This window comes from Gossypium arboreum, chromosome 12 (genome assembly GCF_025698485.1).
Source record: "Gossypium arboreum isolate Shixiya-1 chromosome 12, ASM2569848v2, whole genome shotgun sequence".
NCBI classification, from domain to species: domain Eukaryota; kingdom Viridiplantae; phylum Streptophyta; class Magnoliopsida; order Malvales; family Malvaceae; genus Gossypium; species Gossypium arboreum.
Genome location: NC_069081.1, coordinates 510458 through 653975, shown reverse-complemented (window position 1 = coordinate 653975; position 143518 = coordinate 510458). Strand labels below are relative to the sequence as shown.

General features: G+C 33.0%; 13 protein-coding genes and 1 long non-coding RNA gene across 18 annotated transcripts; 5 read left to right on the top strand and 9 right to left on the bottom strand.

Annotated features, from left to right (window-relative positions):
* Positions 1–3039: 3039 nt before the first annotated feature.
* On the bottom strand, positions 3040–7844 carry LOC108459433 (ARM REPEAT PROTEIN INTERACTING WITH ABF2-like). Its single transcript, XM_017758799.2, has 19 exons — positions 7430–7844; positions 7191–7345; positions 6937–7109; positions 6730–6850; positions 6577–6651; positions 6384–6478; positions 6216–6291; positions 5927–6034; positions 5557–5685; positions 5397–5465; positions 5196–5255; positions 4958–5081; positions 4677–4816; positions 4426–4489; positions 4214–4293; positions 3955–4019; positions 3740–3857; positions 3471–3595; positions 3040–3364 (listed from the first exon to the last, which is right to left on the bottom strand). The coding sequence occupies exons 1-19, from the start codon at positions 7671–7673 to the stop codon at positions 3253–3255; spliced, it is 2133 nt and encodes a 710-aa protein (XP_017614288.1). The 5' UTR covers positions 7674–7844; the 3' UTR covers positions 3040–3252.
* A 22230-nt stretch (positions 7845–30074) lies between these two features.
* On the bottom strand, positions 30075–31914 carry LOC108457787 (probable inactive patatin-like protein 9). The gene is made up of 2 exons (XM_017756929.2): positions 30724–31914; positions 30075–30524 (listed from the first exon to the last, which is right to left on the bottom strand). Exons 1-2 carry the CDS (start codon positions 31651–31653, stop codon positions 30309–30311), a joined length of 1146 nt encoding a protein of 381 aa, XP_017612418.1. The 5' UTR covers positions 31654–31914; the 3' UTR covers positions 30075–30308.
* A 28847-nt stretch (positions 31915–60761) lies between these two features.
* Positions 60762–66523, top strand: LOC108460264 (protein TIME FOR COFFEE-like). Its single transcript, XM_017759701.2, has 12 exons — positions 60762–61230; positions 61344–61679; positions 61782–61939; positions 62050–62332; positions 62411–62744; positions 62837–62888; positions 62989–63075; positions 63159–63378; positions 63514–63559; positions 63668–63734; positions 63830–64195; positions 64328–66523. The coding sequence occupies exons 1-12, from the start codon at positions 61146–61148 to the stop codon at positions 65804–65806; spliced, it is 3513 nt and encodes a 1170-aa protein (XP_017615190.1). The 5' UTR covers positions 60762–61145; the 3' UTR covers positions 65807–66523.
* A 1984-nt stretch (positions 66524–68507) lies between these two features.
* Positions 68508–69490, top strand: LOC108460396 (photosystem I reaction center subunit II, chloroplastic-like). The gene has a single exon (XM_017759875.2). It carries the CDS (start codon positions 68744–68746, stop codon positions 69374–69376), a length of 633 nt encoding a protein of 210 aa, XP_017615364.1. The 5' UTR covers positions 68508–68743; the 3' UTR covers positions 69377–69490.
* An 87-nt stretch (positions 69491–69577) lies between these two features.
* On the bottom strand, positions 69578–72964 carry LOC108460395 (uncharacterized). Its single transcript, XM_017759874.2, has 2 exons — positions 71081–72964; positions 69578–69864 (listed from the first exon to the last, which is right to left on the bottom strand). The coding sequence occupies exon 1, from the start codon at positions 72861–72863 to the stop codon at positions 71088–71090; it is 1776 nt and encodes a 591-aa protein (XP_017615363.1). The 5' UTR covers positions 72864–72964; the 3' UTR covers positions 69578–69864; positions 71081–71087.
* Positions 72965–74348: 1384 nt separating this feature from the next.
* Positions 74349–76123, bottom strand: LOC108459557 (FCS-Like Zinc finger 8-like). 2 transcript variants are annotated; one of them, XM_017758945.2, is made up of 2 exons: positions 74741–76123; positions 74349–74619 (listed from the first exon to the last, which is right to left on the bottom strand). In XM_017758945.2, coding segments are annotated over exons 1-2 (615 nt in total). In that variant the 5' UTR covers positions 75354–76123; the 3' UTR covers positions 74349–74617. The 2 variants fall into 2 exon arrangements, with proteins under 2 accessions (XP_017614434.1, XP_017614433.1); XM_017758944.2 differs by having other exon boundaries at positions 74698–76118.
* A 2199-nt stretch (positions 76124–78322) lies between these two features.
* On the bottom strand, positions 78323–83428 carry LOC108457620 (uncharacterized). The gene is made up of 10 exons (XM_017756666.2): positions 83160–83428; positions 82649–82813; positions 82382–82562; positions 82209–82265; positions 80217–80287; positions 79858–79936; positions 79687–79746; positions 79295–79392; positions 79139–79199; positions 78323–78914 (listed from the first exon to the last, which is right to left on the bottom strand). The coding sequence occupies exons 1-10, from the start codon at positions 83354–83356 to the stop codon at positions 78525–78527; spliced, it is 1359 nt and encodes a 452-aa protein (XP_017612155.1). The 5' UTR covers positions 83357–83428; the 3' UTR covers positions 78323–78524.
* A 777-nt stretch (positions 83429–84205) lies between these two features.
* LOC108457621 (non-specific lipid transfer protein GPI-anchored 5-like) lies at positions 84206–85099 on the bottom strand. 2 transcript variants are annotated; one of them, XM_017756667.2, is made up of 3 exons: positions 84738–85099; positions 84544–84654; positions 84206–84446 (listed from the first exon to the last, which is right to left on the bottom strand). In XM_017756667.2, the coding sequence occupies exons 1-3, from the start codon at positions 85060–85062 to the stop codon at positions 84316–84318; spliced, it is 567 nt and encodes a 188-aa protein (XP_017612156.1). In that variant the 5' UTR covers positions 85063–85099; the 3' UTR covers positions 84206–84315. The 2 variants fall into 2 exon arrangements, with proteins under 2 accessions (XP_017612156.1, XP_017612157.1); XM_017756668.2 differs by having other exon boundaries at positions 84544–84651.
* A 2453-nt stretch (positions 85100–87552) lies between these two features.
* On the bottom strand, positions 87553–88600 carry LOC108460090 (non-specific lipid transfer protein GPI-anchored 15-like). Of its 2 annotated transcripts, none has more exons than XM_017759464.2 (3): positions 88101–88600; positions 87925–88029; positions 87553–87808 (listed from the first exon to the last, which is right to left on the bottom strand). In XM_017759464.2, exons 1-3 carry the CDS (start codon positions 88411–88413, stop codon positions 87687–87689), a joined length of 540 nt encoding a protein of 179 aa, XP_017614953.1. In that variant the 5' UTR covers positions 88414–88600; the 3' UTR covers positions 87553–87686. The 2 variants fall into 2 exon arrangements, with proteins under 2 accessions (XP_017614953.1, XP_052879605.1); XM_053023645.1 differs by having other exon boundaries at positions 87553–87802.
* Positions 88601–89055: 455 nt separating this feature from the next.
* On the top strand, positions 89056–91049 carry LOC108460026 (non-specific lipid transfer protein GPI-anchored 16). The gene is made up of 4 exons (XM_017759411.2): positions 89056–89712; positions 89838–89864; positions 90570–90635; positions 90735–91049. Exons 1-4 carry the CDS (start codon positions 89382–89384, stop codon positions 90926–90928), a joined length of 618 nt encoding a protein of 205 aa, XP_017614900.1. The 5' UTR covers positions 89056–89381; the 3' UTR covers positions 90929–91049.
* A 9664-nt stretch (positions 91050–100713) lies between these two features.
* Positions 100714–103410, top strand: LOC108458211 (uncharacterized). Of its 2 annotated transcripts, none has more exons than XM_017757517.2 (6): positions 100714–100990; positions 101074–101139; positions 101228–101323; positions 101413–101516; positions 101603–101739; positions 103024–103410. In XM_017757517.2, exons 2-6 carry the CDS (start codon positions 101080–101082, stop codon positions 103104–103106), a joined length of 480 nt encoding a protein of 159 aa, XP_017613006.1. In that variant the 5' UTR covers positions 100714–100990; positions 101074–101079; the 3' UTR covers positions 103107–103410. The 2 variants fall into 2 exon arrangements, with proteins under 2 accessions (XP_017613006.1, XP_052878497.1); XM_053022537.1 differs by having other exon boundaries at positions 100878–100990; positions 101060–101139.
* A 963-nt stretch (positions 103411–104373) lies between these two features.
* Positions 104374–106687, top strand: LOC108460602 (vicilin Pis v 3.0101-like). The gene is made up of 6 exons (XM_017760163.2): positions 104374–105061; positions 105157–105332; positions 105406–105486; positions 105579–105866; positions 105946–106243; positions 106322–106687. The coding sequence occupies exons 1-6, from the start codon at positions 104428–104430 to the stop codon at positions 106471–106473; spliced, it is 1629 nt and encodes a 542-aa protein (XP_017615652.1). The 5' UTR covers positions 104374–104427; the 3' UTR covers positions 106474–106687.
* Positions 106688–120769: 14082 nt separating this feature from the next.
* LOC108459446 (type I inositol polyphosphate 5-phosphatase 4) lies at positions 120770–124887 on the bottom strand. The gene is made up of 12 exons (XM_017758813.2): positions 124361–124887; positions 124171–124258; positions 123730–123798; positions 123498–123585; positions 123291–123395; positions 122547–123174; positions 122264–122457; positions 122058–122166; positions 121786–121934; positions 121335–121637; positions 121178–121250; positions 120770–121100 (listed from the first exon to the last, which is right to left on the bottom strand). Exons 1-10 carry the CDS (start codon positions 124388–124390, stop codon positions 121412–121414), a joined length of 1686 nt encoding a protein of 561 aa, XP_017614302.1. The 5' UTR covers positions 124391–124887; the 3' UTR covers positions 120770–121100; positions 121178–121250; positions 121335–121411.
* An 11762-nt stretch (positions 124888–136649) lies between these two features.
* LOC128285279 (uncharacterized) lies at positions 136650–137566 on the bottom strand. Its single transcript, XR_008275747.1, has 2 exons — positions 137491–137566; positions 136650–136802 (listed from the first exon to the last, which is right to left on the bottom strand). It is a non-coding gene; the product is annotated as an uncharacterized LOC128285279 (long non-coding RNA).
* Between the last annotated feature and the right edge of the window lie 5952 nt (positions 137567–143518).

Genomic DNA, 143518 nt, shown 5'->3' with positions numbered 1-143518 from the left:
AGGATAATAAGGGACAGATCTAGCCTTTTTTCTTCCCCTATAGTCATAATAAAGAAAAAATATGGATCATGGAAGCTTTTTGTTTATTACAGACATCTTAACCAATTGACAATCAAAGATCACTTTCCTATTCCTATCATCTAAGAGTTACTAGATGAGTTTAAACAATCTAGAATCCTCTCTAAACTGGATTTGAAATCGGGATATCACCATATTAGAATGCATGAAGCTGACATTCCAAAGATTGCTTACAAAACACATGAGGGCCACTATAAGTTCTTGGTAATGCCATTTAGGCTCATTAATACCCTATTTACCTTTCAAGGGTTAATGAATAGCATTTTCAAACCACTGTTGAAGAAAGACAGTATTAGTGTTTTTTGATGATATTCTTGTATATTTATCATACTTGGTTAGAGCACTTGAGTCACCTAAGAGAAGTTTTTGAGCTGTTAAGACAACACTAGCTCTTTGTTAAGAAGAGCAAATGCTAATTTGGGGGACTGAACAAGTGGAGTATTTGGGGCACATCATCACCAAGGGTATTGCTTCTATAGACAAGACAAAGGTAGAAAGTGTAGCAACTTGGTTTATTCCTACTTCCATCAAGGAGTTAAAAGGGCTTCCTTGGGACTTTCGGGGTACTACAGAAGGTTTATTAGAAATTATGCTGTCATTGCAAGACCCCTCACCAACTTACTTAAGAAAGATGCTTAGGGATGGTATGAGCAAGCCACTGTTGCTTTTGAACAATTGAAACAGGCCCTATGCTCGAATTTGGCCTGGAATTCTATCTTGACTCTTCCTGACTTTGGCCTGAAATTCTATGTAGATATTGATGCCTCAAAATATGTGGTGAAGGCAGTCCTTCAACAACAAGGAAGATCTGTAGCCTACTTTAGCAAAGGATTGGAAATAAGGCATCAAGCCCTTTCTACATATAAAAAAGAAATGGTTGTTGTACCATTGGCTATGAGGAAATAACATTCATACCTAGTGGGAAAGTACTTTAAAATCAAGATTGACCATCAAAGCTTAAGGTTTTTGGCTGACCAAATGGCAGTCATTCTCTTCCAACAAAAGTGGGTAGCAAAAATTGCTTGGGTATGACTATGAAATGGTCTACAAAAAGGGGTCTGATAATCTAGCAACAGATGCTTTATTAAAGAAGCAAGACTTAAAGGAAGGGCAGTATCTACAGCTTACTGGAAGCACCATCAACTCTGATCTCCTAGCCAAGGTGCAAGCATCTTACTTAAAGGATCCTAATGTTCAAAAACTCTGTTCAGAAGTTCAACAGCAAGGCTCTAACCACCCTAAGCATTCATAAGATGGTAGATTTCTTAGAAGAAAGGAAAAGATTGTGGTAGGGAATGTTGTTGGTCTCAAACAAGAACTATTTCAACTCTTTCATGCAAATACCTTAGGATGACATTCAGGGGGACATGCTACTAGAAAGAGGCTGATAAGCCTTTTGTACTGGAAAGACTTAACCACTGATATCAAGAAATGGGTGACGGAGTGTCCTACATGTTAAAAATGCAAAGAGAAATAGTAACATCTCCTAGCCTTTTACAACCACTTACAATCCCAGATCGAGCTTGGTCTTCCATCTCCATGGGCTTTATTATAGGACTTCCAAACTCGAAAGGTAAAACTGTCATTTTTGTAGTGGTTGATCGTCTCACCAAATATGCTCATTTTGTAGCAATGGCACACCCCTTTACTACTGTGGTAGTAGCTCAAAAGTTCATGGATAATGTGTATAAGTTGCATAAGATGCCAAATTCAATAATTTATGACAGGGATAAAGTCTTTGTTAATAACTTTTAGCAAGATCTTTCCAAAAGGGTAAACACCAAGGTACATGTATCCACTATCTATCACCCAGAGACAAATGGACAAACTGAGGCGGTGAACAAATGCCTTGAAGGATACTTAAGGTGCATGACAAGAGAGAGGCCGCAAGACTAGCAAAGGTGGCTCTCTTTGGTTTAGTGGTGGTACAACACCTCTTTGAAGAGATGGGCAAAACTCTTCCTTCCATTTACCATACTTGGCTAGAACATCCCTAATAGCTATTGTAGATAAAAAAAAACTACAACAAAAAGAAGCTATTAAAAAGTTGGTATAGTTTCACTTGAAGAGAGCCCTGGATCAGATGAAACAACAAGCAGACAAGCACCAAACAAAGAGGCAGTTTGAGGTAGGGAACCTTGTTTATCTAAAACTCCAACCTTATAAACAACATTTAGTGAGGAGAATCTTAAATCAAAAGCTAGCTCCCAAGTTTTTTGGACTTTTCAAAATGGAAGACAAGGTTGGAAAGGTTACATGCTCAAACTTCTTCAAGGGTCTCGTGTGCACCCCACCTTCCATGTTTCACAAATTAAAAAGCATGTTGGTGCAACTCCTGTTTAGGCTCACTTACTAGTTATTGATGAACAAAGAACTTGGGCAAAAAAACCTGCTAAGATCTTAGGAAGAAGAATGGTGAAAAAAGCCAATGTTACAGTCACAGAAGTTTTGGTAAAATGAGCACACTCGTTTCCAAAAGATACCACATGAGAGCCCCTCCAACAACTCAAAAAGAACTTCCCACACCTTGATCCTTGTGGTCAAAGATCCTTTCAAGCAAAAGGTATTTGTCACAGGCTAAAATTAAACCATAACAAAACGATGTGTTTTGGAAGAAAAAATTTATGAAACAATACATAAAAAAGTTTAATTAAATAGGGCATTTAGCTTCACTAAATGTTCGTTAATTTACCGTTTATTTTAACCAACTTTTAAAGTTATGCAAAAAAAAGGAATGCTATTAAACTAAATTTCTCCCTTCAATTTCTCTCAATTCTCTCCATCTTTTCTCTCTATCGTCTCTTCTCTCTCTCTTCTGTCAACAATCGTACCAAGTTGATGCCCAAAAGCTGACCTATTCATCGTTTCAGTCATTCATGGTCAATTACTGCCGACTCGGTCTAGAGATTTGAATGCTATAACAATTACACTGCTGGAATGGAGACAAATAAAAGGGTACTGTGGAGCTTAAATGATTATATTGGTTTAATCATTTTATTATGTTAAAAAATCACAATATGAAAATATAAAAATTTGGGCCTACAATTAAATTATAAAAAATATTAAAACAACCAAATCATGTACAATACCTAATAACAAGCCGATGGTGTAACCTAATTCCTACCAATTCCTAAGCTATCTGTACAATACCTAATAACAAAATGATGGTGTAACCTAATCCAACGGCCATAAAGGCGAGCTTACATTAGAATCATAACACTTTACAAGTGCACTTACGAAGAAATTCCTTAAATCTGGAATGACGCGTTGAATCAAACGGCTACACCTGCAAGTTTTACAAACCATGGAGATCATCAGATTCAATTCCCATAAATTTCATCCTTCATGACAAGACTTTTCAACAATCAAAACACAGTTTAGGAATTACATACCATGGTTTGGTACTTATTCTTTCAAATTGTTCTAATATGAAGAGTAAGCATGTTTCTCGGAGTGTGGTGGCATTGAAGGCCTCGGCTAGTTCGTACATTAGCATAACATCCTCCACAGAAATATCCTTAAAGACAATTAGAACAAATAAGCATGTGTATCTGTCGTGTAATTAAAAGCTATGGTACTCGAGATTCGGGTTTGAGTGACTCAAGTATCATTTATCTTTTTTAAGTTTTTTCGCGTATCATTATCAGTAAAACATACACACCTGTGCTATGGCATATTCACAAAGACGCTTAAGGCCTTCAAGAAGATATTGGTCGGCAGCTCTAAGAAGTTCTTGAGCATGATCAATCTCGACAGTTACTGATCCTGTGTATATATACCTAGCAGCATGGACCAGGACACCATACATGTAAGAACTTTTTCGAAAACACTTGGTGTATTTACATGCAAAGGCAAATTCAGGTTTGTCGTTTGTACCTCATCATTAACACAAAAACATCCCATCTGATATTTGGAATCTCTACATCTTTGGCATCCCTCTCCTGCAAATCAATTTTCATATTATTCATCGTTCTATCAACTCCCCTCGGATCTATGGTATAAATCATTCTGTTCTATTATCTAGCAATGTGCTCCTCAAATTTATGATAATTGAAGAAGTCCACGGGATGGTGATGACAAAGTAACATAAGAAAAACAGATGACAAGAGCAAAATACTTGAACTGTCTGACTAACCCGGTAACCACCATCAAACATGGCCCGAAATGCATCCGAAGAAGCAAGAAGACAAATTCTGTGAGCATAGAATCGTTTACCTGAAAGAAGAATGTGGAAATTGAAAGTTAGTACATTACTAAACTTGTGGAAAAGTCCATTGCACATAGGTAAGGATGTTTCAACTAGCACATGGGTAAGTAGCACAATCATTCCAAAGAAAGGATCCGTACCTTCAACCAAAAATGTAACATCAGAAAGTGTAGGATTATTTACATACTGCTCGCCCAGGTACACCTACAGTTGTGGATGGGAAAAGAACATCCAAATTTATCAATCTCAAAAGACATTTTGCTAGATATATAAATAAGAAATTGGTAAAATATGCCTAAGCATCCAGCACTCCTATCATCCTATGTTACTAAAGGATTTCCAAAGCAAATGTAAGAACCTTCTCCCTGTAAACCAGCAGATATAAACAGACCTGTGGGGTTGGAGATACCGGGGCAGCATCCACAGATGAGAGTGAAGTACCCTTTGTAGCCAGCTTATACAAGGCCTCTGAACCATCTTTTTGCTGCTTGAAACTTTTAGACTCAAGAAGGCCCAGTAGTAGCTCCAGCCCTGGAATAATTTGACAAGAACCCAGAGAGCAGTTAAAAATTGCAACCGGGAGAGGGAGAAAAAACAGAAAGAACTGCTCACGGTAATCAATGTGCAAGAATAAAAAGGAATGATGACAGTTGAAATAGAAAACTGCTATACCATTGTTGTCAACAAAAATAGTTTTCCGATCATTAGGAGCACAAAGATGAGCAAGAGCCAAAGCAACTCGTTTTTGAACAGCCTTGGCTGCTGTCCGCATAAGGTACAACAGATGATTCAATGCCTGTTAAGAGGACGTATCAAATAAATGCCACTTTCTAACTCTAAAAGCTACTGGCTTAACCTTACTGTAAATGCAAGTAGGAAAGGGTCTAAAGTTAGGAAAAAATAAACTCACTCGTCCATGAATTTTTTCCTCCAATCTCTTCAATGTCTTTGCTACACAATCTTTTGTTGGCTGCAGTTTTACAAGATAAATTCATGAATAACAAACTGGAAAAATTCGTACAAGTCTTCTGACAATATATTCTAAGGGTATGTAAAAACAAATTAACTTGAAACGGTAGCATCCAAAAAGCAGAAGAATTCTAAAGCACACCTGAGCAATGAACTCCCCTTCCAGAAGTTTCTGAACACCTCCAGTCTTGATAAGATCTACAACATTATCCTATAGAACAGACTAATTAATCGTCAATAGGCTCACCATGTAAAAACTGCAGTTCAAGTTGAAACTATTACGGTAAACCAGTGCCCTTTACCTCATTCTCGGCAAGGCCGTATAGGGCAAATGCAGAGTTATGCTGCAATGGTCCACCTTTTGAGTCAAGAAGACTAAGCAACGGTACTATTCCACCACTCTGTACAATTCCAACTTGATTGTGTGTGTCCTGCAAGAAGAAAATCGTTAATTGACAAACAAAGTAAGATTTCAAAAAATAAAAAAAGAAAAGAAAAACTATAAAGCATTTGGGACAGTTTAAAGCGAGAATTTAGCATGAATTCATATAGTATAAGATATCAAATAACTGATGTTATTCTTCAAGTCCTGCCAGAGGAATGATGCTTGCAGTTCCAAATACAATCTAGACAAGCAATTTTAACCCAGAAAGGCAGCAAATAAATACAAACCTGGGCTAACCGCCCAAGCGCAAATGCAGACATTTCCTTGAGCTGTACATCTGAAGATGTGAGCATTTCTATTAAGGGTGGAACAGCACCTCTTTGGACAATGTGTACCTGTAGAATCCCCAATTTCGTAACTTTTTAACAGAGAGACGCATTTGCATAAACACAGAATCATATGCAGAATTATACCTAAAATCTAAGCGTCTAAAACAGTATTTTGTTTCAGATGCTTTGATTAGTGATCACAACATCACAATTTAAGTGCCAAATTAGAATTAAGATGTCAGCCTACCTTGCAATCAGAATCAGCAGCAGCAAATTGACCTATGAGCAAAGCCGCTTCCCTCTGGCTCTCCAAACAACTAGAACTGTTGGCAAAATCATAAACATGGACATCATATTATTAAAACTGAAATCATCCCGAGCAAAAGTGAAAACCGAATGTATAACTCGGCATTACCTAAGTAACCTAATCACGGGCTGCAGCGCTCCAGCAAGAAGAACGTCTTTCTTTATGTTTGGAGAGGAGTGGACAAGGTTCCCAATCACGCCAACCTGAACATCCTTTGATGTCAGCTTATAAGGGAACGGTAACTCTCCAGAATGTGTATTAAGATGACCGACAGAAGATAAAAGTTAAGAAGAGAACTAACTGCTTCATAATGTACTGTAACGTCCTCAGAGGAAAGCATTAGTACGAGGGTTGGTAGAGCATTGCATTCAACAATCTGCAAATACACAAACTATATTAAAACCCGCAAAAGAGCACCAGGTAATGCTACCGCAAAGTGCAAAAACAACCTTACCTGATTTTTGTTCTCGTCGTTCTTAAACGCTAGGGTCCTTAAGGCCCCAGCAGCTGACCTCTGCACCTTTATGTCGTGATACTCCAGCAACTGAACTAGAGGAGGAATTCCACCCTCAGTCCTAATATTTGTAGATCAAAAAACAACCTATAAGGGTGTGAAAATTAATGCTAACAAAATAAAAAATAGATATCCAAAAAAGCCAACCTGATACGGGTTTTAATGCGGGCATTTTCGTGAGCAAGATTAGTTATAGCATCAGCAGCTTTCCTTATAACACCATTCATTTCCCGAGAATTACAACCATCCTTGTGCATTTTCAACAAATTCACTAGACAGGGAAGAGCCCCGGCGTCAACCACTAGCTGTTGATGCTCTGCCTATTTTAACATAAATTCAACATATTACCTAAAAAAATTGAAGTAATCCAAAACCAAGTCAATGAAAGTCTACACAATTACCTTGACCGCGATTAGTCCAAGCGCAAACGCGCATGCTTTCTCTACTTCATACTCGAATGGTATCGGATCGGATTCTGCCAATAGAGGCGGCGTTTGAATTTGCTTTACCAGAGCAGGAACGGCCCCGCACTCCACGATCAAATCCACGACATCCTCTAAAAACAGCAAAATAATAAACAAATAAACACCGAAATCCATACCGCTACAAATAATCGAAAATTTAAAGATCCGAAACGTACCGTTCATGGCGATTTCCGAAAGTAACTGAGCGGAACATTTGGCAGCGGCGCGATGGGCTTCTGTAAAAGAGATGCAGGTATTGAGAACGTCGACGTGAATTCGAACATCGCGGATGATATCTTCGTGAGTACGGTGGGATTCGACGACGGCCGCCTTGCACCGACCTGATTTATCTTCTTCGAATTCCTGTTCCAGTTTCCGCTTCAAACTTCTCCTTGTTTGGGGCTTGTTCTGGTGATCCATTGGAGGAATGAGGGAAATGGAATTTATGAGAGAGAGAGATCTTTATTTTGCTCTGAAATAAATTCAAGGTATTTTAGTTTTTAGCTTTTGGTTTTTATATCGGAGGGTTTCAGTTGCTTAGTCTGAGCGGAAAGAAAACGCGCCAATTTAATTTCGAATTTAATTTACTTTAATGAATGCCTCCCTCCGCTCGCGCCTTTTTTTGGCCTTTGCTATTTATCTCCTTAAGAGTGCGGGTGTGAATATATTTTTAAAGGTATAATATCAAAATTTATCCCTCAATGTTTGTATCTTTTATTAATTTTACCTATATTTCTTAAAAAGTAAATTTCACTTCAACCTTTTAAAAAAAATCAAATCTAATTTGATTTTTAACATTTCAAAAGATTTCAACAGAAATGCTTATTATTTAAATATGGTTGCCCGCATTGCAATTTACATGCATTTCATGCAATTTTTTAAAAAATTTATCTTTTTTTTTTTGTTTTTAAATTTTTTGTTGGTGTGGCGCCATATAAAATAAATAGTGCAATGTTAACATAAAATACATGTGGACTACCATATGGGTTGTCACACCAATATCGTTAAAAAATTAATGTTTTAATTAATATTTCTGTTAAAAAATAATTTGACTCTTTTTTAAAGGATTAATAACTAAATTGACCAAAAAATTGAAACATCGAAACTAATTTTGATATTATGCCTTTTAAAAATAAAAATTAAAGGGACAATAATTTGGATATATCAAGTTGTTATACAATAAATTAAAGCTAAGATTTTCAAAGCTACCAAAATTTGTCGAATCATTGGTTCTTGGGTTTAATTAAATAAATTCTTAAAAATTTCATAAAAATATTAAAAACTAGAGAAAACCAATTGAATCCGTTTTTTAACACAGATCAATAGGTTTCGACCAATTCGCTAGTCATTTTCTCTAACCACTCTCTTCGGACCGATACCCCGATGTGTTTCAAGTCCAACCAATTGATTCATTCCAGTTTAAATATCATTTATTAAAATAAATTTAACTAATGTTATCTTATGATACTTGTGTGAATAGTTATTAAAATATCAGTATTTGCAATATCCAAATTTAAAAATAAAAATTCAAATATTTATAAATATTACATCAACTCGGTTAAAAATTAAAATGTTGTATAAATAGAAAGATTAAATGATGCTGAAAATTTAAACGGGAGCGATGAGTTCTGTATGAGGTGGTATTGCTATCAGAGAATTGGGCCTTTTAGACTAAACCAGAGCAAAATCCAACTCGTGTTGAAGCAAACAGCCCAGGCCCAATATAAAGTTCCATAAAACCTTTATTCATTTAATTATGTGTGTATATATTTTTTATAAAACAATATCAATTTTGGATGGATATGTAGGTGGAAAGGATTATGTTTTTTTTTTTTCAAAAAATATATTAAGTTATTTGGTGCTCTAATTTTTTTTTATAAAAATAAATTTATTTTAGTCATTCATTTAATTTTTTTTAATCCTTAATTTTATATTTTTTTATTAAAAGTCGTGGAAGAACTTTTCACTTTCCAATTTATTAAAGTTTGGCCTTAAGGGTTGGTTAGAGTCATTTGTAAAGCTTGTTTTAGATCGTTCTTCAAAAGGTTTCATAGGATGTCGTCTTTTTCGCCACTTTTCATCTTTCTTGAATCTATGTCTATATTGATTTCGTTCAAACTAATTATTTTTCAAAGGCTCGACATTCTTTTGAAATTTCAAGTTTCAAGATCAAAGGATTTCCTTGCAAGATACGCAATTTAAACATCAAGAGTATGATATTTCTCAATCAGTTTGGAGTTTTTTTTCATTTTATTTTTCTTTAATTTTGTTTTTTTTTTAAATCTTTTTGGTTTCTTCTTTTCAGGTTAGATTCAAATCCCCTCTTGTCGAACAACTTGAATATGATATTGGTCTGCTGTCTCTTATCACATAGATTGTCACGTTAGAAATTAATTAAAATTTTAAATGTAAATTTTCAAAAAACATTTAAAAAAGTGTAAAATTTATTAAAATATATATATAGACATTATTAAAAATATTTGTTACATTTTTTTTAATTAATTAATTGCAGGAAAGTTATTGACATTACTTTTTCTCAATTTTGGAGTGATTTGATAAATAATGCAAGTTCAATGGCTTAAAGAGGCAAGAAATTAAAAGAATGGCTAAAATAACTTCCTTTTGTAAATTTGGAAAGTCAAATAAGTCATTATACATTTTCAAAATAATACGTATAAATTGGTCGATAGTTTTCCGACTATGTAATCCAATTTACAGGTATCATGAAAAATTCTTAAGAGATGTTAGTTTGATTAAGCTAAAAATTTATCATTTGATTAGTTTGACCACCAGTTTAGTTATTAAAACTTTGTGTTAGCCTTAAACACAACACACGGTAAAAGTACTATGTAAGCCTTTGTACTACGAATTAAATTAGGGATGGCAAAATCCGAACCACCTGATGGATTATAAATCAATTAACTCCAAATGAAGCTTTGGTTGAGTGGTAAACTCAATGTTTGATCAACTCATTTGGTGTGAGTTCAAATCTCGTCATATGTTTATTTTTATTGGTTTTTCTTAAAATAAAAAAGATGAAAGTGCCCTAAGTTAATATACCTTATTTTAAATATGAAAGGACATTTTTTTTTATAATTTTGTTAATTGAATTAGTGTCCTATTGACTCGTGACACTAACCCAATTAAAGTATTGATACAACATTCAAATAAATCATTTCGTAATCGAGGATGAAATATTATATAAAAATTAAAACATAAACCAATTTGGTTCCTTCCAATTACGTAAATCAATAGTTCAAACTGCACTCAAAGGTAAGACATTTCCCATTTTTATAGGAACTTCTGTACTAGAAACAATAGTATCTCCAATTATAGTCCCTCTAGGATGTAAAATTTATCTCTTCTCAGCATCCCCATAGTGTACGAGACAAATGTATGCTTTTAAATTAGGGTTGTATTCTATGGTTACGACACTCGTTTTCCATTGCTGCTTGTTAGGTCAACATCAATTGATTGGATCGGGAATCAGTTAAAGTATTGGTTTGAAATAAAGGGTTAGAGTAATTGACTTATGAATTGATTGAATCAGTCTGAAAAATTGAATGAATCAAATTTCTTATTTTTTAATACATCTAAATAGTTACTAATTTTAATAAATTATTTAATTAAGCAAAATAGATTAATTAAACTAAAATCTATAATTTTATTGGTTCGACTACTGATCTACTTATAAAAATCACCATGGAGGCTCCTATACAGAGAGTTAAATTAAATTTTGTTATTTGTATAGATCAAAGATCAAACCGATCATTTCATTAAATAATTTATTTATTTATACTCACGATCAATAAATTAATAAAATTATTATATATAATATATTATTTTGATAATATTAAAATTTGATACGATTTCAATAGAATAACTAAATTATACCTTGATCTAATTCATTTTAAATAAAAAATAAAATGTTTTCCTATTTTTAATACAAATTATTTTGTCTGAAGGAGGCTTGGGCATGGGTGTCGGCGAGGAAAAGTAAAGAAATAAATTGTGGAATACAAAGAAAATACGCATAACAATTAAGAAGCTTCCACGTCCCCTAGTGTTTGGTCGGCTCCAATTCTGTTTCTTTTTATGCCCAAAACCGACAACAAAAAAAGTCAAATCGATGAAGACATTGCCAGGTGTTTTTCTCTTGGAAATCATGAAAATGACCCTTTCCCACTCATTTACTGTTTGCCACGTGACTCTCCTACTGTCTACTGTCATCTACCCACTACTATAACTATTGCTCTAGTGCTTAAGATCAGATCATATGGGGGGTTAGATGGATAATAAGTTTATTTGTGATTAATATAAAAAATAATAAAAATAAATATCATAATAATATTATTAAAAATAATCATGGGGTTGATTCTGCTCTATGATGCATTAATTGCTTTAGTTTTAACAGCCAATATCATTTTGAATCTTGTTTGACTTAATGCCATTTGAGAGTTGACTTGTTAGACCCAATCAAACTTCAAACTCATTCACATGGTTTTGGATTTTACGTCTAAAGTTTTCTTTATTAAATTTGGATTTAAGTGGAGAGGAATTTATTTAAAAATTCATATATTTTTAGATATCGATGTTTTAAAGACACGTTATTTAAAAAATATAAAATTACAAATAACATGTTATTGCTTGATTCATTGGTTGAAATTTAAGATTTAGTATAGATTTAATTGATTATGGTATGGAAATTAAAGAAAAACTTGGAATTTGGTGTTTGAATTGTCCGATTGATGACTAAAATTAAAAAAAATAAAAATCCAGCATCGATTGTATGTGATTGCACAGGAGGTCTATGGAGCCACGATCCGATGCTCCCGCATGGTTGCCAAGTGTTTTCCCGTGTGGTGAACTTGGGAGATTGTGAGGACCATAAACTAAGGATCAAATACATGTTATTCACCACACAAAATCTGTTCCTTCTTCGAAGATTCTCACACTATTCTGCAAATTCTTTTTAAGCAATCTCAAGATTCCATGAAGGAATTAACGTGTTTGGCATTGTAGTTATGACCTGATTTATTAACATAACATGTTTGGCATGCGGGAAGCCTAAAAGGAAATAAGGAAGTAGCCGTCTCTTGGAAAGTGAGATGCATTGTCATTCTATAAGCTCTTGTTGGCATGAGCCATGTGGTGTAGTTGGCACCTGTGTTAGGATTTCCTGGACCGAATGTCATCTTTAGTTTGCATGATGATTCGTGGGCATACGAGATGATGTATGGCAGGGTTCCAGTCACGAATTAAGAGATGAGTATAAATGGAGTGGACATCTAAGTAGAAACATGATATCTGTTGAGTGTTTTTTTTTTTCTGTTTTTTCAAATAATAGCATGTTTATGTTTATATGATAAGAGTACTGTTTATTAACATGACATATTAATTAGGTAAGCTTCATGTATATATATATATGTATTATACTCTAGATTTAACACGTGTTTATAACATTTTATATGAGCTTAGCCTGTTTATAATCGGACTTTGGGCTGATAATGGTAATTATCTTTAACAGTATCATTTTTAGTTATAGCTTTGTTTCTCGACCCACGAACATTAGTTCACGTGCTTTTCTTTTTGCAACTTGAGAAATTAAGGTGATTGAAAGAAGTGGGAAAAGGGGGTAATAAAAGAAGTGATTTTAAGTGGTTCTTATATTACATTCTGTAATACATCTCAAAGGTGGTGTTTTTTGGTGGAATCTCGTGACAGTCCCAACAAATCCAGCAAATGAATCCCCGTATCTGACTAGCTTTTTACACAACTTTGGATCCCACTTTCCACCCTTAACCCATCGACAAAGGAAACAATCAAAAGATTTCCAGCATCTAATTTTTATGCTTACTATTGATTTTCATTTGGTGACTAGTCACTTTCTCCTCTTTATAGTTTTAGGGTTTTCCTTTACTTCGAGTCTTCAAACAGTTAACTCCAAAATTTTCCATTAATTGGTGAGAAGCCAAAATGGGTTATTAAAAGATCCAAAGAGCATGCTTTGCTTATGAAATGAATCCCACCATCAGAAATTAATGTCATCCATCATTGGATAGGAAGAAAATGGAAGTATCTTGGGGAAACTAAAAGGAATAATCAGCCATTTGGTTGTATTAACTTAAAAAAAATCATTTTAACCCTTTATTTAATTTTTATTTTTTTTAGTTTTTAAATTTACATTGTTTATCAAATCACTCCGAAATGAATGAAAAAATTAATGTCTGTTAACTTTGTTGACGTGGCATCCATGTGGCAGTCCACTTGTATCTCTCATCAACAATTACTTAATTTTTAAAGTTAAAAAAATTATTTTTAATTTTTAAATTAAAAAAAAGTAATTACTTGCTGCCATGGTATCTATGTGGCAACCCACGTATATTCCATATCAGCAAAATTAACAGACATTAAATTTTCTATCTATTTTGGGGTGATTTGTCAAATAATGCAAGTTCAATGGCTAAAAGAGATGAAAAATTAAATGGAGGACTAAAATAATTTTTTTGTAAAGTTGAAGAGCAAAATAAAAGTACATGCAGTTAATATATGAACGGTAATTCAATTAAGGTAAAATATGCTATCCATTTTTGCATTTTGATAACATTTTTATTCTTTAAAAGTTAAAAATTAAATCTTTTTCTTTTTTTTTTTATTTGAAAATCTTTGTGCAATCATTAACATTATTAGTGGTTACCCTAAAAAAATTGTCAACTTGGCACATCTATTTTCTATAAATCATATGCCACCAATTTTCTAAGAAGAGGATTGGAAGTCGAACTGATTGAACCTCATGTGTTAATCACTTAAAAAATATATAAAAATTGTTCAATCGATTTCAAAAAGAGAGAAAATATGTGTATTCTTTTCTACAATCGCAATCGATCTCTTTCTCTCTCTCTGATCAATGGTGGCTTGGTGTTGCTTTTTCGCGTTCTTAATTTCAACTATAGGTTTATAATGGATTTCATAGTAATCCACTATAATAGATCTTTGTATATATTTCACCCAAAATAAAATAAAATAAAATGTAACACCCTAAACCTGGCCTAGACGTTATGGTCGAATATGAAGAAATTACATTGATTTGTTAAAAAACCATAAATCAAAATCTAATTTTAGAATTAAAAAATATTACTTTTGACAATACTCTTACATGTTATTTATTTACGAAAAGAACTTAATTTTGTAGCAAAAATTTCAGAGTTGATATTTGAAACTCGTGATCTCGAAAAGTGAAAACATATAATTTTGCTAAATGTGCATATTCTCAAACTTATGTAATTTAACTTTCGTAAAACCTATTATATTTGCAATGGAAAAACCTTAATTTGCTTAATTTTGGAAACCAAACATTTATATTTAATTGGCAGAAGTCATGCGAAAATTTATAAGGAAATAACAAAAACCATCACAAAACCCAAAATCAAAATTTAAATCCGAAAATTAGTCTAAAACTAGAAGTGTAGAAAATTCAATTATTAAAAAAACAAACCATTTTATGTGAGAAGCCAACTTGAGTTCCCAGACACCGCCCAATTCTAATTTGTCGGAGTGAGCTATATAGCTTAGTGTGTAACTAAACTCAAACAGTGACACAAATAAATAATAACAAAGCAAAACATTTTCGAAAAAATAAAATGCAAATTTTTTAGAAAATTTTCTACCCAACTCCATTACACACCAATGAAGAGTTCCCTAAAACTCGTCCATCCAAAAATACACCAATTAAGTCATCATGGGTTGCTTGAAAATGATGACCTATCAATTTGAAGTTAAACTATTAGATCAGATATATGTGGTCAAGCCACTATATTACAGTCAAGCTACCAGAAAAGAAATGTTGTTATACCACCAGATAGTGCAGATTATTAAACTACTAGATCTTCCTCCTTACCATATTAACCCAACCCCATGCAATGTGACATGACATGCAAACACAGAATCAAAACAATAAGCATGTTGAACATGCAATTGTATATTTATAAAAAATCAGTAGGCATGAGGTTTCATGCTTTCCAGAACAAATATATCAGATTTTAGTATTTACAAATCACTTAAATAAGAAATACCACAATGTCACATGCAATGGGAATTGAACAAAAACATACCTTATTAGTACTCGTATATACTTAACTAATCAGAATATAAATCATGCATTTAAAGATTGCATAAATAGTAGCAGATTATTAGTTTTCATACTCATATCACAAATATATAGCACTATAGAACCTACAAGGTGACTAATCTTGAATTGCACTTCAAATACGGCCCTAACCAAAATTTGGGAAAAACGGGCCCACACACCCCAATTGGCTCAGCTTGTATGGCCTACACATTCTGGCACACGACCTAACACATGCATGTATGACCCACACGACCCAAATAATCCAGCCCGTGTGGCCCACACGGTCTGGCACACGACTGTGTGACTCATACGGTTTGACACATGGTTGTGTGAAATTGACAATGGATTTTTCAGCTTTCTACTGTTTGGTGTATTTACGAGATCGAGTCACACACTTAATCATTTTCTGATGCAATCATAACAGCGAGGATTCCCACACTAAATCAACAATCAAAACAAGCAATTTTAGCAACAGAACACTAAATCTAAGCCGCTAATTCGACCCGAAACACTAAACATTAGGCCTCAACGACAATAAACAACGACTAACACAACATATTAATTCACTTACCCAATCAGAATAGCAACCTTACGAGTCCCATAATTTGTCATCGATAATCCGTGCTTCTCACAAACTTCCCCTAACAGAACCAAATCAATTAGATTAAAACCTACCTTATTGCAACGAAATAATGGCATACTAACAAGGAAATATACAAGACTTACCAAATCTTTACAATACACACCACCAACACCAAATATAGAACCACGACAAGACAAAATCACAAAATGGAAAAAGAAAGTCTTTAGATGAAATAAAGAAAATGAGCATAGTTGCTAATTTACTGTAGCCACGATGAAGAAACAATAGACAGTGGGTTTTTCGACTTTCTATTGTTCGTCGTTTTTACGAGATCGAGTCACACACCTGATCATTTTTTTATGCAATCATAACTGCGAGGATTCTCACACCTAAATCAACAATCAAAACAAGCAATTTCAGTAATGGAACACTAAATTTAAGCCACTAATTCGACCCCAAACATTGAACGTTCCCATTTACACGCATAGGGACTCATTATGTTATTACTTGAGTGAAAATAATATATAAGCTATAAGTTTGAAGAAAGGGAAAAGATTTGAATCTAAAACCACTCATATATAAGCAACATACTTAACCACTAAACCAAATTAAATCACTTGACAAAATTTTTACAACTTTAATACAAAAACAAGATGTGACAACTCCTAATTTTACTAACTTAATTTCTACTAATCTGGTTTTTGGGATGTGACACAAAATTTTGCTAATAATAACAAAATCTTTTTTTTAAACGATTTTTCTTGTTTTCAATTTTTGATTTTTTACCAACTCAAAAAGGTTAAGTTAATTCCGGTTTATATGTCACTAGTTGAACTTTTAATTTTTAGTTCAATCAACTGATTTAGTTTTATTTTGACAATTTTGTAAGCTACGCCATATATGAATAACCTGATCAATATATTCAATTGATAAATTTTAACAAAAATACTAACAACAATAACAATTGAACTGATGAAAAGTACAGATATTTTTAATATGTTTTTCAAGTACAAAGTATAAAAATTAGTTCATATTTTAACCAAATTAATTTTGTCGTTATTGTGTAGGAAGAAGAAGACAAAAATGAGAAGTAAAGCCAAGGAGACAAGATCTTATCATGATCTATATGTATAATCGTTTATTACAAAGTACATTAAGACTCACACATCTCATGGAGTAACACACGTGTGCTTAAGAGATGTGGGTGCAATGGGGGCATTGTGTTTCCCCTCTATTTATCTCCTTCAAAAGAGTGTTACAAAAAACTTGGCTTCTTATTTTACATAATTTGTTTTGTTTGCATATGTTGACTATTCAACAATAGCCAGCTACCCAGCTGATCTTTCTTTTTGTCATCGTCTCCCAAGTGTGCCCATTGCGTTCAAGTCTCAACATGTTGCTTTGTCTCACTCACTCACTCATCCTAGTTGTTGCATCTGATATGAATAGAGAATCTGTATGCTATCTGCTAAAACACAGTGAGATGATGTTTTGGGAGTAATGCAAGCAGTGGGCAAAGATGTTGTTGCCCAATGTTTGAATCTAAATATTGAGAATGATATTCAAATAAAACTCTCGTTCGAATAAAGTTTGTTTGCAGACTGAAACTGATATGAAACTACAAAGCATTTCAGACATTGATAATTAAATGTATTGCACTGTCATTTCAGAAAACATGTAATTCACTCTGTTAATTGTCATCTTACTTCTGTACTAAATTAATTAATGGAAGGTGTTATATTTATTCTTGCAAGGCTGCAACACAGTAACTACAAACAAACTATTTATTAATGTAGAGCTGCTGGTGTACCATAATTGTACAGCAATAATCAAAAGATGAAAAAAAATGTGAGCTAGTAGAAATGAGAAATTAATTTAATGTATTTATTTGTGGACCGCAGTGACTGTGGGAGCCCTTTGCATCTATCACCTTCTCTCTCTCTCTCTTTCTTCTTTTTGGCAGTGATGGTTGTTGAATATGTTGAAGTGAATGTTGGTCACGGAATTTATTACCTTGATTAAATTGGATTGTACTTACTATGTGGCCTTAAGCAAAGAGTTCGCTTCTAATTTTTTGTCTAACTTAGACTAAACACTCTTTACCTGAGTAAACTTTGTGAATCTTATGCTAATAATTTGCTTCAAATTGCTTACCTAAGTCAAGCTTTTAATTAGAGTAAGCAGTGTGGTCTTAAAATGCTTTAAATTATTTGTTTAAGTCAATCTGAACCCTCAAAGTTAAGAATCTCAAAGAAATGTAATGTGCCTTATCCTCAAGAAAACGATGTAGCTTTAGGTAGAGAATTCGCTTAAAAAAATCAGCATTATAGAGCAAATTGTAAATCCTCATATGGAGAATTCGCTTCAAACACCTCAATTTATTTACTTAGATTGAATTACATCAACAGTTCATATTTAAACTCAGATAAAGTTCTAAGCAATTTTAAACTCTTTATTATCTTATATTTATAATTCAAGTTGACCTATTAAATTATAATATATTGAACTATTTACCGAATCACTATGCTTCAGAGTAGATAGCTTTTTTAGAATATTCAAAGAATTGAGTCAATATTAATGTAAGCTAAATTTACTCAAATAATCGTAATTAGATTATATCTAGTAATTAATTCATCGCATTCTATAGATTCATTAAGGGATAAGTGTTGGTACGATGTATAAGTTTTTCATCCACCATTTTTTATCATTATTTGAAGCCTAAACTTGATTACTTTTTTTCATATTGGGGTTTGAATTTTTCTTCTGTCTAAGTTAAGCAATGAACTTTGCATTTGTTCCCACATTGGGATTTGGACTAGGCAATTATTCGGCTTGAACTTTTTTTTTGTTCATGTTAGTCTCTGAACTTGGTGATTATTCCCATATTGAGGCCTAAATTTTAGGGTTTTTAAGAATTAACTTGAACAAGAAAAGTTCAAACCCTAATTTGAGAACAATCGTCAAGTTCAATGCCTAACTTTGATAAAAAAAATTCAAACCCCAATATAATAAAAATTACTAAGTTAAGACCAAAAAATTTGATTTAACCATTTTTTGTCATGTTGATGAGTAATAAATTTGATATCTGGTAATAAAATTTCTGGTTTAAATTTTATAAAAATGATTGAGAAAATTTTATATTTCATTTAAGAATTCCACCTAATCAATTTTAAATTTAATTGAAATTGAATGTATTTTAAATAGGGAATAAATTATATTCGGATGATCTTAAAAGTATAATTTTTATGCACCAATAAAATAGTGCCACATCATTAAAATTTAAAGGAATAAATTCTATTAGGATTATCCTAAAAAAATATTTTTACGAACCAATAAAATAATGCCACATCATTAAAATTTAAAGATAAAAAATATTATTATACACTCATCTATATCTAATATCTTCTCCAACTTAATTTAACTTTAATTAAATTACTTAAAATAATTAATTTTAAATTATAAACAAACATCTTTTATTCTTTTACAAATTCTAATCATTTTGTTTTTTTTTCTCTTCATAACTTAATATTTTTTACTTTTGTGCAACAATTTTTAAAAAATTAGTAATTTTGTGCAATTTTTTCCATGTCATTGGTACATAATTTTGGTAATTATTTTACATTGAATCATAAAAATTAAATCTTGAACCCTGAATCTCGAGGTTTAGGGTTTGGGATCGAGATATAAGATTCAAAGTTTAAGGTTTAGATTCAGGGTTCGAGGTTACAAGTTTAAGGTTCTAGGTTTTGAGTTTAGAATTTGAGATTCTAAATTCAGGGTTTAAGTATTGGATTCGGGATAATTGAAAAGGACTATGGATAATGCGGTAGAAAGGGTGCATAAAATAATTTCTCTATGTACGAATATATAATAACATCTTCGTATATTTAAAATTTGGCAATGGGAAAAATTGCGACTAAAATTATTCCTTTTTAAATAAGATAAAGTTGAAACCGACCTATGTATCGGTAAGGAGGCTGGATTTAAGATGGCGTGTAACCCAAATCAGGTCGAATCTATGGCTGATCACGACAGCACACTTTTTGTGCAAAATCTATATGCATGAATGGCTTTGGAAGTCCATTAATTAACTTAGGTTAATTTTGGTAAAAGAATTAGAATTTCTTACGACTCTAATACATTAAAGTTGGTCTATGATATCAACTAAACAATAAATGTGCACTGAAAAAAATATTAATATGGACTTTTGTTTTTGCTTAAATATATGAGAAAAATCGAAAAATTAGTAATTGTATCATATGCGTATATCAGGAGAGATAGAGGTAAGTAGTGACTTTGGGCTTCCTCAAAAATAGTAAAATTTGTTTTGTACTCCTTTTAAAATTTTAAAAAATATAATCTAATATAATGGTAAATTTGCATCTTGCTTCTCCAAAATTTATGATTCATCTTTGTCCCTAAAGCAATTTTTTGACTTCGCCTTTGATGTATATTTGTGGGAACCGTATATTTAAAATATAGATGTGTGTTTAAAAGTAATATTTGATGAACAATAAAAGGTTTATTTAACAATTAAGTCATAAGTTGAGTAGTAACGATAGTAAAGCTTTTATCAATCCTTGGTTGGTATTGAGTTGAAGTTTTTTTATGTAAAAATATTGAATTTTATAAGGAAAAAATCAAATTAAAGTCTTTGTTAAAGTGATAAAATTGAGATTTTAAAGAAGTTGATGTCACGGGTTCAAATATCATCTTATGTGAGCTTTTTATCGAATATATTAGAAAAAAATCTATAATTTATTTGGTGTATAAAAATATTTTTAAATAATTTCTTCAACTTAATTAATGTTTAATTAACTCATGATATATATCAATTCAATCAAAATCCAATCTATTTCTATAAATACAAAAAAAAAAAACATGTCTAGAAAGCGATATTTGTAAAAAGGCATTAAAAAATCAACCCATAACTCCTCCCTAATCCATAAATAGGAGAATAATGTGCTTCAGCGTACTCAAACTCAAGTCCTCCTACATTGACAACAGTACTCATACCAATCGAATTAAGACTCAATTAACTATATAAAGTAATCTTAAAAAGTATTTGGTGAACATTGACATAATAATGACAAAATGGCATGCTGATCCCAACAAACAATCGTTTAAATACATCGAGTTAAGTTAAAGTGATGGAGATCGAGTGATTACCAAACTTCACAACCAATAAAAAAGTTGAACCAATAAATTTAATTTTTGTTTATACTCTTAGCATTATTTTCATTGAACTCCATTACCTTTTTTGGGTAACAATGAGGTAAAAATACATTTTGTCATTCATTATCCACCTAATTGAGTGATTTCCAATAGCACCCAAAAGGAAAGAGAGATGGGCATGTATGGTCCTCACCTTTTGAGTGTGTACCCTACCTAGGCAAATGAATGGTATTCACAAGCTTTTAGTAACAATTATGATTGAACCAATACTTTAATAGGCAAATTCCCTAAATAAAGGGATAAGAATGTATGTATATTATCAACTAATTATAAGCCAATTAGGGTAGTTAGCTTGAAGCATTTTGCAAGCATTTTCTAATATCATTATCTTTTAATAACCTTTTTGGCTTCGTCTACTATTGGGTGCTTGGGAGGGGCACTTATTAAAATGTTCTTTTTATTGCTTTGGTCATTATATAGCAAAAGTGTGTACATGAAAGAAACATTTTTTGTTTTGAGTTGGAAATGGACAAATATTCCTAATGAACACTATATAATTTGAGTCTTAATGTGGGGTAGTCTTTGATTGTCTCCCCACACACACAAAAAAAAAAAAAATGCATCACTTGAACCTTACACCACTCTTCCTCTCCTTCATATTCTACACTTGAAAATAGCTTTTCTCTTAATCATATTGGAATTTCTTATATTATGTGGTTTTCATCACTTGAATAGGATTGCTCACCAACCATTTTCTTCCACTTTATGATAAGAAAAAAAAAAAAACAACAACATCGTAGATGGTATAGTTTAAACCCAAACTTATAAAATGTCATATTTTATAAATAGTTGTATAATCAACCAATGTTAAACATAATGATAAGTTACGTTATATCCTTTTCTTGAAAGTAACATTATTGAGAAAAATAATTATAAATATCAAAATGATTCTATAAAATAAACACTTCATTGTTATTTCTTTGTTTTTTTATAAGGTGGTCGAACTACGAATTATTATATAAATAATTGTTGCTTAGCAAGCCAAGGCTAGAAACCTAACACCCGTGATTCCCTTATCCTTTTTCATGATGTTATGTACCTTCCACTAAATCTCTCTTTTGGTAGAAGAAAACTAGTTTATTAAGCTTATCTTTATAGAGAAATAAAAAGGGTGGTGGAATCTTGCTTTACTAAAAGAATAAAACAAACTCTTAAGTGCCCCTTAAAATAAGCACCCCATGCCCATTGGATAAACCAAATAATTTAAGTGTGTGATGAAAAAGCCTACTAACAATAAAAGAGATGCTAGCTACTCAAAAGCTTTTTCAACCTTAATTTATAGCCATAACCATACTGTTAACAATTGTCCAAGAAAAAAAAATCTCAACAAGATTAATACATGTCAATCTTAAGTGGAGCTTCCCTAGGGTGGAATCTACTCTTTCTTTTCACATAGTTCTTAGTGGCCTCTTGTTTGTTTTGGTTTTCATTTTTAAATTGGGTTAGTTTGGAGGTTTTCTTGTATATATAAAAGCTAAAAGCAAACACTTTCATATGTGTTTTAGTACAAATACTTGATATTTTTCTTTGCTTCAATCCTAATCATTAGCATTTCACATGCACTAATGGTAATGCTTGGAAATTCTTTCTTTCCTTTTTCTTCTTTTAGAAAGTTTGATAGCTATCTTTTCAATATTGAATTAAGAGTTTTCAAAGAATATTTAGCTTAATGATAAGTTGAGATTTCGAGAATTTTGATATGAGTTTTATATTGTGTAAATCAAGTTTGATATTGCAATAAATTTGTTAATTAGTGACAAATTTTTAGTATAATGCTTAAAATAATGTCATAAAATATACTACAAATGTGACGAAAATAAATAATCTTAACGTTTAATGATTGATTGTATATCTTAGATGAAAAATTCAAAAAAGGTCTTAAGTTTTCGTCACTATATGTTTGGAGCCAAAATTTAACTCAAAAAAATTGGTGGAAAATATATTTGTGATAATTTGATTCGTTATATTTATAATACATAGAAAGTGACACATTACTTTTGTCACAAAAAAAAAAAGTTTAACATGACAAACACAATAAATTGTCACTCTTTGTTGTTATTTTTTTATAATTTACATAACTATGTTATGAAACATCACGGGATTGTGTCACTTTGTCACATCCCAAAAATTAAGTTAGTAGAAATTAAGTTGGTGAAACCAAAAGAGGGCACGTCTTGTGTTTGGTTTAAGGATTGTGAAATTTTTGTAAGGTGAATTGATTTGGTTCAATGGTAAAGTGTTATATATGAGTGTTTAAGGTCTTGTATTCAAATCATTTCCCTTGAATTTTTATTATTTTTGTCTCTATCTTTAAATTTGAACGTTTGACTTAAATTTAATTTTCGCTCAAGTTTAACAAGAATGTGCTAGTTGGCTCAATGGTAAGGCTTTAGCTTATCCTTAGTATTGTGTTCAAGTCCTTATGTATGCAAAGTGGAAATATATTTTTAGTCTCATGCATTGTGCTGCTTTGATAAGTTATCAAAATCAACTAGTTGATTGGATATTACCATTTATTATTATTATTGGTGTGTAACACCCAAAACTCGGCCCAAATGTTATGACCGGATTTTGAGGAATTACATTGACTTATATGAGGTTAGCTAAAGTTTAAGATTTATATGAGGTTAGCTAAAGTTTAAGATTTTTGATCACGTGATTTCTAAGTTGGATTTTAAATTGGTTTTTCAAACATGTCGAGGTAACTTCTTTATATTCGGCCATAACGTCTAAACCGGATTTAAGATATTACACACTTAATGTTAGTGCAAGAATTATCACAAAAAAAGATTAAAAAAAAATTGTTTGTGTTGCTAATTCAAAAATTTATTAGTAAGGAATGATGAAATGTGTTGTTTTACTAATAATTTTTTAATGTCATTCTCATTATCGTAAGTACATTTATGTCACAAAAAATTTTGTAGCTCATGACATAAATTTATATGACATTATAAGTAGCATTGTAACATAAATGGAAACATAATAAAAATGAGGTGTTCTAACTTCAGGCACCCATTGTTCTTTTTTTCATACTCAGAATGATTATTTTTACCTTTTAATTTTTGCGTAGTTAAACCCTAAAAATCTTTAAAAATTGAGATAAATCGATAAGAATAATCTTTCTCGATTCATTTAATAAGCATGAAATACATGTAAAATGATTTTGAATAATATATATTTCACTTTAATTAAAATAATATAAATTACTAATATATATATATAATTAATTTCCATATAACCTTTAATAAGAAATTATGAACTATATAAGATTTTAAATATCAGAAATAAAAATACCAAATGAAATAGAAAAGGATTTATGATTCAATAAAAAAATGAGTTTATTTATTTAAAAATAGAATTGGTCAATGGCAACCCAATAAATTTACATTCATGTGGATGGTCAAAATGCCTAAGATTTCAATCAAATTTATAAATTTGATCTTATTGTTTGATAAAATGTCTGAGAGAGTTAGTGGTTTTGACATTGGAAAGTGTTTATTTATCTATTTATTTATTTTAGTTGAAGAGCTTTGCAGTAAGTACTGGGATTAAAGGCGGGTTTGATAGGTGGTGCATTTATTTGTGATTAGTGTAAAAATAACGGTAACGATGAAATTATATACTTTAATGATACTGTAGCGTGAGACAAAATGTAAGGCAAACGCACCCCACCACTCATCCAAATCCACCTTAACTAAAATACTTTGTAACCTTCTCAAAATAATGGAAAAGAATATTACGAGAAGCAATTTAATGAGTATGTACAAGAGTTTTGAAAGAAGTGTCTATTTTTATACAATTGTTTGATTAACTAAAAGGTAAACTATCAAAATAATCACTTTTGTTTACCTGTGGTTATATTTTAGTCACTTATGTTTGAAATGTTACGTTTTAGTAACTTACGTTAACGTGTTTTGTAACATTTTAGTTATTGAGCCATTAATTGTTGTTAACGATGTAATAATAAGCTGATGTGACACGTTAAATCATAATTTCAAACAAAATTTTTATGTTAAATTATACATATTGGTCCCCATATTTTTTTTTTGTTTTGGGCAATTTAACATTTTTCTTTTATGTAACTATTTTTCATTCTCTTCTACTTCTTCCTCTGCTTTCTCCCCTTATTCATCTATTTTAATGTAGCTTTTTTATGTTTTCCATTTGCTAAAACTAAAGGGAAAGAAGAAAAGGAAAATAAAAGAACAAATTAAATTATTTTTAAAAAATAAAAGTATATGGACTAATTTTAACAAATAGAAAACAAAAAAACTAGGTTAAAAGATATGGAGAAGGGAAGAAAGCAAAGGGAGAAGTAGAACATAATGGAAAATAAAGAAAAAAATTAAAATAACATAAAAGAAAAAAATAATTGCTCAAAATGAAAAAATATGAAGACCAATTGTATAATTTAACCTAAATTTTTTGTTTAAAATAATTATTTAACGTACCATGTCAGCTTACCGTTACACCGTTAACGACCCATTGACTAAAATGTTATAACACATTAACATAAGTGACTAAAACATAACATTTCAAATATAAGTAGCTAAAATATAATTCGAGATAAATAAAAATGACTATTTTGATAGTTTACCCTTAACTAAAAGAATAAGCTTGCTAATGATTATATTTTTCTTTTACAAGAAGCATTTCATACCCTTGATTCATTATTGACGTGACATCCATGTGGCGATTCTTGTGTATGCCACGTTAACAATTAATTACTTAAAAAATATCTTTTAAAATTATACTTTTAAAATAATGTTAATAATTTTTAAAATTTTTAAATGAATAGTTAAAATGATTTTTTTCGTAAAGTTGAAGGATCAACTAAATTATTACGTTACATTTGCGATGAAGCCCCATCACAATAAAAAAAATACCAAAATAATCAATCAGAATTTAAAAGAGAGTAATGAATCAAAGATTTTTTAGATTTTAATAGGCGGAGAGAGATCAATATTTTTATATCTAAATCAATTTATCTTACATAAACTATTTTTTCAAATTTTATGTGATCAATTGACATCGCAATCATGCATGTATTTTTGTGAATGTGTGCAAATATATTGTGTGTATTAGATGTTGAATATTAAATGTGTTATTGATAACACTCATATTTAGAGTTGTTTTAGTATAGTTTTTGTAGTGTTTTTAGCATTTAGATTAGTTTCTAGTGTATTTTTATATTTTTTCGATTAATTATATTTTGTTTAATTTTTATCATTTTTAGAGTTTGTTTGGATTTACTTGCTATTTTCCTTTCTACATTGCAAGTTTCGAATAAAGAATGGAATACTTGAAGCATAGAGTAAAAAATAATGAAGAGAAGTCTTCCACTTCATTGGATTTCAATGTGGTGGAGCACAATCTTCAATTTAGAATTTTCAAACAATAAGCAGTCTGCTCCACTGCAATTATGCATCCGGTGGAGTGGAAGGTAAAAATCGTAAAAATAAGGGGTGGCGTGATTTAAGAAGAAAAGAGAGGGAAAAAATGAGAAATCAACTTGGAGGCTAAGAAACAATTCTCTCACAGGAAAATAGAACTTCAAGCTTGCAAAAGACAAAAAGGAAAAGAGATCTGAAGTGCTCGACATTAATTGGATAATTATTTTTCTTTCTAGATTATTTATTTTTACTTTTTACCAATGCATGTTTGTTTTGAATTTCTTCTTGTGATGTTTTCTCAACTCAACGTGAACTAAACTCTATTTTATTGGAGCGATGATGGATCATACTTTTAGTTAATTAATTTATTTTCTCTTCAATTGTTTCGATTCTTGTCAATTATTTATTCAGTCTCGTGCTTATTTAATATGCTTGTTTGACCACCAAGTTGCATTAATTTGATAATCTTGATTTGTCTTCAAAGAGAAAATTAAGGTTTAGATTTAGACTAAATAGATTAAGATTAAGATTAACTTTAGTAACGTCGACGAACAAGTTAACTTGCCGTTAGTATAGGAATATACTTAATGTCCTAATCATGTCCTAATCAACCCAATAGGTTTGATCGTAGTAACTTTGTCTAACTTGTCTAACATAAGAATATAGCTAGTGGAGAAGGGGGATTAACTTAACTAGATACAGGAAGAGTTTAGTTAATGCCACTGAATCCTAGGTTAATAATTATATAGATTGAACAATTGAATGATAGATAATTGATTAACTAGATTAGGTGAAATTACAGTTCCAAGATTTTAAAATCGAAGGAGAAACTTATAGATTTTCATTATTTTAGTTTAATAGAATTTTCATAATTTCCTTAGTTTAATTTTAGCAGTAATTAAAATTTATTTTCTAAATTCGGATTATATTTTAAGTTATAAATATATGATTTTTAAATGATGACAATACACAATCTCATAGTAATATGACTTTAAATTTATATATCAAAATAAACAAAAATAAAAAACTTAAAAGGTCAAAATTACATAATGGTTTCAATTGAAACATATCAATATAGAAGGCGAGTTGCCGTTTGATCTATTGACCGTACTCATTCACCGCATAATTCATGTTGTGGGTTTGTGGCATAATGAATACTAGCTTGTAGTATATGATTGATATCGATTTATTTTCATTGAATATGTGTGAATTGTATCTCAAAATATGCATGTAATTGTACATAAAACCAAAACAAGACCTCCAATGAAATGATAATCGTAAATATAACAACTGGACTTATAATTGTACTTATCCAATCCAATCAAACTATGAATTCTTAATTCCATCCTTGTAGAATATTGTAATATAAGTGAGTGAATAGTGGGATTGTCTCATCTCATCTAATGCCAACGCATGCAACGCAAGTGGGGGAGAAGGGAGAGAGAAAGAGAGAGAGAGAGAGAGTAGATGCCTGCAAATCATCACCCACCAAACTTACCTACCAAAAGTAGAACAAGAAAATTTTCAGAGGAACATGCTATAAATGAAATGATTCAGTGAAAAAATTGCCCCCTTTTTGTTAATGATTTTACAGTGTATGAAAGATATTATGTAACAGTAAGAGGATTTGATTCCTTTTCAAGGTCTATTCTTGTGTTTGCATCCACAACTACAGAAAAGAAAAGGGTTGAGATTTGGGAAATAATGGATTGGTTAAAAGGGAAAACAGAAGTTTTTGTATTTAATGCTGGACCCATTTGGCATCCCAATTGGGTTTTGTTTGCCAGTTCGTCCTCGTCCTTTCTGCTTCAACTTCCAACCTATTTTTCCATAGTTGTGATGAAATTTGGTAGCTCAGCTGTATGCATCTGGATTCTAGCTAAAATTTTCAATTCCTTTATTTACTTATTTCAACCTTTTAGCTAAATTGCTGAAATTTTAGTAGACCACTTGCTCTAGCCAATTGTATGTATATGTTGGTCAAGGCATGTCATTAATGTCATAGAGGGCCAAATATTTCCTACGTACAAGTCAATCACTAAACAGTATTATTCATCTTTTGCTAGTTTTCGATTCAAATCAGAATGAAGTTTTTTCATACAAGGAGTTGTTCAATAAGTTTTTTATTTGTCTTCGACACTTCGTTTTTTGTGTTACCATCATCCTTACTTAGAGGTAAAGTCGAAATTAGAAATTATAAATTTTTAAATTATAATATTTTGTGAAATTACAGGAAAATTCTGTTTAAGAGAGTAGGTTTTAAGTGAAATCGTTTGTGATCCTTCTAACTTTTTTTTGGGAATTAAACTTAGTGTGGAATTTCGTCAGTTTTCTTCCTATTCATTTTCTAATCAGATTTCCAATCAACTATTTTTGTTGTTCGGTTTCCATTCCTTTTGAGAAGAGCAATGTCAATAGTGTTCCACATTCTTTATTCGGGTGTATGAATATTAAAGTACTGTGTTAACTTTAAGGGGCAATGTCCATTACATGATTATACCGATAATGACAAATTTTGTTTTGCAGTAGTATATTTCCACCAGTTTTACTATTAGACTATCTTATAATTTTAGAAATATCCTTTGACACCGTCCTCAAAGGTCTATTCTCAATTCGTATTCCTTTCGTCCTAATACTCAACCAAATCAATTACAATAACAAAAGTTATGACATTCCTAACAAAACCATTTCTTAATTTATCAAAATATTAATGAATACTCAATAAACCGAATCAACCCGTATTGAGATATATATATAAGAATTTTCGGGTAGACTTATTAATATTATTATTAATTCATGATTTGTTGTTTAGCCATTAGAGAAAGATATGGGGTGGTCCTTAATTTGGAACTTGTTTATAACTTGAATGTAGGGATGTGATGGAATAACACTCATTTTTAACTTCTTATGGACTCCCTCCTAAACTAATAACTATGAATCCATCTTGCCTAGAGGACCACCTCATAATTCTCATCATTTGCACTTCACATTTGGTTCATTTTTTAAATGGCTATTTGGCTACATGAAAACTATCTTATAGTGACTATTTTTATATATCATTTATATTATTATATTGTGAATGTGATATTTTGTTCATAACACATAAATTCTTCAACAATGTGTGAGTGTTTTTCTTTTCAAGAAAATAATGTAAAAATTAAATTACACCAACTAATAGTAATGATTTTAATATATATGTAATAAATAAGTTTTTTCCTTATTATACGAGTAACGATTAAAATTAATTATATACAATATTTTGAAATCGAATTGGTAGTTAAACTAATTAGATCATTGATTTTCAATCGATCAGTTCAAAGTAAATAAATAAATATTAAATATAATTATAAAATTATATACAATATCAACTGATTTTTTCACTCTTGAATCAATACCTCGGTAAGACTTTGAATTGAGTCAATGAATTAATTAGTATTTATAATTATATATTTTGAAATTTATAGTATTTAAAGGAAAGAAACTTTAAATTGGTAATATAGTGACGTGTCATTCATTTAAATCATCATTAACTCAATACTTCAGTACATTTGACTAAGTAGCAGCTATTTTTTTCTCCAAAGTAGGGCAGTTTAAAAGTAGATCTTGAGGAGGTTTGGTCCATATTACAACTTACAAAAGGAGGGTTAAAAGAGGAAAACCAAAAGGAGTGGGTGAAAAGAAGAAAACAGAGGAGAACAAATATTTAAAATGAGTAGCTAACGGCCGTTTGCTAGTGGGCTGACGGCTGATTCCTTGCAGGGACTTGGGGGGAGGCTGGTTTTCCCGGAAGCAACAAGGCGTTGCACAAAGCTGTCAATTCTATTTCCGTTAGTCTCCGTCAGTAATCTCTTCCCGCCAAACGGTAACGACTCGACCCCTCTTTCCTTCAGTACCTCCTCCATTCTCGTCCTTCCACTCCCCAGTCCGTTTGCCTGCACGTTACAAACCGTCAAATGTGGTGTGGTGAGTCAAATATTAAATCCAAAATTAAAAAAAAAAATCGTTTAAATCTGTTTGGCTACCGAGAAACCTGAGGAAAATTTACGTTGTTTAACAATGGATTAAAAACTTTCATTAAGAACCAAACAGAGCATCGAAGGGAGTAGAGGAAGAAAAGGTTGATATGTATACCTGAATTCGAACATAGTTAGTACGGTTCCAACAGAAAGCGTTCCCCAACATCTGGTCCACTGTCTCCGAGACACCGTCAAGCACAATGTCAACGACGGAAGAAGTGGAGCATTCGCCGTTACTACCGACCTTCGACCTTCCGCACGACGGACCGTTGCCTAAAGACAAAACCATCAAATCCTCAACGCCGTTAACGGAAGGGAAATCTCTCTTGTTATGGAGCACGTGCGTTACCGCGGCGGCGGTAGGGTTGTTCATGACCAGACCGCCGTCCACGGAGTAGCACGATGTCTTGCCGTCGATGGATGACAATCGGAAAGGTTTGAAGAGGCTTGGAGTGGCTGACGTGGCGCGGCACACTTTCCAAAGCTCGAAGTTGAAGCTAGGTGATTCGGAAGCGTCGGCGCGAGAGAAAACAAAGGGTGCTGAACTGTTGAGGTCAAAGCAAGGAACCAGGAGAGGCTTACACGTGTCCTTCAGTGTCAAAACCGTTCCGTCTTCTCTCCTAAACATTTCCTTCAGCACCTTATCCATGCTCTTACCGGAGAATTTTTTCCGACGGTGAAGAACTCCGGCGAGCTTATTGACTCTAAAGAGCCGAGAGTTGTTCAGCGTGATAAACTTAACAGCTTCTCTAGCAGTGAAAAGTGGATGGCCAGTTCCATCGTCGGCAGAAAGCATAGCAGCAAGGATAGCACCGACGCCAGTGCCGGCGATCATATCGAAGAAATCAGCAATTTGAGCATAAGGATCACTGGTTTTGAGTCGGATCTGGTCTTCAAGATGGATAAGAGCAGCAGCAGCGACAATGCCAGTCGTTCCACCACCATCGATACTAAGGATTCGAATCTTCTTAGTAGGTTCACAGTGAGATAGCCATTTCTGCTCCAGTTTCGTGAAGATCTCGAAAGTTGCCTTACTTTGCTCCATTTTAGAACAAATTAGTTTTCCTTTCGGTCACCAATTAGCATTAATGGTGACGATAAGCAAGAAATACAATGTTTCACTATCTCTCTGACTCCAAACAGTGATTTATCAGTTATGTGTGTGAGCACTGAGTTGAGTTAGAAACGGGGGTGAGCGAAGGGACGACTGAGGAGGATATATGAATAGGGGAAATAGGACTGTTTGTTTGGGCTTTAGCTCTGTGCTGCTGGTTCTCTTTATATATGCTGAGTGCTGCACGGCTTCTTCGATTGTTCTTTCCATTTTTGTCGTTTTATTTATTTATTTAATTATTTTGTGTATGTTTTACTGAGAGTTTACTTTCCCAGTGGTGGTGAGAGAGTCGTACGTGTTTGGACTGTCCTCGCACGTGTTCTTATCGGGTTAAGCGAAGCGCCAACTTCGGCTCGGCTTCCGCTTCCCTCCTTTCTTTAATGCTTTTGTCAAATCTCTTTTACCTTTTTCCTTTTTTATTAATTTATTAAAATCTTATCACATGCCCATGATAGTAGAAACAACAAATATGGAAGTATGCATTTAAAAATAATATACAATAAAAATAAACCGTACGGTTTGAAACTAACAGTAACATACAATAGGTATGAAATTAAATGAAAATTTGGTTTAAATTGTGAGTGAAAAAAATTAAATAGATAAATATATACTACTAATGAATAATAATTGTGTTTTGTTTATCATGATGTTGTCGTTTTTCTATAGCACGTCACAAAGTTATCACGTTAGTGAAAGTAAAATTTAATATTAAAATCTAAATATAAAAAAATTAATATTAAGTTAACTTGTGACACTATTTCAATCAATAACATTGTCTAATACTAAAAATTTTATCACACGTGCACACGTATGTTTAAAAACAACATACAATAATTAATGAAATGTAAGGTTTGAAATTAATAACAGTAACACGTATGCAATGTGTCAAAAATAAAATAAAAATGGATTAAATTGTGAGTAAAATAAATTTCAGTAGGTAAATAAATCAAATTTAAAATAGTAAATACGCTATGATATTTATTATAGTATTTAGGGGCAAATCTAGGGGGGCTAGTAACAGTCCGGTCCCCTAAAATGGAAAATTTTTTATTTTGACTATTTAAAATTTTAAATTAGTAAAGGTAAAACTATACCTTGACCCCCTAAAAATGATAAAAATTCGATTTAATTCTTTAAAATTTACATTTTACGATCGTAAAAATTACAATTTAATTTTGACCTCCTAAAAAAATTTCTGACTTCGCTCCTGATGGTATTGCCATTTTTCTTGAGCTGGTATCGGAGTTTACTTATGACACTAGCTCAATAAATATACAAACAATGTGGGTGAAACAATTTATATAATAACATTGGAAAGCATCGAGATATCAAAATAAAGCTTTGTTAAAGCGGTAAAATAAATTGTGTAGATGTCAATGACATGAGTTTAAATATCAACGTTTACGTTTTTTTCATTAATTTCTTTTAATATGAAAAATATAAAAATACTATCATAACGATAATTTAATAATTTCATTAATTGAGCTGATATTGAATGAATTTATTAATGTCGAGTTGATTATTGTAGGAAATATTTAATAATATTAGACCGTAAATATATATTGATTTTAAACTATTTACCTTTGATATTATCCCATGTGAAACAAACAGAATTTTCTTAATTTTTAATTTTAAAATCGAATCAATGTAGAAACACAGTTGAAGCAGCTCATTAATATATTTTTTTTTTTAAGAGTTTAATGGCTTGGATTTAATGCTATCGGTATCATCGCCATTTCAGTTTCAAATTTTGTTTGTTTTGAATTTTCAAAACTTTAATTTTTGATTATTATTTAAGAAAAATATAATTACTCTTAATCATTTTTTTTTAAAATTCTTTTTTTTATTTACATTGTTATTCCTTGCTAATGGTGAGATGTCTATCCTCGATTTTAGCTTTGAATTTTTGTCTTTTACTTTGAAGAGAGCTTAAAAGGGTTCATAGAGGAGGGAGATAAAATTCGACTATAAACACCCTTCATATAATACTTTCATTGTTTGAAGATCCAATCAAAGATTTCTCTAAAAAAACCTGACTCAATAGGTTGGAATTTTGTTTGTCGAGATTGGATTGAAGTTAAACTATGCTAATCAAACCATTTATAATAATAATAATTACCTAAAATGAGGAAATAGACAAAATTACATGTAAGTAACCTGTTTAGTTAAATGCTTTACTAACTTCTAATTGAATTAATCACTCTTAACATTGACTTGAATAACTATTTGAAGTTGCAATATTTTTAATAGGGCTAATTATTATAATCATTGAATTTAATAGTTAATTCAGTTTTAACTAATTAATTATTAAGGGGAGGTTGACTCTTTCGATCAAGTTTGTTCTATCGAACTTGATCAGAACTCAAATGCTTGAAATTGTTACAAGAGGTAGTGAGTTTATCAAAGTAGAAGCATATTGTCAAGATAAATTATGCGTGGCATATGATCATCTATCAAGAAAATGTAAGCATTTGTGTTTGGCAAAGTTTGAGCTCGTGCCTTATAACATATAAGACATTTACAACACGTTTGGATTGGGAAAAAATGAGGGAAAGCTAAGTAAAGTAAGCGAAAGGGGATTGCTTTATAACGGAAGGGAGTTGAAAATCCTCACTTTCTTTTCCCCAATTTAACAGAAGAAAGGATTTCCTTTATAAATTTTGACTATCCAAACATAGGCTTACGGGTAACTATGTGCCACTTAGTATTTAGTAGGTAATTGTTCATCGCACACAGTCAATCTAGATAAACCATCGCCTTAACCAATCTCTCAAAGCACTTTGACTCCTTCAAAGAATCGGGAGACAAAACTTCAATCGGGGATAATATTAACAGGTTTAAGTATTCGTCGGCTTCAAGCATACGACATTTCAAAGACTTGTTCTGAAAAATTCTCTCTCTTCAACCTTGTGGTTATAATTATATGTATAAATGAAAAGCAGAGATTTGGGCAGTGCATTGATGTGGAATACATATTAACAAACAAACATATTTATGTAGCAAGTAGTTATTATAAGAAAAGGAGGTTTCCAACATTTTCCCATGGAATATGTAGCTGAGCTTGGGGAAGCCAAAACACTTCCCTCACCATTGCCTGCAAATTTTAGAATATGCAATTTCAAAGGGGCCATCAATACAATATCAATGAATTGTTTCATGCTTTGTACAGGAAGAATCTGCAATGATTTTGTTGGTAATATTGGGCCAAAAACATAAAAGGGGGCCTTTTTCAATTGTCATGATTAAATCATGGAATCATTCCATATATATATACTAATCTTCATGTAGGCCTGAAATGTAAGTTTTAAATTTCAACCAAATTTGTTTATATTTATAAATAGCTCATTTAAATCCATTTAAAATTGACAATTGTTCTTTGGGTTTGAACTTTTTTTGGCTCAGACCCTAAACTTGACAATTGTTCCCACATTGGGGTTGAACTTTAGGATATTCAAGAACTCACTCGAATAAAAAAAAAGTTCAAGTCCTAATGTAGGAACATTTGTCAATTTCAGGGCCTAACTTGGACAAAAGAAAAACCAAACCCCAATATGAGAAACCTTGAAGTTAAGTGACCAAAACAAAAACACGTTAATAATTGGGGTGATATTGGTTGAATTTACCCAGAATAAATGAATATTTAACCTTTTCTTTAAATTCTCTATAAGTCCCTGTACTTTTCACAAATTTGGAATTTAGTTATTCTTATTTTCAAGAATCTAATCTTTTATTTTTAAGATTTCAATACTTAGGTTCAATTGTTAATACTATTTTAAAAATTTATTAAATTTTTTGGCGTGATGTTTTGAAATTAAAAAAAGTAAACACTTGTTAGCCATATAAAAAAAATTGGTGTTATAATGAACCTAAAATTAATAAAATAATATTAACAATGTTAACAATTAAACTTAAATTTCTAAATTTAAAAAAGTATAAGGACTAAAATTTTAAAATACAAAAATATAGAAACTCAATTCCTAATTTACGAAGAGTACAACAACTTATATCGAAAAAATAAGAAGATATTAAAGGGATTATCAAAATCAAGAAAGGATGGAATCCTTGTGGGTTAAGAGAGCTGGACCCAACTCGCTCCAACAGTCAATATTAATTAGTTGTTGCCCACGGGCTACCCATTTGGATTCTAAACTTCAGCCCTTTGGTAGTACCTCTCAACAAAACTCATTTTCAATTTAGTCCCTATATTATTAAAAAGAATTAATTAAGTCCAAATTGTAATAGAATTAAATATTTATTGTATAAAAATAATTTTAAATTTATCTTTATCAACTGTAATTTAATTTCAGATAAAATATTTCATTTACAAAATCATAAAAACTTTAAAAATATTAAATCTAAGTAAATGATAATTTTTAAACATTAATGTCTCGTTTGGTTATTAGTGTAAAAACACTAGGAAAATATTTATTTATTATATATGTAATAAAAACTCTTGGAAAAATAAGACATCTTCAAAATAAATGAAATTTATTTTTATAATTTATATGGTTTTTAGATTATATATATTTTATTTTTTATATATTTATTTTCAAATTTGTATTTTCTTAAATGTGTATATACATTTACTATAAAAGAAAATATTTGTTTTTTTTACATAAAAACATCACGTGGCACTTTGTGATTGGGTGTAAAATAATTGTTAACGTTTGTAAAAAACGGGTTAAAAAATATATCGAACAATACTTTAGGTACCAAATTGAGAATTTGAGTGTACTTTAGGTACCAATAGGACCAATTGAAAATATAGTACAACATTTTTTAAATATAATTATATATTTAATATTTATTAATTATATCTATTGTTGTTATATTTTTGTGTTAAATTTATAAACTGGACATATTCTTTTAATATTTATATTATAATATTATATATTTAATTTTCATAGGATGTAAATTACATGATGTATAAAAGAAAATAAGAATATATTAAGGTTGGGCCGGACAAAGACAAATGGGACCCCAAAAATGGTAAAATTTCCATTTAGTCCCTTAATTTTTTTTTTTGAAATTATATGTTGGAATAATAATAAAATTGTAATTTAATCCCAATTGTTTTTTGATTCATCTCCAACCCTTTAAAGCAATTTTTTAAGTTCATCCTTAGGTTGGGCCAAGTCCAATCGGTCTCAGGCTTTGAATATTGAAGCCTCATCTCTATCTATATTTTGGAACAAATATATTAGCAAGGAAAAGCTTGGAGGTAGTGGTCCCAGTCCAGTCTGAGCTGGGCCTCATACGAACATTTCTAAAGGTGGGATGGGTTGGGACATGTTGGTTCGAAAACTCTTTTCTTTTTTTTAATAGTTTTATTATATGTTCTGATCGTATCTTTTTTTTTCGAATATAATATTTTGAATTATCCATTATCTTTTTCTAAGGCATAAATATTAGGATAATGCGCTTCAGCTCACTCGAACTCACGTTCTCCTGTATTTCTAATAATACCCATATCAATTGAATTAAAGACTCAATTAACAAACAAACATAGACCCTGCAATAAAAGCCACAGAAATGAGAAAACCTCATCACAAACGACTGTGTGGGATGCGGTGTAAAACTAGCCAAATATTCCATACCTTTGTTCTGCGTTTGACGTGTAAAGGAGGAAATATGTGGACCATCCTACATAACCCAGTTTGACAATGCTACATGTTGCTTCATAAAATAATTCAGATGTCAAATAGATAGGAGTTGCAGCCCTACTTGACTTTCCTTCTCAAAGAGAGCGATGGTGCATTTCCCCTACTCACTTTTCTTCTTCTATCACCACCTGGTCTTATACCATATTAAAAAGCCACCTAATTTTCTTTTTAATTAAAATTAATATTTTAAGATGTTAATATCGTATCAATTATATTGTTCTGTCAATCTACTTACGATTTATCAAATATTTTCGCATATTACATGTCATAAGGATCTCAAAAGGTTTTTTGTCCCTAGCATGTTCTAACAATCAAAGTTGAAGCAGCTACTTGGATGAACAATTCATGGAAACTTCCGACGAGTAGTGAAGATGGGAACTTTTTCCCTTTAAAAAATAAACCAGTAAGTATTAGTATCTATCCCATTGCATGGACCCACTAGCATAGGTTCCTTTTAATCCAAGATAGTTTCTTTCTGTATTTCTTTATTCATTACATGGTCCAACTAGATCGGATTCCCTCCCCCCCCCCCACAAAAAAAAAACCCCTAAAAAGAAGATTACTTGCTTTTCTTTACTACATATTTTGCAAAATCATATCCCCTTTTCCTCTTTTCTTGTTTTAAATCATTTAATATCATAGTATTCACATTGGGTATATATCAAATTTGCAATTTAAATTGATTCAAATGGAAAACCCGAATCACCGATTGAGTTTTAACTCGATTAACATAAATATTGTTATAAATGTAAGAGGACGTAAGTTCGAGTGGACTGGGAAGAGGTTATTTATGTAAAACTCAAATACATATGCTTTTGAATTTGTATCCAACAAATTTGTGCTTTATTTTTCTTTTTCATAAAAAGAAAAAGAAAAAGAGTGATGTTTTAAATGGCATCATCACTCGTTGCTTTTAAGTGATGTTCATATAGAAAGTGGACTTGGACTTAATAAGGTCCCTGGGGCTGGTCGGCTGATCCTATGGCCTACCATCCAACGGTTTACACCTACCCTTATCAATGTATAAATGATTTCTTAAGTTAAAACCAAATCAGTTCTTTCAAAACTTACAAAGCAATTTTTAAGTTTTCCCAATAATTAATACTCGGTTGCCAATTCTTATTTTCTAACTCCATCCCAATGGGTTAATTTCACTAAACGTACTCGGGTGAATAAAATTCGATTTGATTCGAAAAAAGTTCGAATTTTAAGTATTTCAAGTTAACTTGAATAAATAATTCGAGTTTCTAGTTTAAGTCGAGTTGAATTTTACAATTCGAATAACAGATTAGTGTAAATACCCCTTTGGTCCCTCTCAACAAAAATTACGAAAAATTCTAAATATTTATGAAAATTCTAAAATTTATTTATTTTTAAATAATTATTTTGAAGACTTAAATAAGTTAATTAATTATTTAAGTTTATCATAATAAAGTATCTTAGTTGTTTTTTTTTTGCATTGAATTTTTTCAAATATATATGGTTTCAAATTTACGTGATTCAACATCGAATTAGTTATACTATAATAATATTTTAATTTGACATGTTTGATTTTTTAATTTAACTCGAACAATTTCACTCGACTCAACTCAATCAAACGCTCACCCTTACTCAAACTATGACTTGGATCCTAAACCAATCCTTAAAATTTATAACATTCTGATTATGTTCTAGAAATATCTGTATTATATCAATCAAATCCTTCTGTTTTTAGGTGTTAAATACTAGTTCAAATATGATGTATAGTATCTTTAAAATATGTGTGTTGTTACTATATGGATAATTTGGATTATAATGTGTTAAATAACAAGTAATGTCATTAAATTTTAGAAGGGCTGCTTCTTCTTTTTTTTTTTTATACGTTAGATTCAAAAAGTTTGCGTGATAAGTACACACATGTTTCATACATACTACATGGCGCGAAACTATTTGATTAACAGATTGATGTGTTGATACTTTGAGGGCATAATCAGAATGTTTTGAAGTTTGAAAACCATTTTAGAATCTATTTGGTACCTATATTTGGTTTGAATGTTCAATTTGGTACACAATTTTTTTTTTCGAATTTGTTTGACCCATACAAATACTTAAGTTTAACTTCAATGTTCGATTTGGTACTTGAGTTTTTCTTGTCCCGATTAAGTACCCGAACAATATACATCAAATACACTAATTTATTAAAAGTTGTTTGTTGTAAATAATTAAATAGAAAAATGGTCATTGGAATCAGTATATATATTTTTAAAAAATGGGTTGGGACCCAAATTAAAAAATAAGAAACATAGAAAAAGACATTGACTTGTTTACTTTGCCAAAACCATTAGGTCATGTTTGCCGGTTCAAACATCGTTTCTCTTCCCACAATTAAATTAAACATTTCCCTTTTAATTCAGATACTAATATTCTATTCGATTTTATTTAATTCGATTCAGTTATTACTTAAATCTGATATTAATTCAGTTCGATTTTCGTTTAATATTACTTAAAATAAATATAAATTCAAATAATACGAACTAAAATACGAGACTAAAACCTAAAACCTCAAACTCGTAATTTTTTTTTTTAAATTTAAAAATTAGAGACCCACTAAAAGAAAACACTATTTGAAGTAGCAATCCAAAAGAATAGAATAGGGTAGGGTTTAATAATAATAAATTAATGTAAGATGATTAGTTTAGAAATTGGTTGTTTGACCATGTTATGTACCTTCCCGAAACCTCCCTTTGAGGGCCACTTTATTATGGAACACCGTATTAACAAAATAAAATTTATGTTTTCCACTTTTGTCTGTTTACCCACTTTCAATATTTTATTCTTTTTTTTTTTGAATAATGAGTTTTATATTTAAACAAATTTAGTTTTCAATTTAATAAATAATTGCAAAAAAAAAAGTGAGGAAATTTTCATCCCTAAATACCCGAATTTGTTATAGTCTCCCTGTAATACTCTAATCGCCCCATGAATTAGTTATTCCTAAACGAGTCATGAAGGGTATAATAAACATACCTTGTCAACCCAACCAACAATCAGCAACCAGAGCCGTATGCATTATATGAACAGAAAGCGAGCGACCAGTATGAACACGATACCAAGGCAAACTTGATACGAACCGCCTCGGAAGAGTCGAGTCGTATTAGTGTGCCCGATCGTCAACAAGAAGTTACGTTAGGGTTAATTGAAAAGGTCAGATGAAGGAAAGAAGGGTATTGGTTTTGGGTTCGGATTAGAATAGGTAAGAAGAGTTTGAAAATTCGGGTTTGGAGTCCGAATAGGTATGGATGAAGGAATTGGTTCAATTAGGTAAATGGAGAATGGGGTTGAACAAAAGTGCAAACAAGAACCAATACCGATTTGGTATCGACCGTTGTTTATAAGCTCTTTTAGTTCGGTTTGGAATTGGTAAAGGAAAACCTCGACCCACTATCTAACAAGATAGGAACCTCGGTATGTTTGAACGCCACACTACGAGTAGTGATAAGTTCGGTTTCGACAAAAGAGCAACGACGACACACTAGAACGCTAGGAAGCCAATCGAATCTTTGAACGAAATTTGAGAAAAGTTTTTGCCTAACAAATTTGGCAGCATAACATTAACAAAAGTCCAAAAAGTTCTTTACAAAGTAACACAAGCCACAATTTATAGTGAATGCAAGGGATAGCCGAATAGGCTCTTGAGGTAGCTAAATGGTTTCGAAAATTCCGAATTTTGATGAAGCTTCCTTGAAGTTTCTTGTGCATGGAGAACGGTAAGGGGCAGCTTCTAGATGCCTTGATTCAATAGAAAAATTGAATGAATTGTTTGGGAGCTGAAATGCCATCAATAGGTTCGGCCAAATGCTTGAATTTGGAATTAATGTCACGCTTGATTCAAATTAATGTTCATGTGATTAAGGAGCTGTCTAGAGCACTTCAATAGTCTTAGAATGTGAACAAACCGATTTGAACAGCCACACATGTGTGAACAAACAAAACCGAACAGCCCTTGGTGTGAAAGGAATAATCAGTGGGTATGAATGATTTTAATTTGTCTTGGGCACCAATCGGTCTTCTTGAAGAGTTGTAAGGTTTGGCTGAATGGTCACTTAGGGAACACCAAAGATCAGCACACCAATTTTAAATCATCCATGCACCTATGTCGTCCAAGGGGTAATGTACCTACAACATTTAATTCAGCAAATTAAATCCTTTTAGACACATTAAATTGACAACATAAATAAAACTTGCACCATAAATTAGGCTAGACATAATTAATCTTTGTAATAGTTAAGACATATTTAATTGGTCCTAATTAATTAAGTACTTAATTTAGAACATAATTAAAACATGTCCAGATTATGACAAATTAATTATTAAAACAAATAACTAATAAAACTAACAAGAACTTAAATGATTTATTCCAAGATAATAAACGCAATAATGAAATGAGTGAAACGAGCTCGTTGAGCTAAGTTAAGTTGAAGTTGAGCTGATTTGAGCTTGAAGGAGTATGCATGGTTTGCTTGGCTTGCTGGTCCAAGAGCTTTCAAGAAGTCCAAAGAACGGTTTCACCCCAAACTCTATCAACTAAGGTTGTTGTTGCATCTTTGAATCTCTTTGCTCGAGCTCGGGTGATCGGTCCTACGGGCAATTCGAGAGGATCTTCATTGGCGGCCGACAACTCGGGAGGTGTGGTTGTATCATTCCCCTCTCTTCAAGCGATTTGCCCCAAATCGTCACCTATATCATAGAAAGAGAGATCAGCTACATTAAAGGTAGCACTTACATTGTACTCACCAGGAGATCAAGTTTATAAGAATTATCGTTTATTTGTTCCAAAACTTGAAACGCCCATCTCCTCTCGGCAATAACTTCGACTTTCATTGAGTAGGAAACCTTTCTTTTCGCATATGAACCCACACCCAATCTCCGTGTTCAAAACTACTGCGTTTTGGCCTTTGTTTAGCATTACGCACATAGGACTCGATCCTAGCCTCGATATTGGCCCGCACCTTCTTGTGTAAATCCTTGACAAAATCTGCTTTTTCTTCGCATCTACATGGACAAACCGATCAAGAGGTAAAGGCAATAGATCTAAAGGAGTCAAGGGATTAAAACCGTAAACAATTTCAAATGGGGAGAATTTAGTCGCAGAATGGATGAACGATTATCGCAAACTCAATATGGGGTAGACAGTCCTCCCACGTCTTCAAATTCTTCCGAACGATGGCCCAAGTAAAGTAGATAGAACTCTATTGACAACTTCCGTTTGGCCATCGGTTTGGGGGTGGCGGTGGTCGAAAATGTAAGTTTGGTCCCTAATTTACCCCACAAAGACCTCCAAAAGTGACTTAAAATTTTGCATCTCGGTCCGACACGATCGTACGAGGAATGCCATGTAGTCTAACAATATCCCTAAAAACAAGTTCGCAACATGAACGGCATCGTCGGCCTTAGTACGAGCAATAAAATGAGACATTTTGAAAATCTATCAACAACAACAAAATAGAATCCTTCCCCGCTTTTGTGCGCGGAAGTCCGAGAACAAAATCCATGGAGATGTCAATCCACGGTGCTTCAGGAATGGGCAATAGTGTGTACAAGCCATGGGGTTGAACCTTTGATTTAGCCTTTTTGCAGGCTATACACCTTTCGCAAACTCGCTCCACATCTTTTCGCATCCGCGGCCAATAAAAATGTTCATGGAGAGTGGCTAGTGTCTTATTGACTCCGAAGTGTCCCATAAGCCTGCCACTATGCGCCTCATGCACTAATAGGTCTCGAATAGATCCACAAGGAATGCATAATTTACCTTCTCGGAAAAGATAGCCCTCGTACCTATAAAAATTTTCAAAAGGACCTTTCTCAAAAAACAAATATCTCTCCAAAATCGGAATCATTTACATAGGAATCTTTTAATAATGTAAAACCAAGAATCTTAGAATCCAAATATGATAACAGAGTATACCTTCTTGAAAGCGCATTAGCAACAATATTATCTTTACCTTTCTTATATTTGATGACATACGGAAACGACTCAAGGTATTCAACCCACTTGCGTGGCGTCGGTTCAACTTATCTTTGGCTCGTGATGTGCTTCAAGGCTTCATGATCGGAATGAATAACGAATTCCTTAGGCCACAAGTAATGTTGCCATGTCTCAAGGGCTCGTATGAGCGCGTACATCTCTTTATCATACACCGGATAGTTGAGTACGGCTCCATTGAGTTTTTCACTAAAGTAAGCCACGGGACGTCCGTCTTGTGTCAACACTACCCGATTCCAATATCCAAGCATCGCACTCGATCTCAAAAGTCTTCGAGAAATCTGGAAGGGCAAGCAAAGGGCGTTAGTGAGACAATCTTTGATTTTTATAAATGATTTCTCTTGTTCATCGCTCCAAATAAAAGAAGAATTTTTCTTAATAACACTTGTAAGTGGAGCAAAGAATTGTGCTAAAATTCAAACGAATCGTCGGTAGAAACTTGCTAGGCCATGGAAACTTCAAACTTTGTGAACGCTTCAGAGGCCTTGGCCAATCTTGTATGGCCTTAATCTTCTCTTGGTCTACCTCAAGACCATCCGCACTAACTACAAATCCTAGAAAAACAGTTTTGTTAGAACAAAAGAACATTTCTTTAAATTAGCATATAAGGTCTCTTTTCGCAAAACTTCTAAAACAGATTTGAGATGACTTACATGTTCTTCCATAGATTTGTTGTAAATCAATATATCGTCGAAATATACCACACAAAACTTATCGATGAAAGGCCTTAAGACATGGTTCATTAGTCTCATGAACGTACTTTGAGCATTGGTAAGGCCAAAAGGCATAACCAGCATTCAGATAGTCCGTGCTTGGTCTTGAATGTTGTTTTCCATTCGTCTCCTTCTCGCATCCGAATTTGGTTGTAGCCACTCTTCAAATCAATTTTGAGAACACTTTGGCCCCACTAAGCTCATCTAACATGTCATCTAAGCGAGGAATGGGATGACGGTATTTGATTGTTATCTTGTTAACGGCTCGGCAATCCACGCACACGCGCCATGTTCCGCCTTTTTCGGTACCAATAATACGGAACAAAGACAGAACTTAGGCTCTCGCGAATGTAGCCTTTTTCCATTAGCTCATTGACTTGTCTTTGCAACTCATTGGTCTCCTCCGGATTGGCTCGAAGGTGTCGATTTGGAATAACCGCCCGGCATGAAATCAATTTGATGCTCGATTCCACGAAGTGGTGGAAGACCACTCGGGGTTTCTTCCAAAAAAACGTCTTGGAAATCCTGCAACAAAGACAAAATAGGAGGGGGTAGGTATCGGGTAAATCGTTAGTAGAAATTAATGCTTCCTTGTACAAAAGTACAAGAACAGTTCGATTCATCACCAAAGCCTTCCTCACATCACTAACTCTTGCAAAAACACTCATTTTCTCGATTTTCTTTTCTTTTTCTTCTTTTTCTTGGATATTTTTCTTGTCACTCTCTTTTGTTTTCTTTTTCTTATTTTTCTCTTCTTTTATTTTTTTACAACTTTCTTTTTCTTTTTCTCTCATTTGCTCAATAGAAGCTTTTAGCTTGATTTGGTCTTCATACACTTGTTTGGGAGTCAATGGCGCCAACGTCACATTCTTTCCCATGAATTTGAATGTATACCGGTTGGCATACCCGTCGTGTTGAACTCATCTATCAAAGCGCCACGATCGGCCAAGTAGCAAATGCCCGCATGCATCGGCACGACGTCACAAAGAACTTCATCCGAATACTTGCCGGTGTTGAAAGAGACAAGTACTTGCTTTGTTACCTTAAGCTCTCCTCCGTCATTGAGCCATTGTAGTTTGTAGGGGCTCGGATGCTTGGTAGTAGGTAAACCAAGTCTTTCAACCATCATGGTACTTGCTACATTGGTACAGCTGCCTCCGTCGATAATGACGCTACAGACTTTGCCTCCGACTTGGCACTGAGTGTGGAAGATATTCTCTCGTTGGAGATCATTCTCCGTGCCTTGGAGACTTAGACTTCATTTTACAACAAGTAGTTCTCCTTCCATGGGTTGTTCCACGTCCTCCTCGACTTTAGAAGCTGATTCAGATTCTTTCTCCTCCTCATCCTCCGTTTCGATCTCGCCATCGGCTCGCAATACCATGGTCCTTCGATTTGGGCATTGGCTTGCTATGTGGCCTCTTCCGAGACACTTAAAACACTTAATATCCCGATTTCGATTGTATGACGATTCGGGTGCCTTGCCTTTGTTCATTTCGGCGATGGGCTTGTTGGTTTTGGAGGTACCGTGGTCTCCTTCCTCGAGGATTGGCGGTCCTTTGCTTGATCCTTGGCTCCACCTTGAAGGGTTGGAAATAGGAAACCCTCGACTTGGGCCTTTTCTCTTGAGTTGTCTTTCCACCTTGATGGCCATATGGACCATATCAACCACTTCAATGTAGTGTTGTAATTCCACCACGTTTGCTATATCTCGATTTAGACCACCAGAATCTCGCCATCGTTGCTTGGGATCTTCTTGGACATCCGTCGAATCATCGCGATTTCCATCTCTTTGTAGTAATCCTCAACACTTTTGGACCCTTGTGTGAGATTTTGAGTTTTGGTGCAACTCCGGTGGTAGTACGCAGGATAAATCGTCGCCTCATCACCGCCTTCATTTCAGTCCATGTAGAGATAGGACGTTCACCGTTACGCCTCCGACTAGTGGTTAGTTGTTCCCACCAAATCATGGCGTAGTCCGAAAACTCTATTGCGGCTAGTTTCACCTTTTTATTCTCGGAGTAATTGTGACAATCGAACACCAACTCTATCTTTTTTTCCCACTCAAGATAGGCCTCCGGATCCGATCTACCTTGAAACGGTGGAATAGTCAGTTTAATGTTCTTGAGATCATCATCTTCGCGTCTTCAATCTCGTTGTCGGTGTTACCTACATCGATCACTAGCATTAGACTCTTGTTCACTTTCAAGATCACTAAGGTCATTTGCTTCATCGTCTTGGACCTTTCGTCTTCCCCGGTTCTGATTTGGTCTCTCCCATCTTGGTCTAACCCCCTCGGGTGCTCTTTCATGTTGGCCATTCACTTCAACTTGGAACAAACGATCTTCGATGGGATTGAGCCTTCGGTCTAGGAGTCGCTCCATTTCTCGTAATAAGGCTTGCATGTTTAAGTCGTGGACGTTATGAATGGGTTGTCTTGCGGACGATCTTCCACGCTATGATCGACTCTTGTGACATTAAAACGTTATTAAAGTAAACCTCACCACAAAAGCTCACAATCTCGAAAAGGAAAAGAAGTTGTTTCTCTCACACTCGTGTTTGCACTCGAAATTAGGCTTTTACCTCCACTCTATTGCACTTACAACTCTCGTGCCTTTTACCTCTCTTAACCTTTTCTCGTGATTTCGTAAGCAGATTCGTTAAGGCTTAATCCTTGGTCTAGGTGGTCGGTTCAAAAGGGTAACAAGTGATTGATGTATTCGGTTTGGTAGGTGAAAGAATAGGAATTGGGTTAAAAGTGTGGCGTATTAGGAAGAGTAGGATAGAAGATGGATCGAAACTATATCAACTCAAAGCTTGACGATCAACTAACAATTGAATTGCATAAATCACTTTTTTTTTCAATTTTTTGTTTGAATTTTTTTTCAAACTTGTATAACTTCTTTTTTGTACTATATCAGCAAACTAAATACAATAGAAGCACTTTTGTACACGATTTTTTTTTTCTCCCATTGCGTGAATTTTTGTTTTTATAATAACAAAGAACAAACCAATCAAAATGAGAAAACTTGATATCTGAAATTTTTTTTCTATACTTTTTTTTTCTCGACCCTACCTCGGAATGCTCCGCTTCAAACGCCTAAGCTTCTCGCTTTAAGTAGCTCGATACAGATGATACTGAACCGCCTCGGAAGAGTCGAGTCAGATTAGTGTGCCCGATCGTCAACAAGAAGTTACGTTAGGGTTAATTGAAAAGGTCGATGAAGGAAAGAAGGGTATTGGTTTTGGGTTGATTAGAATAGGTAAGAAGAGTTTGAAAATTCGGGTTTGGAGTCCGAATAGGTATGGATGAAGGAATTGGTTCAATTAGGTAAATGGAGAATGGGGTTGAACAAAAAGTGCAAACAAGAACCAATACCGATTTGGTATCGACCCGTTGTTTATAAGCTCTTTTAGTTCGGTTTGGAATTGGTAAAGGAAAAACCTCGACCCACTATCTAACAAGATAGGAACCTCGGTATGTTTGAACGTCACACTACGAGTAGTGATAAGTTCGGTTTCGACAAAAGAGCAACGGTGACACACTAGAACGCTAGGAAGCCAATCGAATCTTTGAACGAAATTTGAGAAAAGTTTTTGCCTAACAAATTTGGCAGCATAACATTAACAAAAGTCCAAAAAGTTCTTTACAAAGTAACACAAGCCACAATTTATAGTGAATGCAAGGGATAGCCGAATAGGCTCTTGAGGTAGCTAAATGGTTTCGAAAATTCGAATTTTTGATGAAGCTTCCTTGAAGTTTCTTGTGCATGGAGAACGGTAAGGGCAGCTTCTAGATGCCTTGATTCAATAGAAAAATTGAATGAATTGTTTAGGAGCTGAAATGCCATCAATAGGTTCGGCCAAATGCTTGAATTTGGAATTAATGTCCGCTTGATTCAAATTAATGTTCATGTGATTAAGGAGCTGTCTAGAGCACTTCAATAGTCTTAGAATGTGAACAAACCGATTTGAACACCACACATGTGTGAACAAACAAAACCGAACAGCCCTTGGTGTGAAAGGAATAATCGTGGGTGTGAACAGCCTTAATTTGTCTTGGGCGACCAATCGGTCTTCTTGAAGAGTTGTAAGGTTTGGCTGAATGGTCACTTAGGGAACACCAAAGATCAAGACACCAATTTTAAATCATCCATGCACCTATGCCGTCAAGGGGTAATGTACCTACAACATTTAATTCAGCAAAATAAATCCCTTTTAGACACATTAAATTCGCAACATAAATAAAACTTGCACCATAAATTAGGGTGGACATAATTAATCTTTGTAATAGTTAAGACATATTTAATTGGTCCTAATTAATTAAGTACTTAATTTAGAACATAATTAAAACATGTCCAGATTATGACAAATTAATTATTAAAACAAATAACTAATAAAACTAATAGCAACTTAAATGATTTATTCCAAGATAATAAACGCATAATAATGAAATGAGTGAAACGAGCTCGTTAAGCTAAGTTAAGTTGAAGTTGAGTGATTTGAGCTTGAAGGAGTATGCATGGTTTGCTTGGCTTCTGGTCCAAGAGCTTTCAAGAAGTCCAAGAACGGTTTCACCCCAAACTCTATCAACTAAGGTTGTTGTTGCATCTTTAAATCTCTTTGCTCGAGCTCGGGTGATCGGTCTTACAGGCAATTCGAGAGGATCTTCATTGGCAGCCGACAACTCGGAAGGTGTGGTTGTATCAAAACCCATGGAAATACCCTTTTATCAGCGAAAAATAGACGCTATGTAACTTTATTGCATTGGAATACCTCCTATTTTCGGTGGATTCTTTTGGAGAAAGGATTAATATTTGTTCTATTCCATTAGCAATTAAGAGAATTAAGGCTATTGAAACTGAATCAAACTGGTCGATTAGATTAGTTAGACTAAAAATTAACTAGTAAGTACGTCGATTTAGAACAACAAAAAAGAATAAGTTATAACCAATCAAATCAAATCGAAAATCAATGATCTGACTAATTTAACTAATTTTAATCGTGATATATAAAAAATAATAATAATTAGAATTTTAAAATGGATTCAAAAGCACTTGTCTCTATCAAGCAATGTTTTTATTATATTTAATTGTGCATGTAGATAAAATATGAGAAAAAAGCAAGGTTTAAGTCAAAATTAGAATAGTAATCACATGGGATTAAAGGTTAATTAAAAAAGTAGCTACAAGGTTAAGGATGAGACATAAACTTGGTTTAATTAATGTTGGGGGTAGTGGAAAGAAGATGGATATCTTTATCTAGGGTTTAGTATTAGTTTTAGAAACACAAAGTATTGGAAAAAGCCAAAGAAACATGCTTTTATTGTTTTTTTATTACTAATAAAATAAACTTAAAATTAAAAGGTGGGAATAGTTTAAACAAGGCTAGCGTGCAAACCCATATAGAATAAAGGATTCTGGTGTACTAAGATTGCTTTTTATTTTATTATTATATCATGCTTTTTTTTTCTTCTTTTTTTTCGTATTTATTTTATTTAATAAAATAAACAAAGCTGCATTATGTCTCATCCTTTTTATTTATCAACCTACTTCTCTACCTTCATTTTTTTACATTTTGGTCCTTGTATTTTCTGGAACTTAAGAAATTAATCTAGAAAATCGGTTGGACAAGTCATCGATAGCCTCTGAGCAAACAAAATTTGGATTTAAACGGTTTTTTTTTTGTCTAAACCCAAACATTCCTATTTTTCGAACTAACACCCATGAGTAAGTCTAGTTTGAAGGAATAAAATGGGCATAAAGTAGATTATATGTTAAAATTTGTATATTTAGTAAACATAAAGTAATGGAGTATTTATTTCCTTAAATATTCCATATGCAAGTTGGTAAGTGTTGGTGGCATTAAAATTATTAAAAAAACACATAGCTTTTTAATAAATTTTAAATATTTTAAATATTGAATTAGTATTTAATAAATTATAATATTAATTTTTAATAATAATTTTACTATATATATTTGAGCTCGAAACTATTCTTCTAATAATATAAAGCCTTTTAGGCTTTATATTATTAATTTAAAGCTGATGTGGCAATAACGAGATCCGAGGCCAGTAGCGGTTTGGAACCAAAGAACAACGAGGCAATCACAGCCCCCACGCTCACTGTCGTGATTGCTTTTTTCGGATCCTGCCCTATTTACACGTGTATTTTCCCATCCAATTGTCCCACTCGCTTCCTTTTCTATACTCGCCATGTTACACACACACTTCTTCCTACCTTAACAATCCTGCCTGTCACAACGCGAGTACAGTGCACATCACTTTCGACATTAATTGGATTCGCTAGATTCATTTGAAAACATGGCGAAGAGTGACATGCAGGTAATTTTTTTTTTTTTATAAAATTTGAATTCAAATTAACTGTAGACAAAGAAATTTCTTTGGATGAATTACAGTATAAGTCAAAATTACCATGGGTTAAAGTCAAAATTATCATGATAAAAATAGATAAATATTAAAATTATACATAAATTATAGTTTAATGTATAATTGTATACATAAAATTTTGATTTAATCAATTTTTTTGTAAATTATTAATAAAATTATTGATATAATATCGTTTTATGTTTATATATTTCATACATAAATAATTATATTTATTCAATATAAAAATAATTCGATATATTTATTTTTTAAACGTGTATGATTAAATTAAAATTAAAGTTCCAAGTATACATTTGAACCATAATTAAAGTTTCAAATATATAATTGCACCAAATTAAAATTCATGTGTATAATTGCACATTAAATCAAAGTTCATGTATAATTTTGAGATTTATCCTAGTAAAAATGATGATATTTTATTTGGGTTATATTTTTCTCTAATTAATTTAAATTAATTGAGAGATAAATAATAAAAATATAATATCACTAATTAAAAATAAAATAATTAAATAATAATATGAAAGGATTATTTTATGTTTAATTGATTAAGTTAATAAGAAATAAATAATAAATTAATTAATTTGATTTATAGTAAAACAATCAAATGAAGCAGTTATCTTTTACAATAACTTTCTCTTGTTCATCAAATTAGATCAAATGAAGCAATTAACTTTTACAAGAATTTTCTTTTATTCATATATTTTGCACTATAAAAAGAGGTTTCTAAGTCAGTCGACACATTCACAAGTTCAATAACAACATACAAGTTCTAAAGAAAAGGCTTATTTTGATTCAGTTCAACTGTAAAAAAGAAGACAAAAGTCGGTTTTAAAGAAAATCTCTTATCAATATGTGTCAACTAAAGAAATGAGGTCCAAACCCATTTCAAGAGCAAGTCAATGTGACATTTGATATAATCTATATCCATTCAATATCAACTTACACGACCCTTAGATCAAAATCAAATGAGAGAGAAAAATCAAAAAATATTTTTCTTTGCATTCAATAAAATTCCAAAGACTGTAAACTTTTTTTTTTCTAAGTTACCAATAAAATTTAACTCCAAATTTTCAAGTCAATTTTTGACTTGAAATTTGTGTGTACATTAATAATTCTGTTTTAAAACCTTAAACAATTTATTATGACCAGTAATTTTGGTATTTGGTTTATGCTATCTTAGATGATTGTATGTTATCTCACATTTCGAATCGATATTTTATTTGTTTGGATTTTCAATATTTTTTGGTGATTTTAGTATCTCGCTTTCTCAAATAGTATCAAGATATTGTAATATATGCTATAATTTCAATATCATCAATTCTTTGAGTAATCTTAGATTACAAGCGAATCTTAAATTTTGAATCAATTTACTACTTATTTTTATTATTTTAATTAAAATTATAATTTTTTAAAGCTTAGTTTAAAAAGAGTTAATAATGAAACAATATATGCTATAATTTAAAGTTATAATTATCATATCCACTGTAAAGAGTTATTTATTATTATTTTAATTATGATTTATAAATTGATTTTATATTACTTATCAATATATAAATTGTAATAAAATAAAAAAATATCATAATTTAGGTAAATTAAGATTAAAAATATGAAAGAAGCTAATTTTATTAGAAAAATTACACAACAAGGACAATTTAATAAATATGTGTTTTTAGGTAATTTTACATTTAGTCAACTGAACACTAAAATCTTATATTCTAGTCAAGTGAATTAAATCTGTAACATCCCAAAATTGGGCTTAATCGGAATAGTAGTTTTGAGACCACAAATCCGATGTAAAAATATATGTTTTATGATTGTTATGAGGTTTAGAATATGAAAATAAGCATGTTTTATAGTTTCATGAAGAAATTCTAAGTATAAGGTGTCCAATCGGGAATTAAAGACCAAATTGAATAAATTGCAAAACTTGGGCTCTAGAAGTAATTAGTGTGAAAATGCAATGGATTATTAATTAATAGTCCTTAGATAGCAATTTTCTTAATTCTAAGTTTTTAGACAAAAATGGGCATATATGAAAAATTTTGAAAAGTTAGTAAGGAAGTGCATTTTGGTCATTTGGTAATAAAATTAATAAAAAGGGAAAAATGAAGCAAAATTCAACCATGTTCTTCTTCATGACTGCCGAAAATTGAAGGGTCTACATAGTTAGGGTTTTCAACATTTTTAAGCTCAATAGTAAGTGCTCTTTAGCCTCGTTTTTAACATTCTTCGTATTTTTGAGATCCTCGTAACACGTTCTCTCTATTTCTGCCCCTATTTGTAACAGCCTAATTTTCAGTGGTGTCGGAACAGTGATTCGAGATCACTAAATCCGACAAATGAGTAGGAAATATTATTAATTTAGTGAGTATAAATTAAATGTGAAGCTAGAAAAAATTTTGAAATAGTGAATAGTGTACTAAAAATAAATATTAAAATAATTAGAATCGAAAACGAGGTATCGAGACCTCGGGAATTTTAAATCGAGCCATAAATATTTTTATAAATATTTATGGAGTGTTAATATGTTAGTACTAAAGTTTCGTCAAGAAATTTTAAAGTTCTAATAGTTAATTGAACAAAAAAGACTAAATTGTATCAAATGCAAAATTGTGGGAAATGATTAAATAGCCTAATTGATAAAAGAAAGAGGGTTTAAAAGGAAAATAGACCCAAGGTCTATTTGGGCTGGACGGCAAGGGCATGAAATCAACAAGAAAATAAGGAGAATTAAGGGCAAAATTGGAAAATTGCAAATATTTACTTAATAAAGCTAGGACTAAAGTGGAATTATCCAGATTTTTCTTTATTTTTCTGCATTATCATCAAAAAAATGCCATGGAGGAGTTCTATTAAGCTGGGTTTTCATATTTTTACTCCAAGTAAGTTCAATTCTTGATTATTTCTTGCAATTTTTGTATTTTTGTGACTTTTACAACTAGGTGCACTTGTTGAATTCAATAGTTTTTGATTCTATGAAAGAAATTGAAAGTTTCTATACATATGTGCTGGAAGTATATGATGATTTGGCATGGAATTAGAGCTTGAAATTGTTTATATGTTGATTTTATTGTAAGAATTGAATAGAAAGTTAATGTTTGGGACCTAATTATAAAAGAGTTTGAAGTTAGAGTTTTATGTAAAAATTCTGAATTTCAATAGTTATGAAATAACTTATAATGTTTAGGAAAAGTATTAATCGAGAAAATTATCTTAATTGAGTGGTTAATTGAGCAATGACTGAATTGTATGAATTGTGAAATTTTGGGTAAAATGGAAATCAACATTTTGCACTAAAACTGTTTTGGACAGCAACAGTAGTCTAACTTTGAAAAATCACCAAAAATTGTAGAAATGGAATTAGAGGATGAATAAAATATGAAATTAAAGCTTATTGAGTCTAGTTTCTTATAGAACAAATAATGTTAGCAATGGAATTGTAAATCATGAGGTATGATAAATTTTGTGAGACAAGGTCAGAATGATTTTGGGTTCCCCTGTTCTGACTTTGTAAAATCATCAAAAATTGGATAAAAATAATTAGGGGCTTAAATTTATATGTTTAAAATCCTGAATAAGTCCATTTTCAAGAGAAACAAATGAGAACATCATTCGAATCCTGTACGAGGAGATAATTAATTTTTAGTGAAGAAGGGTCGGAACTGTCAGATAGCAGAACAGGGGAGACTTCAATGAATAAACTGTATTAATTGGCCCAACCAAAAATATATGAATGAGTCGCGTATAAATTGATCACATGCCCGATTATAATCGATAAGTTTTGAATTAGAAACGATATAATGTTTTATTTGGAATATTTATTATGAAATTATGATTATCGCCATAATACAAAAATCGAACTTGTAATATCCTGATTTTGGGCCTAGTCGGAATAGTGGTTTCGTGACCACAAAATCTGAGATAGAAATAATTATTTTATGATTATTTTAAGGTCTATGATATGATTGCATGATTGTGTGAAAATTTCGTGAAGAAATTTTATGCATAAAGTGCCTAATTTGAAATTTGGGACTAAATTGAATAAATTGCAAAACTTGTGTTCTAGAAGTATTTTGCATAAAATTGAATTAGATTATTAATTAGAGGTCCTTAAAGAGTAATTTTACCAATTTCTAAGTCTATGGACAAAAATTGGACATGGATGGAATTTTGGAAAGTTTAGTAGTAAGGGCATTTTGGTCATTTAGGGTAAAATGAATTAAAATACAAAATTAAAGCCAATTTTGCTCATCTTCAACCCCATGGCCGAATATAGCAAGGAGAAACCATGGCTAGGGTTTTCAAGCTTCCAAGCTCGATTGTAAGTTCGTTCTAGCCTCGTTTTAATGATTTTTACGTTTTGGAGTCCCCTAGCTCGATTTAGCTTATGCTAGCAATAATTTAACCTAGGGTTTATATTTGGAAAAATACCCATAGGTGAAATTTGTGTATTTTGGTGTTTTATGATAGAATATGAGGTTTTAAATTATGTTAGACAACTTGTGCTACTCGGTTTTAAGTGAAAACAAGCAAAAGGGCTTAATCAAGAAAATACCTAATAGTCATAAGTACATGTTAGAGTGAGAATTTGATGTTGCCATAGAAGGAAAAATGATCAGCATGTCATAAAACATAAGAAAATAGGCTGAATTTTAATTTACGAGCTTTGGGGCAAAAGTGTAAATATGCAAAAGTTTAGGGGCAAATTGTAATTTTTCCAAAATATGATTTTGGGTCAATTTGAATAATGTGAGTCCTAATTAGACTATATTTTAAATGATAGATCAAGAAAAACTGAAATTGGGCTAAAATGGGGAAAATACCAAGTTGTGGATGAAATGGTAAAATAGACATTTTCGCATACGAGGTAAGTTCATATGTAAATGTTGGTAACATAGTTATTATTTTAAATGTTTTAATGTTTTTAAATGATATGATAATTATTATGAAATATTATACTTGTGATAATTGTTTGATAATATGTCAAATTATGTGATATACTTGGAAAATATGAAATACTACCGAGTATCGATATCGGCATTCCGTAGAAGATGGTTGAGACACATGATTGGGAAAAGGTCCGTTGAACCTTAGGAATGGATTAGGATACAAGTGACATGTCACTGGGATATTTGGGCATCCGAACTCGTTGAGTTGAGTCCGAGTTCACTTATGGATGCGAGCGTCCGAACTCGTTGAGTTGAGTCCGAGTTCGTGAGATGTAACTAGGCATCCGAACTCGTTGAGTTGAGTCCGAGTTCACTTATGGATGCGAACGCCCGAGCTCGTTGAGTTGAGTCCGAGTTCACTTATGGGCGGGTTACATGGTAGCTTGGCTACATATGTGGCACTTATGTGCAAGTTATCCATGTATCCAATTATATTCGATGTGTTCAACGGGTAAAGTTCTACTCAAATGGAGGAATACTCAAGATGAAAGGGACGATTGGTAAGTGTTGTGAAATGGATAATTTGAACAGGTATGTACTTAACCCTCGGGTTGAAAACTCGATATAACAACAATATGGTAAGATGATAAATGAAAAGGTGATATGAATGTCTTGGTGATGATTATGCAAATGATGTTTTATGTTTGCTTATATGGTTATGTTACTTGCTATTTGCATGTGAGCTTACTAAGCATTTATGCTTACTCCTCCTTTTCATTCCTTGTAGTGTTGACAAGCCAGCTCGAAATCGGAAACGGTCGGAGGCACGCTCACACTATCCGTATACCATCTTGGCATAATGGCTTGTATATTTTGAGTATGGCATGTATAGCATTATAATCATTTTGTATATATGGTCTTATGATATGGTTATTGAGTGGTATGGAAATAGAAATGCTTGGTAATGATTAGCCATTGGAATGGCTAATCATGATCATATTTGGTATTATGTATGTCAAATTGCTAGCTAATCCATGGAAACCATGAAATAGGTAAAATTTACCATAAAATAGATTCAGACAACAGCAGTGACGTAAGTTTGAAAAATCACTAAAAATAGTAGAAATGAAATTAAATAATGAATAAGTTATGGAATCGAAGCTTGATGAGTCTATTTTCATATGGAATAAGCGAAACAGGTATATGAGCTATATTTTATGAGATGTTTAAATTTTTGTGAAACAGGGCCAGAGCGATTTCTGGATCCCCTGTTCTGACTTTGGAAATTCACCATAAATTTTACAAAGATAATTAGAAGTCACGCTTTATATGTACAGATTCCTTATTGAGTCTAGTTTTATTAGAGACAAACGGCATAGTCATTGAAGCTCTGTACAGGAGATATCTGATTCGTAATACACAGAGGTTAGAGTAGTTGAACCCTGAAACAGGGAGACTTTAACTAATAAACTGTACTAATTGGCCCAACCAAAAATTCTAGAAAAAAATTAGTAGATATATATATGAGTCTAGTTTCAGGAAAAATTTACGGAATTGGATTTCGAGTTTCGTAACTCGAGATATGATTTTTAAAGCGATGTGATGCAGTTAGCCAGCTTGTCTGGAAATTTTAAAATGAATTGTATGAGCTGTTTAATTAATGAATTAAGTCCGTTAACACCTCGTGTTCAACTCCGGAAATGGTATCGGGTATGGGGTGTTACAGAACTTGTGAGTTTATATAACTAAATTTAGTGACCATTTGTTAATATTATTAAATTTCAATATTATTTTATGAATGGTGATTAATATTTATGTATGTTAATTGTTGAAAATAAGTAAATTATGTACAAAAGTTATGAAATTGAACTGAGAATTTCGAAGGAACGGAACGCAGGAAATAAGTACAATCTTTCAGTGAAAAAGATGAATTGACGGTAAATTACCCAAGTAAACCGAGATTCAGCATTTGTTGCAAATTCTCGTGTTTGCTTTCTGTTTAGCTCTTACGACCTTCCGTTAACTCATATGAGTTTCGATTAACCCTTTTGGGGTTTCAGTTCACTCTGTGTGCTTGATTAGCCTTCTAAGCTTCCGCTTAGCACTTATGTGCTTTAGTTAGCCTTCGGGCTTCCGTTTAGCACTTATGTGCTTCAGTTAGACTTCGGGCTTCAGATCACAATGTAGTCAAATTCGTAAGCTGTTCCTTGAATGGACAAGTTGCTAAGTCGTAAATGTAACATGTGGAAAAAGAAATGTAAGCAATGTTATCATTATTATTATTAAGCTCAATTATGTGATTTTTTCATTCAGAGATCGTGTTTGATAGAATATGTTAGTAAATAATGAGTATGCGAATCAAAGTGACAGAATTTAAACACCTAATGAGGTTGAGCTCATTCACACGAATTTGTCATTTGAAATTGTGATTGACAGAGAGAAACAGTGAATTGCATGCTTATCAATGGTTACATATAATTATCTGAAAAACAAGAAAAATGACGGTTATTGATATATGGAAATGTGAGACATTGATATATGAATGTGGAATATGTTTGATAAATGTGTTCATTCATAATTATGGAATTATGTACCTCATGTGTGCTATTTGCATAAAGATGATATTTCAAATGCTTTAGTAAAGCTTAAATATGAAATAGTATGAAATCGAGACAAGTTGTTATAAAAATATATTTAAATTATCTGTAAGTGTTTTTGTACTCCTCAGTAATGCCTCGTACTCTATTCTGGCGACGGATACGGGTAGGGGGTGTTACACTATTTCAAGTTATGGTTCATGTTAGAAATTTGACCCGTGCATGAAATGGTTGTTTTTTTGATGATTTATCGAGGGTTATGAAAAAATCTGATACCAATACTCTACCCATAATTTTACATTCCACATTTATTGCCGAAAAGATAATTTTATTAAATTAGAAAGGAATAAATGAATAATCAAACACATAAAAGGTTAAACACACACATTTAAAAGTATAAAATTAAAAAAATCATGTTTATTTTGCAAGTAAAATAAATGGTTGATTCAACCGAGTCCCAACTCAATCGTTAAATTATTAAAAGTTCATTATTTTAACAAAACAGTAAACATTATTCAAGGATATTTTTATCATTTACATAAAATCTAAAAAAATAAATGCATATGATAAGGGGCGGATATAAGGGGTAAGTAGGGGACCTAGCTTCCAAAATTGAAAAATTGTAATTCTATAACAGACTCGTATATATTAATTTCCATATGTAACATTTCTTTTATATATTAATTTTTAATATTTTACTATATATTATAACAGACTTGGCTCCATCCTAACTTTATTTATAGACTTTAAAAACTTTACTAACAATGTATCAAATATTTTCTTTCAAATAAATACATATTCACTATATATTAATTATTATAAAATATATTTATTAAATAATTATGTTTTTACCTCTACCATAAATGTAATAGAATTTAGTGATAATATATAATTTATCTCGTGAACTTGTCCATTTATACCTAATTGATCTTTAAATTTTGTTGGACTTAGTTGATCCATTAACTTGTATTTCGTCAACCAATTTGGTCACTTCACACTAGCACTATTAGTTTGTATTGGCATAGCATTTCTAGTCAATCTGGTGGTGCCATGTAATGGTTTCTTAAAATGCCACGTGGTGAGCATAATTTATATTTTTATATTTGTCATGTGATTCATTGAGAGGCTACCACGTGGTACATTGAATTGGTTAATAGTATCACATCAGCACAATTAAAGGTGCTAGTGTGAAGATATCAATTTAGTTGGAGAAATACAAGTTTAGAGACCAATTAAATAAAAAAAGAAAAAATTTAAAGACTTAATAAGTACAAATGCACAAGTTGGAGGGCCAAATTATATATTAAGCCAAAATACTTCCATCCGAAAAAGCATATTCAAATATATGTAAATATCTAAATTCCTGGTATCTGTTATTACCGCTTTATTTTTGGTAACGTCATGCATATATGCCACGTCAGTAAAAAGCCCCTCGGGGACCCGCCATTCTCGCACGATTTCAGCCCTCTCTGCTGCCAAAACATTATTGACCGTCGGATTCGACGGTGGTTGTTGAATCTCGGTTCCAGGTCTGACTCGCTTTATTTTCTAATAATAAATCTAGTTCGTGACAACCAAGTTAACGCCACGTCGGATTCCGATCCAATGGATGACATTTCCCTATCGGCGTCGGACAATAAATCTCCATCCTCAATTTCCTTGTAGGTCCCATTAGAAAAAGAATTTGTCCGACCGAGCGGTCATTTCGGACCCCACCAATTACCACGTGACTAATCTACTACTTTTTATTTCCCTCCACTGTACGGTAGGGGAAAAAGAACGATATTTCATTTAAGTGGATCAGCGAATGGGAAGTTGACAAGTGTACTTTCTGAAGTGGGATCCACCTGGTTAAAATGCGAATCCTTTTTTCCTTCACATGTGTTTACTCACGCGCCAAACGAATGCGTGGCGTAGAGAGTGATTGAGAAAATTGAAGAAGGTGACTAGGTGAGCCCCCCCGCTTGTTCCGGCCCCACAAAAAGATAAAAAAGAGAGATAGATTGGTTACGTAGAAACGCCAAACTAAATTAATGATTATTTGTTTATTAACAACATTATTTTTTATATTTTATTGAATTTAATTATTAATTAAAACTGACACATAGGTGTAAAATGAAAAAACTTTTGGTTAAATTTTACTAGTATTAGCAGAGTCAGAAATTTTTTTGAGATCTAAAATTAAATTATAAAATATAATTTTATTATTTTAATAATTTTAAATAATTAAATTAAATTTTTATTATCTTTGAGTGATAAAATATAAATTTATAATTATTAATTTAAAATTTATAAATTATAAAATATTAATAAAATTTTTTATTTTAAGAGGATATAAGCCCTTGCTAAACTCCTGGCTCTGTTAATAGAAAAATAAAAAATAAATTTTGAATAGCATGTATCTAAAAGTCACATGTATAATTACGTATAATTGTGCATAAATAATCTCGTGAAATATTTATGAATAGGTTTTTTAAATAAAAATATTTATGATATTTTGTGGAATATAAATTGAATTTATAACGCCTGAAACGTGGCAAGTTAGTGGTCATTTACCATATTCCATCAGGAAAGTGACGTATCTGTCACGTAGGCATCTAGAATGCCACATCTGTCCAAATATCGAACGGTGAAGATCAAGCCATTTCTGAGAAGTAAAAATCTGGAGCGTCACAATTCAATACCGGCTCCTGAAGTAGGTTTCCACTTTGACGAGAGTGAAATGACCAACAACATTAAAAAAGGGGTACAAATTGGTTCACAGCTGGCCGTTTAAAGTTAGTTAATAATATTTTTCATAAAGTTTGAAATTAAATAAATAATATTTAACTTTTTTAAAAAGTAAAATATCAGTGTCTGGTTAATATTTCCCATTAAAAAAAGAGAGATAAGTTCAAAGGAAGAGAGAGAGAGAGATTTTTTAAGCTATCGCAGAGGAGGAAATAAAGACGAAAAGAGAAAACGGTGAACTCTTTTTTATGTATTCATTTCTTTTTACTTTAAAAGAAGTTTGAAGCTTGAGGTTTTGAAACAGTTGTTTTTCGCCGGAAATTATGGCGGATTGTTTAACGGCGGGGTATTGTCGTTGGAATATTGTTTGTTTTTGAGGTTTAATTGAAATAGAAGTTCTATAATGGAGAGAAATAGAGAAGGAAGAAGATCGAACATAGCTCAGTCAAACGGGTTGCATAAACGTCGTCAACGGAATAATAATATCCGTCAGTCACCTGATTTCAGACTTTTTTATTTCATTTTATCTCTGTGTGAAGGTTTTTTTTTTTTTTTTGGAGTTTGATTGATTGATATATATTTTTTTGGTTGGGTTTTGCAGAAGATGGAGAGATGGAGATGCAAGAAACGGCGAGGTTAAGAGAGAGAACGAGTAAGAGAGATAGAGAGCGAGATTTGTCGAATCGGAGCAAGCGTAGGCGGTCGAATAAGGTGGTTTTACGTGAAAGCGATAAGAGAGAAGACGGAGAAGAAAGTACGGAGGAGAGTTCAGGTGGTGAAGAAGAAGAAGAAGAAGAAAACGAAACCGAGCAGCAGCAGAAGCAGCTCAGTAGCCGTAAAATCTCACCTTCTGCTAGAATTTCTGGGCAGGCGACTCATTTGAAGGCCACCGATGAAATGATGATGAGTTTTCCGGTTCCCAGAAAAGCTCGCTCAGGTATCAAAATTGTTGGTTATTTAATTATTTATGTTTTTATATATAAAAGATGGAGCTGATTTCCCTTTTTTCTTTACTCTTGGTATTCTTTTTCTTTTTCAGCTTCAGTGAAAAGGTCACATGAGAATTGGGTGGCTGGAAATGGTGGTTTCGTCGATGAACATAACCATCTGCGAGGTTCGGTGTCACCGGCTCGTCGGAGCGTTGAGTCTGACCGTGTTTCACCGTCTTCATCAAATGGTTCAGTCAGGAAGAAGATGGTCAGCTTATGGGCCTTTTCTACCCTCTTTTCTCCTTTTTTTAATGTTTGACGAAATTGAGAGGATTTAGCTGTTTTTGGGTCTTTTGTTTTTCCCACGAAATGTTGCAGAAGACGAATCGACCCAAGACTCGGCTTCCAAAGGCGACCAAGTCTTCGAGCTCAGCTCAAGAGGATATTGAGATTGAAATTGCAGAGGTTCTTTACGGATTGATGAAGCAATCGCATAGCTCCAAGAAGGAAGATAGCGCTGGAAACCCTTCTTCAAAGCTTGAATCTGAAGATGCGAATGTTTTCTCTACGGATATTAAGACCTCTTCTTCTCCTCAGATTGCAAGCTCTGCACTCAGCCAATCCCAGACAACAGTTTTAAAGGATCCATTAACTGGCCTTGGTAACTACTTTTATCATTAAATCCTTTTGCCATATGGTATTCTTTTTCTTTATTTGTTTTCATTATTGGCATTTGTAGCCTCAAACAAGAGCAAAATTGAAGTTGTGGGTTCTCCAACTCCACTGAAAGTTGAGAATGAACAGCAGGCAGAAATGGGAATTTGTTCACCAAAAAAGGGTCAAATTTTGGGACTTAATGCTGCAATTTCTGATAATGGCGTTGCAAAAACTGCACCAGTGGTAATGGAGTCATGGGAGAATGCAATGTTGATTAAGCAAGGAGATCCGAAACCATCTGCTGTAGAAGAACCGAATTCTGTAGATAGAGCTGTGACCAAGGAAAAATCAGTTACGACCAAAAAGGAATCTGCTAATTTGGGTGTTGATTATCTGAATCCCACCGCGACTGAACCGTAAGTATCAAAGAATCTTGCTTTCTTTCTATCTCCTTTAATTAATGCTCTCAAGATATCTTATTTCTTTTAAATGGCGGGGACATCGATAGAGTATCAGCAATGACAATTGTGGAAAGCCAGCTTGAAGAGATCGATTTGATGGTGAGAATCTCCTTCTGTCAAAATTAGATTACTTGGGTTGGTATTTTGCTGTCCAAATTACTGAAGAAGGAATAATGAGTAGTGCCACCTTTTCCAACAGGCTTCTCCTATGGCATCATCTCCAGTAAAGGATGGCTGTGCGGATATAATGTCCAATCCTAATTACAAGTTTCAGGATGCAGAATGGGTGAGTGCATTTCGGCTCTACTGATTTCTCCTCCTGATTTTTGTTCATGGATTAAACATATTATTTTTCTCATTTTCATGCAGAAGGTGGAGACCTTGGTCAAGGATGAAGCAAAGGTTGTGGAGAAAGAAATGAAAGCAGAAGATAGTAAAGGCAAGAAGATGGATACAACTAATGAGAAACGAGAGTTGTTGAACCTTAATTTGGAGAAGCCGGATCAAGCTGCTAGTGATTGTTGTACATTTGAGCTAGGTCAAAAGCCACAGCTATCTAAAGTTGGCATTTCTAAAGTGATGCAAACAGGTAAATTTTGAATATGTTTCAGGTTTTGACTCTCTGTGCTGCTTAATGAGTTTTATTTGTTAACTTTAGCTCTCTTGGTTTGCTTGAACTATGAATTGATGAAGTTTACTAACTGATTCTCTTCTCTTAACTCAGCTTCATCTAGTTCAGTGCCTGTGCCAAATGGTCTGCCACCACTGGGGTAAGCTACCAAGACTTTGTTCCGGACCTGCATTTTTTTTTGTTAAATGGGGTTGCGGAATTATATCATATTGTTTCTAAGGAGTTTGACTTTTACTTTTTATAACAGGTATATGCCTCCCTTCCAGACATTTCTGCCTATGGATGCAAGTGTCGGATCATCCATGGCATTGCAGGTATGAATTACTGATTTCCTTTCTAGGTCTAAGGTTCAAATGGCTCTGGATTTTTCTTGGCTTTTAATTAACTATTTTCTATTGAAAATATGCAGCCCTTTCGTTTCTTGCTTTCCCAACCTCGGCCTAAAAGATGTGTCATGCATCACTACATTGCTCAAAACATACAATCACACCAGCAGTATGCAAAAATGAACCATTTTTTGCCACCACAGAGTGGTTCTGTTTCTCTTTCTGGGGGCAAGCCCAGCAATCTCAATGTGGCACCACCTGCAGAAACTTTGATTCTTGGAAATCCATTAGTGAGTCTAAGCCCTACCTTGGAGAAAAGTAAGGTTGCAGCAAGCTTTCCTAGTCTTACCAGGAAAGATAAAATCTCTGAATGCTCAAAGGACGCGACAAAGAAGAAGCAGGTTGTGGTTCAACAGGCTTCCCAACCGGTATCTACTGGTACCTTGAAGGTATGTTTATGCTTTTTAAAGTTAATGAAGCTTTCTTGCTACTTCATTTTTTTTTGTTTCTTTTATTCATTTTCAATCATTTTGTTTCAGAAGTTTTTTTTTTTCTAAGTCTTGTTTTCTGTGATGTTGCAGCATGGCCCTGCTTTCATATTCCCTTTGAGTCAGTATCAAACAACTGCAAATCCATCTGGCCCTTCTCATTCTGCTACCTCAACTGGCAAAGCATCCTTGACTGATAATTCAACACTTGGAATTTCGACTAGCTCTACAGTGTTACAAGGAGTAGCAGGAGCTGTGAGCTTTAATTACCCAAATTTGGCTGCTAACCAGGCTCCGTACTTGACTATATTACAGAACAATGGTTATCCTTTTTCTATCTCTGCACCGGTCGGAAACCCATCAGCAATTAGAGGAGGAACCCCCAGTCAGTCGTTGCCTTTCTTTAATGGGCCTTTCCATTCTTCTCAGATGTTCCATCCTCAACTTCAACAGCAGCAAGCTCGCTCTCAGCCTCTGGTTCAACCAGCTTATCAAAATACAGTCCCATCAAGTGGTTCATCGTCATCCCACAAGCAACCAGAAAGTCAGCAACCACGGGGTGGACAAGTTTGTGGCAACAATTTTTTGAGCTCAACAAGCATGCATTCGCAGCAGCTTCAGGAGCATAATGTTCTTTCATCCAATCAATCTCGTAAAATGGAGCAGGAGATGAGTGCAGAGCGTCCAATTGCGAACTCCCAGAAAAAAGTTCATTCCCAGAACCCACCTCTTCCTCATCAGCCGCTCAACTTTGCCTTCGTACCCTCTGCATCAGTTGGTGGAGGCGGAGTTGATCTTGTCCCTACTCAAGCATTTGCCATGTCATTTGCGTCCACTGGAAACAACAAAGCTTCAAATCTTAACTTCTCATCTATGGCACAAAACCCTGCAATTTTGCATAGCCTACCTGAGTTGGCTCGGCAAGGATACCAAGTTGCACCTGCACCACAAGTTGCACAGCAGAAGAATCACCAAATATCTGATGGGAAGAGTGGATCTAGTTCGACCAGTAAGGATGATGGAAAAAAGGCAAGTTCAGGGAAGTCGCATACAACAAATGGTCAGACATATTTTTTTGACAATTCAGCTAGATCTTTGAATTTTGTATCCTCTACCGTCACGGGAAACTGGACTCCGTGCTCCATTACCTCCACTACAGTAGCCATAAGTCCTCCCGTTGTTGCTAATACATCAAATTCCCATCAACAGCTGCTTCAACTTCAGAAGCAGCACATGGTGCAACAACATCATCAGCAACCTGCTACAGCTTCTCGAAGCAAAATTCAGACAACCAACACCATGCCTGCATCTTCGATTGCTGCTAAATTTTCTAGCAATGCTACCATATACACGCAAACTGTTCCCCAAAGCAACCCTGCTGCACAATCAACCCCATGGAAAAACTCAGCTAGAACCCCAGCTTCCCCTGCTACCAATGTTAAAACTTTTCCCCAGCAACCATTGAGGCCTCCACAAGGCCAAACACAAATATCGTTTGGGGTAAATACCAAGTCCGTGTTATCGCCTAAGGCACAAGAAATACCTACAGCAGCCAGTCTGCATCGCCTATGATTGTTTGGTTTCACGTAGCTGTGGCAACTCGAGAACAAGCTCAACAAGCAACACAGTTGGTTTCATCAGTTCCTACACTGCCATCACAACGGGACACAGATTTCTTCTGCTCGTAATGGCCAAAAATCGTCTCTGGTTTGTGGAAGAAACGTGCCTTCAATCTTTGAGCACATGCGCCAGCCACCTTTTCTACAGCAGATGCCTTGTTATTACAGGAGACCCCCATGGAATTTTCAAGGGACAAGGTTTTTGAGGGGACCAGAGCTCTTCATGTATGCCTGAGGAACTAAAGATATTAATTGTCTGACAGATTCAGCAGAGGTGTAAAACCAAAGGAGCTTATGAATTGAATAAAGATTAGAAGATAAGATTTGGGTACAACTCCTGCTGGTACCAAGCATCACAATCACATTGGCTTAAAGGCCTGGGGGGTCATAGCTCTTAAAGAAGAGAGGATACTATTAGAAAAGGGCTGTTATTAAACCATGCCATTTTGAAGTAAGAACCAAAGTAGGGGACCAACCAATACCATGTTTTGGATAATTTTTTTGCTTTGGGTTGCCCTATTAAAAGTATGGTTTGTGGGGGTGTTAAAATGGGGTCAAATTTATTTGATTGGTTAAAGGTGATGCTGACAGTGTAAATAGCTTAATCATTTGCTGAGAAAAACGATGTTCTTAATTTGGTTACTATTTTATTTGAAAAACATTAACCTTATGCTTTGTTCAATTTGCCATTGATTTTGTTGTTATTGATTGTGGGTGGAGTTGTGGGGATGTGCCTGAAGTTCAAAAAAAAGCAGAACCAAAAAATTCTCAAAGGTAAGAAGTGGAAGCAACTGAATATTATTTGGCCCTTTTTTTTTTGTATTCTTTTGTTGCTTTACAATTACACTACCTCTTTAGAATTATTTGGACATGATAGTTCATTTTCAGGAAAGGTTCCTTAAATAATTGGGAAAAGCAGGGTATACTGTCATATAGGGTTAGTTTGTTGTAGTATCTGCCAATAGTTCATTGTTAAGGACAGAAAAAGAAAGGAGGAAGGTATCCAATAATTAAAGGTTCCCACAGTATGTACCATTTTTTGGACACTGAGGAATATGATCCTGCCAAATGTTTCAGTCTCTTTTAAGACTATTGGTAAAATTAAGCCTTAATATGAAAATAATTACCTAGTTCAAGAACAATTATCAAGTTCAAGATTCATTTGGACAAAAGAAGTTCATACCTCAATGTGAGAATAATTTCTAGTTTAGGCCTTAATATGGGAACAAATAGCAAGTTCATGGGCTAATTTGAACAAAACAAAGTTGAGATTTCAATGTGGGAACAATTGTAAGTTTAAGAACTAACTAGGATAAAAGAGTTTAGTCCCTAATGTGTGAATAACCGCCAAGTTCAAAGATTAACTTGAATAAAAAAAAATTCAGGTCCCAACGTGAGAATAAGTTTCCAAATTTACACCTAAAAAATAATTTAACCCTGAGAATAAATTTTAGTTGGAAGATGTGGAAAATTGCAATAAAAAGAAAAAAAAATCCTGTTATTATATATATTTTTTGAATTTTAAAATTTTAGTTTTGATCCAATAGTACAAATTAAATTTGATATGTCAATTTTTGCTATCAATCATAAAATAGAGATATTATTTTATAGACCATTTTCACCACATCATCCATAGGCCCTTTCCAATTATCTAATGACATTTCAATAATTCTTTTCCTGTCATTGATACATAATTTTGATAAATTTTTTCCTCTAAAAATTTAACCTTGAACCTCCAACCCAAACCCAAACATGTCGGATTCGGGGTTGAAGGCTCAAGGTCTATGTTTGGATTCAATTTGAGTTTAGGGTTACGAGTTCAGGGTTCTAAACTCTAACATAAAACCCTAGACCCAAAACTTAGAATCTCGAACACCAAACCTTGAACCCCAAACCCGAACATGAACCTTTCGGATTCGGGATTCAAAGTTCAATTCAAATTTGAGTTTTAGGGTCTAAAGTTCGAGTTTGAGATCTATGATTCTGGGTTTTGGGTTCTAAGTTTGAGGTAAAAAAATTGCCAAAATTATGTATCAATGACATGAAAAAATTTGCTCAAGCGTTATTAAATAATTGAAAAGAAAAGGACCATAGATGATGTGGTGGGAAGGGTCCATAAGTAATTTCTTCATGTATTATGCATAAATTGTGGATTTAATTTTTGCTCTCCAATTTAATCAATATTAGTCTAAACTTTTTTAAAATTTATAATTATCTAACTTTTTTGTGAGTATTATGTGAAAATAGTTGGTTAACGTGACATTACAAAATAATTATATGTTTGCCACATAAGAATTTTGAAATGATAAAATTTAACTAAGCGGATTTAATAATTACTATTTGGGTCAAAATTGAATTCATATTAAAATATAAAGATTAAATCCATAACTTACCTATAATACAATAACTAATAGCAAAATCTGAAGTGATTTCCATGGATGCTGATGCCAAGGCTCACCCTGCCCCTAAACAAATTTACCCATAACTGCAAAATGGAGCATTAGATTAAGTTGGGTATTGGTAAATGCATGAATGTTTAGCTTGGCAAATGGTAACTTATGGGGAACTTCCTAGGTTCAGTGCACGTTCCGAAAGAGACCTTGTTAATGTTTTGCCTATAAAATGTGTTGTATTTAGGAATTCCTTTAGAAGATTATGAGATATCCAAATAAATGTAGAGGATATTAGGAGAAGAGAGAACTAGGCTTGGGTGAGAGCAAGCATCAAAATCAATCATCCTATTGGTCCAAGTAAATATCATCTTATCCAAACACCATCCACCCATTAAAATTCATTTTCTTTTTTATCATCAATCACATAAATCTCTAATCCCCCCCTAAAAATCAACAAAAAGAACTCATCAACTGCAGCTCTAACATCAATCATCTACATGGCCATGGCAACTCAAGCAGGTCTCTTCACCCCCACAATCACCACCTCAAAATCTTTGGCCCCATGGAAACCAGCCTCATCATTTTCCTTTGCTACCTCTTCCAAGTCCCTCAACTTCTCCGTGGCTCAAAGAACCATTAGAGCTGCAGCTGCTGATGAGGAAGCATCATCTGCTGCCGCCACAAAGGAAGCTCCGGTTGGTTTCACCCCTCCGGAATTGGACCCCAACACCCCATCACCCATCTTCGGAGGAAGCACTGGAGGACTGCTTAGAAAGGCTCAAGTCGAAGAATTCTACGTCATCACATGGGATTCACCCAAAGAACAAATATTTGAGATGCCGACTGGTGGGGCGGCCATCATGAGGCAAGGACCTAACTTGCTCAAGTTGGCGAGGAAAGAGCAGTGTTTGGCACTGGGTACTAGGCTGAGGTCTAAGTACAAGATCAAGTACCAATTTTACAGGGTTTTCCCTAATGGTGAGGTTCAATACCTTCACCCCAAAGATGGGGTTTACCCTGAGAAAGTGAACCCAGGTCGTCAAGGAGTGGGCCAGAATTTCAGGTCTATTGGGAAGAATGTCAGTCCAATTGAAGTTAAGTTCACTGGGAAACAAGTTTATGATTTGTAAGATGGAAGATGAAATGATGTAACCATGATTTTATGTGATTATATCTACTTTTCTCCCTCCTGTATTTTTTGTACTGCATTTATGTAAACCGTTCATCAACTTTTTAGGTAACAAGTGAATTACGTAAGACATAGATGCCTAACAACTGAACAAAGAGACCCAAGCAAAACAGATGCAGACCAAAGAGAAAAAAAGAGAGGCTTTTAAGTACATTTTCTACTCAAATGATTTCTTTAATAATCGTATTGACATCATATTTTGCAATAAAAGTTGTTCACAAAAACAAGCAAATAACAGTCTAGTTTTCACTGTTGGTGCCTGCTATGCCATTCATCAGCTACATGCATACAATACATAGATTCAAACATCCGGGGACGGATGCCTGGATGAACTTGTCCATTGATCCGTGTACGGTCACAATCTCCATTATTGACTCCAGCGCCTCAGATGACGCGGTTTGGCCAAATTCAGATGGCAAGCTCAAGAATCTGCATGAGCAAGTAATATGTTTAACGTCAAGTCTCCTTTTTCAATAGAACATAAACTAATAATCTTAGAAACTCTTTTCAAATGCTATCAGAACCATTTCCTTTTATGTGGAGCATGTTCTACTGTAGTTCGAAGTCCCTTCATTAAAAAAAAAAAACTCCCTAAACAGGCTGAAGATCATGCTACAAGCTCTCGTTCTTCTTGTTACCTCTAAAAACATTCCTAAAAATTATTCTTAAGGTTATTGCACTCAATCTTTCTCCAATGTTCAACAAGTTCAGCAGAAACCACAAACCATAGTAACAACAACCAGAGCTGGGATTCCATAAACACTACATGAATGTATCAGTAAGTACTAAAAGAGAACACATTCTAGACATCCTATGGACATGACGAGCAGAAGCAAGATGCCTATTCTGCTTCCAAAACTACCACAATGCACATCATTAATCATCAACTATAACTTAATCACTGGGTCAGATATAAGTCAGATCTAACGTATGAAATCTTTAAAATAAACTAGATATAGATTTTAACCAAGCTATTGGATTAAGAGGAGAGTTAACCTAATTAACCTGTTAAAATCCTCAAAAGCCAACTCAACCAAGCCTATCCATCTATTAACATTGAAAAACTTGATATGCTCCAATGAGTTCCAAGACATGGCAAACAATTTAAGTTCCCATAACAAAATCCAAGCTTTTATCCCCTAAAGCTTAGACACTTGAAAGATGTCCATCATTGGGACCTGAAGTTGAATCTATGACAAGCTTCAATCAAAACTTTAAATATACAACCAAGAACCTTTTTCCAGCTTCTGGAAATGTCGGGATAAGAGGTAACTTGGGATTTTGTTGTCCATGTATATTATTATCGTAAACTGAACAGTCAATCACCATGAAGTCCAGGATACCATAAATCGATCCATTAAGTGTTTCTCTTTGCACTTTAGGCCTCCACCGAGACCAACTTACAATAAAATTCTCAATTTATGTACCGCTAATTAACACCAAATAAGGGAAAGGAAGTTGATAACAATGCAAATTGTGCCAACATACCACAATTTTTCTTCTATTCCATATTTGAAAGACAATATAAAAAATGCTGCCTCTTTAACACACACACCCAAAATCAAGATAATGCTTTCATTGCAAATACACAAACAAATTAGCAATAAATTAATCGTGCAAACAGCATATAAATAATTGAACATACATGAGATTCAAGCATCAGCCCCATCCTTTCCAGCAAAAGGGTTGTGAGTAGGACCAACATCCTGCCCAATATGACGCTGCACCAGTCGTTGCAAATCAGCCATAACCTTGTGCTCACGTTTTGCTTTCTCTTCATAGTTAAACATAGCCAATGCCCTCTTGTCCTCTGCACTGTAAACCTGGTTTTCTTTCCTAATACGAATGGCATTCATTCTCTGATGTCTGCTACCACTCATCACAAACCCAAGGCTCTCGAACTTCTGAATCTCCTCAGCAGAAAGACCGACTTCACCTCTTCGTGGGATACGCTTACCCTGTTGAACATATTGTGCAATGGCATCACCTTCACCAGGCCTCAAAGCACCACCATAACTTATATGTCCCTCAGCTCTTGGCAATGGTGCTGGGCCAACCATAGGCTCATTATCCAATGCAGGTTTCTTCTGAGCCTCTATCATTTCTTTAAACATAAGAGCCTCAGCAGCATTAATTTCAGCTATCTTAGGCTCATCTACCATTGTTTTACTCTTGGCATCAACTCCAGAATCCGAGCTCTTATCAGAATCTGAAGCTTGGCTATCAGTTTCTGATCCTCTCCTTTTCTTACTCTTCCTAGACCTCGAATTTGAAGAGCTTTTCCGCTTCTTTGACTTGACACGATCATCAGAAGATTTACTCACATCAGATTCATCAGTTTCCCTTTCACTTGCGCTCTCATTGGAATCACTATACCTACTCTTCTTCCTGCTTCTTTTCCTTGTACTGCTTTTCTTGCTATTCCTATTTCGCCTACTCCCCTTTCTCCTCGACTTCCTTCTCTGCTTGCTATCTTCCTCATCATCAGATTCACACTCGCTCTCATCAGATTCGCTATCACTGTACGACGATGTTTTCCTACTCCTACGTTTGCTTTTCCTACTTTTAGTTTTAGAACTCGACCCCTTCTTCCTCCTCCGAGACCTTGAATCATCTGATTCAGTTTCTGACTCGCTCTCTGATTCGCTACTTCCAGAATTTTCAGACTCAGACTTGGATTTGACTCTCTTATTGCTTGTCTTCTCCCTTTCTTTATCTGAGTCGCTCTTCCCATCCCCGTTATCCTCACCGTACTTCTCCGAAATTTCATCACCTTTATCCTCCAAATCATCGCCATCATTCCTCGGCGGACTCGGCGTATTCTCCCAAATACAGAATCTCAAGGCCTTTCTCATCTTCTGTCTCTTCAGCCTCCTATACTCTTCAAAGTTCAATCCTTTCAACTCCTCGTCCGATTCGGACTCTGAATGTTTTCCGTTCCGATAATCCCGGTCCAGATAGCTGCGATTCTTGCCGAATTTCTTGGGCAGAGAGTTTAGGGTTCCGTCATGTGCAGGGTTCCGCCTTCTAGGATTTTCGTCTCCAGGCGACTCCGAACGGTGGCGGTTTCGAGGTTGGTCGCGGTCGTAGACGTCGTAACTGGGACTGCGGCGACGACGGCGGTAATCAACAGAATCATCCGATTCGGATGCGTAGCGACCATTTTGGCCGTCAAAACGCCGTCTTCTTTCAGGACTTTCGACAGGGCTTCGTCTTCTAGGGTTCCTGTATTCAGATGAACCAGAAGGGTTACGCTGTTGGCTACCTTTGCGGCTCTGGTGGTCGCGTTCATAGGCTTCGTAGCTAGGGCTACGGCGACGGCGGCGGTAGTCGGGGGAACCATCGGATTCAGATGTGTACCGGCCGTTTTCCCGATCAGATTGGCGTCTCCGTTCCGGAATTTCGACCGTGGATGTCAGGCGGCCCATCAGAATTCGTTTTTTCGCAAATTTTTCGAAAGAGATCAGATCATCGTATAATAATGTTCATTCAAAAATTTATAATTAACCTAAAATAAAGAATATATAATAGTAGGCCAAGCCTATTAGCCTAACCGACCTTGTAAATGAGCCGAACATCTGAACTGGAAGCAACCCAAAGAAAGCAGACTAGCCCAATTCTTATAAAAGCAGGCTCGATATGGGCCCATAGCCCCATTAATGAACCCTTCTTTATTAGTATTCAAAAGGAGCTACTAACCAGGATTACCACATATTTTAAATAAAAAATAGACTATTAAAATAGTCATTTTTGTTTGTCTCTGGTTATATTTTAGTCACTTATATTTAAAATATTATGCTATTGTATTATAATATTTTAGTCACTGAGCCGTTAATTACCGTTAACGGTGTAACGGTAAATTGACGTGGCATGTTAAATTGCCATTTCAAACAAAAATTTTAGGTTTAATTCTACAATTGGTCCCTATACTTTTTTTTTGAGCAATTTAATTGTTTTCTTTTATATTCTTTTAACTTTCTTTTTTTTTTCTCTTTATTTTTCGTTCTCTTCTGTTTCTCTCTCTGTTTTCCTCTCTTCTTCATTTCTTTTAGTCTAGTTTTTTTATGTTTTCCATTTGTTAAAGCTAATCCACAAGTTTGCCTCACTCGAAAAAATTAAATTGTTCAAAAAATTAAGTATAGGTGATAATTTTAACAAATGACAAATATAGAAAAATTACGTTAAAAGAAATGGAGAAAAGAAGAAAACAATAGAATAATCATAAGAGAATAGAAAATAAAGAAAAAAAAATGAAAGTTAAAAGAATATAAAAGAAAAAAATTAAATTGCTCAAAACGAAAAAAATATGGAGATTGGTTGTAAAATTAACCTAAAATTTTTGTTTGAAATGATGATTTAACGTGCCACGTCAGCTTATCGTTACACCGTTAACGATAATTAACGGCTCATTGACTAAAATGTTACAATGCGATAATGTAAGTGACTAAAATATAACCTGAGATAAATAAAAGTGATTATTTTAGTAGTTTATCCGATATGAAAAGCACAAATTTTTTTTTGTCTTTCGGGATTACGGTTTCTTTGGAGTAATGTCATGTTTAGGGTGAAATAAATGATGCTTGAATCGAATCGGATTGGTTGTTTATGATATTTGCTTGGAGATAGACATCAAACTAGTTGAATCAAATTAAAAATTTTATTGAATTAGTTGAATCATATTAAAATTAAGCTAAATGCATAACACGGCCTATCCAAACCCGAAAAAATATCTTTGAACGTGTTTCTTTTTCAATCTAGCAATCTTCATAGATCAATAAATCATAAGTGAAAGAATTAGCCTACCCTTTTTCAAATTATGTGATTTTTTTTTTAATAATTAAATAAATTTCATTCATATTTATGAAGAATGATTGAGGTAGATGATAAAGAAAAAAGAGAGATAAAAGGCAAGATTTTCAATCATTTATCATCAACAAAATTAATATTTAATTAAGTCTACATTATCTCATCCTCTCTTATGTCTCTATCTGCAGGGCTGTGAGGATTAAAAACAAAACCCTGAAAACTACAAAGAAAACAAGAACAGGGCAATGTTTGGTTTATGAAATTCAATCATTTTTGTAATTGAAAAATAATTTATCAAATGAAAATCCTCAATTCTCTTCTCCATCTGAAACCATTTCTTGGTATCGACACTCTTGACTGCAAAATGCTTTGTCACCTCTGCATTAACAAAGTAGATACAACAATGACCCAATTATTTATGCATTAAATCAAAGTTGGATTTCAAGGAAAACGAACCTGTAAATGTAAATGTCGATTTTCTGTCGAAGATTCTTCTTACATGTGTGACAAAAGCTGAGGAAATTATTACTCTCTGATGGTGCAGACTTGTGCTGAGTATTCGATATACTACAACAGCACTCCACGACGCAGTCATGGAAAATATGGGTGGTCTTGGGGTTAGGACCGTGAGATATCACGCATGTATAATCCTCTGATAGCTCCATAATTTCTTTAACTGGAAAACACCCATTGAAGACCATAGGAGGATCCTTCATATGAACACTAGTTTTGGGAGAGGTAAATGGTGGAGATAGTGTATGAAGATTCTTGGTTTTGGTCCCAAAATCTGGTGGGATTAGTGGAATCTGAACCCTGAGTTCTGTCCCAAACAAAACCTTACAACTCTTGTGTGTGTCGACGACGGCAAGGCCGATACCTTTTGGTTCTATATTTTTTACAGCTGAGGAATGTTTTGGGGATTTTGGTTGGTTTATATTGTACTGAAAGGATGATTTGTTATCGAGGGTAGAACTGGGGCTGTTGAGAGCTTCGGTTTCATTGAGCTTTTTTGCAATGAAAGATGGGATTTGGGCAATGAAATTCTTTTGGGAAGGTGATGTTGCCATTAAAGCTTGCTTGCTGGTCACTGATTTGGACCTATTCCTCAGCATAACTATCACTTATAAGGAAAAAGTCAAGAAAAAAATTTAACTGGAAATGATGAATGACACACACACCCCACCATGAGTTGCAAATTCCTCTCTGTTCCTTTTTTTTTTTTCTTTTTCTTTTTTCTGGTGAAAACTTTACTGCAAATCCCTTTCAAGCCTTACACACAAATCTATGCAAGTTATTTTTAAGTTTCGAATTATGGGAAATTGAAATGCTTCCTAAATCTTTGTAGCCTCCATGACAGAACTGTAAGAAAAGAAAAGACTTGGTTTTCCTATTTTTATTTTTTCCTCAGTTTCTTCGATCAAACTGCCTTCAACAATGACAAGAATCAATACCCATCATAATAATACCCCAACGTGCAAAGCACATGGTTAAGAACAGGCACGATCAACTGTTCACTGCTCTGCCATTTTACTATATATATATATCATGAAACCATAAGTGGTTTTACCTTATTTATAATCTAATATTTATATTGAATAATTTAAAATTTATTTCAAATGAGAAACTTTTTGCAATTCCTATGAAATGGAAGCCATCACCAAGTAAATGGAAAGATTATAAGCATCTCTCTCTTTCTCTCCCTTATTTCTGAACTTTTAGTTTCAGTTAGTGGCAATGGGGCTGTCTCTCATTCTTGACATGGATTTAACCCTGCAAAACCGGCACGAAAATATGCAGAACTTTGCAAAAGAGAGAGAAAAGGTGAGAAAGGAGGAGGAAAAAGCCTTTAGCTTAAAAGGGTAAGGGTTTTGTCCTTGCGTAGAGCCTTTTTAAAAGAGAAAGAAGGAGAGGTGAATGCAACTATGCATGATAATTAATGGCCTTCTTTGCAGTAAAAGCCTGCAACAATTTCCTTTTTCTTTTGTCTCTCTGTGTTGTATATAAAAAGAACTGCAGTGGTTCTTGTCGTTTCCTGATTCAAATTCTAAGTGCAGGTTTTTAAGGATTAATTACATCAAATACGTCTCTAAATTCTAATTTAGTTTTCAAAGTATTATATCATTTAGGTCCTCATTTGGTCGGCTTAGATTTTCAAATTGCTAATTTGAGTACCACCTGGAACATATTTGTAAATACACGCTAATTTCATTTTGGCCCCGTACAAAAAAATTTTGGGCTTTATGACCTTTCCGAAGAATAGAATCTCAATCTCATCTCTCTTAAGCCCTCCCCAGCGTTAGCTTTATGACATAAAGCGATAGGGGTTGTGGCGAAACGAAACTCCTTTAGGGTTCCCGGTTGGTGCCTTGACGGCGTAACCAATCATTGAGTTCAGAGCTAAGTTTCTGGATGAAGACTTAATGGCTATTCTACCAGATGACGCTGGGCGGACATATCGAATAGTCGCCTACCCAGGTGGAAAGATAAATAGCCATACATAATATATGCATTTTCGTTCTTACTCGTTAAAACTAAAATCCCAAATGGAGTATTAGAAAGCTTTGAAATTTAAAAATCAATTTAAAATTTAGTCCATAATTTGAGGACTTATAATGAAATTAAACCCGGATATTAATAGTATTTTTTTAATTAAAAATACCTTTCAAATAGAATTTTTATTTGAATTTTATGAGAAAGAAATTAAAAATTCTTTCCATCTAATTTAAATCAAGGGGTTTTAGAGTACCATGTTGAAAGCATTCATTTGATTGGTGATCCAAGAAATGTTGAATAGGAGTGTGACTAATTTATTACATGCCTTTGTTTTTGCCTATGTTTATGCATTTATTTTTAAAGTAACTTTCTTAAATCTTAATCCCTCTCTATTATTGGGATATAAATGTGGTTATTATTTAAATTATTACAAAACTTAAAAGGAGTTAATTAATGTCTCGTTATAATTGAATTTACGTAAAGATTTTAGATTCTTGTATATGTTTTTCTATCGTTGTAAGTTATTAATAAATGCAGTTTTGAAATTTAGTAACACGTGTCAAGTTTCATTCTAAGAACATGAGTTTTACATTTATATTGATAAGAATTTTCTAAGAAAAGGGGGAGTTGTTTGAAAACAACATTGCTAACTTGTTTTGGAATTGATTAGGAATCTTTATTGTTGAGTTAAAACTAAGGATCAAAGTTCATGCAGAAGATTGTTTCATATTTCAAATAAGTATTATGGACTTGCATGTTGATTTCTGATAGAGTAAGACGGGGAAGTAAGGTGTTGTATACATATTTTGATATATTCAAATATTTATATTATTTAAGGTTTTTTTTTAAAAATATTATCAGTCCCCAAATTGCACTTCACATCAAAACACACAAAATGAAAAGCAAAAGCAAAAGCATGAAATGTCCAGAGAACAAGACAAGCAGAGGCCCACAATCTCATCAAACATCATCCAAGAAAATAATTCGGTCTTTTGTCTAATGGGGCCCATTTCTGTAGGAGGTGGGCCCTTTGAAAATTATCCGTTAGGAATCCCTATTATCTATAAGCTGGGGTTTTATGTAATTTTCTGTAAAATTAACTCTAGGGATGAACGTTAAATCGAATCAAGTAAAATTTTTTGAATAAATCAAGTCAAAGAGTCCTATTTTATCATACTAACTCGATTTTATTTTTTTTGAATCGATTCGAGTGAAATGAAATTCGAGTTGAGTAGAATCGAGTGAAATTGTTCAAGTTAACTTCAAAAAATTAAACATATCAAATTAAAATCTTGTTACAATATAACTAATTACATATTGGAATACATAAATTTGAAACAATATATATTTAAAAACTTTTTCAAAGCAAAATAAATATAAAAAGATACTGTAGTATGAATAGCTTGAATAACTAGTGATGACTATTTTGTTATTTTTTAAAAATTAAGCAACTGAATTAAAACCTGAGTGATTGTTTTGTCGATTAACTGAGTGATTGTTTTGTCACCTAACTCAAAGTTGAATGACTGTTAGTGTAAACCCTTTAATTAAAAATAAATGTCACATGCGAACGAAACAAACTGGTAAATGTAAAAAACACATCAATTTTGCATTTAAGCCATAAAATAACTATATGTCCCTACTTATTACTAAAATGTATATTTGTTAGATTAGACATCCATCAACCAAAAAAAGCTATAATGGAAAGTTTTTGCAATGCCTTAAATAGATTGGGAGATTCCCATAAAACTAATGTTACATGTACCAACATCGTCAATCAATACACTGAATCACTGCTTGCTTTTCCTATCATTTCTTGTTCGCTTTCTGAACTCTCGTTTCTCATCAGAATATTGCTTCTTAATTAACAAATTGCACATTGCTGTTTTTACAGCATCCGCCGCTGCCAAGAACACCTTTTCATCAACTGAAATGCTTCCCTGCAACTTCTCTAGCAGTTTAGCTCCACCGGGTATTTCACTATCCACCAACACAGCTGGTTCCTGCTCTGAAGCGTCGGGACTGCTTTTCTCAAAACCAGAGATGACTTTCACTCGAGACAAAGATGAAACGTCAGAACCTCGCAACTTGGAGGCACCTGTTACCATCCATAATAATCCTCCAGATATACTACTACCAAGGCTTGTAGGAACGAAATTCTCCCCAATGATCGAGACCACCTGCCAAAATTGGAAGTAATCCAGGAAATAATTGTTAGCTGTGCATTTCACTAAACCAGAAAGTTCGGATACATTCAGAGAATATCCGTATCATATTATAACAAAGCTGAGATGGATAAGAAAAATGCGTGCTAGTATGATGTCAAGCAAAAGTAATGAAACTGGTCTTCCGAGGCATGCAAGTTTTCTTTTGTGTATATTGTTGTTAAAGTTGCAGTCTCTACCCTCATAACAGAAAGAGTCCGAGATGAAAGGTCGCAGTTCAACAACATTATTCCTCGCAGACTACAAAGAACAGAATGACTGTTATGATAATTAACTGAATGTTTGGACCATTGAAGGAGAAGACTAACAAGCATATAGGATACTCAGAACCTGACCTTTGAATGGCTACTGCAATAAGGGTACAACCGGGAATTGTGCATATGTCAGTAACAGTTGAACAGTTTCCTTCTGTAGTATCAGACTCAAACTGAGCCTTCAGTAAAGAAGTAAAAAAACAAAGATAAAGGGGTTAACAGCAAAACTAAAATTAGAAACAGTATTCTCAAACTTTCAAAAAAACATTTTTCCTTCTAATGAATGGCACCCCAAAACTGTGAAACCAGACAATTTTTGATATATTTTGGAAGATGGAAAAGCATTAAGTTAATGCAAACATTAAATGTTATTTTTTGTGCAAGAGAAAAGGAAAGAGAGGCCAAGGGATCTATGAACAACAGAGGTGAATGATATTTTCCTTCCCCGAAACATCATGAGTAATGAGAGATACCTTTGCACCAACTGCACAAGTATCAAGGAGGGATCCAGATATAATATCCCACATGCGAACCTGAAGAAGAATACAAGTTGATTGTTTGCTGAAATTTCAACTTGAAAACTTAGAAGAAGACAAAGAAAAAACAACTTCACAGATAACTCAAACAGCATTCTTAATACTCACAGTGGAATCACCGCCACCAGACACAAGACTACCCTGCGGAGAATCTGGAGTGCAAATGAAGGCAAGGCAGGAAACAAATCTGTACGCAATCAAGTTAAATAGAGATTTATATATTCTCAGATAAAAAAATGGACATTTAAGTAAATCGTGATTACTCAAAAGAGTAAATAGGTAGAAAATCAACCTACGAGTCCTTGACTAGGAATCAAGTAAATGCAAGCATACTATTGCTTCTTAATTCCGCACAAGTTTTTCTTCAAAGATAGTGTTTTAAACCAAGTAATGGTATATAGTACCGTTTAATATGTACAATATCAAAGCTATGCAACAGAAACATGTAATCGTAAAAACTCACTCACTCCGTATGACCAAGACAAAAGCTTTGAACCTCATGAGCTCCATCTAATGGCTTCTTGGGAAACACTGTAACCTGCCGATAACAAAGTGAACATGTAACATTGTGTTATGCGCCTTCGCGTAGGATCTAGTCACAGGTCTAGACGAGAAAGAATTCTTGCTTCAACCTATGGTTACTCAAAAGGCAAATTCGTCCTTGACTGAACCCCCTCTCAAAATAACGTTTCTTTTGATAAAATAATTGCTTACCTCTTTATTTCATATTGGCAGCCTTTTATAGACTGTTAATGACAAAGGGAAGAGTCCTAATTGACATAAAATAGAATTAATAACTTAGAGTTTATGAAGGAAATAAAAACCTAATATAATAGATAAAATAAGTAAAACTAAAACTATTAGTAAAACCTAATATAATAAATAAATAAAACTAAAAACTCCTATTGCAATTAAAGTGTCCATATCATTACTCCCCTTCTCGAAGTTGAGCTTGTCCTCAAGCTCAAATTCAGAATAAACTTCAGAACTTATCCAAAATCATCTATCTCATCATCATCTTGCTTGCCTTCAACATCTGGCACTTCTATCCAAAATAACCTTTTACATTTGTGTCCCATGGAATAAGACTTGTCAGAATTATAACACAGCCCTTTAGCCTTTCTGTCCGCCATTTCTATCCGTGTCAATCTCTTAATTAATGGTGCGGAAGAACCTATTTTGCCGTTGTTCCCTATTGGTTCTATTGTTTGTCCCCCTCCCTTTGCAATGTTCTTAGTTGTTGGAATGATTGAATTGCTATCAGTGTTTTGGGAAGTTGGCCAATTTAGGATGGCTCGAGATGACAGTTTGGAAGAGACATTTTGTTTACGTTCCAATGTTCGAGCCATATTCATTGCAACTCCAAGGTTTTCTGGTTGTTGCATCTCAATATCAATTCTAAGTTCCTCTATCAACCCGGCAGTAAAGAGGTTTACTTGTTGTTGAGGTTTAAGATCAGTAGTCCTAGCCAATAGTGATTGAAATTGACGTTGATATTCCTCTACAGTCCCAGTTTGTTTCAAGTTGGCAAGTTCTCCCAAGGGATTATTACTCATAGGTGGACCAAACCTTACATGACAACACTCTTTGAAGCGCCTCCAATCAAGATTTGCCTCCTCTTCTTCCATTTGATCAAACCACAATTGTGCCTCTCCTAAAAGATGGAATGATGCTAAGCTTACTTTGTCTTCTTCGTTGGTTCATTGATTGCCAAAAAAAATTTCGCATCTTTTCAACCACCCTAAAGGATCTCCAACACCATCATAAGTGGAAAATTCCATCTTAGAGTATCGTGGCACCATGCACCCACCGTGTTGCAAGTCTAAATTCCTTTTCCTGCCTCCGCTACTGCCCTATTCTTCATTATTCTTCTTTGAATCTACTTTCATTATCTTCTGGACCGAAAGAGATAATATCGCCATCTGCTCCTCTAATACTTGTTGCCTTGTAGCCATTTGTTCCATGAAAGCCTCCAGCTTGGCTGTCAAAGTCTTTTCGTCACCCACGATAGCTGGCTCTGATACGAAGTTGTTATGCGCCTTGGCGCAGGATCTAGTCACAAGTCTAGACGAGAAAGAATTCTTGCTTTGACCTATGGTTACTCAAAAGGTAGATTCGTCCTTGACTGAACCCCCTCTCAAAATAACGTTTCTTCTGATAAAATAATTGCTTACCTCTTTATTTCTTATTGGCAGCCTTTTATAGACTGTTAATGGCAAAGGAAAGAGTCCTAATTGACATAAAATAGAATCACTAACTTAGAGTTTATGAAGGAAATAAAAACCTAATATAATAGATAAAATAAGTAAAACTAAAACTATTAGTAAAACCTGATATAATAAATAAATAAAACTAAAAACTCCTATTGCAATTGAAGCGTCCATATCACATTGGTGCTTTATCAAGCGAACAACTATCATGGTTATAGAAACTAGAAAGGTTAAGGCATGATGGCTTACACGAATTTTAAAATCTCTGTCAGCACTGACAATAAAATGTCCATCAGGTGAAAACTCCTGCAAATAAGACAGGATAATAATTTGGTAACTAACAAGCAAAACATGCTAAAGCCAGTTAAAGGGGAAAGAACGAAAAACGGTGGATATCAAGAATAAGATTGCTAATCAATTACCAGGCTAGTAATGATACTACAATAATGAGCAAGCAATGGCACTGCCTTCTTGTTAAGAGGAGCTTGAGTTTCATCAACCCCTGGAAGATCCACTACCCAAACCACTCCAAATTTGTCAGCAAAACAAACATGAAGACCATCATTGCTTATAGCAACTGCACTCACTCTCTTCTCAGAACACCTGTCATACATCATATTCATAATGCCTCACTAAAATGAAGCAAAAATTTCCCCCAAAAAAGGAAAGTTAAGTGTTTATGAACTTACACAGTAGCAATACAGCGCCAAGACTCGGTAGACCAAACCTTGACAAGCTTGTCATCTCCAGCAGATACAAAGAGTTTCCCATTTGCTCCATATTTAATACCTCTAATTGAATCATTATGTGAAGCCCCGCCTGCCTCATCCACCAAAATCACAGCACAATCTTCTCTGCCAACGCTCAATATTTTCTTTTAAAACTACAATATTCATTTCTTTATGTTCCTTTTGGAAACATAGGTTTTAAAATTTGGATTTGGATTTCATTTTATTATAGAAATAGCAAGAGTGTAATGCATATATTATAGAGAAATTAGTTGAGATTCAATATATTACATATTTGAGAAATTATGGTGAATATTATATTGCTAACTATTCTGCCGCTCAATTTACACTATTTTGAAATTAAATTCTAAATTCTAAAATTCAACTTTTCGAGCGCTACCTATTTGAGTGAGCAAAAAGTCAACTGAATATGAAAGCAGGAAGATAAGAGAAGGGAAGATGAAAGGCTTACAGGAGATTGAAGACACGAAGGTCCGACCCGACAGCGACTGCAACTGAGTTCCGGGTCGGGTGGACGGAAATAACGGCGGGTGCGACCTCCATGTGTTTATTGTTTTGCTCAGATTCTTCCATTTGAGAATCTTCGTGTGTATTGTTGTCATTTTCACACTCTTCGATCCGAAAATCCTCCATTTGTGCTCCTTCCATTGAAAGGTTTCTTGTTTTTTTTAGGGTTTTAGTTAATGCCGGCTAAACGGTTTAAGGTTCCCAGTGGCATTTCAAGTTATTGGGCTTTTTGGTTCTTCTTGGGCCCGACTGTGACCAAAGTTTTCAAATTTCGGAGATTTTTACAATATTAATATTTTAAAATATTAAATTTCAAACTATTTTTAGAATTAAGTTTTAAGAGAATGAATCTTGAAATTTCTTCTTTGGATGTGTCATTTAGAGAAATAATTTTTTATTTCTTCATCATATAAATTGTTTTTCAATTTTTTTATAGAATATAGTTTACAAAGTTTATTTTAAAAATATTTATAGCCATGTAAGAAAGTAAAATATATATATGTGGAAAAAATTAAAATATCTTTCATCAAATTAAAAGGTCTAATTTTTTTAAAATTCTAAAAACGTGTAACAGGAATGACCAAAATGATAGAATTATGTAACGTGAAACTTAAATTGGAAATTTTTATTTTGGGTGCCTAAATTGAAAAATTTTTATAGTTGGATGACTATCTGTATATTTTATCCAAACTTAAAACAAAAAAAATACATAAAAATTAATATTTAAACTAGTAATAAAAAAAACTTAAAATTACCCTAAAATAATATATTTTCTAATAAATAGCATTAATAAACATAAAAGAATAAAAGAATTACAAAAGGTACAAAATTTTTTATTGAAAACTGTATTGATGGAAAGAGGTGGAAGGCTACAGGTTTCAGAATCCATAAATCGTTTGTGAATGTGATGTTGTCATGTTGATTAGGGTTGGGTTTCATTTTATATCATTCATGAATGATTTCTTTTAGTGAATGGGAACAAAACTGTAGTCATATAGCAATGGAGTCTCATATTTCCATTAAGCATACATCAGAAAGCAGGAATACAAATGGCTACTGTCTACTAGTAGGTAAAGAAGCTCCTGGTTCACATAAAATGCTTAATATAAGACGATAATCGATACGTATGAAGCAATTAACAGAGTGAAAAGAGTAAGAGCAAGCGGCTTGTCCATGATACTTCCATTTGATATGCTGCCTTCTGTTGTAGGGACTGTTTTAGACCCAGTTCCTGCATATTTTTTCATGTGTTCATAGGATACCATTACCACCAAAGCATAGAGATTAAGCGGATGAATATAATGTAACAGGCTTTAAGTTCTATCTACCTGAAGGAATGCTCGATGATGTAACCGATGTGTCAGGCGTCTCATCAGAACTATCAGCTGAAGGACTTACTGCAGAGCTCACAGGGGGAGATGCTGGACCGTTGGCAGCTGCTAAACAACCGAAATTTACTTATGTCAAAGATATTTTATGTTATCTTTCTTCGGGAATCCTTTTATGTTAAACTTGACCTTACCGTTACAACTGCTAACTGGTGGTGTTTGCACATTGCAAGCACCAGGGAGTGACAGGGCTCGAGTCTGGTTGATGGTAACACCAAGCGATGAGGCCCCACCATTGAGCACCGAGCAAAGACACTGAGGCTGCGATTGAACTACGCTCGAAAGCTGAGAGCAGCAAGTCGATGATGGGGTCGTCGTCGAGTTCGACGTAATGTAGTTTAAACACGGGGCTAAACCCAAGAGCACGCTGGTACAACCTGACTGAGCCATGGCTTTATAACCACAAAGCATGGTCACAAAAACCAGGGCAAGACCCAACTCGACATTTTTTAAAGCCATTTGGAGGTTCAGTATGTAGCAAGGAGATGTTTGTGTCTTCCCAAAAGGGAATGGTAGCACATATATAGCACCTTTCATGGCAAAAGATCATACTATTAGTTGCATTTCGGGTGGCCAACTTTTTCTAAATAGGGGTGATTTGGTTTAACAGTTTTAAGAACCTCAACCATACTTACATGGCAAGTCTTTAGACTAGGAATATATTTACACTGCTACTTAAACAGCTAAGCTTTAGTTTCTTAAACAGAAGGGGAAATCATGGTAGCCCAAGTCTTGAATCAGTTGGCCAGAATGGTTGACGTTAAAAATTTTTCCACTTTCCAGGGAAAAGTGATGTCTTCAGAACCATATCACTTTTAAAGGAAATGTTTAGAAGAGTGCCTATTGACACCTTGTTAAGATCATCCCTTAATCCTCAATCCCATTCCCCAGTTACCCAACATATCAAATAGAAGAAAAAACTCATGGTTTTTATGTGACTCATATTTAAAAGCTTTCTTCTTAGATGAATGTAAATTTTACACTTTTGAAAAAGTTAAATAAAAAAGAGAGTTACAATGTTTTAACCTCGGATTGATTAATTCAATTGATTAAATTGATCCAAAGAAAAAAAGATTAAATTAATTGATCCCTAAATCACTTGAAACCGAATTAAAGAAATCAATTGAATTAATTTTTTAATTTTTAATAATTTATTTAATTAATAGGAGGTAAAGCTCTCACAATAGTTTTTTCATCTCAAAATCTTACTTCTTAATATTAAATTCAACTGGAGTTGGTAATCTGTAACACTTTTGATGCTTAATTACAAATGTGTTAAAATTATTAATTAAAAATAATTTTTTTAAAAATAATACAAATATGTTAATATCTAATTACAAATATTTAATGATTATATTTAATTATTTAATATAGTTTATATATTCTAATTAAATTTTATAAATAATTTAAAATAAGCTCGTTGAGATTCCAAAAACTCCAATGCAATAAATTTTTAAGTTTGATAATTTAAAATTAAAATAATTTGATAATTTTTTAAAATAAAACTATAGAAAATAATAAGTAAATAAGAGTTACTTATCACTTAATAAAAATATATTAATTTAATTTAATTTAATATTATATTATCCTATAAAATTACATTTAAATTTTGATTTTTGTTTAAAATAAAGTGAAATATTTAAAATTAAGAATAAAATGTAGAATTTTTTTATAATTTAAAATCTATATTTATCCAATAGTCTAATTAATTTTAAGGAATATATCAAATAAATTTTAAAACTTAAATTCATTACCTCAATTTTCAATACTTACTTTTTTAACATTTAATTTTTCATTTTATCAAATAGCACCTAAATATTTAGGTTTTTTTATTACTTAAAATTTCAAATAACTTTATTAATTTAATACATTATCATATTATCAAATTCAATATGTATTTTATTTTTACAACTAAAATTTTTAAATTTTAATTTTTTAATTTTAATATTTTGAATAAATGTTTTTAATATTTTCATTTCCTTTAATAATAAAAAATTTATATAATTATATATTAATTAATCAACATATTTAAATATATATATGAATAACGTACATATATTTTAGTAATTTTAATATTTTTAATTATTTTTAAATTTCCAAATATGTTATAAATTCCATTACATACAAACATTATTCTAATGTTTTCAATGGTCAATTTATTCTTCTCATTATAATTTATCTCATCGCTATCATTGCGGTTAAATCCAAACACATATCATATTATTAATTTTAATCTTACTGTTATAGTAATTAATCTCACTGTTATCATTATTTTCAATATCATTGAAACTAATTTCACTGCCATACAAATTAACCCTAAGTTTTCAAATATACTTTCAAAGGTTTCATTATTAGGTCAATATGGTAATATAATCATGTTTTTGTGAAATGTTGTTGGGTTTTTTTCACAGGCGAAGAAAAGAAAACAAATGGCTCTAATTTCCTCTCTAAAAAAGAAAACTTGGCAAGAAAACTCTTTTAAAAGAAAGTTAAGAGAAACGGTGTAAGCTTGTATTAAAAGTTTTAGGACAATTCACGGCATTGTAGTTCACATGTCAAGATAGCTTGCATCGTAATTCGCGTGTCAAGATAGCTCGCGTCTTGTGTGTCTGCGAGTCGAGTCTATTCATATTTGGACAGTCTGCCAAATAATTCACCAGCTAATAGTTCACCTTTTTGGCTTACACTTTGACTGTCTGTCACATTGGCTTGCACTTAGACTGACTACCATTTTAGCTTGCACTTTGGATAGTCTGCCACTTTGGACTATCCGTAATGCTGCATGGTTGACCAACTTTCAACAAATGTCTGTACACCTGCTCAATTAACATTGTCATTGTATGGTTTAACTAAAGTAATTATTTTTGTTTTGGCTGTTGAGTTAGATGAGAGCTTTTCTTCTTCCATACTTGATTTGGATTAGTTAAGCTAATATTTTGCAAGAAACAATTAAGGAAACTGAGACTGGAAGGATTCTTATTGATTAATCAAATTCAAGCAATGTAGTACAGCAACACTCTTCTTATTGGAAAACAATAATCATACCCCCCAAAAAAACATCAACCATCAATCAACTCTGTAACTCAGAATTTGGCCACGGTTGCAATGAAAAAGATAAGGCAGATAACTGAATGAAGGGAGGCTTTTGCTATGCTTGCATCCGACGATCCCACGTCGATCGATGGGACAGACTTAGATCCTGTTCCTACATATTTATGAAGCAATAACATGAAAACAAGTCCCTTAATCATGTCACAATATATGAACTTTTGTTTTCTTGGTATAGTTAATTGATGACCAGAACAATACAAATGTGTGTACCTGAAGGAATGTCTGATGCCGATGGTGTAATGGCACTGGCGTCCTCAGATGGTGAACCAGAAGGAGATGCTGCTGGTGCAGTTGAAGGTGTTCCAGATTTTCCACCTGGGAAAATTTATATAGTTGGTATTGTATTAATCATATAAGCATAAACCAAAAGTTAATGAAGAGCTTACCATTACACTGGCTAAGTGATGGATTTTGAACCTGACAAGAACCAGGGAGTTTTAGAGCAAGGGTTTGGTTTATAGTAATCCCCAATGAAGCCCCCATGCTGAGCATGGAGCAAACACATTGAGGAGATGATTGAACGACCGTCTTCAGCTGCGAGCAGCAAGCAGATGATGGGGTGGACGTATTTCCAGTAATGTAGTTAAGGCATGGGGTTAAGTTGGTGAGTGCCGGAGTGCAGATTTGAGCATTGGCTCCTGCCCATAGCATTCCCATGAGGGCTAGAGTTAGACACATTTGAAGTCCTATTGAAGCCATTGCTTGGTGTTACAACTTTTGTCTGCGTATAGACACTGGCGAAAGTCAAATTGTTTGATTGGATTTGGAGACTTGGGGTTTACTTCTTGAGTGAACAAAAAAGAAACAAACCAAGGTTATATAATAAAGTGAGGAAAATAACAAATGGATTTGGTATATTCAGATGACCAACTCTTACTAATTATTCAGAAGCATAACCAATTAAACCAATCTATTTTTCCTATTTTCTTTCTAAAAACCTTCTATAACTACAATGAACTCAACTAAAATGGAGTTAAACTAGGTTGAAATCCTGTTAAAATTTTTCTTTTAAATTCAGGTTTATTATAATTTTATTATTTTTGTTGCATATATTTTTTAATTTTAAAATATCACACTATCAAATTTGATAGAATAATTTTAAAGTAAAATTAATAATTCAACCTAAATTTTAAAATTTTAAAAATATATAAACTAAAATTTAAATTTAAGACTCATATTTAAAATTAATTCATGAAACCTTGGAAAGATTGTGGGAGATTGTTATGGTTTACTTGTATACTACTAACCATTAAAACAAAAAGCATTTCAAATGGACCATATACTGCTTGACCATTGGTGACGATAACATGCCTACCCTTGTTTTATGTGATGGTAGGAAGAAAGGGCTGCTATGGCAGCCAAAATGAACCGAGTTGTTGATGAACATAATTAAAAAATAATAAAAAGAGGAAAAATATAATGGCAAAAATCCAAGAGTTACAACTAACACGTAAAACTACCTACCATGAGCTGCCTTTGGTTTCATCATATCATAAAAAATTTTATTACTTCATTGATGAAATTAGTTTAAAGTAGTTGAACTCCAAAACCCACTTCAAAACTGCCTGTTTTCTGCTTGAACCGTCTCAAAGGTTCAAACTATAAATCTTTCCTAATTCCATGGCTTTACCATTACTCCAAGCTCTTTCAAAATCACTGAGAAAGTCATGGAAGGTTTCAAGGTTCTTCACCTCATTGCAATACTATCAACCCTTTCGATGGTTTCGGTTAATGGACAGATTTCTACAGCCTGCAGTGCCTCAATGATCTCCAGCTTCACCCCATGCTTAAATTTTATTACTGGGAGCAGTGGGAATGGCTCATCATCACCAACACAAGGCTGTTGTAGTTCATTGAAGTCGCTTATGAGTACTAGCATGGATTGTGCTTGTCTTATTATTACTGCTAGTGTACCTTTTCAATTGCCCATAAATAGAACCCTGGCACTTAGTCTGCCTCGAGCTTGTAACATGGGTGGTGTACCAGTGCAGTGTAAAGGTGCAGAGCTTGATTTCTCTTGGTTTTATATTATAACTTCGACTAATTAGTCTGCCTCATATAAAATCCATCAATTTTTAATGAGATCAGTGACTCTCTAACACCTCATTTCTTGCATTTTGCAGCTTCTGGCACTCCTCTACCAGCTCCAGGTAACGTTTTTGAAGTTTTCTTCTACATATTTACAGGATCATGTTCTAATACCCCTTTTTAAATATGCATCAAACGAGGATGTTGATAGGTGACTAAGATGAGTGGTTCACCCTGTGTAGGACAGGGCGGAGAGCTGTCTAGTAGGGTGGTCAAAGTAGGAGATAGGAAGGGGAAGATAGTGCTTGGAGTTAGGTAGTAAGAGAGGAGATGTATATTGCTTGGCTTTGACCTTAGGCCCTGAGTCTTATATCCATGTCGTCCCTTGTCTCGACACGCAACATGTCGGGTCACTATTGGTGAGTCAAGGGCAAGTAGTCAAATGGTCTAGTGTCATAGGCTTAGGTAAAGTGGCGCTATGACATGTTCTATGTCATCCTAAATAATCCTAAATAGTACATCGTAATAGTTAAGATATAATATGATAGTTAATGAATGTGTTCCGTTTGTTAAGTAAGTTATAAGGCAAAGGATTCTTACGAAGAGTTCCTCTAAGGATTTGCATGTACTACTCATGGGTATTTTTTTTTAAAGAAATGCTTGGTGGTCTATTCGTACTGCTTGGGGACTTAGCCACCCCGAGGAGTGTAACACATAAGGTTAAACAATATTGTGAAGTGTATTAACAACGAATGCTTTCACCTATAATCAATCACGTATTCATTGGCTACATTAACATAAACTAATCCGAATAACATTTTTGGCAGGCCCTGTTCCCTTTCTACTTCCACCAACTTTGGCACCAACAGCCGCATCTCCCTTAAGTCCAGAAGGTGAATATCTAATCAAAGTATTTTCATTACCATAATCCCACATTTTAAGAAACAAGGAATTTATTTTTCTAAAAGGAAAATATTGTTGTTTCATCACAGCTTCCAAAGCTTCAACACCAGAATCTGACACTCCCCTGGACCTAGCACCTGCATCGCCACCAGAAGCTCCCTCGGCCACAATGAATCCTGGGATTAGACCAGTATTACAGCCATCGGCATCTACTCCATCTTACGTTTCCCTTCCATTGGTACTCACACTATTGATTGGTACCACAATTTTCAAGTTCAATTAAAGTCCAAATTGTGTTCTGCATTATTTGTTGTTTTAAAGTCCCTTTCTCTGTACGTGAGTTTATTTGACATTCATTTGAATTGTATCTTCAACATTAAATAAATATATTTAGCATTAAGAAACATGAACGCCTAGTCAAATTAAACAATATTACTTGGGAAACAATCCATGCACTATGGCACAACCTAAGTACTTAACTTGGAGGGATATGAATAGATTCAATGGTGATGATGAGTTGTCACATTATCCAACAATCCCCTTAGAAAAAAGAAAAAGATTTTAAGACAATAGAGACATAATTCTCCATGATGCATTTATCAAACAAATAATATGGTTTCTTCTATCGATATCCACAACCAAATGCACCCCACCCTCATCAATCTTGTGAAGAATGGTGATGCATGTAATCAGTGTAATAGGGACTTGCCATAGCCTGCCAAAAGGATATGACAAAGTAATAAATGCGGGAAATTTTTTTTTAAAACTTTTATAATTGATAATAATGTTAAAAATTAAGCAAATTTAATAACAAAAAATTATCATTATAAATAATTAATAGATTTTATTCAAAGATAATATTTTATTATCTTGTGCAAATATATTAGTACGAGGTACATGTGATATGTTATATGTTATTGTTTTTAGTTGTTTTGTCAAATACAATAGTTTTTAACAATAAAGATGGATAAAATTTTGAACGAAATGACCAATTTACTCTCTAATTTAATTTACATATTTTATTTTTTGACATAATTTGATCTTTCTATTTTTATAATGTTATTAGTTAGTTTAAATATATAATACTATTAACTATTTCGATAAGAATGTTTATGTTTATTTTTCTTAAGAATAATATTTTAACAAAAAATTATTTTATCACGAAGAGTTCAAATCAATGGTTTTTTAATCCACGTAAACATTTTTAATGTTATTTTTATTGTTACATTAGACCTAAATTTTTAAATTCAAGAAATAGAGATTCTAAATTTCAAAAACTAAAATAAAAATAAAATATAATTTAACTTTCGAATTTATATTTTATAATTTGACACAAATTATAATTTGACACAAATAAATAGTCAATAAATACTAAACGAGAAAATCATATTAACTAATCAATTAAATATTTGTTTTCATACCCTTAGATATAACCCAAAAAAACTCAATTCCGAATTGACTTCATGAATCACCAACAATTAAAAATGTGGTGAACATGGCCTTCAGATCTTCAGTTTGACACTCTCCCAACAGAGCTATCCCCGCTCATATATGATCAACATTTTTGCACATATAAATCCAATTTGCTGTTTCTCCAATGAGATGCCTAATTCAATCCTCTTCTCCCTTGACTAGAACTGTTATACAGACCAACTTGATTTTCAATTTAGAGTGATACAGATCACGCCGTAGATACATTGATGCCAAATTTTCGTTTCACAACATTAAGATATTATTAGATTTTACAATCAATTGTAGCTGATTAGATTTTCCGATCACCTAGAAATTTAGAAAGGTTGATAAAATTGGAAGGATTTAATTTTTTTTTAAAAAAAATTGATATTTGAAATGGCAAATGATGTGAAATGGAAGTGAAATGTGAAATAAAATATGAAATTGTAGAATGAGTTGAGAACGTTGATTGATTATATTCAATGAAACCATGAATTTGGAAATTGAGATGGAATGTGATTTGGAATTAATATTATGAAATTAAGTAATAATTGACATTAAATTAGAAATCGATATATATATATATTTGGTATAGGGATGAATTGATATGAAATGGGAATGAAGTTTAGATGATTTTGTAACACCCCAATCCCGTATCCGTCGCCAGAATAGGTAAAGGGGCATTACCGGACTTGAAACTCATATCAGAACAGTAAAATTTTTTTTTTTGAACATTCCTTTAGATAAGTACTAAAGACAGTCAGGGATACAATTTAAACTTCTATAAGTACACATTCAAAAGATATCATTTTCACATGGCTTATATATATTAACCAAAATATTCTTCGGCCATTGGTCTATTCTATACATGCCATAAAATAATTCAAAACATAACAGTAACAAGCAGTGGATAGTGATAGTGTGACTAGTTGCTGACGATCCCCGAGCCTGTAGCTTCAAAATGAAATCTATAAAACAGAGGAAACAAAGTAAACGGAGTAAGCATTACAATGCTTAGTAAGTTTTAAGCAGTGTCAACAGATAACAATCAAATTATAACATAGTTGTTCGTATTTTTATTTCACTCTTCCTTCGGGCATACCATCCCTTCACCGAATATGCACATCTCATCATATACAATAGGCAGATAAACTTTCACATAAAAGTGAGCTCATATGACATAGATATATTGTATAATTTCACATAACCTCTCACACTGATCCGATGTCACATAATCATAGGAATAGTCTCATAGATTGCTCACGTATGCATCACATAACTACCTTATGATTTAGTTCAAATCAAGCTCACATATAAACTTGGAGCACATACCTGTTTAACCTTTCGCATTGAATATATTTATAAGCAATTCTTATTATGAAGTCTTATAGCTTTAACCTCTACTCGGATTATCGTGAGACCTTTAGCTCGATGAAATCTCCACACGAAGTCATGGGTCTTAACCCAGACATAGTCACCACATATGGTCATCTGGTCTTTAATCCCAGGTTTACATCATAGAGTTTCATGCATATTTATTCACATGTTACAACATTCACATCGACTATCATATTTGTAATTCATTTACCTCATCAAATATCTAATAAAACACACCTTCCGCCGTCTGTCATTTGGCCACAATATATATATATATATATATACACATCTCATACATATCTCACATTAGCCATTCGACTTTACCTCATATCCATCTCATACACGTTTTGCATTAGCCATTCGGCTTTACCTCATATCCATCTCATACACATTTCGCATTAGCCATTCGGCTTCGCCACATATATACACTTCCACGTTCATCACATTGGCCATTCTACCTTATCACATATATGCATGTTCACATTCATCACATTGGCTATTCGGCCTTATCACACATATGCAAGTTCACATTCATCACATTGGCCATTCGGCCTTATCACGTATATGCATGTTCACATTCATCACATTGGCCATTCGGCCTTATCACATATATGCATGTTCACATTCATCACATTGGCCATTCGGCCTTATCACACATATGCAAGTTCACATTCATCACATTGGCCATTCGGCCTTATCACGTATATGCATGTTCACATTCATCACATTGGCCATTCGGCCTTATCACATATATGCATGTTCACATTCATCTCATAAAATCCTAAATCAAAATATAAATTTTCATGTATTCACATCACAATTATCCAAATATACTTCACATACCACATATACTTTCACGTACACACTTTGTCTTGGCTGAATCTACATCTATCATTTTCCAATGAATAATTCAATTTCATGCCATACTATTATTTCATATTCGAATACTTATAAACTTACAATTTCACAAATTTTAATATCAAAAATCCATCTAACACTCATATATCATTTTACAATATCACAATTTAGAATTCACGTATGGGTTTAATCAATAGCTTATGAGCAACTAAAACAAGTTTTATCCATGTTTACAACATAACCACAAATTCTCTACAAGCTGTTTTTCCTGAGCAACAGTCGTTAAATTATTTGTAACTGGGGCTATGAAATTCCAAATTATGTGCCGTTAATTTTCCATGAAAATAGACTCGTATATCCTCTATCCACAAAATTTTCAGAATTTTTGGTTTGGCCAATCAATACCAGATTTTTCTTAAAGTTTCCCTTATTTTACTGCTTGACTACTCCGACTACTCTTCACTAAGAATGTAATTTCTCATTGTACCGAATTCAAAATATGTTTTCGTTTATTTTGTTTGAAACTAGACTCATTAAGGAGTCTAAGCATATAATTTTATCTTATAATCATTTTTGTACGATTTATGATGATTTTCCAAATACTGAACAGGGGATTTCGGAGCCATTCTGACTCTGTCTCACACAACCTTGAAAATCTCATTACCGTCAACCCCTTTGCTTACACGATTTCTTTTATACGAAACTAGACGTATCAATCTTTAATTACATAATTTATTCAGCCTTTAACTCAACTCCCACAATTTATGGTAATTTTTCCAAAACACGCTACTGCTGCTGTCCCTAGTAGATTTATACAATTTACTCTGTAAAGTTCTCATTCACATATTTAAAACATAATATCATATATGCCGTCATTTAGAAAAGTCATTGACCTTAACGTATATACATAACTCATATTCATCCCGTTTTAAAACTTAAAACTTACAAAGGAATCAAACTCAATTACTTAAGAACTTACCATTGAGTTTAAAACATATCATCATATATAAGTACTTCTTATTATCACATACAAATCATAATTTAGATATCACTTTTCTAATAACCAATCGGCTAAGGCTCATAGAAGTAACTTATTACTTATCATTTTACTATAGGTAATTACACCAATTCATAGTCCCATCTTTACCCGTATTCCATATCATTCTTCATTATAACTAAACTTATATGCTAGAAACTTACCTTAAGAGTTGTCGACGACTATAATTCTACGGCTATTCGCTTAGTTTTGTCTTCCCTATTTTCGACTTTTGTCCTTGATGCTCTTGAGCTAATGATTAACAAATTTACAAATTAAAAAAAATTCTACCATGACGATTATAGCCGAATAACATAGACTAAGAAATTAATGTACATATAAAACGTATACATATATAATTAGCTCAACCTTCAATAATTCAATTTGCTAATTAAAACATAGAAATTTATAACCAATTCAAAATTCCTTAACAACGGCCGAATATCAAAAGGGCTATCAAAGGACATCATCAACTAACTAACAAGCTTCAATTGTAATTCAAAACTTAAGTTCACATTCGGCCATTATAAGCAAAACAACCATTCAAAGCTCACTTCAATTATTTAACAAATAAAACTAATGTTTAATACTATCTCCCAATTTGGTATGAGTTACCGAATGAAATTAAACTCCTAATTCATGCACTAAAATCACATTCGGCACAAGCAAACTTCATTTCAATTATGCCACTCTTAAACTTATCCATAATACCCTAAGTTCATTTAGTAGCTAGGCAACAATTATACAAAAACAACAAGCATTTAACAACAATGTAGTACTTAACCAATTCCTTAAGCATACATTCGGCAATATATATATATATATATATATATATATATATATATTAATGACTAAAACACTTAGGCCAATTCTAAAACATCCACAAATCTTCATGCTTACATGCCATAACCGTATGGTTCTTATCACACTTGGACCACAAAATGCATAAATTTCACAAATTCTAATTACTATCATAAGCTCAATTTCGGCTAACACTCAATTAAATACTTACAATTTAGCACTAATTTAGCATTTCAACATAGCCGATTATCATTAAGCAATTAAGCCACAAACATTTAATTTTACCAAGCTCAACTCATCTATAATCAACCCTCAATACACTAAAGCATCAAAAACAACATCAAAGAAATACAAACATCCTTGACCGAATGTCATCTTCATAACTTTACAAAAACATTTGCCATGAGCTAGCTTCTATACTTGATGACCACTCCAAATATACAAAGATTTTCAATGAAAGAGCATTAACATACCTTAATCCACTTAAAGGTGACCAAATGCCTTAACTTCAATTTCTTCTTTTCTTTCTTTAGGTACGGCAATGGAGGAAGAAAAATATGAACCAACTTTGTTTTTATCACCCATTTCTTTTAATATAAGTTCATATTTCATATTATTTATTCATTTAACATTTAATTTATTAATATAAAAGGCATAAAATGTCCATCATCCACTAACCTTACCGTCCACTAACTTCAGGAAGGAATATTTAACATGCAAGTCCCCATATTTTAAACCATACAATATTTGGCCACTACAAATTAACCTATCACATTTTCAAGTTTATCACATAAGTCCTTTTTAATAATTCCACATTCAAATGACAAAATTAAGACACGATACTTTCACACATGAAACTTTACATATAATAAATATAGAAAAGAAAATTTATTTAATTTTGTGACTCGATTTTGTGGTCCCGAAACCACTTTCCGACCAGGGTCAAATTAGGGCTATTACAGATTTAATATGAATTTGATTGAGAATTTAAACTATGAAATGAAAAATAATGTTTTGCATTAATTTAAAATGGGATGTATTGCAATTAAATATATTGTATAATATTATTAAGATAGTGAATTAATTAAATGATTATTTGTTTTATGAGCGATAATGAAATGTTGAATTAAGTGAATCAAAATGTTTTATGATTTAGTTTATAGTATGATAAATGTTGAACTCACCTTTTTTATATTTAATTAGCCATGATAGACGAACTTTACGAAGTTAAGTAGCATGTAGTGTATAATTATAACTAGAGGTAAGTTACTTGGTTGTAACACTTGTGAACTTACTTAGTATTGGTAATGCTTACTCCCTTGTTTCCTTTTCCCCTGTAGTGTCAACTTGCGGAATGTGTCAGGTGGATTGTCGAGAAGCTCACACTATCCCGGTGTTGAATTAGTAGTCTTTCTATCATTTAAAACTTGGTTCTGTGGCATGTATATAGGTGATTTGTTTTTGGTCAATCTTATTATGGTTCTTGATTGCTGTTTGAGTTTTGAATGACTATATGTTATGTATATAGGTTATCTTGGATTGATGGTTTTGAAGTTCTAAGTTAAAGTTGTAATGAAATTTTAATGTAATCATGTAATAGGTTGAATTTAAAGATTATTATGGTATGCATATATGGTAAATGATGAAATCATGTTTGGAAATGGTATGTTTGATCTTAGATTATGAGATTGTTTGGAAATGGTTAAACTTGGATGAAATATTGGGTATATGTGTTAGTTGATTGTTGTGATATATGCAATCATGTTAATAAGATGTTGGATGCATAGGGTAAGCTTTGATAGGTACTAAAGCAATAGTATGATTTAGTTTTGTGTATGGTTTACTTTGGTAAAAGTTAGACATGTTTTTAAGTTGATAGCATGGTATGGTTTAAGAGGTATTTATGATAAAATGCATATTGGTGTTTAAATATATGCTTGTATGAATGGTTAGGTTGTATATTTTGAATTGGTCGTGATTGTGCCATATTGGTACATTGGTTAGGCACTTAGGTAGGGAGATTTGAGTTGTGTTTTAGCACATTTTTTATGTATTTGAATTGGTTGAAGTATAATTCAATGCTTGTTTCTAGGGTAATGATCTTAAGGATATATAACTTGATCTAAAAGGCTCTTATAGGTACACACGGCCTGATACACAACTTGTTACATGGCTGTGTGCCATACATGGATAGATGGCATGGATGTGTGGTCTGTTGATTTAGAAGGCAATTAGGTTCACACGACCACAGTGAGTTACACGGCCTGGCGACACGATTGTGTGACCCTGTTTTGTATTTTTGCCATACTTTTCTAAAATGTTTCAAATTAGTCATTGTTTAGTTTTGGATTGTTTTAGAGCTTTCGTAAGCTCAATTTAACCCCTGAAAATGCATGAATAACATGTTTAACTAAATGTCTTATGATTAATGAATATTTTAATAATTTTTGAATTGATATAGCATGATTCTGTTTTGTTAAGTGCTATAGCATCCAGTAATCCTAATTCAGTGATGGAGATAAGTGAGGGGTGTTACAGTTTGGTGACGTCACGACATGGAGAAGGTGACGTCATGACATCAGTCCTGAATTTTTAAAACTTTACAATTTGGTCCTATTTTGTGCTCGGGTTAATAAAAGAGATTTCATAAGCTCAATTAAGGTTTGAATTTAGTTGTAATCATATTATGAAGGTGCTTAAGACATAAATGTTTGTTTAAATGATATAATTATGGTATGTTTAATGGTAGTTGCTCCGACAACGGTTATAACATTCGGTAGCTCAGACTCGACATTCAAGTCAGGATGAAAGTTGTTACAAAAATTAACAATTTTTTTTCTTTCTTTCTTTTGTACAACATGACAATATGATGGAGGAGATGAGTATTCTTCTCTCTCCCCCCGACATTATATTTATATTCAAGGTTAGGGGATTAATTAAACTTAATTAATTACAAATGAATGATTATAATTATATATTAAACTAGTTAGTGGAAATGGATGGAATGATTTGTTCTCATCCACTAACTCATGACTAATAATGATTAAATAACCATTAGGTCCCTTGCATAATTGCTAATTAATCTATCAAGCATTTCATAATTTAAAACTCAATAAAGATTGTACTATTACAATTTAGTCCCTCTACTGTAATTATTCATTTCCTCGATTTAATTTCTCAACCGTCCAATAATATATTTTCAAATTAAATACGTAGGTTTTACTATTCATGATTTCACTGATTTTCGGTTTATGAAATTCTCTTCTGAAACCGTAATTTTTGACATCAGCTAAAATTGGATCGTTACAATTCTCCCATCTTTTAAGAAATTTCATCCTCAAAATTTATCTGGAAAGAGGTGGGGATATTATGATCTCATCATCTCTTCTGGCTGCCAAGTGGCATCTTCAATGCTAGGTTTCACCATGGCAGTTTCACTAACGACATGTGTTTGTTTCTTAATTATTTTACTTTTCGAGCTAAGATTTTCACTGATTTTTCCTCGTAGGTTAAATCAGGTTGTACTTAAATCATTTCTATGGGTATCACATGGGAGGGATCAGAATGATATCTTTGTATCATTGAAATGTGAAATACATTATGAATCTTGTGCCTTCAATGACTGATTTTCGTTGCTTGAGTAAGTGACTTTTTATTTTTGTCAATGTTTGATTTGAAGGGTTTTTTTAAAATAAAAATAGTATTAAAAAATAATTAAATACAAAAATGGTATAGGAAACATTTTCATTATGAAAATGAGATGTTTTCTATAATGAATATCGATGGCATCTGACTGGTTGATGGCACCATTATGGTTTTCAAAAAAGTAATTTTTTATTGGTGCCGCTTGACATAGTAACGACACCGGATTGGAGTGTGATAAAACAAAACGTTCAGGGACTTGATATGAAACTTTCCCTTTTAGATTAATTGTTGTAAAAGAAAAACCCTAATATGAAAGTTTTTTCTTGAAAGAGCTATATCAGAGACCATTAAGTAAGTTATGAACATTGAAAATAGAAAGAATGTACTAGTTCGCAAACAAGGCAGAGCCAAGGGGTTGGCAGGGGCTTTGACCCCCCTATAGGCTTATTTATAATTTATAAAATTTTAAATTAGTAATGATAAAATTACATTTTGACCTCCTCAAAAATAATAAAACATTAATTTAGTCTTTTAAAACCTATAAAGATACAAATTATTAAAATTATAAAATTACATTTTTATTATCATAAAAATATATAATTTAATTTTGACATCCCTGAATTTTTTTTTTTAACTTTGTCTCTGTTGGCAGAGCTATTGGTGACTGAAGCTCAAAGAGGGGTTTGTTTTTGGGCTGTTTGTGATTTACCAATGTTTTTTAGTTATAGTAACTTTTTTGGATCAAGTGTTTCTGGGTATGTTTCGATCTTCAATCAGGTGGTCATACCATTGTCTCCGACGATGGTTCGCGCCAGCTCTCTCTCAGTTTATATTCGGGTTGCTTCTAGGCTTAGGGTTCTTTATATAGACTTTCGGCTTCTATCTTCTGGGCTTGGTCTTTACCCTTTGTGCTTTTATGTTTCTAATCTTTTTGAGGACCATTCCTTGATTCAATGGAATTCCCATTATTGAACCTACCCAAACAAACAGAGTGGACTCTTTTGAAAAGCCCAAAGCTGAAACCAAACGGGTTGTCAAAGAATTTTAGTTCCCAACCCGTCGGAAACCCGATAATCCATAACGGTATAAACTTAAAACCCTAAAACCTGATATAGCAGGAGCACGATCCAGAGCTTCCAAATCATTGGCGAAAACTCCGCGCTTTAGTTCTCTAAGGTACTCTCTGCCCTTCCTTTTTTTGTTATTGTTTTTTCAGTTATCTGTTTTTGTTCTGAATTTCTGAAGCTTTGGGGGTAAAGATTAAAATGGGTTGGAAAGCAGCTGAGAAGCTTATTAGGCACTGGAAAATTCTTAGGGGTGACAATGTAAGCATCTGATTTTAAATTCCCATTTGTTTTTAAATTCAAGATAAATTCGAACCAATTATATATATAATTGTAATGGATTGAACAGGTAATGGTAATCAGGGGCAAAGATAAAGGTGAAACTGGCATTATCAAACGCGTTATTCGCTCTCAGAATCGTGTAATTGTTGAAGGGAAAAATCTGGTTAGATTCTCTTCAAATTTTAAGATACGCGTCTTTCTCTTTTACTAGGAAGTATTAAAAAAAGAGAGTTTTTTTTTCCTATTTTACAGGTAAAAAAGCACATTAAGCAAGGTCAAGGTCATGAAGGTGGTATATTTACTGTTGAGGCTCCACTTCATGCCTCAAATGTTCAAGTTCTTGATCCTGTTACTGGGTATTGGCTTTAATTCTGATTGTATATTTTAATTTTTTTATTTTTTAACAAATGAAAGCTTTTTTGATGGATTACTATTGTTGTAGGAAGCCTTGTAAGGTTGGAGTTAAATATCTAGAAGATGGAACTAAGGTGAGAGTATCTATAGGTATAGGAGCTTCTGGGTCGATAATTCCTCGCCCTGAGATCTTGAAGATAAGGACTACACCAAGACCTACAGTTGGTACTTCACTATGCTTTTTGTTCTTCCCCAATTTAAGTGGAATTTTTCCCCTTTTTTTCATATATATATGGCTAGCATTTCTACCTTATTTTTGGAATTGCACCAGGAAGAACTCATTACCGAAATGAATTCGAAATTCAGCTCATTTTCTATAATAATAAGATGGTCGTTGTTGTATCAGAAGGATGGAAATTGTAAACATTGTTAGTCGGTTTTCAGTTCAGTGATATTGATGAAGTGGTATCATAAGTGGTTACCTAAGAAGGCTATCAATGGAAGTTAGGACTTAGAAAACTGGTCAAAGACTCTAAATAGAACACAGTAAACTGTACCCTAAAATGTAAATTTTCAAGTACCTAGAACTTAGCTTTTTTTCTATTTGCAACAGTACATGGAATGCTTTAACAATGACTACAACTAGCTTGCCTACATAGTTGCAATTCTAGAGAAGGCTATAAATTGGAATTTAAACTAGGAACTTTGATATATATGATTCTATGTTTGTAAATATTTACCTTAAATGTTTGATGTAAATACTCTAACAATGGCACTATGTAAATATTCCAAATTTCCTTTACATGCATACTTGGTTACCTCGTATCTTTTGTATGCTCATTGCCTATTGCTATTATCATTGTATACTCATTTCAGTTCTTTAAATCCAATTTTTTAAAAGCTTGGATGTAGTTGATGGTTGAGGGAGAAATTCCATCGATCACTTTGTTTTTTTTGGGGGGGGGGGGGGGTAGTCTTGTGTGATTTGAGTTTAATTCCCTCGTTTTAATGAATACCTGAAGGGATAGTGCATATGTCCTAATGAGTGGGTAACATATATATATATCAATCAGAGACTGTGAAGAGTTGAAATTGAAAATTTCTGTTTCTCTTCTGTTTCACCACTGCTTGTCAGTCTCTCATGGGTTCTAAATTGTCAGGTGCAAATGAAGAATACGACATGGCTTTTGGTATTGTGTGCATAAATTTCATTAAAATCCAGAAAGATGATACTTTCTTTGGTAGTTTTCCTTTTCAAAGATAGTTGTTATTACTTTTCTGTTATTTCTGCTGTGTTTAGTTGGGTCATGCTACCTTCCTGTAAGGTATCAGGTCCATTTGCACTTCTTAACCATCATTAAGAAACAGGCTTTTGTTCATAAGCATGTCATAGATAGTTGTGTAGGAAGTGGAAACCAGTGCAGCACAGTGATGTAAATTTGTTAAATAAAATATTTCCTCAGTGCTCAAGTTCTGCCTATAACTTATTCCGGTTATTCTGTGTTGCAGCTGGTCCCAAGGATACTCCAATGGATCTTGTGTTGCAGAAGACATACGATCCTAAAACCGGGGTGGGCATGCCTGACCTTTAAAGAACCTTGTTCAATTTCATTCGAGGCACCAAACATATGGGGCAAAGAGGCTATAGAGATATGGTCCATGGTTCAGGGGCATTTGCCTATCATCAATAATACTCTTGATCAAGGTCCGCTTCTAGAGTTTAATTTGGTTGGCAGATCTTGCAATTAAATATTTTGGATTGTATTTAAACATCCGAGGTTAAACAGTTTACTAGAGTATAGCTATTTATGGTGCCTTATTTTCTTGCATGAACCATTCAGCACTTTCTTCTTTGTGCGTTATAATGCATTTGTTAAGTTTCTCACGGTTGAAAAATGGTTATCTATGCATCTTGAATCGGCAAAATTTGACCCTAAACTCGATTTAACTGGATTTGATAATAAAAAAGATAAATCTAAACTCGAATTGATCTGAATTCAAAATTAATTTGAATTTGAAATAATTTAAATCTGAAATAATTCGAACTCAAAAAAATTAGTACTTGTAAAACTCAATCCTATTGAACTAAAATAATCTAAACTCTAATTTAACTTGAAAACATCAAAATAAATTTTCCATAAGCCTACTTTGCATCTAGCCGATTTTCGAAAAGATCATTTTGTGAGCCAAGGGTATCAACGAGGCCAAAACCTTGCGAGCTTATAATCTCACGAGCATGTTCCATGAGGCCCTTGACATAAATAGAATACCTACTACTTATATATAAAATATATTTGTTGTATTGACACGACAACACATACTCATCAAGATAAGATAACAGTACATCAGTTAAGTTTACGGAACCACGACATTAAAATAGAATAAGACTTTCATTCTGTCCTCCGATACTTTTTGCTATCTCCCTTCCTTTTCTCGAATCTCAATTCTCTTTACCAACCGATACTCCCATCACTGTTATTTTTCTGTAACTCTCCGCCTTTCGAGTGATCCATCGTGAGTCACCACTTCGATCTTGCATCAACAAAATTAATCCATAAAACGACAACATCAAAGTCCAGATATGCAGCCTCCTACCATGTCCAACGTGGTAGTACTTTGCCATAACCGTGCGCCCACGTGAAGGCTCCGTTCTCAAGACATTATGATGCCACGCGAACGCGATCTCTCACTCCATTCCGAACTCAAAGCGTCATCAAACAAAATGGTCCCTTCATTTTTTTCATCCTATGCAAGCCAACACCACGCGGCCTTTCAGCATTTACTAGCCTTGACACGTACACTGGACACCCGTCTCCATGCATGCACGCATTTTGCCACTCTTTCCAATCCATGCACCATATATAATCCCAATCTCCATCTCTGAAATCTCTGCACCAAGTTACACTTTTTAAAATGTCTGCCAAATCAAAGCTTTCTACACTTATTTTAATCCTGTCTCTTGTGTTTCTCTATGCCGGCTGCTTAGCCTTTGCTAAGCAAGACCCTGAGCTAACACAATGCACCCACCAATGCAGAGTCCAGCAACAATACGATGAAAAACAAAAGGAAGAGTGTGTGAGGACATGTGAAGAGTACCACCGTGAGAAAAAGGATAGAGAGTCCCTTAAAGAAGTTGGGCAAGACCCTGATGTCGAATTTCACCCTGGCGACGGATTGAGTGAGTGCCGGAGCCGGTGCGCGGGACTAGCAGGAGAGGTGCGGCAGCTGTGCCTCTTCCGGTGCCAACAGAAATGGCGGAGAGATTATGCGAGCCGGTGGGAGGAAGAAGGCAAGAAACAGAGTAAAGAAGACGCAGAAGACGAAGGAGAAGAGGAAAAGCACAATCCTTACGTATTTGAAGATAAACATTTCTCTACTGCAATCAAGACAGGGAAAGGAAGAGTTGATCTTCTCACCAAATTCACACACAACTCGGATATTCTTCGTGGCATTGAGAATTATCGACTGGCCCTCCTTGTTGCCAGTCCAAAGTCATTCGTAGTCCCAAATCATTTCGATGCTAACGCCATATTTGTTGTCACTCAAGGTTAAATGATCTTAATTTCTCTCAAATATTAATGTCATATATTAAAAGAAGAAAACTTGAAATTTTGACTGGGTACTGCATTTTGTGCATAACAGGACGTGGAACACTCACGCTGATCCATGAAGATAAGAGAGAGAGCTTTAACATTGAAACTGGAGACATCATCTATGTTCATGCTGGGACTCCTCTATATTTGATCAACAGAGATGACGACGAGAAACTGTTTATCGTCAAGTTATTGCAACCCATCAATCAACCAGATCATTACGAGGTGAAAAATCCACTCTTTCCCACAGTTATAAAACATAAATCATAGTCCCTAAGCTTTACTTTCCTTTCTGCAGGTATTTTATGGTGCTGGTGGTGCAAAACCAGAATCATTCTACGAAACATTTAGCACTGAAATCCTTGAAGCTGCTCTCAAGGTAAAAGTGCTGTATTTAACGTTATGTATTGAGCTTGAATGTGGCCAAGTTTTGCTTATTTCTTAAAATTGTTAAAAACCATAATTAACCAGACTTCAAGAGATAAGTTGGAGAAGTTTTTCGATAAACAAGGCAAAGGACCCTTCCTCGAAGCTTCCAAAGAACAAATCGAGGCCATGAGTAGCCATGAGGAAGGCAGCAAAGGCGGTGGTTTGTGGCCATTTGGAAGTGAGTCAAAATCAGAGAGTGCATTCAACCTCTTCAGAAAGCGTCAGCCTTCACATTGTAACAGATATGGTCAGCTCTTTGAAGTTGAAGAAGATGAATTCAAGCGCCTTAAAGACTTCGATCTCAGGGTCTCCTATGTCAACATCACCAAGGTTATTTATAATTATTCCCCCTTTTAACTATTTATAACAGGTAATGGATAGCCCAACCATGACGTTATTTTATGTTCAGGGATGTATGTCAGCCCCATTCTACAACTCAAGGGCAATAAAGATAGCCATTGTTGTGAAAGGTGAAGGATACTTTGAAATGGTATCACCTCCTGTTTCCCCCAAGTCCAGTCAGGAGGATTCAGCAGGAAGAAAGAGTGGGTCTCGTTATCAAAAGATAAGCTCACGTTTGAGATCCGACACGGTGTTCGTTGTTCCAGCAGGGCATCCTTTCGTTACAGTTGCTTCAAGAAACAATAATCTAGAGATTCTATGCTTTGAGGTCAACATAGAAAACAACGTTAGGTACCTTCTTGCAGGTAAAACAAATACACATGATCCCCAACAGTCTTCCTTTAGTTTTTGTTTTCATCTAATTGTGGTATTTCTTTCTATAGGGGAGGGGAATTATGTTCAGCAATTCGAGAAGGAAGCAAAGGAACTGGCATTCAAGAGCAAGGAAGAAGAGGTGGATAGGATCTTTGGTAACCAAGATGAGGAGTTCTTTTTCCCTGGACCAAGGCAACAAAGAGGCCGAAATTATGAATGAAGATTGGGAGTTGTGGGGTTTAAGCTTTGAGGGGTTATGTGTGTGTGTTAAGATGAGGAGCTCCATGGCTGAGAGCTTAGCCGAGTAGTTTCTGTAAATGCTGAAGTTGTGAATGTTGTGAAATGGGAAAAAACTGATGCGAGAACGATGTAAATTATCTTTGGTTTTACGTGTTTGGGCCCATGTTTAAATAAAAACTCCAGCCTTCCAACGAGCCCAGTTCTTCTAAGCTGATTTTAAATAAATACTGCACTGCACTGCATACGGGCCAAGAATGTCCGGTTCAATTTAACTTAGATTCTCACCGTAAGGTCCACCGTAAGGTCCATAGAAACCCAAATAGACATCACATCACATCAAATAGGAACATGTATTCAATCGATGATGTAGACTGCCCCTCTCAACAACCAGATGTTAGCCAATGAAAAAAATTACTCCCTCAGATGTGATTGGAGTAGGACCATCGTAAGACCCCAAGAAGACCAGGCGTCTCGTCGGTTGCCTGCTCACATTTCTGAAAAGATGCCCTTTACCTTTCTTCCATAGGCCGAGCGAAAGTCCCGGATGCCGCCTAAAACCCAGAGTCGAGTATGTTAAGGACATTGTGGACAACGAGGGTTGGTTTGACTATACCCTCAAAACAGAAAACCCAAATTATTATTATTGACAGCCAAAAACAAGGTTAGTGTAAGAGATCTGCAAGTGGACTTTATAAACGAAGCATGACACCAGGTGTACGCCCCAAGCATCATCCCTGCTCACTGGTAACACTGACACTACTTGTTTAACAAGCAACAAATACAAGCTTAAGATGACATCACCTCATTCTAATCTGTTTTTTTTGGTGCTTTAAATTTGTGGGATTGCATCAATTGAGTAATGGAAGGGGTTGGTTTGCTGCATTAGAATGGCGTCTCCCTAGGACAATAATAAAAGACCGAGTCACAAGGTGTTATGTTGTTGTCAAGCGTGGGGGAATGCAGTTTTGTCAGGTCTCAAAAGAACCTCCATTCCAGTTTTCACTTTGGGTTCGATCTTTCAGGTAAAAAAATATATACATATATATTCCCCTTGCTGCAATCTCAATTGCAGCATGCACTTGGGTTATGCTCTATCATCAAAAGTAGCTTTTGCACTTTGATAGTTTGGGACCATTGAACCATGTTGGTGGTGCACTCATGCACTGGTGGCCCTATTGCTCGGACATAGACGGAAATTTTTACTTAGTTAAACGACCATTAAGTTGGCCTGTTTGCTGCATTTTAGTGAAGGGCAATTTTCCCCGTGCACACAAGCTTTCACGCATAGCATGATTATGCGTATCCCACATGCACCATCTGCCCCCACGTTAATTTTCATGCCCAAAAAAAAAAAAAATCAATTTTGCATTATTCAATAATTCAATATCGAAAAACACCCAAATTGTACGGTCCCTCTCAGTGGATGACGTCAAGTGTGGATCACGTGGCAGAGGGGAACCCATCCCACCTCCCCTGGCGGCCTCAGAGACATATGAAGAAAGCCAAGTTAGCATGCTTAAGCAACGGGTGCGGTACGAGCCAGAGGCAGAGGCGTGCTTTTTTGGCCTTTGCATTTTGCTTTGTGTTCCTCCATGGATGACGATATCAATGGCATTCTGAAACGTGGGGTACCCCCTCAAAGGCTGTCAGGCTTTGAGGGCTGCCATGATCCCTGGGCCTTAATATGTTCCACAGTCTATCAAAATTTACCCAAAAAAGGTTATGATATTTGGTATTTAAAGAAAATAAATTCGTTGGGTTTGCTTTTGAGATGTTTGTATAGTTGTAATAGGATGAATTTACTATTAGTAATGAAATAGGAATCAACCCAATAGATTGATTATGCAATTCTAAAAGCTTTCTCAGAATTGTTTAGTGACTAGTTTTTCCCAAATCAACAAGTAAAAGTTGTGATTTAAATTTAATTTATCCATTAGTTTATGTAATTTTATTTCTATATTGCAACCTTACTATGATCTAAATCACCCTACTAATAAACCTTTCTCCTGAAATCTTAATTGGGAAATTGTCAAGTGCATGTGCACCAAATCTTGGTGTTTTATTAGGGTGTTTGAAGAATTGTAACCCAAAACTATTTATCTTTAGTACCAGAAAGCTGGTAGAGAAAGCAGCAATGGCATATCTAACCCAATATCTATTAGGTCAAGTGGTTAAAAGTTCAATATTTCTTAAATAAAGCTTTGAATTCGAGTCTTGTAAATAAGAAAAAAAAACAATATTGAAAGAGTTCTTCACCCGTATAGGAGTGTGACCCCTATCTTAGTGACCCAAATGTTGGGAAAATGAAATGATGGTAACTATATAGCTTTTATATAAAGCCTAAGGTGTGTTGAAGGATATTGACAAAGAAAGAGCTCTCTTTGGCGCTTACTTTCCAGTAACTGTCCTCTGCCTTAGATAGCTACTTCACATAACACATTAATTCAGACATGTTGGTGAATTAAAGTGATAAAGTAATATACATACATAGATTGATAAATCATCTTCAAAATCAAAACATATAGTAGCAGTAAGACACTTTCATGCTGGAAATTAAGGAACAAAAAAGAATACTAAAACAAGAAAAGAAAACGAAAGAGGGGCCCCGTTCCCCATCCATAAAAAAGGGGTATTTCATATGTATTGTTGTTTGTAACTCTGGGTTGAATGAATTGATCAGGCTTTATGGGATTCTCTTTCAAGTTTCAATTGTAAAAAACGTCCAAACATGTGGTTTTAAATCTTACAATATCACCCAAATTTGAAGCCTGAAAATTCCCAGAGCTGAAAAAGAAAGTGTAATGTAGTGTTGGTATCAGATCAAAAATCCAGGTTTGAAAATCTGTAAAAATCAACAGACTCTGGGCAATGGAAAGCTATTTTTCCTCAGGAGTTGAACCCCACACCCTATCCAAAATGGGCCCTCTTTATCATATCTTGAAAATGATTTTATTCATAAAGAATCTTCTGTTTCATGTCTTCTCCTCATTGTTTATATAACTTTCAAGATTATTTATTATTCACTGTGTGAAAAAAATACAAATTGTATTAATATCAGTAAAAATATAAATTTTTTAACCAGTTGACTCTTTATTGTAACCTTGATGGGTTAAAAAAACAAAAGACCTTCAGTTTCATAAATTTGTTGGTTCTGATCTCTGACACCTGCCAAAGGTTTGGTTTAGTCCAAGCCAAATACAGCACAAAATGGCAGCAAGCAAATCACCAATTCAACTGCAGGCTTTAAGGGTTTTTTTTTGTTTTTTGTTTTTTAATATCATAGCTAAAATTTGCATTCACAAATTCTTATAACTCTATCTTATGAGTTTTACCAACTTTGCAGAGTAACTTACGAACTAAAGAACTGCGAGAATCAAATCATACCGATCAAGATTCAAAAACCCTCCCAGACCCATGATAAGACGAGCACACATTGTAGCGACTACAGGTCTAACAAAGGTGACATATCCATAAACCATATTAACTAATAGAGCAACCCACTCTTAAATTAATAAAATATTATTAAGATAAGTATTAAATTATATTTAATATTAAATTATTAAAATAATATTTTTTGAATTGTTAATCTGAAATTAAATTCTCTTGTAGAGTCCCAATAGGAATGTAACACTTCCACTGCTCAACCACCAAAGATCAACTACCGTCAACTACTGAAACGCCGCTGTCGCAGCCGTTGGCACCGTCATGTCTGGTGATGCAGGTACGACACCTTTACAGCACCTCGAGCAAGTTCGGTTATTGTTGATTTGATTCAGGTCAGTGACGACCTGACCAGTCTGGTCTAGCCACCGGTTAGACTGTCGGCCTAGTTTCACGTACCAGACTCGGTTAGACCAGTTTTTTGAGTCTTGGTATCGGTTCTAGGCTCTTGAGCCTAATTTATGATCTCAGGTCCAATTTTCAAGTTCAATTACTTATTAGGCCAATTATCTAACTTGAACATTAATTTTCAAAAATATCATATTAATTTTAATTAATTTGATTAATTTAATTTTACTTGATCAAAATTAATTTTTTCAAAAATCGCTTAGATTTTTCAAATTAAATTTTCAAAAAAATTCTTTAATCAAATTTTCTAGTTGAACAATTCTCATGACCACCAAATTTAATTCCACATAAAATAAATTAACTTAATTAAATTATTCCAAAGTCGTAGAATTTTCTTCTGATTCAAATGTAATTCGATCGAGCTTTTGTTGAGCTAGCGGAGGGACCAATCGGACATACAATTAAGCTCTAGTAATTGCAATTATGCCCAGAATTATCGTTCCAATAATTTACAATTACTTAATAATAGAGTCAGCCTACAAGAAGTACAATAATTGAAAACTACTTATTTTATACTCTTTATGAAAACAATTCATCCAACTGTTTTGTCCAATGACCTTGTCATGTGTGTGTTACCCTCATATGATATCATTGATTCCTTTGAGTTAAATTCGTTCACTCAATACAATCCTATTTTATTTCATTGTCACCATTGTGTCTTCTTAATGATTAATATGATCACTGTCAACAAATGACTGTGATAAATTGCTCGTTCAAAAATAAGCAACCCATGATTACGTTCCATATTTATCAATCAACACAATGCCAATGAGAGGATATCATTAACTCTTTAATTGAGCTATGAATTCCACTGTTGTTAGAAAAGGCATGCCATACACAAGTCATATACCCAATATACCGGCTATGGGCTTGATCATCTTTACAGCACATGAGTTACATATGCATGGTCAGTGACTAACTCAGGATTTAGGTAAATCACATCATGAACATCACAAGTGAATTAATTCACAAACGGATTTAGAATTAATTCATCTTGGGTCCTGTCCAATGTATCATTCTACCAATAAATGCATCTATACCTCTACTCGTAGAGTCAACTGCTTCGATAGCCAAAACTAGTCGTATCCCCAATTGAAATTATATACGACATAATAATCCTTCTAAGTGTTTGAATCAAATGCTCACTTTGATTCTTTTACGTGATTATGGACTCATTTAGATTATCTACTAAAATAAGTTGTCTTTCTCGCAATGTAAACATTCTTACAATGCCACTTATCTACAGTTTGAACTTAGACAATTAATGAGCTAATATTTACTTGTCACAATTTCGCTATGCATGCAAAGTATAAAAGAAAGAAATACAAAAGACATAATAGTAAAATGTGCAATTAACTTTATTTATTTATTTATCGTTTAATAAATAGAAAACAGATACATGTTTACTACAATATATACACATTTTCCAATAGATAGACCAGTTCATAAGAAAGTAATTGGTGTTAAATGAGTGTTCAGAACCAAGATGAATCCTAATAGATGTGTCAATAGATATAAAGCGAGGTTGGTTCCGAAAGGGTTTAGCTAGCCACATGGAGTGGACTTCACTGAAACTTTTGCCCCTGTTGCAAGGTTAGACTCCATATGACTACTAATAACTCTTACAGCTCAAAATAGCTGGAAGATACAACAAATGGATGTAAAGTCAGCCTTCCTAAATGGCTTTGTGAAGGAAAAAATTTATGTCGAGCAACCACAACATAGTACCTGGATACGAGGCCAAAGTATACAAACTACACAAAGCATTGCATGGCTTGAAGCAAGCACCAAAGGCGAGATATGAAAGAATTGACAATCATCTGAAAGAAATGAATTTTGAAAGAAGCACTAGCGAACCCATTTTATATGTAAAGAAAACTGGTAATGAAATACTTCTAATTATTTCATTATATATTGATGATTTACTTGTGATTGGTAGCAACAACAAACTAGTGATTGTATTAAAGGATCAAATACAAGACAAGTTTGAAATGTCAGACAGGTGAAATGACATACTTCCTCGGTCTGGAGGTAAATCAAGCTAGTGATGCAATCTTCATAAACTAGAAGGGGTTCACGATAAAAATCTTGCGAAGATATAGCATAGAAAATTGTAAACCTGAGAGCACTCCTATTGCTCAAGGTGAGAAGCTCACCAACAATGAAGATGTTGAGAAGGTTGATGTAACGCCCCAATTTTCGAGAATTCTGTGAATGTTGGCAAAATTTCATGCTTTGATTTTGTCACTTGTGAGTGAAATTATGAAATAGGACCTATGTGAAAATGTTTGAAAATGCTATAGGCTAATTTGTAGTAGCCAAATAAATAGTAGTGCAAAATAGGAGGATTTGCATGTCAAACCTCCCATTTTACATGAAGTGGCCAGCCATCATGTTGTTGTAGACAATATGAGCACTTGATATCCATAATTCATGGTACAAATTGATAATGGGTTAGGTAAATGTTCCATGATAATGGATTAGGTAAATATTCCATGATAATGGGTTAGGTAAATGTTCCATGATAATGGTTTAGGTAAATGTTCCATGATGGGCATTTCATGTCTTTTGTATTAAAGAATTAAATGGATGAAATATGAAATTTTATTAAAAGAAAAAGGGGTGAAAAGAACAAAGTTTTGTCCATCTTTGTTCATCATAGCCGAAAGTTAGAGAAGAGAAAGGAGAGGAGAAAGCTCTTGAATGTTCGGTCACTTGGGGAAGAAAATTGAAGGTAAGTTCATGGTAGTTTGCTTCTATCTTGATGTTCATTAGTTCTTCTTGATTCTACCTTAACTCTTGAAGCATATTTTGGTTTTTAGTTGTGTTATGAGCATTTAGTCATGAATTAAAATGAAGGAAATGGTTGTTGTTTCATGTTCTTTTGATGAAAAATGGAAGATAGGTGAAGTTGAGCCAAACAAATGAGCATGCATGTGCCTTAGATGCTAAGGGGAAAAATCGGCTAACATGTTGTGCTTTAAAATGATGAAATGGAGATTATACTTAAGTAAAATCATAGATATGTGATGATTGATTGTTGATATACATGTTTAAATAACAAGCATACAAGTTAGGTGTGAAAGAGTGATTTGGTAATAAATCTGCTTGGGACAGCAGCAGTAACGTAACTTTCGAAAATCACCATAAATTGTCGGAGATGAGTTAGAAGCTGCATAAGTTATGTAATTAAAGCTTAATGAGTCTAGTTTCAAATGGAATAAATGAGAACATATTTTGAATTCTTACAATGAGAATTTTGATTTGTAATGAAGAGTGGTCAGATTAGTCAAACAGTGAAACATGGGAAACTTTAAGAAAAATCTGGTATTGATTGGCCATACCAAAAATTCTAAAAATTTTATGGATAGAAGATATATGAGTCTATTTTCAAGGAAAATTAACAGCACTTGATTTGGAGTTTCGTAGCTCCAGTTATAAATGATTTAGTGACTGTTGCTCAGGAAGACAACTTGCAGTGAAATTATGATTATGTGGTAAACACTGACAAAAATTTGTTAATGAGTTGCTTATTGATTTCTTATAAGCTTACTCTGATCTGTAGGTGTGGTTGGCCGAATATTGTAAGGGGTTAATACGTAGTTCGTATTTGAATAGTTAGATTAACGTGTTAGTAATCCAATTGTAGGCGGTTCGTGTGTGGATCTCGTCAGCATATCGTCGCAAACAGGTGTGTAACTAACACCCTCTTATAGACTAGATCGGCAAAAGCCGAAAAGCTAGTATTTTGAGAACTTGCGAGTGTACGAATGCTCGTGAGATTAATAGTTTGATGTATATGGTAAATTAAAGTGATAAGACTGCAGAGTGCGCGATTCCGTGCATTTCGATGTTTTTGGGCTTAATGGGCCAAAAATGGGATAATGGGCCAACGGGCCCAAGTTGGTAAGAAAATGCGGTAAGTGTTTCTGATCGTATGTAAATGGCTATGATATGTGTAATACCCCGAAAATCTTTACAGTAATATATTATCCTTGATATAATAAAATAAGGAAATAAAGTGATAAAAAGGGAAGTTTTGAGTTATGGCAACATTGGGAAGTAAATTATGATATCTTGATTCAGGAAAGGACTAAATTGTAAAAGTCAGAAAAGTTTTGTTGCCTAAGAGTAAATACTCAAGACTTAAGGGGTTAAAGTGTAAATATGAAAAGTTGAAGGACCAATAGTGTAAATATTTTAAGAGTAGAATGATCTAGAAACTAAGGAAAATGGATAAATTAAGATCAAATTGAATAAGTGAAGAACTATGAAGGACTAAATTGCAATTTTACCAAATTAAATGATGACTCAAGGATGGAATTCTAAAAGATCATGAAGGGCAAAATGGTCAATTAGTAAGAGAGAGAATTCTAGAATGTAATGATTATGTTGATGATATTTTAAATTAATTAATTAGATAAATATTATTTTATTAATATTTTATGAGATATTTAATATTATTTTATTGTTATTTATTTAGTATATAAGGAAAGAAAGATGAAGAATTTTCATCATCTTTCCTTTCCATGCAAACCAACGTGAGAAAGAGTAAGAAGAAAAGAAGTTTTCTTTCTTTACAATTTAGTCCTTTCACCAAAAATTCATTATTCTCACCTAAAATTGAAAGAATTTCCATAGCCATCAAGAGAGAAAGATAGCAAGGAGATGATGGGGAGCAAGAATATCAAGTTGGATTCAAGAAATAGAAGCTGGAGGAGAGAGAAAATCAAGTTAAAGATTGAAGTTAATAAGAAAAGGTAAGAACATTAAGATTTCAATATATTTTAAGTCTAATATTGTTGAAAAAGCATGGAATTGATGTTAATGTAGAGTTTTATTTTATATGGTTCCATGTTTTTGATATATTAGTGAAGGGAAATGAGAGAAAATAATGGAAAATATGGTAGAAAATGGAAATAGGAGTGTTATAAACTTGGTAATCAATATGTTGCACTAAAGTAGTTTTAGACAGTAGTAATAGGCTAACTTTGAAAAATCACCAAAAATGGTAGAAATTGAATTAGAAGCTAAGGGTGATATGGAATTAAATCTTATTGAGTCTATTTTTATATAAAATAAATAGAGAAAGTAAAGTAATTCTGTATTCTGAGATATTTATATTTTTGTGAGACTAGTTCAGAATGATTTCAAGATCCCTTGTTCTGACTTGGAAAAATCACTAAAAATTATACAAAAATAATTTTGTTACATAATTTATATGGTTAAATTCCTTAATGAGTCTATTTTATAAGAAACAAATTATAACATTATTTGAATTCATTTTAAAGAGATAATTAAACTTTAGTGAAGAGTGGTCAGAACTGTCAAATAGCAAAATAGGGGAGAATTTAATGAATAAAATGTACTAATTGGATAAACAAAAAATTCTGAAAATTTTATGGTAAGAATACATGTGAGTCTAGTTTCAAGAAAAATTAACGGATCTTAATTTCGAGTTCTGTAGCTTAATATATAAATAATTTAGTGACTATGACGCAAATGGACAGTTTTGAATGTACATATAAGTAAATAGTGAAATTATTGATAATGTTACTTGTTGCATGTTATATAAATTAAGGATGTGGAATGGAGAGGAGGAGGAGGAAAATATGTATGAATATTCATCTAGCATGACTAATTTGCATGTTTTAGGCTTAGGGACTAAATTGAATAAAAGTAAAACTTTATGGGCAATTTTGTAAAAATGTCAGAAATGACTAAATTGCATGAAATAGATTATTTTATTATTTAAATTACAAAATTTAACGAAATTATCAATTCAGTTCAAGATCGGGGGAAAACATGTTTTAGGGATTAAATTGAAAAGTGTTGAAATTGTGAAAAATTTTGATATTTTATAGAATTCATGGACTGTTATCGATATGTATGATAATAATAGCTGGAAATAAGGATTAAATTGCAAGAATTTTATTTTCTTGACCCTAAGGATGAAATCGTCATTAATTAAAAGTTTAGGGGAAAAATGGTAATTTTAACCTGGAGCATTAATTAAATGCATTAGAATATGAAATGAATGAAAATGATGATCAAATTTATTTATAAAGATCCGAACGACACAAATACGAGACTTGATCATGGAAAAGAAAATATATCAGAATAATGAAATCATAAACACGAACAATCAATGAGGTAAGTTTGTGTAACTTGAATTGTATTTTTAAAAACTTGAAATATGTGGTTATGTAATGAAAATATGATTTGAATATTCAATTTATGATAATTGATGAAATATTGGTAAATACTCGATATAACTTGAAAATAAATCCCTGTTGAATGGAAGGAAAATTCGATGGATCTCTGAAAAGAAATTGACGGTAAAAATGATCTAGCCCGGACGGGTGATCCTATCCTGATATAGCCCTCCCGAAGAATATGTGTAAAATGGATTTAGCCCGGACGGGTAATCCGAATTAGGGTCTGAATTTAGCTTTGGTGGTAATTGGATCCAAGCTCATTAGAGTAATTGTCGTTGCGAGGATTTAGCCGATCGTAATCCCGACAATACTCTATGAGTTTATATTCTGAGGATTTAGCACGGATTGGTAATCCTTTGTAAGAATGAGGTTCATGGAGTGTGCTCTCGATAGAAAGTGTGTAAGACCATGGTTGAAATATACCATGGCAACCTGATATGAAACGTGTAAGACCATGGTTGAAAGATACCATGGCAACCTGATATGAAACGTGTAAGACCATGGTTGAAAGATACCATGGCAACCTGATATGAAATGTGTAAGACCATGGTTGAAAGATACCATGGCAACGTGACATGAAATGTGTAAGACCATGGTTGAAAGATACCATAGCAACGTGACGGGGAAATGAATAAGACCATGGTTGAATGATACCATGGCAACATGACAGAAAATGAGTAAGACCATAGTTGAAAGACACTATGGCATCATGTCGAAGATAAATAAGATCGTAGAAGAGAAACGCCAAGATATCTGTCGAACAACTTATATTCAGGTAATATAACAAATGGTTAAATGAATTGGTTATACAAAATGGTAATGTGAAATGTTTACAGGAATTGGTCATATGGAAATAAATGTACAAAATAGTTGTATGAAATAATTTATAAGATAGATAAATGAAATAATTATAGGTACATGGAATTTAAATTATGTTAAGTTTAACACGAACCATTACCGAAATAGATATACCTAAGATATAAGGAAATGATGGTGCATGAAATGATTGATATAATGAAATGAATGATATATGTTATTAAAGAAACGGTAAGAGAATGATATGTATCATGACATGTACATATGAGATTATCTTTTATATGTTAACAAAGGAAAATATGTAAGTTAAGACGAGTATTAAATTCAAATATGACATATTGAGAAAATAAGAATTTATATGAAATATGTGTAAGTACACTAACAAGTGTTATTGTTGATGCTTAGGCAAGTGCCAAGCCATTGACTGAATGGTAATATATTTATTGATGCATTCAATTGATAAGTATTTAAGTGATTTTTTTTTAGTGATTTGCAAGTGGTAGTAATGCTCTGAGACCCTATTTTGGCAGTGGATACGGGTTAGGGGCGTTACAATATGCATGAAAACCTTAAGAATAGTTAAATTACTTGAATACCCCTATGTATGGAAAATTACTGTTATACCCCTAGGTGCAAAATTACCATTATACCCTTAGGATTACTTTTGACTGAAAAGCATGACGATCTGATTCTGTATGATGTATACCATGATTATATATCTGTTGCATGGGGACATGGGTTATATTATGGAGGAAGCGTCCTGGTGGCTATGCCACGATTATCTGATCTGGTGGCTCTGCCACAAATATCTGTTCTGGTGGCTCTGCCACAATATCTGTATCTGGTGACTTCGTCACAATATCTGGCAGCCTCGCTGCTATTTTTGTGGTGTGTAGCAGTTGGGTGGGTCGAGTAGTCTCCCCACATGGTGTAAGGCTGGTACGGGGGTGTTATGGATGAATCTGGGTTGGGATTTCTGCATTCATGTAATATCATTACGATCTGTTATGGGCCTATGGGCTTTATTCAATTTGCTCGGGCTAAGGCCAACTTATTCTATTTCGTGGTTTGAGTGATATAGGCTATGGTTGGGTTAATTTACACACTAAGTTTCCCCAAACTCACCCTTTTATTTTCATCCACAGGTAATCCCCAACCATAGTGGGCTTGGAGTTGTGAGGAATTGAGTGGCCATTGCGAAAGTTTGATTTTCTTCTGGTGAACTGGACATCCTTTTATTTACGTTGAAGTTTTGGGTTTTTAAATGTAATAAGGCCGCTTAATTATTTTTGATGGTTTTAATATGTGTTACTAAGATCGGTATTACTTATTTTAACTGTTGAAATTGGATAGCTTTAGGGCGCGTTTTCAAAAACAACAATTGATTTCAAAATAACACGACAACAAGCAAAGCTTCCGCAATGAAAGTATTTTCCAAAATTAATCACTTTTCCTAAAAATGACTTAATCAAATCAGTTTCCTAGAAATATCCATGACGTTAAAGTGTGGCAATGGCGGTATGCATGTCTAGGATTGGATCCGAAGGGAGCTTGGTACTTAAGTAGTCCGATGGACTCACCACCTCTTTTCCGGTTTTCTACCTGGTGCACAGCTTCCATTCACTTTAACCTATAATGAAATTATCTTTTAAAACACTAAGTAAGTTTTTCGGGATCAACAATATAAAATGTTTTGAACGCTTCGATGTGGCATGTCGGATTCGGTCATAACGTTTGGGCTGGGTTTGGGGTGTTACAGTTGATGAAACAAGCTACAGAAGTCTAGTAGGATGTCTGCTTTACTTGATAGCATCCAGACCCAAAATATTGTTCACTGTAAGTCTGTTATCCAAATACATGTATTGTTGTAATGTGAACCATTTCAAGGTACCCAAAAGAGTCTTGCGATATGTGAAAGGAACTCTTAAGTTATGGAGTAAAGTTTATAAAGGAAAAAAAATAGCTCAAGTTACTTGGTTATTCAAACAGTGATTGGGTTGGATATAAGGAAAACATGAAGAGTACTTCATGCTATTTCTTTACTCTAGGATCGAGTGTGTTTGTTGTAGCTCAAAGAAGTAAGAAACAGTAGCACAATCAATTGTTGAAGTTGAGTATGTTGCAGCTGCAGCTGCTGTGAATCAAACTATCTAGTTAAAGAAACTGCTGAATGATTTGAATTTAAAACAAGAAGAAACAATAAAGATTAAGTGTGTTAATCAATTTGCTGTTGCAATTACAAAAAATCCAATGTTCCATTGAAGAACAAAACACTTCAAAATCAAGTATCATTTTGTGAGAGAAGTGGAACAAGCCAAGGAAGTCACATTGGTTCACTACAATTCGCAAGATCAGTTAGTTGATATTTTAACAAAACTTATTGGGAAAATGAGGTTTGAAAAGTTGTGTTATAATATTAGGGTTCACAACATGGAGAGCAATAAGGAGTGTTGTAAAATGGCCATCCATGCAAACCCAGACTTCAACACTGCAAGCTCACCATATCTGGGAGCTCATCAACACTGCAAGCTCCTTACCCTGCAAGTTGCCAACTTGCTAATTTGCACTGAAACAGTGATGATTTTTTATTAGACGTTTTGATTGCTGATTAGGTTGAAATCAACCAATAAGAAAGCAAGTTAACTTAATCTATTTGCAAGACTAGGCCAAGTTGTAATTATTTTCAGTTTATTTAATCTTTCTTGTTCCAGTAGACATTGTAATAAGTTAATGAAACAGTTGATCACAAGTTGATCTTTCATCAAATTTTTTTTTTCTTTTTGCTTCTTTTTCAATCCTTCATAAAAAATCCAACACACGTGAGACTTTGAGAAGGGCCAGCAGCGCCCTTTATAAGACTCCTAAAATCAAGATTTGTGGTCTTCTCTCTTTCTAACCACCTTTCTTCCGCCTAAATACTCGTAACATTTCGTACAACTCCCCGTTCACCGAGTGAACCATTACCAACCATCATGATCCTTATTGGGTATCAATAGACTTAAAAAAAGCTTCAATGCTTCGTTATAATAATAGCTGAAGCAGGGCCAATAGGTGGGGCTAGTGAAATCTGAAACAACAGAGGCATTATAAACTTGCCTCTTTTTCTTTTCTTTTTCATTTTTGTTTTTCTGTTTCCTTGAATGAAGTAGATTTTAGGCTTTGTTGGGATTCATTTGTCTTTTGCAAAAGTCAAGGTCTTTCATGCATTAAATAAATAAACCAAATGAACCAGAAGTTTAATCTAATTTATTCAATATATCTCAAATTTATTTATCTCAGCAAAGTATTATCTTTTTCCTTTCTTCCTGGCTTTTTTTTCCCTTTTACTTTTTGAGTTCAGCTCACAGTTTGTAAACTAAAAGAAAATAAAAAGTAATGATAGAAATAATCAAATTCAAAGTTGAAACAAAACTAGTTTCTCTTTTTATATCAGTAAAATGATTAGCAGCAACAGTAAAAGAAGGTTTACATAAATCAAAACTTGTTCTTTTTTATCCACTAGTAATGAGCATCCATCATATCTTCAGCTTCCAGACTTTTTTTATCTTCCATCACTTGTGCAAAAAGTAAGTGCCAATTCATTATTGTTTTTTTTTTCCATTGAAAAGAATCTTAAAAGAAAAAAAAAAGTCATATGTTAAATCAGTTTCCAATGGTAGTGAATCAATGACATGCCACGATCTTCTGGAGTTCGGGAATTTATTGACAATATACAGATTAGAACCTGTTGCAATGTAGTGAATTAGACAAATGAATTTAGGATATGAAGTTACATCGAAACTGTTAAAAGTAAAGACCAACCTTCTTTCAGATTGCTGTCGATGGTACGTGTTCATCGCCACCATGGTATAGTTTCCACAAGGCATTTACTCACCTGTAAGATGGGACCATTTAAGAACAAGCAATAGATTTTCTTTAGTCCAAGTATTTATTTAGTTATTTTGTACGGATGGATTACCTTGCACAGCCATGCAGTTAATACTGAGTCAAGTCTTCCGGGAAGTGTAGCATGGAATGAGGACTGTCAAAAAACTCTCAAAAGAAACTGAGTTCTGTATATCCATGTGACACTGGCAACAGCTCTTCAACCTCAACCCTGGCGCTGGAACAACTCATGCTTTTCCTGATTCGATTATGGCTAGTAGACTCGACCTCTGCTGAAAATACACTATAAACGGGCCTATGGTCCGAGAACTTGGACTCTCCACGAACGTAAGATATCTGATAGAGACCTCTTCCATACCACAGTATACGATCACACCTTCACAGATATCAGGTTGATTACTTGCTCGTTTTATGATTATTATAAGATCAAATAGTTCATTATGAAAGCAAAATCATGTCACAATTTCCTATATTAACGTATATTATTTTAGAATATTGAACATAAATTACATGATTCTGATTACCATGCAGGAGTTCTTCGCTTCTTCTTTGGACGCCTATCCTCCCCGGCATATCTGTCTGAATTATTCGAGAACTTGTATGTAGGAGGGAAATGTATTTTGCCTTCATTCCATCCCTCGAATACACGGCCATGCCTCTGCTCTATTCGAAGCTGGAATACAACAGTTTTTTAGATTCAGCAATTGAATTCTCATAGGAAAATAAGAACAGCGCAAAGCTCCATAAAAAATGAAACATGAATATATAGGATCAAATAAAAAGGATAAGGACGTGCCTGGTCATTCTCTAATAGTGATTTCCAATTGCGCATCTCAACTAGAGCCTTTGCACAATGGTAGGACAAAGCGATCCGATAATTCAAATCCCCAAGCCATATAATACGACTGTGCCAAGATATTCAAAACATAAAGTTTATACCGAAGTTATGACATTAATTTGACAAGCATTAATATGGTCTAAATTTAACATATAAAGGCTTACTCGTGCTCTAGAATCGTTTGGGGAGAATTATCATATCCCATTCCATGAACCCTGGGAAACCTTGTCTTTCTGAGGATCTCCATAACATCAGAGTTTCTTCGCAGCTCATCACCCTCCTTTTGCCCTGAGGTTAAATGACTACAGACGAAGCAAAAGCTGGTTCGATGCAAAAACATGCTAATAGATATAGAACCCTGCAAAACCAAAGAAATGAGCATGCTTCCTTATTCTTAGTTTAACAAAATCTCTCAAATCAAAAAGTTTTTAACAAGCAAAGGTGTACCTTGTTTCCAAGATAACCCATCAATCCTCTGCCAACACAGGACACTTTCAAGTTGCGAGCATAGTCTCTAAGATCACTCTTCACCCATACCGTTAGAAATATCCCTACCATTTGCTTGCTGGCAACCAGACAGTACCTTGAATGCGCCATGTGTCTATTGCTTCCCTCTAAGGCAAAAGATCCACCATAGGACATTGGAGAATATTCGGTATACTGAGCGTTGCTTGGTGAATCTCCAGGTCCATTCTCATCATCAGAGGAACCCCATCTGAAGTTAGGGTCATAATCACTCGGTCTATGACCAAAAATAACCCGATCACAAACACTGAAGCGACGGTCAAGCCTCGGTTGAGGCATTGCCATGTCGTTATCCATTCTCATGCTACGACTCAAGGATTGAAATGATCGGCGGTGAAAGAAAGATGAAGCTTCCTGTCTCGTTGATCCTTCAAAGTCCGCATCCAGTTCAACAAGTGGATCAGGGATTGGTGAAGGTGTGTGGAAGCCACCACTGGTACCAGGAAGGCTATTCAGAGTCTTCCTAATGAGAGCTAACCATTTCCTGGCCGGTTCATTGTCTTCAGTGCCCAAAACATTACCAGCATTTAAAGGAACAATCTCTTGAAACCTAGAAGGCCAAATAAAGGGATCAAAAAAAGGCTTCTGTCAATTCCATAAAGCTTGTTTGTTCATAAGAATAGACACATTGAGATGTAAGAATAAATCCAGACCGGTTTCGCATACCCGAGAACATAAATGTCAGCAGGAGGAGAGGTAGGAAGCCAATCTTCAAGATTCAAATAACTAGGAGGAGACTTTCCAGCCACATTCCATGTAGCTACAAAAATCCTATGCCATTATGGAAATAAAGAAACATATTGTAAACCAAATCCTATTGAGAAACAACTCAACACCAGAAAACAATTAAGATTTAAGAATGCAACAACATACTTATAATTATGCACATCCGTAAACTGAGAGAGGTCGGGATCAATTTTACTTCGTCGAACTCGGTCCGAATACCTCTTGCTCAATCTCTCTAGCATCCATGTAAAACATAAAATTTGGTAAGGATTGAAACAATATTAGCATTTTAGTATTGGTTAATTGAACATTAGATAAAATGGGAAAGATGTGGTCCAAAAACAATGACTATAGTGGAGTCTGATTTCCAAATCCAAACCTGTTTTGCTTTTCTTGATAGTGCATGCCTCCCTATCTGAGAAGTTGTGCCCCCAATCTTCATCAACACCTGAAAAAGATGAACTACAAAGCTGTTAAAGCTGCTATCTGTCTCTCTCTCTCTTCTCTACTGTCTTAGTAGAGTATCAATTTCTAATATTCAAACACCATAAAAAACAGATAATATGAATTTTAGAAACAGGAAGAAAACAACGACTGGATCTTGAACTGCAAATGGCAAGCATCAAACCTCTCACTGAAATTCAAAACCGAACTTCATTTTTTTTTGTATAAAACCAAGGGTAAAAATCATAGAGTTAGAATAATGCAAAAAGTTATCTTTTTTCTTGGCATATAAATTATAAAATGCTAAAGATTCCAAATCCAAGATCCAAATGTATAATCTTAAATACTAAAAAGGCTTAAAATCCAATCAAATCACCTCCATAATCAACTTCATCTGCATGAAAGTCCTCAGCTTTATTCTTGATATTGAACCACTTCTTGACCAATGTCTTGGGCCATGAAAGCTTCATCAGGGAAATATACAGTCAACATCAATCTTGTACTTTAACATAAAATGAAATCAAATGAGTTTCTGGCTTGTCTGAGACAAAAAAGAAGAAAAAAACCTTGCTCTTCTTGGAGTTTCCATCTCTCATTGTTTCACAGCTTTCATATAGCCTATCCAAATTTGTAAGCAATGAATGTTGTTTTATGAAGTTGCTTCTATTGGTTCAACTATTTACTTGATATTCTCAGCTAAAACCAACAGACTAATACAAAAGTTGGGAAAAAAAAAACAACCTTGAAAACAGGTCTTTTCAGGAAAATAATGGGAAGAAAAGTGGGCTAATTTTGAATGACAGCTGAGGAGAAAACAAGGGTAAACCTCTGTTCCCTCAGGAAATGAAGAGAAAACAAGTTCTTAAATAATCAGCATTACTATTTCATTTTCAACAAGGTGAAAAACCAAAAGTACACTGAAATTCACTTGCAAGTCTTTTCAGCTCAGCTGGAGAAGACAAAGACAGAAACAGAGAGGGAAAAAAGAAGAAGAAGAAGAAAACTGAAGGAGAATTGAAAGTGAAACGAACAGAGAGGGACAACAACTTAAGCTAGGAAATGAAAATAAGAGATTCTGAGCTTAGAACAAGACAATGTAGGAACATATAAAAGGAGAGATAAAGAAGAAATAGAAAAGATGGTTCTTTTTGGGCTTAATATATTAGATTAGCCCCTAAATTTGGAAACTTTTCTCAAATTAGCCTTGAAACTTTTTTAATTATCAAATTGGTCCCTAATTTGTCTTCTGTTACACAAATTGGTTCCTATGGTGAACACCATTAGCTTTTCAATGCTTAATATATAGATTGGCCCCTAATATTTTTTCGGATCATATTGGTCTTTAATGTTGGCATTTGTTACGTCGATTAATCCTACACTAACATAATTTATTTTTGAAGAATTTGCTGATGCAAATAAGTATAGGGGAGACATGAGGAGAAATAAAGAGATAACACGTGGATTTATATTTAATCATTCTTAAAAAAAATTTAAAAATTTGAAAAAAATCAATTTTCTTTTAATTTTTAAGAGATATTATAAATTATAAAAATACAAAAATTTGAATATATAAAAAAAAGTTAAGTTAAAATTTAACATTTTAAAGCTTACTCTTTAAATATTTAACTCTAAAAAATAAAAAGAATTTAAAATCTAAAATAATAATAAATAAAATTTAAAAATACAAAAATAGTCAATTTTCTTTAGAAATTTACAAAAATAATTAGTTGATTGAAGTTAACTAGGCTTGACCAACATTGACCGACACTAACAAGGAGTTGATCAACGTCAGCCAATCAATTTTTGTTTTTTAATGTTTACAATATATTTTAAAATTTTTAAAATTTAAATTTCTACAATTTCTTGTAATTTTCTAAAAATTAATCAAATTTATTTATTTTTATTTTCAATTTATATACATATTTGAAGTTTTATAATTTGTATTTTTAATTTTTTTCAAAATTTAAAGGTTTTTTTAAAAAAATTATTTAAAAAATGATTAAAGATGGATCTATGTGTCGTCCTCTTATTTCTTCACATGTCAATGTTATGCTTGTCCATATCAACAAAATTTTAAAAAACATGTACGGTGTTATTGTAGGGATCAATTTGTGTATCACATGTCAACTTTAGGGATAATGTGAAAAAACATTTAGGAGTCAATGTGAAAATAATTGTCAAATTCAAGGACTAATCTATATATTAAGCTTTTTTTATTTATTTATGGGTTTCCTGTGAGTTAGCTTATCTATCTATTGGAACAAAAACCTCGATCAGGTAACAGGAAAAGTATCGAATTTGAAGAGAATAAAGTGCAAGAGAGCATGGGTTTCCTCTGCTCTCTCCCTCTTTCTCTCTCTTCCATTGAATGGAGCTTTTTTCTCACCCCAAAATCCAAGGCCTACTACCTAACACAAAGGCATTAAGGCAAAAGCTTTAAGGGGATATCAGCCACCCATCCACAATCAACCTTAATTGAAATTTTTATCACATACTTTTAACCATTTGTAGCTGTAAACATAGTTCAAAAGACTTAGTCATCGTTGTTGTTTACCACTGCCGAGGGTCGGCAAAGTTAGGCTTGATCTTAGTCTAATACCCCCGAGCTGTGCCCATTCACCCCATAAGGGCCGAAAAAGAGGTTAAAGAAGCAATTGAATGATTAAAAATCAATGCTTTTTATCTAACCATGTAACGCTGCTCCCGTTTTCTGACTTCCCCTTATTCAAAATTTTTAAATTTGGTTTACTATTGAATTTCCAAGTCATTTGACAACTATTGAGTTATTAATATAAGGTCAAATTGATTTTTTATTTTTTAATATTATTATTTAGTTTAAATAATTAATATTGTTAATTATTTCAATGTAAATTTTTTAACGACACCACTTAACTACATAACGAGTAGGGAATAGAGATAGTAACAAGGCGAGATGGTACAATTTTTCTCACCTTAACCTTAACTGAATTTTTTTTTTATCTCCCACCTTACCCTGATTTAACTTGATTTTATTCAAAATGTGTCCTCGACCGACTTCAAAATAGTTTTCTTGATTTTATCTAGACTCGTCGCCCAAAATTTACATAATATTTTATAAAATCAAACTATATATATTATAAAATCCTATTAAATTAAGAAATTATAAAGAAATATATAAAATAATATTTATAAAATTTTAAAAATATGTTATAAATTCTTATAAGACTATGAAGTTATAATTAAAAACCATAAAATTAGTTATAAAATTAAGAACATATTAATGAAAAGCCCAACACATCCCACCCCGAAATTAAATTTTCAAAATAAAAAAACTGACCCGTTTTTAGTAGGATTGATCAAAACTCCTCAAATTCGAGTTTTTTTACTATCCCTGGTTGAAACAGGTATTTTTAAAAAAAATTATATAAATATTTTAATTAAAATAATTAATAATACAAAATATAGAGATTAAATTATTTATACCAACCACGAAACATTATAAAAATAAATGAATGATATTAAATTATGGAAACTAGAGACCAAAATTCTAATTCGAGCTTAACATAACTATGGGGGAAGTTTAAAGGGGGAAATTAGTGAGGGACTCAAGACGCAAAGAGAGTGTAGGGGAAGCGTGGGTTTTTGGGCTCTCAAACATCTATAGGATTAGGGGGTTTCGATAGGACAGAATATTTGTGCCAAAGCAATGGCTGCGTCTCCAATGTGGTGTGGGACTGGGGGATGCTTTGCTTTGCTTTTGAACTCTACAAAACCCCATATTCAATCTCCTCGAAACCTTCAGCTTTGTTGCTTTTTAGCAGCCACACTGTGTTAAGCCTGCTATCCGTTTTGGAGGCTCTTTTTGACTCCTCCTAGACTCCTGTCCATCTTAAACTAAGCAGTCCTCATATTCGGGTGCCCATTTTTTAGCTGCTTTGTTATTTTCATTCTGCAATAAAAACATAAATTCCGGTTTCAAGCATTAGATGAACTCTTGGTGCTTGGAAAGCTCCTCTTCCCAAAAATATATACGTACATATATATATATATATATATATTAAGTGGTTCCTAAAACCTAATTCAACTTGCTCGATGATAAGTGATAGAAAATTTGATATCTCTTAAATAAGGTTTCGGGCTTAAGTTTTGTGAATGAAGAAAACGATACTAAAAAAGCTTATCTCCTTTGTTTATAGGTCCAATCTAACTTGACTCCGAATTTAGTTAAAACCTAAAAGTGAGACTAGTTTGAACTATAATATTTGAACTATTTTTGTTTCATTTCATCTATAAAAATTACTAGCATCTAATAAAAATATATCACATGTCACATTATTCTTACCAGTTTTTTTATTTTTAGATAAATTGGGATGAAAGTGTAACGTTTTTATTGTCAACTTTTTCTTTTATTTTTCGATAAACTATAACGAAAACAATAATTTAAATATTGAAAATGAACAAAAATTTAAGTACTAAAATAAAAGAAAAATTAAATTAAAGATATAAATGATAACTTAAGTGATATACAATGAAAGTGACCAGCCATGCCGTTTTTAATGCAATTAATTTTGTTTTTTTCTGGTTTTAATTATTTCATAAATAAAACCACGTTTTTGTTAAACTTTGTTCTTATTCAAGTGTCCTTTTTATCTTTTTCTAACACTAATATCAAACTAATCCTTAAACAAAGAGTACTATTGATGGTCCAAAGCTTCTTCCCCGTGCATGCTTTCTTTAATTTTGAATAAATCTTAAAAAAGACATGCTGTGTACATGTAGGAAACTGTGTCTGGTTCCTTAAGCAAAAGCCCCCTACATTTTCCATTTTTCAAGGCTCACAGCAAATCTCCTTGTTTTCCTTTTTTATGTTTTTTTTTTTTTTTTACTTAATAAAGTAATAGCAAAAGGATTAAGACGGCAAAAGACTCCAAGCAAAAACCACTTACCTTACTCTCTCAAAATGGGAATCCTTAACAAACACCATACCAAAAAAAACAACACAAATACCCCACTAATACCCAAGTTTCCACCATAGACAAGGTTGAAGCCATTTGGTCTCAATTATAAGTTGTCGAGAAACTTGTCCATGTCATAGTTGTCGAGCCTTAAGGCTTTTGTCTCGACGTGGCACCCATTTTAGCAATAGGGTGTGAGTTTTTATTTTTATTTTTGTTATTCATGATTGACATCTAATCAAAGCCAAGTCTATATATGATCCATTTCGTTTGCCTCTCTTTTGAATCTTTCGTAAGAAACCAACTACCATGTCTTCCAAACAATAATGTTAAACCCTCAAATTAAAATTATTTTGTTGAATGAAAAAAAATTAATGGAGTTTTATGGACTGTTGGCTAGTCCCTTTCGATTTTGTTCAACTTTGTACAAGTTTTCCCATAACAATGCCAATTATTTATATAAAAAATAAAGTCGATCGAAATCGAAAGTGATATGAATTAGTGAAATGAACATAATATAAATATCTTTATTACAATATATTATAATATAATTTCCTTTTGGTAATCGAAATTTATTTTATAATAAGATGATATTTTGTAATATTCAAGTATCATATATAAACTTAATAATAAATAATGCCTAATTAAAACTTAATTTAAATTACATATATTACTTATTTGAGAATGCATATTGATAAATTAGAGTTGTAAGGATAAACGAAGCTAAGCAATATATTCAAACAAATATTCATTTTTATACTATGTTAAAATATGTCATAAGTCCCTGTACTCTTTGTAAATTTTGAATTTAGTCCATGTACTTTTATTTTTGGGAATTTAGTCTTTTTACTTTTTAGATTTTGAAATTTAGGTCCAACTATTAACACTATTAAAAATATTTTGTTGAACTCAAGTCTATTACAACATCATTTTTTAATTATATGGCTACCAAGTGAGTACTTTTTTATTTAAAATGTCACATCTATAAAATTGGAAAAAACAAAAGATTAACAGTGTTAATAATTGGACTTGTATTTTCAAATCTGAAATGTAGAGGACTAAATTGCTAAAAATAAAAGTATAAGGATTAAATTTCAACTTTGTGAAGAGTACATGGACTTTTGACATTTTTAACCTTTATATTATAAAACTTTTATTATTAATATATTTATAATTGTAATATATATTTATTATTAAATTATTAATATAAATATTTTTAATAATATATGAAGAATATTGTTTAAAATATTAAATTGTTATTAATAAAATTTTAATATTAAATGATTTGTTAACATAATAAATTATATTAATTATTTGTTATATTATTAAATATGTATATTCAATAATATTGAAATGATCATATTTGATCTTAATATTTAAATATTTTAAAATTTGAAATTATTATTAATATAGTAATAGTAGGATTGATTTAAGTTAATTTTATATAAAAATAAAATTAATTATTTTTGAAAAAGGACTTATGTATTTAAAAAAATGTAAGTAATTTTTACGAAAATGAATTTATTTTCCGTTGACCTATAAGTTATTTTTTATTGACTAATTTATTTTTCATGAAACAAACACAAGAAAATGTAGAAAACATTTTTGTATGTTATTTTCAGTGAAATAAACACATCTTAATTTATATAAGGAAATCAACATGTGAAAGTCTAAGTGTACCAAGCAATATCATTATGGTTAATTGGTGAACTATGATATGTTTGGGATACCTCAAACGAATAGCTTAAATTAATTAAGGGAAAAAAAATCAAAGGAAAATTTTTGGGTAATCTAATATTATATATGTTATAGTATGTAATAGCTTAATAAGAATAGTTTTAGGGTAATCCTTTTCTTCATTTGGGGGTGGGAATGCCATAACGCTGGGCTCGAAGGAACTTATTTTGAGCTTGTTGATTAGTAAGTGCAAAAGCACCATCTATGATCGAATCTTGGTGATAATCTCCCTAAGAGTTTGTTTTTTGCGGATAGCTAGAGGTTGTTGCGAAAAGACATGCCGGGAATCTTGGTGCTAGAGTTGAAAGGGAGCCATATTGGTTCTTCATTGCGGTTACGGTTGAAGAGTACAGATAATTTTTTTTTTTTTTTTTGAAAAATGTGGTTGAAAAATGATGCGAAAAGTGTGTTTATTACTGTCCTTTTTTATTTATTTTGGGAAATTTATATAGAAAAAGAATTTGAGGTAAATTCAAAAAAAAATGTATATAGAGTGACAGATAGTCGAGTTTAAGATATGTATGAGTTAATACGATGTAACTAGTTATAATTAAGTTAGAAATTGATATTAAAAAAGTGGTGGGAAAAATAGATATTTTTATTCCCAAAAGATTTCTTTAGGATTTGGTGGGTATGGGTTTGAAGATCCTCAATGTAGGTGACCCTTTGATTGGCCTTGGCGAAGTGGTCTTACGGATGGGATCATAGCTGGAGCCACAACCATCTAAGTAGGAGGAAGGCGAAATGGAATCTTTTTAGGGCAAGTTCCTCCATAAATGTTTATGCAGGTGTAATAACATAAATATATTTTTATTTATTCTATGGGGGCAAAAGCTTCTTTCGTACAAGCCTTAGATTTTTTTTTTTCCTTCTGTATCTTTAACCTTTTTTTTAAGCTTTTAAAAACTGGGCAATAGATCTCTTAAGTCATCTCTCTTTCACACGACACGGTTTTTTGTAATCAAACCGTTTTTATTACAATGGCCAATTCTGTACGAACTTGCTTTTACATCTTTGAAGGTTGAAAACTTTGCTTCTTTTTGCCATTTGCTTTTAATTTCTTTTACCATTTCCCCAAACAAAATTGAAACTTCGTGCGTACATCTCTCTCAGTCTCACCTTCGTTTTATTTAACTTATTCTGTGTACTTTATCTCTGATTTCTCCTGCATGGCTTTGCATGCATCATTATACGTATTTGATACGTAGATTTAATCATGTTTATGTCATCATGCTTTTATTATCATCATCATCATCATATACGACATGTAAGAACAATATGTTGATGTTTTAAAAAGGTAAATTGAATCTGTATGTTCTACATTGTATACATATTATCATTGCAATTTGGTTTGTTCTTTTTGAAGATTTTCTCAATTTACTAGGAGATTATATCAAGAATGATTTACTTGAGCTTTTTATCTCAAAAGTCGTGTGAATCATAATTGTTTAATGCCTTAGATCCTTTGAGGGGAAAGAATATTTGGCATGGAGCCCATCTTGATAATTTGATTTACAAAAATCTCTTTGATTACTATTAAATAAAGTTCCAGATTTAACTTAATTTAATCAAAATTTTATATGGGCATCCAACTATAGAAAATCTCTAAAATAAAAACTAAAATCATTAACATAATTAAGTTGAGATGAATCGAGCCAATTAATATTCTTTCTTTTTATATACGATTAACATTCTCTATAGCAGTCTCATTTATCTGTTTAGATTTCGTTTATTATAGAATTTATATCGTGCTATTATAGAGAGATAATCGTTGTAAGTTTACTACAGAATTTATATCCGAGTTTCAATCAAATAAAGAAAGTGAAATTATGTTCAAAACAAAAGAAAGTTAGAACCAAATCAATAAAAATAAAAATGTTTAATAATGGCATGTATTATTGTTTTTATGCATATTTTATTTTACATTCTTTTACATGATTAATTATAAAGCTCATAAATCTAACAAGTTCGAGTAATCGGTGAGTTATTAAATTAAATTAATTTATCACGAGTTACTAAATTCAAGTAATCAATTTATAAGTTTATGATTTTCCAAATTTACAGTAGAATATTTAATAGGAACTTAATAGTTATAGAATTAATATCTTTAATTATACTCATTGAAGATTATTTTCATTTAATAAAATATGACATGTGAAATTTAATCATTTTATTAAAATAATGTTTTAATTAAAATTACTTTTATTTAATAAATGATAATTAATAGGCTTGCTTATATGAAATAGCTATGATTTCACTTAAAAGTTTTAGATCATATGTTGTTATAGAGAACTAATTTCATAAAGAATGTTCTTCATAATTATTACTTCATAAATATGATGTTAAAACCGTAAAATTCTTATACAAAACTTAATAAATCAGAATCTGTCATGTAAAATCATCAAGAAATAAACTAAATGTGAAAACGTACCTGAATCCATTGATTTCTTGAAATCTTCGGTCTTGTGGTTTTGATCTTCCAAATTAGCACATAAGTAATTCAAATAAAGTGGCTCTTTTCTTTTTTCTAAAGATGAGATATTAGAAAGTTACGTATGTGTAATTTATGGACCATAACCCTAATATATAAATTTTGCACATTAATCCTGATTTCTAATCAACCCACCATTAATTAGAAATTAGTTACTAGAGTATTTACACATATTTGACCCATACTTTATTTAATATCTAAAGCCTATTAAGACTTAACCAAATCAGATCACTTTTAATTTGGGCTAATATTTTATGACAGTAAATAATAACGTGTAATTACTATTATTATATATGTGATGTTCATTTTTTTCAACAATCTCCCACTTGGACCACATATATATTAATTGTTCTATAATTGCATGTCATTATATAAGCCTATGAGCTCAAAACTTTACTATCATATCCAAAAGGTATTCCAAAAAGTCTCGTCCATTAATGATGTTAACATAGAACTAAGATGACTTTCGTTACATATATCGTAACTAAATCCACTCATGATCACATATATTAACATAACCAAATGACATAGATCAAGTATGGATGTGTAGCATGGAAATTACATGCAATGTGAACCAAACATGTCTATTTCCAATTGGTCCTCCTTAAACTTAAGTGAGGTCAGTATCAAACAGAGTGAATAAACTGAATACTTCATTTTTTATCAGAAAATAACCAAATACATAAATGTTTGAAAACAAACATAAATCAAATAAAATACAAACTCCCACTAAACCATGATATCCTCAAATGATATAACACCCATATGAGTAGTATGCTCGTAAAAGACTTTGGGTGGTAAACATTTTGTGAGGGATCTGCTATCATGGAGTTTGTCCCAATGCGCTTTATGGATATTTGTCTACTTTGCACTCTCTCTTTCACAACTAGAAAATTTATGTCAATATGTTTTGACTTAGATGAGTTGCTGTTGTTGTTGGAATACAACACAGCTGACTTCTTGTCACAAAATAGATTTTGTAGTCTTTCTACATTCTCTAAACTGTGCAACCCAATGACAAATTTCCACAACCATATTCCATGGTTTGATGCCTCATAGTATGCTACAAACTTTGCTTCCATAGTAGAAGAAGCTACAAGTGTTTGTTTGACACTTTTCCAATATATAGCTCCTTCAGCTAATAGGTAAATATAGCCTGATATATATTTCTTGCTATTTTTTCACCCAACGAATTCTGAATCTGAATATCCTACGACCTCCAAATGATTTGATCTCTTATAAGTGAACATGTAATATTCTGTTATCTGAAGATACCTCATAACCCTCTTGGCTGTTATCCAATGGTCCATACTAGAGTTACTTAATTATCTTCCTAACATCCCAACAATTTACACAATATTCGGATGTGTACATATTTGAGCATACATTAGACCCCCAACAACTGATGCATAGGGAATCTTTTGCATTTCCTGAATTTCAAATGTAACATCCTGCCCGACGAAACCCTATTACTCGAGTGTTCTTTTAAAAGTAAGAATTTCCAGAATAGGTTTTGAGTAAGTTAAACGTTGAACCTAACCAAGAGGTTGAAGTCTACGGGTGCGCCCTTGGGCGAAGTCTTGGTTAGGCAAACAAGTCAGAGGTAAGCAGTAGTATAGTTCTATCCACCCAAATGATACGTTGGCGGATAGATTGGGCAAACCGTTAACATTGGGGTAATGAGTGAAAAATGTCTCAAAAAGTGAAGCATCTCTAGTCAAGAAAATCAAGATATCGCCGAAAGGTGTTATAAGCCAAGTTTGGCTAGTTAAGGTGTTGATTATATTTTAATGAGATGGTTAAAAACGAATGATGGGCTTGATTCGAAAATATTAATTTATACTTAAAACCATGGATTGTGATACACATTTTCTTAAAGCTATAAACCACTCATATAGCAAATAGAATAGGGTTTTGACGTGTGTCAAGTTCTTATAAGTTTAAAGGTTGTATATCTAGATAATCAGAAATTGAAAAAGGGGAGTTTTTCTTCCACCTTCTTCAGAAAGTATTTTCTTGGTCTAGATCTAAAACAATCAAAAGTGTTTTATTCATTTACAAAAAAAAAAAAATAGAGGTGTTGATCTGGATCCCTACCTATGAGTGCTCCATGTCAAGTGGTTGTTGTCGATCTTCCAGAGGAAGTCTGGATATGAAGTTTTGGAACTAAGAAAGATAGAAGTCAGGTGAGTCCTTAAACTGATTCATGCAGGCATAATACAAAGTCTAAGAACTTTTATGCTAAGTGGCCAAAGCATGAGACTGAAATTAGTAAAGTATAATGTGACGAATTTAATTAGAAAAGTAAGACGTATAAATCTGAATGACTACGGTGTGCTTATTTCTGAAAATAAGAACGAGTCTGATAAAAAGTACATGTGTGTCTCAAAGCAAGAATATGTTTGTCATGAGCAAGTCATTGTATGATAAGTTGATGCATGATGAATCTGTGTTTGTCTCCAAAGTCGTCAAAGGAGTCCGTCAAGACTAAAAACACTAAACTCTGAAAGGACAAGTCTATGGACATGGCACTAAAAGAAGACCATATCATGTAAGACAGTAACTGGTGAGTTATGGCATCATATAAAAAAAATTAAAGAAGGTTATTACCTAATGTGGTTCTTTGTGTGTCCTAGGACGATGAGGGGCAAAACTCACTAAGTGTGAGTTTAAGCAAATCCTTATAATTTAAAACACCTAAAAAAGGAAAGTCTTTATGGTAAGTACTAAATGTTAAAGAATGCTGTGACAAAAATTTGGACATGAAAGCCTTTGTGGTGAGTACTGAATGTTAAGGAATGTCTTTGTGGCAAAACTCAAGAAAAGTAAGCCTATGTGGCAAACCCCTGAAAGGAAATGCCTCTATGGCAAATATTTGAAAAGGAATGCCTGTGTGGCGTAGTCTAAAGAATGACCCCTGTGGCGACCATATAAGGGAACAATTGCGTGACAGATCTTGAATGAATGAAAGGAACCCATGAAGAATTATGATAAAATGACTTATAGGGCATTCCGTGTAACGCCCCCTTTACCCGAGACCATCGCCGGAGTCGAACACGAGGCATTACTAAACTTATTTGAGCACTTAAACAAATTCAAACAATTTATATCATACTTTCCAGACAAGCTGTCCAACTGCGTTACAGATGAAAAAAAAATCATATCTCGAGTTACAAAACTTGAAATGCAAATCCGTAAATTTTCCCTAAATCTAGGCTCATATATCTACTTACTAATTTTTTTCTAGAATTTTTGGTTGGGCCAATTAGTACAGTTTATTGGTTGAATTCTCCCCTGTTTTAGGGTTCGGCTGCTCTGACCCCTGTGCACTACAAACCAAATTTCTCCATGTAAAGAATTCAAATAACCAAGACGTTTGTTTCTCTTAAAAATAGACTCAATAAGGAATCCATACATATATAGTATGACTCCTAATTAATTTTTTACAATTTTTAATGATTTTTACAAATCAGAACAGGGGAGTTCAAAATCACTCTGACCTTGTCTCACAAAAATTCAAATATCTCTTGATATGAAAGCCTTTTGCTTACACCGTTTCTTCTATGTGAAACTAGATTCAATAAGGTTTAATTTCATATTTTATTCAACCTCTAATTTATATTTTCATGATTTATGGTAAATTTTCAAACTCAAACTACTGCTACTAACCAAAAAATGTTTTAGTACAAAATGTTGTTAACTAATTTATAACATCTTTACTTCATTTCATTTAAACTCTATACATGCCATATAAATCTTCAAACATAAAACAAAAGCTACCAGAATTGATCTGGATAGTGTGCTTTGTTGTGTTGATCCGATCTACCCACTTCACTTCAAGTTAATCTACATAAAATTATTAAACACACACAAGTAAGCTTATTGAAGCTTAGTAAGTTCATAGGTTAAAAGTAATGCTTACCAAACATAATATTTCCAAACAATACCAAAACACTTACTAAAGTTTCCTGCGATTCACAACCATTGTTATAATAATTCACATAGTTGAGCTCAACAGTAACAACTACTCAATCTCTTTCATTTGGATCACTTCTCTTTTATTTCTTATAATCAAATTAGGAAACGGCTTACGAAATTGAGTATGTCGTTGCTCAATGCCACGATTCACAACTCAGTATGGTTTTCCTCATTGAAATACCATACCTACATTTTTCAACTCAATATGGGAAATGCCATACCTACATTTCTTAACTCAGTATGGATTTGATAATACCATACCTACATTTCACAGCTCAGTATGGATAATACCATACCTACATTTCACAACTCAGTAAGGATGATACCATACCTACATTTCACACTTTGTCATGGAACAACCATGGTCTTATCCGTCAATTCATCACACGTCACGATACGAACGTACTCAATCCTGCGTTTTTCCTAATTTGCATTTCCACATTTATTCTTTCATTAACAAAATCTACACAATCCCACAACAAATTCGTATATAATAACACATTATATACTTCAATCATTAACAAATAAACATCTAAATTCAACCATATGAACTTACCCCGCTAATTTGTAGAAGATATTGAAATTTAGGGACTATTCCGCAACTTTTTCTTTTCCTCGTTCTTCTTTGGATTCTTGATCTATAATATAAAATATTTCTACTCATTAGCATTTATTTGATTTATATTTCACTTCACAATTTATGCTGTTCAAATTTCGAAATTGCACTTTTACCCCAAAATTTACAGTTTTCACAATTTAGTCCCTGCTCAATTCACCCATCAATTGAACTAATTTTTCTCAATTAACACTTTATTTTATCATTATAAACTATTTCAAAACCTTTTATATTCTTAATTTCAACAGCAACCTTCAATTCACAACTTTTTCACAATTAGGTCCTAAATATCATTTCCTATCAAAATCACTTAATAAAACCACCTTAATATGAAATTAGAACTTAAATTTCATAATAATTCATCATAAAATTCCCTTATCCATCCAGGGTAACTTCCAATTTCACCGATAAAATCAAAAACTAATGAATTCTACAAGTGGACCTAATTGTAAAAGTCATAAAAATATAAAAATTATCAAGAAAAAGCAAGAATTACACTCACATGATGTAAAAATATGAAAAACCAGCTTTCTCCAGACCTTATATGGTGTTTTTGCTGAGAAAATATGAAGAAATGTCTAGATTTTTCAATTACATCATTATTTAACTATTAACTTTTATACTGTTTCCAATTTTGCCCCTTGTTCACATTGTTTTCTTGCTTATTTCATACCCAAACCGTCCAGCCATTAACCTTTGGGTCTAATTGCTCTTTAAATCCATCTCTTTAAATACTTAAGCTATTTACTCACAATTTAACAAATTTTGCGCTATTTTCAATTTACTCCTTTTTAATTAATTAGCCATCCAAACGTTAAAATTTTCTAACGAAACTTTAATACTAACTCAATGACACTCCATAAATATTTATAAAAATATTTATAGCTCGATTTTCAACTTTGAGGTCTCGATACCTCATTTTTGACCCGTTTGACCTAATAAATTCTTTTAATTCACTAATTTCACCATTTCACATATTCTTCTAAATTCTTACTTGACTCATAAATATTAAATTACTATCTTGTTCAATCTTATTTGTCGAATTTAGTGATCTCAAATCACCATTTCCGACACCACTGAAAATTAGGCCGTTACATTCCGAGAGTATAATAGTTATAACACACTCTGTAGGAAACCATGTGTACGACAAACTCCAAAAGAAAAGTTCTGTATGAAGTGTTAAGGCGAGCCTCATATAGTATTACTTATACTCTACTAGCTAGGAGTTTTGAGAAGTATGTGGAGAGCATAAGAATGTGAAATACGACTCATCTACTTCACTAGGGCCAATGGGTGACTATTGGATCTAGTGCGCTAAATGTAGTATATTTGTTTGTAAACTTATAATTTTTTCGAACAAATATGTTAATAAAACAAATTCATTGATGTAATTTTTATAATTGTCCTCATATGGGTTTTACATGCAAAGCAAAATAGAAGCAAATGTTGTTCATTGGTTGTCTAATGTTTAACTGATACTAAACGGTATTACGTGGTTAGATCATAATTCGAAAATACAACTTATATTAGTAGACAAACCTAAACATGTAATAAGCAAATCGATTGAAAGACTAATATGTCGTCTATCAAATTTCAATTGGGGAGATATCTTGTCTTAGACATCAGAGCGAATGACTCCCAGAAGAAAGAGACATAGATGTGATTGATTGGACTAACAATACATCAGACTAGACCCAAGAAGAATAGATTCTGAATCCATTTATGGGTTTATTCACTTGTGACGTTCATAGTGTGGCATAACTAAATCTTGAATGGATAACGGACTATGTCTGTGTGACTTGTACACTTTGATTTAAGTAAAAGTCTAAGTTCAAATAGATAAGAAACCGGAAGCTGGTGTGTTGGGTGTACGACTTCTGCAATATGTAACATCATTCACAACAGTGGAATTCATAGCCTGAGACATGGGTAAATGATATCCTCTTATTGACATTACATGGTTGATGAAAAGTAAATGTGACCACAGGTCGCTCGTCTTTGTGATGAATGACTTGATTACTATTTGATAGTAATTGAATTTCCATTAAGGATGATGTAATGATTACCATGAGATAAAATAAGATTATATTGAGAGAACAGATATTATTACAAAGAGATTGAGAATATCCCATGAGAGTAACACACTTGTGACAAGGTCATTGGAGGAACACTAATCAAGTTGCTTTCGTAATGGTATGCTGTTGGGGAGAGCTCAGTCACTATATTATAGTGAAATGACTTGTGACTAAATGAGTTTATAATTAATAGGCAAAAGCTAGAACTTAATTATAAATCATTTGAGTCTCAATTGCATATGTTTAATCGATCCTACGGTAGCTCGTTGAAACTAGAAATAAATTGTAGGATGAATCAAATTAATAGAAATGGATAGAAATAATAAAGTTAGAGAAATAAATTACATTCGGAAATGAATGTGGTTTTCTCACTAGGTATGAAAATGACATGAGAATTAATTTATGGTTTTCAAATTATTAATTAATTAATCAATTGAAGTTCGAGAATAGATTTATATTAATTGGTCACTATGAATCCAATTGAATGTAGAAAAATTAAATATATTTCCTCATAGATTCTTTTAGGTAAAGTTGTTATAATTTAACGGAATTAGAATTTGGTCGAGAAAATTATTTAATTGAGAAATTAATTCATTTAAATTAATTGAGAAAATAATATTTAATTTGGGAAATGAAAAAAAAATGTAGTAGGTTGGAAAAAAATTATAAAGTGTTGCGTTAAAGTTCATGAAGCACTTATAATTTGACCCAGTACAGGAAAGGCCCAACTCCCCTTATATGAAATACATGGGACGACAAACCCGAGTATTCTCATCTAGGATTGCCACCCCTTACCCTAAATAATAGGGAGTTGGAGATTTTTTTTAATCAAAATAATATTATTTGTATTCTACCACTTCAAGCACGATTCCACCAACTCTTCTGATAAATAGATGGCACTGGTAGGCCTCAAAACACACCAACCAAAAGAGAAAAACATAAGTTTCTCCAAATTTTTCAATATTATTATTTTGCCATAAAGTAATGAGAATTTATTTTAAGAATAAATTATATTTTCTGTGAATTTCAATTCTACCAATTTCTATTTAAGAAAAATTTACTTTCTCACTAAAAGTAAAGAAAATACTTTTGGCTCTATGTTTGATTCGATTTGTTTGAGCTCACACTCGAAGCAGTTCATAGTATAAGAGTAAATGAGAAGATTGTTTGGTAGAAAGTCGAGAATGACAAGGATCTGCCTATCCGAAAACACAACTACGAATTCAGTCTAAAGTTTATTGCTATAAATATCACAAACTGGGTCGGTTTTCATTTTCCGCTGTGCAAGAAAATTATTTTTAAACCGAATTTTTTCAAATAGTTAACACATGAGAGGGGTCTGATCTATATCTTTTTAGCATCAATACATGAAAGACATTATGAATCTTATCAAGTTCTAAAGGTAGTGCTAGCTGGTAAGCTACAAGCCCAATTCTTTTAAGAATTTCATACGGCCCAATGAACCTAGGACTGAGTTTCCCTTTCCTGCCAAAACGCAAAACCTTTTTCAAGGGTAAAACTTTCAGGAAGACTTTATCGCAAATCTCAAATTCAATGTCTTTTCCTTTCTCTTCTGTTTCACGTATCAAATCGATTCCTGCTAACTTTCTTTCGCTCAACCCTGACCAACATAGAGGGATTCGACATTTACGATTATACAAAACTTCGTAAAGTGCCATTTTAAGCAAACTTTGCTAACGGTAGGAATCTTTCTCAACTGGCTTCAAACTCAATCACACAACAACGCAACATACCCTCAAGTATTTAAATCACTTGTTTTGATTTCCCATCAGTCTGAAGGTGAACTCAGTGGTCTGATTGTCTTCAACAAGTTTTCGTTTCGCTTGCAACTCGGTGTTATCTTTTTGCAACTCTTGGATATTTGATAAACCATAAAAGTAACACATTTTAATCCCATGCTTAGTATGTTTTTGGATGATTTATTATTTAATTTAGTGAATTTGATGCTCTTAATCTTTTAATTCCATGTTTTATACTTAGAAGAGCATAGGGGAACAAAAGGAGCAAAAAATGGGCCAAAAAGGACAAAACGGGCTGATTTAAAGATCTACATGGCTAAAACCATTTCCACACGGGCTGAGCACACACCCGTATGAGACACACGGGCTGGCCACACGCCCATGTGGCAGCCTATGTTGATATTGTTCCCCGTTTCCAAAACACGCGAAAAAATCTAATTTTTAGGGATTCTGAGCATTCTAAAGTCTATAAATACATACTAGAAGAGGACCTAAGGAGATACACGGAGTAGAAAGCAGAAATTACTCGATGAATGCCATTGGAATCATCTCGAAAGCAGATTTTCTTCAAGATTGAAGATCTCCATTCAAATTTCTCTCGAAGTTTATTTGGGTTTTTTTATGTCTTGTTGTTTTTCTAAATTTGAGATGTTTTCCTTTTACATTATGAACTAAACTCCCTAAATACCTAGAGAGGATGAAACCTACGGTGGATCTTATTATTTAAGTATCTGAATTACACGATAAATACTTATTCTTGTTCTTAATTATGTGTTCTTAATCTTTACCTTAATATTATTTTCAAGATATTTATCCAAGTTTGATGTACTTATTTAGTGGAGCAAAAGTCCGTGTTTAAGAGTAGATCTAGCATAATTGAGCGAAGTTTATTGCAATCTTAGAAATAGGACGACATATGTAATGACTCGAATTTTACGGTTAACGGAAAAGTATTTTTTTGGGTCTCCGTTTCTAAAAAAAAATGGATTCATAAATATTTATTAAAAATATTTACGAAGTTAATTGAGTGGTTAATTAGAGTTTAATTAAGTGAATTAGCTTAAATTAAGAAATTAAATTGAATATAGTGTGAAAGTTTAATCATAGAATAAAAAATTGAAGGGACTAAATAAGTAAATAAGCCAAAGTGAATGCCAAGTGTGTGGCAAAAATAAAATACAAGTGTAATAAATATTATATATACATTTGTAATACATGTATGTATTTGCTTATTATTTAAGTAAATATTAATATATTTATTATTAAATTGATATTATATGATGAATAAATTAAATAAAGACAAATGTGTGGATATGATTTGATACAAGTGTATAAATAAAATACATACATTTGTAATATATGTATTTAATTATTAATAGATATTTATTAATTATAAAAGATATTTATTAATTAAATAATTATATTATAAGATTTTTATGTAATAAATAAATAAAAACATGACAAATGTATGATGATGATATGTTACATGTGTAAATATAAGTAATATTACAATTGTAATAAATATATTGATTATTAAATAGATATCTAATAAGTTATTACATTATATATATATATATATGTTAGAATTAAGTGACCCAAATTCTTATTTAAATAAAATACGATGGAAAATAAAATAAAAGTAAAATCCATATAGAACTAGACTTCTTTTATTTTATTTTAGAATAAGGTTTTAAACCTTATTAAACTCCATCTATTTTATATTGATTAGGATAAGGTGTTTCAATCCTACTAGAATATGGCTTTGCAAGCCTATAAATAGACATAGTCTATTCCTCTTGTATTTGAGTAAAAATTTTTCGACATAGTGAATTTTCTTCTCCTCGCCTGTGGTTTTTTTTTCCGAAAGGGTTTCCACGTAAAATTTATGTGTTCTTTATTTTATTTATTTTATTCTATTTTATTTTTCACAAATTGGTATCGAGCTTAGGGTTATTCATCTCGATCACGGTAATGGCGTCTTTGAAGTATGAAATTCATTGTTGGATCGCAACACCAGATTTGCGTTGTGGCAAATTAAGATGCAAGTTCTTGCAGATGGATCTAGAGGATGCCCCGCTAGGATAGATAAGATGCCTTCGACATTAACAGATGAAGAGAAGAAGCGTAAGGATC

Excerpts from the sequence above, each read along its gene's own strand:
- LOC108459446 (XM_017758813.2), bottom strand. The coding sequence starts at position 124,390 with ATGAGAGATGGAAACTCCAAGAAGAGCAAG. Across the intron at positions 123,586-123,729 it reads TATCAAGAAAAGCAAAACAG|AGAGATTGAGCAAGAGGTAT; the intron begins GTTTGGATTTGG and ends CATGGATGCTAG. Across the intron at positions 123,396-123,497 it reads ACGGATGTGCATAATTATAA|GATTTTTGTAGCTACATGGA; the intron begins GTATGTTGTTGC and ends ATAATGGCATAG.
- LOC108457787 (XM_017756929.2), bottom strand. The coding sequence starts at position 31,653 with ATGGAGCAAAGTAAGGCAACTTTCGAGATCTTCACGAAACTGGAGCAG. Across the intron at positions 30,525-30,723 it reads CTAACTATGTTCGAATTCAG|GCAAACGGACTGGGGAGTGG; the intron begins GTATACATATCA and ends TGTAACGTGCAG.
- LOC108459433 (XM_017758799.2), bottom strand. The coding sequence starts at position 7,673 with ATGGATCACCAGAACAAGCCCCAAACAAGGAGAAGTTTGAAGCGGAAA. Across the intron at positions 5,686-5,926 it reads CGCTTGGGCGGTTAGCCCAG|GACACACACAATCAAGTTGG; the intron begins GTTTGTATTTAT and ends TTCTTCTTGCAG. Across the intron at positions 4,490-4,676 it reads CGGTATCTCCAACCCCACAG|GTGTACCTGGGCGAGCAGTA; the intron begins GTCTGTTTATAT and ends CCACAACTGTAG.
- LOC108459557 (XM_017758944.2), bottom strand. The coding sequence starts at position 75,353 with ATGCTGAGGAATAGGTCCAAATCAGTGACCAGCAAGCAAGCTTTAATG. Across the intron at positions 74,620-74,697 it reads ATCGACATTTACATTTACAG|AGGTGACAAAGCATTTTGCA; the intron begins GTTCGTTTTCCT and ends TTGTTAATGCAG.
- LOC108460026 (XM_017759411.2), top strand. The coding sequence starts at position 89,382 with ATGGAAGGTTTCAAGGTTCTTCACCTCATTGCAATACTATCAACCCTT. Across the intron at positions 89,865-90,569 it reads CACTCCTCTACCAGCTCCAG|GCCCTGTTCCCTTTCTACTT; the intron begins GTAACGTTTTTG and ends CATTTTTGGCAG. Across the intron at positions 90,636-90,734 it reads ATCTCCCTTAAGTCCAGAAG|CTTCCAAAGCTTCAACACCA; the intron begins GTGAATATCTAA and ends GTTTCATCACAG.
- LOC108457621 (XM_017756667.2), bottom strand. The coding sequence starts at position 85,062 with ATGGCTTTAAAAAATGTCGAGTTGGGTCTTGCCCTGGTTTTTGTGACC. Across the intron at positions 84,655-84,737 it reads ACCAGTTAGCAGTTGTAACG|CAGCTGCCAACGGTCCAGCA; the intron begins GTAAGGTCAAGT and ends TCGGTTGTTTAG. Across the intron at positions 84,447-84,543 it reads ATCATCGAGCATTCCTTCAG|GAACTGGGTCTAAAACAGTC; the intron begins GTAGATAGAACT and ends AAAAATATGCAG.
- LOC108460395 (XM_017759874.2), bottom strand. The coding sequence starts at position 72,863 with ATGGGCCGCCTGACATCCACGGTCGAAATTCCGGAACGGAGACGCCAA.
- LOC108460602 (XM_017760163.2), top strand. The coding sequence starts at position 104,428 with ATGTCTGCCAAATCAAAGCTTTCTACACTTATTTTAATCCTGTCTCTT. Across the intron at positions 105,062-105,156 it reads CATATTTGTTGTCACTCAAG|GACGTGGAACACTCACGCTG; the intron begins GTTAAATGATCT and ends TGTGCATAACAG. Across the intron at positions 105,487-105,578 it reads TCCTTGAAGCTGCTCTCAAG|ACTTCAAGAGATAAGTTGGA; the intron begins GTAAAAGTGCTG and ends ATAATTAACCAG.
- LOC108460264 (XM_017759701.2), top strand. The coding sequence starts at position 61,146 with ATGGAGAGAAATAGAGAAGGAAGAAGATCGAACATAGCTCAGTCAAAC. Across the intron at positions 62,889-62,988 it reads TTGAAGAGATCGATTTGATG|GCTTCTCCTATGGCATCATC; the intron begins GTGAGAATCTCC and ends CTTTTCCAACAG. Across the intron at positions 63,735-63,829 it reads GATCATCCATGGCATTGCAG|CCCTTTCGTTTCTTGCTTTC; the intron begins GTATGAATTACT and ends GAAAATATGCAG.
- LOC108458211 (XM_017757517.2), top strand. The coding sequence starts at position 101,080 with ATGGGTTGGAAAGCAGCTGAGAAGCTTATTAGGCACTGGAAAATTCTT. Across the intron at positions 101,140-101,227 it reads AAATTCTTAGGGGTGACAAT|GTAATGGTAATCAGGGGCAA; the intron begins GTAAGCATCTGA and ends TGGATTGAACAG. Across the intron at positions 101,740-103,023 it reads TACACCAAGACCTACAGTTG|CTGGTCCCAAGGATACTCCA; the intron begins GTACTTCACTAT and ends TCTGTGTTGCAG.
- LOC108460396 (XM_017759875.2), top strand. The coding sequence starts at position 68,744 with ATGGCCATGGCAACTCAAGCAGGTCTCTTCACCCCCACAATCACCACC.
- LOC108457620 (XM_017756666.2), bottom strand. The coding sequence starts at position 83,356 with ATGGAAGGAGCACAAATGGAGGATTTTCGGATCGAAGAGTGTGAAAAT. Across the intron at positions 82,266-82,381 it reads GTAGTATCATTACTAGCCTG|GAGTTTTCACCTGATGGACA; the intron begins GTAATTGATTAG and ends TCTTATTTGCAG. Across the intron at positions 79,937-80,216 it reads TTTTGTCTTGGTCATACGGA|ATTTGTTTCCTGCCTTGCCT; the intron begins GTGAGTGAGTTT and ends GATTGCGTACAG.
- LOC108460090 (XM_017759464.2), bottom strand. The coding sequence starts at position 88,413 with ATGGCTTCAATAGGACTTCAAATGTGTCTAACTCTAGCCCTCATGGGA. Across the intron at positions 88,030-88,100 it reads ATCACTTAGCCAGTGTAATG|GTGGAAAATCTGGAACACCT; the intron begins GTAAGCTCTTCA and ends AAATTTTCCCAG. Across the intron at positions 87,809-87,924 it reads GGCATCAGACATTCCTTCAG|GAACAGGATCTAAGTCTGTC; the intron begins GTACACACATTT and ends ATAAATATGTAG.